This window comes from Nyctereutes procyonoides, unplaced genomic scaffold (assembly GCF_905146905.1).
Source record: "Nyctereutes procyonoides isolate TBG_1078 unplaced genomic scaffold, NYPRO_anot_genome, whole genome shotgun sequence".
Lineage (NCBI taxonomy): Eukaryota > Metazoa > Chordata > Mammalia > Carnivora > Canidae > Nyctereutes > Nyctereutes procyonoides.
In genome coordinates this window covers 21,390,839-21,535,017 of record NW_026575041.1, presented here as the reverse complement: position 1 = coordinate 21,535,017, position 144,179 = coordinate 21,390,839, and the positions used below count along the sequence as shown (strand labels likewise).

Here is a 144,179-nt window from a genome sequence, read left to right as displayed (position 1 = left end):
ATAATCAGATCTGGGTCTTGGAAAGATGATTCTGGCAGTATCTGAATAGTGAATTTGAAGAGAGATTTGCAGATGGGGAGCACAGCTAGGAGGCTCCTGTATTATTCAGACAGGAGGTGCCCTACACTGCGGCAATGACAGTGGGGAAAGGTCACTTCTCGAACACTACTTCACATCTCTCTTACCGCGTCCTTTACTCTTAACCACTGCTGTGGTCACCATTTCCGCACAGACTTCAGCCAGCCCCAGGCAAGTGCCAGCTGAGAGTGCATCTCCCCTGGCCACAGGCCTGGTACCCCATGCGTCCCAACCAGAGTCTTCCTCAACGCCGCTGGGTAAAGCCCCCAAGAAAGTACTCTGTGGTCTTCCGTGCACACCCCAGAAATAGGAGAACATCAATGCCCGTGAAGCCCTGTTTGAACGATGGCGGACAGGAGTCTCCCTCAAGGCCAGCTCTGACTTCATGAGGCTCCTCAAAAGACCTTGCCGGATCAAGGATCCGGGCAGTGGCCAACCCGGTAACACAGGCTTGAGTTGGCTCCTGCTCTTCCCATTCATCCCCCACACCTCACACTGCCCCTTGGGTCACTCGCAAACACACCAGGGCACATTGGCCTTGCCTCTGGCATCGAGTTCGTAGACCCAGGCTAAGGCAGGTAGTTGCGGAACCTGGTAGCTCGAGCAGCGTCGAGCTCCAGGAAAGGAGCGAGACGGCCGAAGGGCGGCGCAGACGGAAGAGAGGGCCTCGCTAGAAACTGCAGGAGTTCACGCCGGGGATGCCGCCTGCTACCGAGCTCCGCGCCGGGCACGCCTAGCGGCAGCTTTCCCGGAGACTGCAGGGCCGTCTGGGTCCCGGCGGCTCCCGGCGGCTCCCGGCGGCTCCCGGCGGCTCCCGGCGGCTCCCGGCGGCTCCCGGCGGCAGGCCCGGCCGCGCGGCGCTCCGGGCGGGGCGGGCGGGCGTGCGCGGCCGCTGCCGGGGTGGACGCGTGGGCACGGCCGCTGCAGGCCCCGGGCACGAAGCCCTCCCGGTCCCCGCGGCGAGCGCACCACCGCCCGCCTCGCGCTCGTCCTTGCGCCTCAGGATGGCGAGGGCTCCCCCCGGAAGGAGACCTCATGGCTGTTGCGGGCCTCGTGGCCCCACCGAGCGCACAGCGCCCCTTCGTTCCTCACGCCCAGCTTCTCCGGCACCCACTCAGGAGCTGGGAGCCCCGGGTGCAGCCTTCCTCCGTCTCTTCACACCTGGGAGCTCCGCCGCAGCCTCCACGTCGCTGATGGTGGACGCGAAAATGGCGGCGCCGCTCGCCACCAGCTGTTGGCGGGGGTGGACGCTGTTGCCGACGCGGCGCAGTGCAGCGGGGTCCGGCCGTCGCTCGTCGCTGTCCGCAGCCTCCACGTGGACCCCCGCGTCCGGCGGGAACCTCCCGCCGTGGTGGGGGCCGGCGCGGGCGGCGGCGTGCGGGGGCGGGTCCTCCGCCTCGCGGGTGACCCTTGGCCCCACGTCGAGCCCCTTCCGGAGCGGCATCGGGGAGCAGCGCCCGCGGGTCGAACCGGACCCTCAGCCCGCGCCCTGCGCGATCCGAGTTCGGTTTCTTCAGGTTGGTCCGTTTGGTCGTAGAGGCTCCTCGGAGACGGCTGGAGTCCCCTCGTGGGTGACAGAGGCGGCGTGTGCCGGGGCCGTGTCGGCCGCCAGCGCGCCCCCGCGAGCACACTCGGCCCTAGGCGGAGTCCTCCGCGCGCTCCCACGCGGCTAGAACCTGGCTCCACGCGCGCCCCGACTCCCTTGAGACTGTTCGCCGCCTTCTTTCGTTCCCGTGTTGTTCTGGCCTCTTTCCTCCTCCTCCTCGCTCCATTCCTTTGCCCTCCATGCCTTTCCTTTTTACTCACATCACACAATCCATACTCATTCTCTGAGGTGAAATTCTGACTGAGCCAGATTTCCATAGAGACGACAAAGAAGTGAATTTTGGTCAAAGACAAGAAAGAAGGCAAGAGTGAAGATGGCCCATCATTTTGCAGGGCGATCTGCTAGCACCTTCCGATTATTTTGCCTTTGCTAAGGGCTGCTGCCTAGGTTCTTGAGGACGGCAGCCACAACCTGGCTGGCTTCGGCCGCCGCCGCGGGTGGAGGAGGTCTCTGCGCAGGCGGCATGTGGAGGCCGCCTGGACCCTCCTTCCTCAGAGGCCTGGGCAGTATTGCCTTGGACTGGGGGAGGGGGCTGCAGCAGCACAACATCTTCCTCTTAGTGAGCCCAGTTGCAGTGAGACGCTCTTTCACATTGTAAAGCCACAGTCACAAAAATATGAATACGGATTCCATGACCATCCAGCAAATGCTCCCTGAGCAATACTCCCTTACTCTGCCTTCTTAGACTCATTGGAGGACGATCGCAGACATACTCGGTCGCGCAGAGAACCCAGACCCCAGGACTCAGAGTAAAACAAATGAAAGTAGAGGCCAGTGTCCTCCAAGTGTAATTCCCTGTGCCCCCACACATGGTGACGAAACTCCACCACCCTCCAACCCAGCCCCCACTGCAGCCCACCCCTTCCTCTCGCCGATCTAGTTTACAGACATCCAGTCCCTTTCGTATAATCTACAGAGCACACACAGAAAGAAATTACTATGTTAAGGACCGGACTTCAAAAAAAAAAAAAAAAAAAAAAAAGATCCTGTCTTTGAAGCGACCTCTCCTTTTTCATTTCCTTCGATGTCAGACACCACCTCTGAGATCTGCCCCTTTTCATTGATGTCAGCAGGAACTGACCTCTTGTCGAGCTATCCTGGATCCCTCCTGTCAGTTCGCCTTTGACCAGAAATACCTCTATAAGCAAAGAGGGAATGAGAGCATTTATCCCTTTTAAAAAATTCCATGTTCTGTGTTCAAGGTCAGTTTCCCAAAGATCTACTAGGGGAGCTGGAGGGGGGCATTGGGACAACCTGCCAATGGAGTCGGGCAGAAAGTAGCCAGATGAAATGCCACTTTTTCACATGCGAACAGTGGCAGAGGGATTTGTTTATGCCTTGTCATGACTAGACACCCCAAATACCATCAAGCCTGCATCAGCAATTAGGTCTGGGTTTTGTCATTGTCAGTCCCTCTGGTATTCAGAAGAGATGCTGGCTCAGGAGGGCCAGCAGAGTTTAATTTCCAAATGCATCTGAAATCCTTTAAGCCTTTTGTTGGAGCCGTTGCAAAATCAGAGTAGCTATAAGCCTTTTTTTTTTTTTCCCTCCAGTGGTTACATCATAGTCACCAAGACGAGCACAACTGACTCTTTCTCCAGAGAAACGTTGGCATTCGTGGTCCAAAGGTTAAGCATGCTGGGGCTTGGCTGGTTGAATTGCATTTTATTTGAGAGCACAAGTGAGTGCAGGCTGAGCTCAGCAGCCCGCTGGGGAGTGGGAAGCAATTGCTGGTTGTTCTTTCTCCAGGGAAGGCAGGCAGCATATGGTGTGCTGCCTGTGACACAAACGGTTAATTTCCACCAGCTTTTCTGTGGTTTCAGCAACTCTCTGCATTAGAAGGGACAGGTTCTTTACAATTCCTTCCAATGTCTCTCCAAGTTACTTTCCAAGTCTCTGCTTTTGTTCTGCTGATTCTCTTTCAGTGGCTTTGTTTTGCTGGGGAGGTAAACACTTGGCTTGGGATTGAGGGGGGATTTAGCTGCTGTGGGTTCCTTGCTGTCTTTACCCAGGGTCTCTGGAACAATTTTTCAAATCTTAGGACAATCTTAAATGTTACATACTCTGTATGTATATGCAAACAGTGCACCGTGTGTGTGTGTGCACACGCATGCACACTCACCCCCTTCCAAGTAATGTTCAGCAATGATTGTAGAACTATATTGGCCCATATGGAAAAAAGATCAGCTGGAGCAAGGACAAAATACTTGGTGATGGTGGTGGTGGTGCGCGCGCGCGCGCGCGTGTGTGTGTGTGTATGAGAGAGAGAGAGACAGAGAGACTAATAGCTGTCATTTCTTAAGAAATGTGTACACATTGGATGCACTGCTAAGTACTTTACCTGAGTTCTTTCATTTGCTTCCAAACCTTCCTCATTTTACAGATGAGCAAATTGAGGCCTAACTTACTCTAGATGTGAACCCAGATCCAAGCCAGATTTTTCTGACAAAAATTATGCCTGGTCATAGTGTTCTAATGCTGATCAATAGCATACACTCTCTTCTCATTTTCTCAGAATTCTGCTTTGTTAGTTTTTTTTTTTGTTTTTTTGTTTTGTTTTGTTTTGTTTTGGTTTTTTTAGTTTTCTTAGAGAAAGAAAGGGTGCAGGTGTACTATGTGAGTGGGGAGGAGGTGTTGAGAGGGAGGGGCAGAGGGAGATGGAGAGAGAATTTCAAGCAGACTCCCCACTGAGCAGAGAGCCCAACATGGGGCTCAATCTCATGACCCTGAGATCATCATCTGAATGAAACCAAGTATTGGATGCTCAACCAATGGAGCCACCCAGACGCCCCAGAATGCTGTTTTTAAAGAAGATAACTGTCATTGCTTTTGCATGGTAATAAGTCCTGAGAACAATGGTAATGATAATAGCTATGCTGATTGGTACCTTGATGCATCAGACACAACACTTGGAGCTTTATACTCAGTATCTCACTTAATGCTCATAGAAACTTGCGTGTATGTAAATAATAATACACATTATTCCTACTTTACTGATGAAAGAACAGAGGTAAGATATTATGAGTAAGTAACTTACCCTAGGTCACACAACCAGTAAGTGGCAAATTGGAATGCAAACCCAAATCGGCTGATTCTGAAGTCCTACGACTTCCCAGAGCCTGTTCCATGTTTTCTTGTTTTCTTAGGGTAAGAGACCAAGAGGAGCATAGTTGCTTGATGATTTTCCAACTTATCACTGTGTGTGCCAGTACCTCATTTCTAATATATATACAGATTCATGCATCTGACACACAACATCAGGAAATTTGGAAAGATAAATGCTTCAGAAAATGAGAAACAAGCGTTTACTGAACTTGTGCTGTAGGCCAGACAAAATGCTGGGTTCTAGGAATATGAACATTCAAAGGAACCCAGAGTATCATGGAGAGACTGACTCCAGGACAGACACTTCCAACAGAATTAGTAGTGAGTTTAGTGTGGGGCTACAGAGCACTTTCCCAGAAACGGGGCATGTAATGCAATTGAGGATTCGGGATGCCCTGGTACCACATACTCATTGTTTTCAAATGCTCAAGTTTTGCACAGTTAACACAATTTCAGAGGGTAACAATGCTGTTGGCACCTCATGAAACTGAGAAACAGAACAACTATAGAAATAAATGAATGAATGAGTGAATGAACTGGACCTTCCTACTCAGAAAGTTTCCCAGGCCCCTCTGTTCCTGCAGAATGGAGCTAGCTACTCAGCCAGGCCATCTGTGTCACAAGACCCCACTCTGCCGGCCCCTGGATTCCCTTTCAAGGACACCTGCAGTTTGCTGAGTAGGCGATAATGTTGTAATGCCTCCCTTCCAGCCCCAGGTGATTTGACTAGGGTGGATAAGGAGCCTAAAGACAGCCACTGAGAGCCTCTCTCTCAAGACTTTGTCCTCTGAGACCCAGGGATGCGCATCTTTGCTCATCATCAGATTTGAGAGACAAGTGGCTATGCTGGACTGGGCCCTGAGAACAATAAACAAATAGAGGAAACCAGTCAGGGAAAAAGAAGGTAAAGCAGACAATAGAAGTAGAGTTGGTATCTCACTGCCCCTGGAAGATGCAGTAGGAACCCCCAAAATATCCTGATTTCCTACAACAAGGTTCAGTGGGACCCAGTGAAACAACAAGTTTCAGTGAGACCCAGTGAAACTTCTGGAATTCTCTGTAGTTCCCCTCTTTTAGGTTAACCAATCCTTCCATGTGTTTTAGCTGGAGTGGGTTTCCTTTTCTTCCTACCACAAAATCCTTGACAAGAATACCTTCAAGTCCCTCTTTAATTCCCTATTTTGCCTCAGGAATCAGACCCAACCAGAGCTATTCGTTACCCCCACAAACCCATTTAGCCTTTTGCTGCCTCTTCATCTTGGTTGATAGATTGTCTCCACTCAGAACTCTCAACAGCTGCATGTCCAGGTGTCCACATCTCAGCCAGCTTTCAGCCCCAGCTAGAAATTTCCTCTATATGGCTCCTTAGAACCCTCCTGGCTCACAAGTGATCTCTCACTTCTTCAGTGGGCCTTGTATGCATGTTTCCTGGACCCAGTGCTTTCTTCCCTGGCATAGAGCTATTAGTGAACCCAGTTTATCTTTCCTAGTAGATTGTAAACTTCTAGGGGTGGAGACTACCATCTTAATCCTTCCCACACTTCATCAAGATTTAGCACACAGTAGATGCTCAAATGCTGGAGTGTGTTGAATAGTGAATTAGTGAATAATACAATAGAATTAGTAAATAAAGGAACAAACTCAATTTACCAGATATGAACCCAAAAGCATAGTCAACTAAAAAGTGTCAATGTTCCAATTCTGCAGGGAAAAAAAAAAGACAAATATTACATCAATCATATAATCAAAATACAGTTACAGTACGTCAGAGATCAGTACAAATTCAATCAAATCTTGAACATAATCTCTAAAGTCTCTTCCACCACCACAAAAAAAAAATCTGTACCTAGATGATTTTATATTATATAACCTACAGTACTCCACAGAAAGACCTGCGGCAAGGTATCAAGCCCTGAGATGCCATATATTTTCAGTGACTAAAAGACAATCCAGTTAAGAAATCAAAGAATTAAATCTTGCTTGATCAAGAAAAAAAAAATAAGACAATCTTCTTATCCATTCAGCAGAGTACTTATCACCAAATGACTTGGTATGTCATTATTTCTTATGTCTATTTGCTTATTATCTCTCTCCCACTGCAATCGGGGATCCACCAGGGAATAATCTTTCTTTCAATCACTAGTGTATCCCATGTACCTATGTTTGACATAGAGGTGACATACAATAAATAATTCTTGAATGGATGATTGAATGATGAATGAGTAAGATATATAAAAACAGATAAGATGTAGCCTCTGCCCTCAATAAGCATCCAGCTGTCTTTGGTGCAGAAGACTCTTTCATGCCCTGCCCAGATCTCCTTTACCAACGGTACAGCTGGCAGCTGCCTTCTTCTTCTGAGAATTGCCCTTAGTGGATGGGAATACCTCTCCAGAAAGCCCTAGGAGGATGCACACTAACTCCAGAGGTGGCCTGTAGTCAATGACTGACTGATAAAGGAAACCAAAAATGTATCTCCCCTTGCCTCAGCATGGGGAAAGTTCTGTGGTGTCATTCACCATCTAGACTTTCTCATGGGATCAAGTGAAAATTAGCCTTCAGCTGAATACATATCTGTTCTTCTTCATCCTGCCTCTCTTACTCACTCCTCACAGCCATTACCTGAGAGCATTCCCTCAATGAATGCCCACCACAAAAATTCCTATCTTGGGCTCTGCATCTCAAGAACTAATGCAGAGCCTGAGGTAAGGATTATCTTCTATCTACTATGTATCATGTACCGTTTTTTGAGATATTATATCCATCTTGAAATTTAAATTGATTTAATCTTACCTCACAACCAATTTTTATGACAGTTACTATCATCTGTAAATTGCTCAAGCTGATAGAGACTAAATAATTTGCTTACATACATTCTATGTGGTTAAGGTGGATTTGAATCCTAATCTACCTAACTCCAGAATTTCTGTGCCTCATATTATACTCCATGAGTTCAGGAGTTCATTCCCATGTTTCAAAAATATTTTTAATGACAAAAAGAGAAATAAGTGTGATTTTGTGGCTGACTCTCTGTTGGCCAAGATAGGCAAATAATCACAACTGCCCAATCTTTAGACTTCAAGATAACCAGTTCATCTCTCTTTTCCCAAACTGGCTCCACCTTCACATTCTATTGAATCAGACTTAGGAGTTGACACATTAAGAAGTTCTTCAGTATTTTATTGCATCAGACTTTTAAGTAAATTCCCAACACCTTGGGAAAGCAGTTATCCGTTGATTAAGGCCACATAATACATCTTCACCAGAAGGAAGCATTTCAAATTCTTTACCTATGCCTCAGACTTTCAAATTGTTATCTTGCATGGATCCACAGCTTTTGTCCTTACTGGGAGAGATGAATCTCTGATAGAAACCTTTTTTTGACTCTTGTCTGATTCTACTGACCCAGAATGAGGCAAAAATATGTGTATGGGAAGAGTGAGCATCTTTGTTTGCAGCCTCATAGACCATGTTAAAAATGGAATTTGGAGTTGGGGTGCCTGGGTGGCTCAGTTGGTTGAATGTTAGACTCTTGGTTTGGGCTCAGGTCATGATCCATGGGTCATGATCTCACGAGTGGTGAGATTGAGCCCTGTGTGGGGCTCCACACTCAACACAGCCTGTTCAAAGATTCTCTTTTTCTGTTCCTCCCCCCACTCATTCTTTCTCTCAAATAAGTAAATAAATCTTTTTTAAAAAATGGAATTTGGGGTAGATAATATGTAGAATTAAAATCACTGAAGTATTTTAAATTGAGAGAAGCGGGCCATTTGGACATCTATTTTCTACTTGAGATACTTGGACTGCTTTACTTATTGAGCCCATTTCTTTTGGAGGTGTACTTTATTTTTATAAAGGATAGTTTGAACTTCTAAGCACTTTTAAAATTTTTTGCTAGTTAAGAAATAAGGAATAAATAGTAGGTAGATATATTATAGTCCAAATGTGGGGTAGAATGATAAAATATAAACATAATACCCATAGAATGGGAATATTAATACTATGGCTCAAAGATATTTCTGATCCTTTCCATGGAACTAATAAAAAGGAATGTAAGTTCAATTATGGATTTCTGTACACTTTCTATCAGTGGTATTCTTTGTTTCTACCAAAACAATACTCTAGATTTTCAGACCCTATTGAGACTTGATTTGCACTTGGCAACAGTAGACTTCATATCAAAGAAGAGAATACAAAAAGATTTCAAATATGTCTCTAGTATAAAAAAGGAAAATTGCAATGTGATCCTGGTATATAAAAAACAAAATTTGTAACTATGTCCTATTAATAGATATGGGTGTTTTTCCTTGTTTTGAACAATTCCATTCCCTAAACCTGAATCTCCCAAAACAAAGATTCTCAAGCACATATTTTTTGTTTTAAATTTTTTTTTTTAATTTATTTATGATAGTCACACAGAGAGAGAGAGAGAGAGAGAGAGAGAGGCAGAGACACAGGCAGAGGGAGAAGCAGGCTCCATGCACCGGGAGCCCGACGTGGGATTCGATCCCGGGTCTCCAGGATCGCGCCCTGGGCCAAAGGCAGGCGCCAAACCGCTGCGCCACCCAGGGATCCCTATTTTTTGTTTTAATGAAGGACATTTGGCTAGTAATACCTCAAATAATGATTGTAATGTGAAACTCAAAAGACAGTGTTGTAGAGTGAAGGGCTCAGTGCCCCTGACCTGGGAGATGTGGCTTCCAGCTCAACACAAACTAATTTTGTGATACTTGGCATTTTACTTATTCTTTCTTGGTTTCAGTTTCTACAATTGCATTTTGAGAGGACTGAGCCAGACAATCCCTAGGGTCTCTTCCAACTCTATCTTTATTTGAACTCACATGTATAGCATTAGTTTAAGTACATTGGAGAAACATATCATAACCTCTGTAATAATTTTTCCAAATAAAGTGGTTTGTATTTCTCAGAGCATTTCTTTTTATGCTGTGGCAATATGATAAAGCATAACTTTTCCCCCCAGAAACATATGTCATGCTAAGGTCTGCTCATAGGAAATATATTGGTATTGTTATTGAAAGTATGTTGAAGCCAGATATGTGAACGAGAAAAATATTATGGACAGAGTGAAAGGAAATTATACAAGAGCAAAGATCTGGGTAGTGACTCTGGAGAATTACTCGAGACTAAAAAGATGCACAGATGACATAAATCTGGAGAAGTCAGAAGTCAGGTCCAAACCAATCAGCCAATGCAGAAAGGGTTGATCAAGAGCTCGTGGTCAGAGTAGACAGAGTCCAGAGTCTGAGATCAGAGAATGGATATTAATAGCACTGAAAAACAGAAAACATGAAGGAGAGATCATATTTTAGGGCTTTTTAATTTATAGTTTATTTCCTCTCTAGGCTGTTTATATTTATAGGTAGCTATGTCCCTATGGTACTCATTGTAGTCAGAATAATGTGAAAAGTACACTGATGAAGTAAGACACTCCCTCAAGTAAAATACTGACAAAGATTTTGAAGGATTGATTTCCATCAAAGAGCATCAGAAGAGTAAGCTGATTTAGAGATACTGGAGGTAGGAGAAGAGATGAGATAAGAAAGGAAAAAGCAATATGTCTTTCTTAGACACTTATTTTGTCCTAGTCCTGTATGGAAGGAAAACAAGCCACTCCCTACTTCCCTTTCACTCTCGAACAAAGTGAACCAGTTGAGCTAGCACCAGGGAACATGATCTGGGTAATGAAGGCTGGGCCACAATCCCTGTGCTTATTGAGGACTCCACAGAGTAGCTGGCACCTTCTTCACCTCTTTCACAGACCCTCTTAGACTGTCCACCAGAGTAGCATAGAAGGCCATCCAGATAAGAATTCTCTCTTACCATCTCCATCTGGCTCTGTGTGCAAATGCTCTGGCCCATCCCTAATTCAAAAAGAAAGGCTTAAGAGAATAGTTGTTACAAGAAGTACTTGTCAACACAGAAGGCACAGAGGATGCAACTGAAGTTCCTTTTTCTGAAAGAGAATTCTGCTGCATCAATTGGCTATTTGGAGAGGGATATTCTCATTTATATTTTAAATAAATCTTCTAATTGCCCTGTGGAGAGGTAAGAATGGAAGCAGAGAACTAGTTAGGGTGCTTTTTCAGGAATTTAAGTGAGGGAAAGTAATGACTTAGAATTCTAATGTTCACCTATATCTGTTTTCCTTACCATCCACACAAATGGAAGAATGATACTTCCTTATCCTCTTTGCACTTGGATGGTCACCTGACTAGTTCCGGTCAATGGATTTGTGGCAGAAATGATGTGCATCACTTCAAGATCAGAGCAGTTGATTGCTGGGTGAGACCTTCCTGTGACTCTTATCCTCTGTAACTTGGCTGGTAACATTCTAGATTGTGCATCCTTTTCAGTGAGGAGCCTGCAGTGAGGAAGAAGTGGAGCAGATCTCTCTGCTGAAATGCAATGGACATGCACCCAAGTGAGAAGTAGACACTGGTTTTTCAAACCACGTCTGTAGCATAATGTAACATATCCTTACCACTACAGATACTAACAGTAGAAATCGTGGAAATGTAATCAGATTTGGGATAGCATCCAGAGGTTTGACAGATGGGACTTTCTGGCAGATTAGAGATAAGGGGCCAAAGGAAGAAAAATTAAGGATGAGCACAGCACACTCATGAGCCCATAACTGGCATTGTGAATCAATTATAGCTCCATTCCCACTCAACTCAGCACAGTCTCACAATCCCTGTGAACATAATGCCATAGAAATGTACTAGAGTAAGAAGAGATGGATGACATAGCTTGCTATAGCTGGAATTTCATGGTCTCTTGCACCTTCTAGCTCTAACGGTTTTCCACTCTATGAGGGACTTAGAGACAGATGATTAGAAATGTTTTATCATTGGGTTGGGACAAAGCAAACACAACCAAGGTCACTTCAACCTCTCCAAAGGGTAGAACTGAGGACATTTCTATACCATCACTAAGAAAGTCAGGAAATAACCAAAGCATTAGAAGAAAACTACCTCAATAAATATTTAATGATAATCAGAAATCAGAAAGAAAGATCTAACTCTTCTTGCATAATAGCTGTTGGTAGATTTAGGTGCTCAAAATACTTTACCCCCAAACCAGTGTTTGATTGGACTACATTTAAAAGGGTATTTCCAAAGTCCTTTGCTGAAAACTCTTATTTTCAAACAGGACTGTGGCTCTGATACAAATTGTGTGACTTTGGACAAGTCACTCTAACCTCTCTGAGTTTTAATTTAGTCATTTATAAACCGAGAGTAATACTGAGGGTTGTTTTGAGATTTAAATTAAATAATGTGTATAAAATTCTTTGGAAACTCTATATTGTGAATCTAATATGCAAAATTATTAATATTTTTAAAGAGTAGACTACAGAGGGGTTTTCCTTCTCTTATTTCTGAGCCCTCATATAATCGTGATGAAACTACAGAGGAAACACCATCAATTCTCAAATCATGACACAAAGGCATTTCCAATATATCACAGGCCCTCTGATCCCACATAGCAACTCATGTGGGAGAAATTAAATCACTATTCACTCTGCACATTATCAGAACTAACGAAATCAGTAGAGCATGCTCTCATTAATTCAAGTATTTGTTAAGCAGTTTATAGTAATAAACACATAGACTAATCTTAGCGGCATTCACCCCACCCCCAAAAAGCCCTACTTCCAAGAGGCTGAGAGAAGAAATATATCTGAACTTGGTTCCCAAACTCACTCCAACACCAATTTCTCAATTTTCTAGATTTTAACAATGAATGACAGCTGAACACCAAAGATACAAAGGTGTTAAAGGAAGAAGAGAAACTCACCATAAAGAATCTCTGAGTGACTTTTCAGATTAACCCAAGTACACAACAGCAACTGAGTCACAAAGTTATATAAGACGTGCTATAGCTCTGTCACAAGGCTGCCATGAAAAATAGTATAAACTAGTGAGGGTAACCATTTAGGAACATGTTTAAATCCAATAATGGGGGTGATACAATTTTAAAGAGTTTCTCTAATTAGGTTCTGAACAAATATGACCACATCTTGACTTCCTTCTCTTTAGGATATTCAGTAACTTAGAGAAGATGTGTAATGTCTAATTATTGAAGTCATTTGTTTTAATTAACAGCTAATTGAGTCCTGTTTGTTTTTTTTTTTAATATCACATTTCCTCTTTGCATCTACCTCCAGGTCTACACAGCATAAAGCAATTTAAAAAGCAGAACAATTATATAGCCGATATGGGAAAGTTAACAGATAGGGCACATCAAACTCAGATCTACTTCACTGAAAATTATCTGAGGGCCTGTTTGTAGTACAAATTCACGTGACAGTTTCTGGTTCTCCATTATGACAATGGCTTCAAGAAATACTTATTGGGCACTTATAATGTACGAAACTAGGAATGTTAGATACTAGGAATGCAAAAATGATTTAAACTTCCCTTCTTTGGGATGCCCGGGTGGCTCAGTGGTTGAGCAATCTGCCTGTGGCTCAGGGCGTGATCCTGGAGTCCTGGGATCAGGTCCCGCATTGGGCTCCCCTCAGGAGCCTGCTTCTCCCTCTGCCTGTGTCTCTACCTCTCTCTGTGTCTCTCATGAATAAATAAATAAAATCCTTTAAAAATAAAATAAATAAACTTCACTGCCCTTAAAGTACTTAGAGTCTAATGAGAAAGACAGACACAAACACCATATTGACACAATGTAGCAAGTGTTTAGAGATCTACAGGTGACACACAACTTTCAACACATCTTGGCTTCCTCAAAGAGATGTCACCTGAGCTGATTTTTCCAAGACATGAGAATTAGCCAGGTGAATAACATGGGAAGAACATTTCAGACACGGGGAACAGCCTGATGAGAAGAAAAGTAAGAGCCACAGACTTGAAGGCAATGAAGAGCTCAACTTTGGATGAGTTGTGGGAGAATGAAGTGAACCTAGCAGACATTTTGATGTAAAAAACAAAAACAAATTTCAGGGGAGAGTTATGGGCCAAGCATATAGATTTGGGGATCATGAACTGCTGAGGAGGAAAGGAAGCCAGAAAGACACATGAAAGGAAAAGATTGGCAACCTGAGGAACACCCAAGCTTCAGGGGCAGGAAAAGGAGGAAGAATTCTCAAATGGGCAGCAGAGAAATGATCCGAATGACAGAAGAATGGCAGGAAAGAAATCTACCCCGTTGAAAGTATCAACTAGTTTCAGCCTAAAATAATGCTCATTCCGTTAGCAATATAAAGATCATTTACAATCTCTTAGAAAGGAATTTCAGTGGTGTGGGGTTTGGAAGAAAAAGAAGAGGAGTGAATTTGGATTGTGTTTCTCAACTAAGGAGAGAAACGAGATAAAGGAACACTAGGTCAAAGCAGGATATGATTTTAGGCTGGAGAACTTAGAGGATATTACAAGATAAAGCTTAAGAATCACTAGAAAGTAAGAGGTTGAGTATGTAGAGAAGACAGCAGATGGTGGAAGGAATGGGAACACTTCTGGAAATGTGAAAGGGTGGAAAGCATGGCCTCGAATATGATGATTCTCTGAATAAGAATGATGCACTGTAAGAAATGCATCTCACCCAAGACCCAGTACACACACACAATCATAGATGTAAAACAAAGTTTAGGAGGCAATATTTGTCCTTACTACATGCCACATACCCTGAAATTTTCTTTTCTGCTTTAGTTTACTTCATTAACAGTTGCTGGTCACAACCCACCAAGTTGAGTCATGCCCTACTAACTGATCAGGGCCTAACATTTGAAAGGACACCAGAATGAGAGAAATAGCTTTCCATCTCTAACACGTCAATCTCTAAATCTCTAAATCTCCCCCAAATTAGAAGAAGATAACCTTGGAAAGAAATGAGGATAAATCTATAGTCACACAGAGGACGGTGAGGCCTTTCAGGTCTTAAGGCTTCACATTTCTTCAAGTAGGAGCTGAGGTGGTCTGTTGAAAACGGGGAGAATGAAGTCAGGGAGTGGAGGGTTATACCAGGGGTGGTAGGAGGTTTAAGGAGAAGAAAGAAGATTTAGAGAAGTCGCCAAGGGGAATAAAGGGGGATGCTCTGCCAACAGAAGGGAAAGGCAGCCCAGCAGCACTGGGGGATCACTGAAGCCAGAAACCGAGCATTTTCTGCATCAATGAGCTTTGGTGGTTCTACAGATCGGACTCTCAATTCCACCGACTTGTCTCACTTACTACTCTTTCACAAGAGAATCTAGCAAATTCTCAACAAATTGTTACTGATTGAATGTTGGCTCAAAAATACTCTATTTAGACGAGCTGGTTCACTGCCTGAGTTAAAAATGTCACATTGGCCATTTCAATTCCTGTCTCGTGTGCAGAAAAGATACAGGGCACTTTCTTCAGATTCTCCTCCCTACCAGCACCCCCATTAAGGCTGTTCTCAGAAGCTTTTGCACTCAGAGAATTGTTCAACTGTCAAGTTGACAGCACTAAACATGGCACTTGGCACCCTGTAGGTGCAAATTGTTTATTGATTGGCATCTAGTTTGCAATATATTGTGAAAGTATGCTATATAACCAGCCTCTGTGTTTATACTGTTTGTCCAACAGAACAATACTTTGCGATGAAACTGTGACTGTTTGAAACAATCTGGCTCCATTCATTCATTCAAATATTTATTGAGCACTGACTACGTGCCAGGCACTATTCTAGGCATGGGGATGGTGTGTGGAAAAGAACGACATGGTCCCTGCACTCAAGGAGCTAACATTTTCTTCCAAGAGAGGAGGAGAGATGTGTTCTATTTTGCTTTGCTTCGTGTTGTTTTGTTTTTTGGTGGGGTGGGGTCAGGGTGGGGTGGACAATAAAGGTACAGGAGGAGAGAACAGCCTGTGCAATCTTAAAACTGGGTACAACACGGAGCTTGGTGCTGGCATGTTCCCGGAACTGAGACAAAGCCAATGTGGCTACAGCCCAGTGACGGAGAGGACAGGCCCAGATTGCGGGCCTTGTAGACACATCAAAGATATTCATCTCTCTCCTAAGAGCAAAGGGAAGCCATTTTAGACAGGAGAATGATGAACAGATTGCCATTCCTGGATGCACCTCAGAGTCTGAGTGCTTATCCAATTGTTTATCCTAGTGAGGCATCTCAGCTGGCAGATTAGTCCGAGATCTGGTTTCCGCTTTGCTTTGTTTTGCTTTTGCCCCAAATGCAAGTGTTGCTGAGCAGGGTGGCATTTTGAGCCACTTCCCTTCCACCCTCACATTTCACTTTAGCTGCCTGGGGCCCTTTCTGCTTCTACCTACTCCAACTTTCAGAGTCTCTGGGGGGGGAATTTACATCACTTAGAGCCTGGAGTTTACAGAGCAGATACCACTGAGCACTCCAGAAGAGTTTTTAGAGGCCAGCTTAAATTTCAGCAACACGACATAAAATGGTATGGATACATTTCCCTTTGTCAGAGTGGAGGGGTTTTGCCTCCACGCCACTCCACAATGCTGACTGAATTCCAGAGGCGAAATCTTGGAACTAACTGCATGTTGCCTTCTCAGTTTCCTTCTGATTTCCTGTTGCCTGGGAGTCTCAGAATCCACAGGAGGGGCTTCCCTTCCCTCAGCTCCAGAGGTGCCTGCAGCTCTAGGCTGGTATGCAGAAGGGCCCTGGGAAGCGTACTAGGCTGGGTGTGGCAAGAGAAATGCAAGCCCCTGCATCCTGCACAGGGCTTGTGTCTGGTAACTGCAAATCCCCAGGCTTAATGATTAATTAGAATGAGAACAGAGTCCTGCTCAAGGTGGTTGTCAGTATTCTAGCACTGCTTGAACTCTGGGGAGTCCACCTGCCTGTGGAGGAAGGAAGCTATTGTCACCTTAGGGGAAAAAGCAGGGCTGTTACTTTTGTAATTAACTCCACTCCACTTGCTAACTTTTTTTTTTTTTTAAGATTTATTTATTTATTTTAGAGAAAGAGCAGAAGCAAAACGGGCAGAGGGAGAGGGAGAGAGAGAATCCCAAGCAGATTCCACTGAGCACAGAGCCCAGCACAGGGCTTGACTCGGGACCCGATCCCATGACCCTGAGATCATGACCTAAGCTGAAACCAAGAGCCAGACACTTAACCAACTGTGCCATCCAGGTGCCCCTGCACTTGCTAACTTTTGATCTCTGCCTCTTATACATTCTGAGACCATCCCTAAATTCTAGGAAGTTTTGCATTTTCCCTCTATTCTTTGTACCTATCAAACCAAATGTTCTTTAATCTTTTATAAAAAATTTTCTATGATTGTATCAAAATGCAATTAAACTTAGCAAATGGACCTGGCTCTGAGTCCAAGCTCTGTGTTTTACTGCTTTGGAAATCTAACCTCATAGAACTTTATTTTCTCAATTGTATAATGGTGGTGATAATAGAAGTCACCTCACTGGGATGTTCTGAGGATTCAATTAAGTGAGATAATGCAGGGTGCCTGGCTGGCTTAAGCGGTAGAGCATGTGACTCTTGAGCTTGGGGTGGTAAGTTCGAGCCCCATGTCGGTTGTAGAGATTACTTAAAAAAAATAAAATCTTAACTGAAATAAAAGGAAAAATGAGATAATGCAATGTCTGGCACATCATGTGTACTCACTAAAGATTAACTGTTATTATTGCCCTCCACTAATCTATGCAGGAGGGAATTATCTGGAGGTCAATCTTCTATAGAAATCTTAGACACTTGGGGCACCTGGGTGGCTCAGTCAGTTGAGACTCTTGATTTTGTCTCAGGTCATGATCTCAGGATCCAGGAATCAAGCCCCGCATCAGTTCTGCTCTCCGCAGATCTTCTGCTGGAAGATTCTCTCTCTCTCTCTCTCTCTCTCTCTCTCTCTCTCTCTCTCTCCTTCTGGCCCTCCCCCTACTCGCTCTCTCACCCTCTCTCCCAAATAAATAAATAAATATATTAAAAAAGGGACAAACACTTGAAAAAGATCCAAAGTTTGTACACTGCAGCTCAGTTTTGTATATTTGTTGGTAGTGCAGAACTGAGACAGGGTTTTTACCAGTTCTAACAGGCAAAATTAGGAGGCATGGATAGGGCTGAATGCCACCTGCTAGATCCTACTCTGTGTTATGCAGATGTTTATCAGGACTGTGCACTCTTCCAAATAAATGGATTCATGTAATGGAAACACCAATATCCTTTATTTAGAGTCAAAATGCAGGGTAAGGCTAGTCACAAGCCAATAAACCCAGGGTTCCAAATTTCTAATTTCCTAGAATCTGGTGAAATCCTCCCAGACACTGCTGGTGGGTAGGTTTGGAAACAACACTCTAATCAATCCCATGCTCCATCCTTGTCTGTAGCTAATTCCACAGCCGAGTCCTCTCCTTCCTGTGGCTAAAAATCTTCTCACTGGGCCTTCTGGATGCTCATTTCTCACCCTCCATTGCAGTGACTCACAGCTTGTTTACTGAACCTTGGATGGGCTTCTGGGCTCTGTGGAAAGTGTTCCAGAAACACAATGCCTGTCCTTAAGTTCCCTTCAAATCTTTTTGTTAGTAAAATTTTACTTCCCCCTGTCCCCAAACATACCTGGTTCTTCCCTGCCTCCAGACCTTTGCTTGTGATGTTTCCCTCCCAGCTCCCAGGAATACCATTTCTATCTCCTACTCTCTCTCCCACTGCCCATTATTTCTCCTTGTCAAGATTCCCTATATGGATTTAAGCTCAATTCAAATGCCATTCCTCCTAGTAGCATTTCCCTTATCCTCCCATATCCCTCTTCCTCCTCTGAATTCTCAGCTTAGAGTCCTTACCTCCTTCAGAGAAATACTTGCAGTACCATTTTCTGTGTATACACTTCTCTGCTCTAATTCAGTACAATGCACTAGGAAGAGTATCCATCGATCCATCCTTGTGTCTCTCACAATGCCTACACAACTTAACAATAGACACTGAAGGGTGAGTGACTGAGTGAATTCATTCATTCACCAAATGATTAATTCACTGCCCACTGTGGACCAGATACTGCTCCAGGTACAGGGGATATAGAGGTGATTAGACAAAGTCCTTGTCCTTGTGTTCACATTCTACATGATTTCCAAAATTGTTTAAAAGGAAAGACATAGGATATATACATCTATTTTAATCTATAATTAAAATAGATTAATCTATTTTAATCCATTGTTAGCACAAGACAACAAAGTATTGCACCTTTTCATTATTCCTATACCAACTTTTCCATTAACTAATACTTAGCTTAGACGACTTACCATTTACTATTTACTATTTGTTGGGAACTCTGCTAAGTGTTTAACAGGAAACATTTCATTTTAGCCTCACAACAATGCTAGGAAGTAGGAACTATCATTACATTAGAAGAAACCATGATTCACGAAGACGAAGTAACCTACATGAGCACAACAAGAGCATAAGTTACTGAGAAAGCTGTAATTTGAACCGCACTCTACCTGTCTCCAAGGTGTGCTACCTACCAACCACTGTGTTATACCACTATAAACTTTGGCACAAGAATTTCAATGCCAGCAGAGTAAACCATGTAACCCATAGTTTGCATTTGCTGGTCTTCTACCAGGTACAGGCTCCCTGAAACCAGTTCATTGCCAAAACTTTGCACACTTCTTTTGATATACGTTGTCAACATTTCCTCCATGAAGGTCAACAAGTTCCATTGCTACTTGAAATCATATTTAGAAAAACATGATTCCAGCAGTTCTCTTCTCCAAAGGTCATGTAATTAGGGGAGTGGCAATCGTTAACTTGGGGTTCACGATGTCACTCAGAGGGACTGCTTAACCTCTTGGAGAGATTGCCACACCCCACATACCAAACAGTGCAAACTACTTAAAGTGTTTCCATTCTCCACACACTGAGTCAATGATTAACTTGTAAATTACATTCTAAAAATTCTCACTATTTCAACATAGATGTCACGACTGATTTATTCTGCATCATCCCTTTGCTAACCAGACCAGGGAGAATCAGTTGATCTTAGAGACAGATTCAAACAGTCTTTAAAACAAGGCACTGGACAGTGAACTTCCTGAGTAAAAAGACTCTTTCAAATGTGTATCTCTACTGACTACTCTATGTCTAGAACATGTCTAGAACACACTCCTTTGTCAACAAATGTCTATTGAATAAACTGGATAAATAAATTATTTACCTTTTTAAGTCGCTCTGAAAATAATTGAATATGAGATATACAGTTTGCCCAAAAGAACATTTACCCTGCAGGTTTAAAAAAAAAAAAGTTTTATTCCTTCCTACTTAAGACCTGTGTTGCATGGGGCATCTTGCCCATGAATAAACCCTTTACAGTTACTGTATAAGAGGAATGATGGTATTTGGTTTGACTCTGTGAAGAAAAAAATAGGGTAACCTGGTGGAGCACCCAACACAGTGTTGATACATAGTAGGTCCCCATTATGTTTCTTTCCTCCAAAAAGGAAAATCCACTTGTTGGGTTGCATTTAAAAAAAAAAAAAAAAACATAGATCAAAAGAGTTAGATTACATCGGGGATGCATTGTTATTATTCTTGCTTGAAAATTTTTGCCTTTTGGAGGCAAGGGTTATCTGTAATTTTTTAAAGTCATTGATGGGCCAGTGATAAGTGCTTGCCAGGTAGTTGGCCATGGTACATTATCTAGCACTATAGGTTCTTATGCTGCTTGAAACATCTGCAGGACTCACAGTAGGACTGGGTGTAAGTCAGTTTGGCCCTCTAGCTCTGAAAATTTCATAATGGAGGGAGTTTCAAGTAACCAGAAGTTCCAATCATCCCACAGAGGTGAGTGTTACTCTCACTTCCCATAGCTTTTCATCCAGTGATCTGATCTGTTATTTCCAGATATCTTGGGGTCTGAATAAAGGGGAATAAAGAAGCAAGATACCAAGAAAACACTCTGGAGTGCCTGAAACATAAGAATACAAAGTCAGTTCATTTGACTTTTCCACCCATTTTCGTGGGCTTTGCCATCAAGAGTACCTTGAAAGGCTGTAGGTAAAGCTCTGGGTGGAGTTGTCCAGTACATAGCTGCCTCTCACTAAATCTTACTTCCTCTCCTCACTCTCCTCCTATAAGAGATCCTCATACACACCCACAGTATTTGGGCAAACCTAAAAGTTGATCAAAGAAAGAGAAACAAGAAAGTACAGTGCAGTGGCTTTAGCAGCTGTCAAGCTATGTGGCTTTGGATGTTTTTCACTTGAGTTATTGAGTGACAACCACTTGCAAGTTAATTATCTCTATATCCGTTTATCAGTTCTGTGAGATGGGGCTTGTTATCCTCACAGTTACAAATAAGGACAATGATTATCAGGAAAGTTAGAAAGTTCCCAAGACCTACAGTTTATGAGTGCAAAAGCTTGATTAAAACCCAAGGTCTCGGCCCCCCCCCCCCCCGCCAGGTGCGGACCAGGCGGCCCTGCGCCCCTCCGGGCCCCCTGCTGCCCGCCCCCCCCCCCCGCCCCGCGCCCCTGCTCCCCTCCCGCCTCCTCCCCGCCCCCTCTGCCCCCCGCCCCCTGCGGCCCCCCTGCACCCCCTGCTGCCCCTCCCGCGCCCGGCTGCCCCCCCCAGCGCCCCCGGCTGCCCCCCCCCCCGCGCCCCCGGCTGCCCCCCGCCCCCTTCACCCCCGGCGCCCCCTGAAAATAAAGAAAAAAAAAAACCCAAGGTCTCTTTAACTACAGGTTATGGTTCTTCTCTCCATACCTCCTGATCTTTGGCTCTGAAAGTGGCATCTTTAAGATCTTGTCCCAGCTCTAAATATCTACATGGCTTATTACTTAATTCATTAAAAAAATAGATGTTCTACTATGCCAGCTGTAGCTGAAGAATCAACATGAAATTTAAGATCTATGTTGACACATATACACACACAATAATCATAATGCAGGACGGAAGCAGGAACAGTCACTAACTTCTTTTTTTTTTTTTTTTTTAATGACAGTCACAGACTGAGAGAGAGAGAGAGGCAGAGACATAGGCAGAGGGAGAAGCAGGCTCCATGCACCGGGAGCCCGACGTGGGATTCGATCCCGGGTCTCCAGGATCACGCCCCGGGCCAAAGACAGGCGCCAAACCGCTGCGCCACCCAGGGATCCCCAGTCACTAACTTCTGTACAGAGAAATTGGTCTTGCTGAGCAGACCAAGAGAGACTTCCTGGTGGCGGAACAACAGGATCTAGACCTCAGATGTCTGCTGAGTGTTCAAAGCAAGAGATCCTTCTATTTCCCAGGGGCCGAAGCTCCCAAGCTTTTTCCATTTCTCCATTAAGGTTAAGAAAACTCCTCTGTGAATGGAGAGCTTAATATTATTTTGGACAATTCAAAGGCAAGAGAACTCCAAGTACCGATAATAAAGTGATTTCCAAGTCTTGATTTCAAAGGCCACAACATTTAAGGTTCAATTCATCTCAATTCTTTCAATTCATCGTTTTTCTCATTTCTTCTATAAATCACACATACATCAATATTCAAGTAATACTGAGCTTACCGTCAAGACGTTTCTCTCAGTTTGTGAAGAGAAGGGAGAGAGTTTAGATTTCAAACCTTTGTCAATTAACAGAACTCTGCTTGGTTAGAAATCATACAAAATTAGCAAACAAGAGTACCACTCACCGTGTGCCAGGTGTGGTTCTAAGTGTTTTACATATATTATTCTCATTTAATACATACTATCATCCTATGAGATAGATACTATTAATATTTACATTTTACAGATGAAGAAACTGAGACTCCATGAGTTAAATAATTTACCAAAGATCACTCAGCTATCAAGTGTCAGCGCCCCGGTGTAAACTAGCAAAGGCTTGTTCTAGAGAATGTGCTCTTCACCATTATTCCACATGGTAGGCTTACCCAAATGGATTTACCTGGTTTATTGCTTTTAAGCAATAAAAGGAGAAAAATTAGCATGATTCTAAATATTTGGGGAAAACCAAAAGTGTTGTTAGTTTGCTTGTTTTACTATAAACTTTTGGCTTCCTAAATAGTCAGTTTAGTGGTCTAAATTTTGGAGGCTGACATTTGAAAATTATTGTTAAAGTATTTATATTGTTATTTTCCTAACTGTAAATGTAAATGAAGGTCATTATAGAAAAAAAAATTTAAAATATAGACTAGATAAAGAGGGAAACATGTCACTTATGAGATAACCATATTTACATTTTGGAGAATTTACATTCTTGTCAATTATTTTTTCCTGTGTATAGCTAGGTCTTTGCCTTCTGAATACACAGATTGAAGATCATGGTATACCCAGCTCAGCACCTCAAGTTTTGTCCATGTTGTGTTTTGTTACTAAAATTTTTTTCTAAAGACTCATCTCTTTTTCTTTTTAAGATTTTATTTGTTTATTTGACAGAAAGAGAATGAGAGACCACAAGAAGGGGTGAGCTACAGAGGGAGAGAGGAGAAGCCGACTCCCCACTGAGCAGGAAGCCATATGCAGGGCTCAATCTCAGGGTCCTAGGATCATGATCTGAGATGAAGGCAGCCATTTAACTGACTGAGCCCTAAGGTCTCATCTTAATAGTAGAAAAAATATTCCACCAAGTGGATATTCTAATTTATTTAATCAAACTTCTGTGTTAGGCACTCAGGCTATCTCTATTTCCCTTGTTAAAATAAATGCTTCCATAAACATCTTTGTACATTTTGTTAACAGCATGACTTTTTTAGGCTCTATTAGGATTGTATCCTATTTACTTACTTAAGTAATTAATTCTGCAAATACTAAATACCCATGATAAGCCAACCTGCAGTCAAGGGGCTACTGTACTATGGTGTTACTGGCTCAAAAGGGTGGAATATGGTTACAAATACGTGTGGGCAACTGCTTCACTTGAAAATTGTTCTGGTAATTTATCCTACGTAAACTGCTGGAGACTGCATTTACTGAATCCTATATGGATTAAGGATCATACTTTCCAATTTGGAAGGTGAAAAATTATATTTCATCATCGCCTTTGTACTTTTTTATTTCTAGTAGGGTTATACCTCTTTTGTATATGTATTATTCATAGATGTTTAATTTTTAAACTCTTTTTCAGGCTTGGTCTAATTGAAGAAATTTCTCATCTCATATTTCTTTATAGCTGGAGAAAATGCAAAAATACTCCCTGAAAGCCTTAATGTTGCCTTTTAGTACCCATAAAAGTCAAGGTCAGGCTTTTAATACATCTAGCTCTCAGGAGTCTGGGCTATTGGAACACATTGAAACAGACCCACTCTAGAGTTGAGGGGCTCAGAATGACATGGACAGGGGCATTAAACAAAATTGGGCCAAAGGTATAAAATCTGTTGGTCTCTGGGAAGTTAAACACATGCTGTATCAACAGAGTTCTTCTTTTTACAAAATATTTTTAAAATCCCAGGTTTGTCTCTAGTGCTAACTGCAAGTTGACATAACTTAATGTAGTAATGTTACTTAAGTAACATGTGTGTCTTACTGAATCCCATATGCATAAAGTACTTCAAGGTACTTTAAAAAGCATTTTTGTAACCTATTCTCAGAAATAACATCCCTTCACCTCCACCATATTCTTCTATTAGTTAGAAGTGAGTGGCTGGGTCCGGTGATCCCAGGAGGACATGAATGCCAGGAGGTAAAGGTCGTTAGAGACTGTCTCAGAGGCTGCGAATTACACTCTAGCCTTCACGGTCTTATAAGGGACTTTGTCTGTCTTGTTTGCGACATCACCACTAGCACCTCAACTTGAACTGGCATACAGTAGGCATTAAATAAATATTGTCTAGCTAATTAACATATTAATCTGATAGATTACAATAGACTGGAAAAAAGCAAAGTCTGTGAAGTCAGACAGACCTGACTTAAATTCTCATTTTTGCCACTCAGTAGCCATGTAATCTGAACATATCCCCTCAATGTCCATAACTGGAAAGTGAGGGTAATAACTCCCTTGCAGAGTCTTTTACAATTCACTTTGATCATATATACACATAGGTATACATATCATACAGATTCACTTCATATCATCTCTATCTATCTATCTGTCTATCATCACAATTCAAAAAATAATTCTTGGGACACCTGGGTTGCTCAGTGATTGAACATCTGCCTTCGGTTCAGGTTGTGATCCCGGGGTCCTGGGATTGATTCCCATATCGGGCTCCCCACAGGGAGCCTGCTTCTCCCTCTGCCTGTGTCTCTGCCTCTTTCTCTCTGTGTCTCTCATGGATAAATAAAATATTTTAAAAAATTAATAATAAAATAGGACACCTATAACAATATACTGTAATAAATGTTATGTGAATGTGCCCTCCCAAAATATCCTACCATGCTGCACTCCACCTTCTTCTTGAGATACCGTGAGATGCTAAGATGCCTGCATGAGGAGTGGAGGTGAGTGACACAGGCACTGAGGCAGAGCATTAGGCTACCATTGGCGAAAGGTCAGAAAGATCATCTGCTTCTGGGGGGCTGTGTGACCCCTGGTAACTTAGGCTGTGGGAGAAACTGCAGATAAGAGGGGACAACTGTAACAAACCTGTGGCAACACAATGGGGACTCTGAGGAAGCTCCTTAAAATTCAGGCACTCTGCTTAGGTAAAAAACTCTTTGAAATGGGTCACAAAGAATAAAAGATTCCTTCCTACAGTTCACACTCATCAAGCTCTTACTCCATGCTAAGGAAAGTGCTAGGCAGTTAGGTGGTGGAGAAAAAAACTGAAAAGCCAGGTGGTCTCATGGGAAATAAAAGGGTAGGGGGAATAGATGGGTGTGGATTTCAGAAGAGGGAAGTTCAAGGCTTGGTTAGGAGCTAGTAGTGTGGCTAGAATATATAAAGTGCAGGGATGAGGGGACCTTGGCAGGGGTGAGGGGAAGTAGGCCAGAGGGAACAGGCTGGGTCCTGATGTGAAGAGCCCCACGTGCCAAGCTGAAATGTTTCCTCAGGATTCTGTGGGCAGCATCAGGCTGTCGAGGTGGTATGTAGAGGGTTGATGTTATCAGATCTGTGTCTACAAAGATCCCTCGGGCACTTTGGTTGTACATATGGGTTGAAGAAGAGCACCATGTGGCAATTCTTTAGGCAAGAAATAACAGAGTCCTGAATCTCAAGGGCAAGAACAGTGAGAAGATGGGGAAGGATTTAAGAACTAGATGGGAGGAAGAAGCACTATAAAATAACAGGGATGCCTGCATAATCCCAAAGCATTTGTAGACTCTCTTCTGAGTCACCTGCTCTACCCCTATTTCACAGGTAAGAAAACTTTCTACTAGAGAGGTCAAGTAACTAGTCCAAGATCACACAACTGCCAGCTTTACCTGCTCTGAAGTGACACCAGTAATTTGGATAATTGCCATACAGGTTAATTTCTCGGGGCCACTAAAACAAAATACCACAAATTAGGTGGCTGCTGAAAACAAGAGGCTAACGTCCAGGATCAGGGCGTCAGTAGGACCACACTTCCTCTAAAACCTCATGGGGCACCCTTCCTTGCCTCCTCCTAGTTTCTGGTGCTTTGCTGTCAATCTTTGGCATTTCTTGGCTTATGGATCCTCTTCACATGATATTCTCCCAATCTGCCTCTGTCTTTGCACTGTCCTCCTCTTCTTATAAGGCTACCACTTCTATTTGGTGGAGGACCCACATTTTTCTGGTGGGATCTCATGTCATCTAATTACACCTACCACAAATCTGTCCTCAAAGAGGTTCACATTCGGAGAGGCTTGGGGGTCCTGGGGTACCTAGGGCTCCATTCAATCTCCCCACTCCTCCCTCAGTGGGGAGGAGTGGGGAGAACACAATTCAATTCAACCTGTAACACCGTATCAGGTTGTCTGCTGCAAAGGGGCATTCTCTTAGAATAAATTGGCTCTCCTTGCCTCAATACAGGTAAAGACCTCTTAGGACCTATACACCTATACATGGAGGTCTAGTGCTTCAAAAATAGGCAGGTCTTGACTCTAGTAAAGGTAAATCCACTTGGATTCAAAGAGATTGGAATAACAGAGGAAGAGTGAGGTAATCTCAGACTCTGCTTCAGGGTTTCCCCCTCAGCATTCGCACCTTGCTGTCCTAGCACCGAGGGATCTCTCACAGGTCCCCGCGCCTGGTCACAAGCTATCAGTTTGTCTGTAAAGTGGGGACTAGGTAGCTTCTCAATTCTTTCTCCATGGTGCAACAAGCCTTGGGTGAACAGAGAATCCGTGACATTTTATCTTCCATGGCAAAAGCCTTTTTCAGGAGTAAGGCCCAGTGAAAAGAATCAAATCTTACCCTTCTGTAGTCTTCTTGACTGCTGACTACTGAGGAACAAGTCTAAAATAGCTGATTTGGCCGTGAGCAGGAAATGCACTCCCCCACTTCCTCCCGCCTCCCTCCTCCTCTGGGCACCACAGCTGCTCTGACCTCTAACCTGCCCTGGGGCTTTCACATCCCCACACAATCCCAGTCTGCCCAGTCTGCAGAAGGCCTTTCTCAACTCCTCTGGACACCAGGAGGGTGTCCCCTTGAAGGGTGTTCAGATGCTGAAGGGGAAGAATGAAAACAGGATGAGTTCAGATACTTCTCAGTTACATCTTTCTTGTAAAGATTGCCAGGGCATTTACAGAAGTATTTGGAGGCCCACTGTGTTCCTCTCAAGGCTCCCAGAAAAGTGAAACTTAGATCACACCAAAGCACCTTCATCTGAGCTTGGGGTCATTCAAACAGAGCCTGAACAAAATTTAATTTTGCTCTGGCGGTAAGGATTTGCGGAGCAAATTAATGCTGGAGTGTAAACAAGGCGTCTTGAGTCAGCCTAAGAGACTGTAAAGGACAACCTGCTTTCAAAGCTTGGAAGCAATCCTTTTACATGCTAATTACAAACCCTTCGGTGTTTGTGAAAGCCAGTTCCTCTGGGATTTCTATTTGCCAACAAGTTGTTTATTTCTAGTTTAAAGGAAGGGAAGGGTCTATGAATTATTGAGCAGCGAACCTGTGTTTTGCCTGTACTGGATGAGAGATTGCTTCTCTTGGTCTTAGAGGCCATCCTTGGACCTAGCATTGCCCCGGTCCGCACCTGGGGAATGGAGATGTGACCCAGGGTGCAGAGCTGGCAGGTCCTGGAGCTGGATTTCAAACCTGAGCAAGCCTGGACGCCAGAACCTGTGGGCCCATCTCCTGCATGTTATCAACCTTCAAACATAAGTCTGCTTCTTCGGAGAAGGAAAATCATCATATGGTTTCACTCATACATGGAATATAAGAAATGGTGAAAGATATTATAGGGAAAGGAGGGGAATTGAGTGGGAAAAATTAGAGAGGGAGACTAACCATAAGAGACTCTTAACTCTGGGAAACAAACAAAGGGTTGTGGAAGGGGAGGTAGTTGGGGGGGATGGTGACTGGGTGATGGGCACTGAGGAGGACACTTGATGGGATGAGCACTGGGTGTTATACTACTATATGTTGGCAAATTGAATTTAAATTTAAAAATGCAAAAAAAAAAAAGTCTGCATCTTTCTAAAGTATATTCCCAAATTCAGTGTTCTTAGTATTTCAGAATGGTCTGCCTCTAGCCCAAATTAGCTAGCTCTTGTAAACTCAGCTTTCATTTCAGTAACAAGGAAAAGGAGGCATTCAGCCAAGAAGCAAGCTGTCAGAGGAGAGGGAGATTGCAGGTCTGGGCTAACACATCCTAGCCTGTGGTGCTTCCTGAGCTCTACCAACCACTCCGCAAGAAGATGCAATGGAAAATCACTCCCTCTTTGTTATATCTTTTTTTTTCTTTGGGGAAGATGTGTTTTCAGCACTCACAGGAAAGACAGACTGCCTGTGACCTCATGGTGCAAGGCAAGGATCCTGCCTGGGAACATAATAAAGTGCGATGCCAATGCCAATGCCAATGCCAGGTAGGGAGGTTTAACCCTTTGTGACCTTTCCAGTACTGCTGGCACTGTCTATGAGGCCAGAAAACCCGACAACAGTCAGAAGATTACAGCATGGTTTTAAAACTGCTACGGAGGTCTACCCTCCCCCACCATGAGGCAATATCTACAAGTCATATCCTTAAACTTCCCACTTAGACTTATTTTTAAAGCATACACCAAACACATTTTAGTGAAATTGGAGAACTGGAGCCTTTGACCCAGAAATGAAACAGCCGTTGGCTTCCAGACTGCTCGTCATGAGACAGAAGACTTGAAACACCAGAAGCAAGTTCAAACCCTATAATGTGCAGTATCACTCTTTAGATGTGCCAGGAGCTGCCCAGCAGCACATAGTGCATGAGACAAAACAAGTTTCAAACAATTATAAGACGCAACATATAAATCAAGCATTTAAAATATTTATTGATCCAGAAATGTTTGAGGCAAAAAAAAAAAAAAAAAAAAAAAAAAACCTTGCATCCCTAGGGCTCTTATTACCCCCGTAGGACTGTTTGGATGCAAATAATCTTAACTGCTTGCACACCCATTGGTACCCTTCACCTAAGGAGCCTTTCAGCCTCAGCTTCAAGTGCAGGGGAAGTGCAAATAGCCTCTGCACTTCAGAGTGGAGTTTGCTTTGCTAGGAAACCGTTGAGCAAAATCCCAGCACGCTCTGATTCACTCCGGCTGCTGATTGGCCGCTCTCCTGGCCGCTGACATCATCCTGTTGCTGGGTGGAAACTGCTGCACTGCCGTCCATCCTGCCTGCAGATTCTGGAGAAGGCGACCTTGTACTCAACAGCGAAATCACATTGTAGCTCAAATGGAACGCTCTCCTTCTGCGATCCTTTCCATCACCTTAGGCCTCTTAAATGAGAGCACGCCTGCAACCCCCCACCCCCACCCCATAACGGTGCAAAAGCTTTTGCATGGCACTCTCTCCTCCAAGCTACCCAGCCCAACCCCCTTCTAGAATACCTTCCTTCTTTGAGGGTAGACGGTCGATGTTGTCTACATCTCCCAATGAGGCTGGCTTTCCGATCGGTGTATGTTTACCTTTATCAACAGAATTGAAGTCTGCTCTTAACTGCTACTGTGGATAGTGAGCAGTACTTCGGACTTTCTGTAATAAATGCTTCCCCAACTGTCATTCTCCTAGTGTTCTGTGAGCCATTGATAAAGGGGGAAGGGATGGTAAAGGCCAACTGGGGTATTGCCCTTTACAGTTTGCAAAGTGCTTTTTACATTCATCCTCATTTGTCCCTCACAACAATCCAATGACTAAGTATATGGCTTCCTCCATTTTATAGATAAGGAACCAAGCCCCCCAACATTAAATTCTTTGCCAGCCACATAATCAAAAATGACAAAGCTGGGACTCTAACCCAGGCTTTCTGACTCTCATTTCTGAACTTTGTCCACTCAGACATAGCATCTTTCAGCCCAGGGAGACTTTAGTGGCTTGCAAAGGTCAGTCCAAAGTGGCTAACCCAGTGTCAGAACTCACCCAGCAAACCTCATTCTCTGCGCAAGACCCTTTCTTCTAAACCTCTTGTGAGCTCTCAAGACACCATTCTTCAGGTTTTCTTTAGGGATGCTCTTAGATACACATTTATTTTAAAAATCCCTAGGCTTTCACTTATTAAGTGAAGCTTTAAGGGGAAAAAATAGAAGGCTAATATTTCAGATGCACATTTGCATACATTACATAAGACTTCTATAAGGGGTAAGCTTTTCTAGTTGCAAGGTTTATTTTAAGTTTTAATGGAATGATTTTGACAGAGTAGAAATAGCAGGCTTCATACCAGCTCAAGTAACTTAGGTGGCAGAGGCATTTCTGCCCTGGAAAGTGGGGCTCCTCCTCATCTCATCTCGGGAGGAAACACTGGATTTCTCTTGTTGATCTCCAGCTGGGATGATTAACCACCATTTGCCTGGCTTTCATCTTGCCTGGCCAGGGCTTTGCTTTCATCTCATTCATTGCTCCAAACCCTTGCTCTCTTCAACTTTTTTTTTTTTTAAGATTTTATTTATTTATCTGAAAGAGAGAGAGTTTGAGCACAAGGCAGGGGGTGGAGGCAGACTCCCCACTGAGCGTGGATCCTGACTTGGGGCTGGATCCCAGGACCCTGAGATCATGACCTGAGCCAAATTCAGACACTTAACCGAGTTAGCCACCTGGGCGCCCCCTCTCTTCCACCTTTTATGCACATTTGAAATATTACAGCTTCCCTAAGTTATTTTTACATAGGCAGAGAAAGAAATCACCGAATTACTCCTTGGAGCCCATCACATCTGGTTTGCTTAGGCAAAAACAATACTCCCTCAGCCATCCTGATTTTTAAAGGAGACAGACTCCTTCCACAAGGACTTCAGAGACTTAAATGTTGGAGGAGGGGATGAGAAGCGAGGGTACAGATGACTCAGACCTGAAACTGTAGGCGTTTATTTTCTATCTTGATCTTTTGTGACTGCAAGCACAAAAACATAGTACTGTGACTTCTGTTCTACAATTTAGCTGATCTCCAGGTACTGTGAATGCTTCCATCTATCCTCCCAATAGTTACCTTTCCTCCCTTTGGGTATATTATGGGACTATGTGTCCCACTTAATCCCCATGTATCCTGACTCCTGTGTGCAACTTCTGTATACATGGGTCAGTCTCTGAAATTGCTTCATTTTACACTGCTCCGATGTTCAGGTTTTCACTACCCGTGGAAGTACAAACTTACTGATGCTGGTCTTTCTGTGTTATTTTAAGGTAACACAATTTTTCATATTGAACAATAAAATCTTGATCTAATGAACTCTCTGGAGTGAACCTGGGCAGTCTCCACATCCAATGCTTCCCACTCCCTCAAGTGAATGCACCACACCTTTGCTCCTGCTGTCCCTTTGCAAGAAACGTTTGTCTTAAAAAAGGCACAGAGTTAGCACTCAGTAAATGTTGAAGAAAAAAAAATCCTATGGCCACATAGCTGGTTGGTGGTGGTTAAAACTAAAATTAGATCCCAACCTCACTTAAACAAATATTTTTTTTAATAAAGAAACACATTAATGTAGGTTAAGACATTTGTATAGTATCTAGCCCATTCTAAAGCTCCAGGCCTGAAAACTCTCTCCTAGGATTCCAGGAGCTGGATCATCCCTTTCTCTTAATCCACCCAACTCCCTCTCCCTGCCTTTTGATCTCCCCTAGGAGATTCATTTTGCCTAGAAAGTGACAGATAAAATCAAGTCAACGAACATCCATCTTGTTCTGAGCTAGATGATCTCCAAAGGCACTTCCAGCATGACCCCCTGAGTCCCTGGGCCTTGCAAAATTATAATCAGGCTCTGGAATCAGGTGTCATTCAAACCTCAGCTCTGCAATATAGGAGCATGCTGAGAAGAGGGACAGACCCCAATATAAACATGCAGATCATTTTACCTCCCCCCATCTGTTTTATACTTTTATTTACAAATCAAGAGTAGTCACAGATGCACTTCTTATATAGATGAGGATTAAAGAGGGTGAAGTCCATATCACAGAACTGAGAAGTGGGATGTAGAAGAATCCCAGTAAGTGTTACTGAGTATTTTCGCCAAATGGACAAAAGCTCAGAGGCCGGAAGGGAAAAAAATCAAGGTAACAAGGAATAAAATGAAAGCAAATTTCAATAATAAGTGAGTATCTGTCATGGCTCTGTTAAAGGAAAAAAAAAGTGAAATATGCTGAGATAGTATGAAAGATTAGATGATTAACATCAAAAAGAAGGATTTTTGTTGCTGTTGTTAATGAGCTTTGCCAAATAAAACTGTGGCTTTTATTACATTTGGTAAGCCTGTTAATTAGAGTCCTTTTGGCAAAATCCAGCCCTTTTGATATACTCTAGAGATGAAATTGGGGATCAGTGATACATAGAATCTCTTTTCTCGTGACTTCACTGCATCACTTCCAGAACCTCTAGGATAAACTAGAGAGACAAAAATCTTTCACAGAATATCAGAAAATGTTTCCTTAGAGTGAAGCATGTGATACGGTGGCACTGACTCTGGAGAATGAGCAGGAGCCGGCGTTACTAGCTCGGGTAGACCTGGGAAACGTTTGAAGGGCTAAACTTCATATTTCAATCCTGGAAACTTATCAAATGGCCTGGCTGTCTTGGATAATTTCTGCAAGTCCATAAAAAATGATACAGGTTAAGTTCCCGAACGAACGTGTACTGAGTGAGCACCACACACAACACACTGTGCTCCATATGGGAAATCCAGTGAAGAGTAAAAGAGCTATCTCCGGTACCGACAGTCGGGTACCCGACAAGGGTAAGGCACAATGTCACAAGTACAATGTCACGAGTACTGTGATCCACAGATGCCATGGGTTCCTAGCAGTAGTGTACTCCTCTCTGGTTACAAGCTATGGAGATGCTTCCCAGGAAAAAATACCTCCTGGTATCAACATGCATTGATTAATCAATCAGTAATCACCTAGAAGGGACTCTCTAACACAGCCATGCCAAATCAAAGTTCCTCAGAGACCTGTCATCCATTTTAAATGTAGAGTCTTAAATTAGCAAAGAGAAGACATGTTTATCAGATCTGCATATTGCATCAAGTTGGGAGAGAGCTAGTGAACTGATGACTACAGCAAGATTCAGAAAGATCTAGCAGGCTGGGAGGATGGCCTGAAACCAATAAAAATGTAAAAATTTGTATTAAAAAACCAAATATATAAAAACAGGAGGAGAGAGAACTGACTTGGAAGCAACCTGTGTGAAAAGACATAGGGAACGATGAACTGGAAGCTCTTCCTTTGACTATAAGTTTCTTTAGCTAAACCAAATGTCATTACTCAATTGTTAAGGACAGGGGTCACATCTTAAGTGTTTTTATCCCTCCTTTGCCCACCATAGGGTCAAATACAGAGTACCAGCTCTATGGAACTTTCTTTAAAAAGGGTCAAAAGGGAAAAAGCCTAAAGCAATAGGGCTTCACAAAGGAGTGGGTTGTGGTTGAGGCCACCAGAAAAGGCTGTCGGCTCTCTTCTTCTGCACAACCTTCCTGATGCTGCTCTGGGCTTTCTCCTCCTGTCTCCTGAAGCTGAGAACCGAAAGCAAAATCCTTTCCATGTTGCTTTCACTTACTCAGGGAACCATCCCCTGAACCGTAGCCCAGACCAGAAGCCCTCTATCACACACTGCTGGTTCCGACCATGTGGGAACTTTCTAGCACTTACTGCAGTCAGTTAGCCCTGGCACAACCGTGTGCCATCCGTCTCCCTCGCTCCAGTGTGCTCCCTGTGAGAGCCGGGGTGTTGGCCATCCTATGTCTTCATCACTGTATCCCAAGTACCCAGGCCAGTGTTTCTCAAACATCAGTGCCCAGTGCTCCTACAATAAAATGTGTAACTGCATTCAATTGTCCATTTTTTGCACGTAATTTAATTTAGTTGACAACCACTGGTTATTAAAAACTCCCAAGCAGGGATCCCTGGGTGGCGCGGCGGTTTGGCGCCTGCCTTTGGCCCAGGGCGCGATCCTGGAGACCCGGGATCGAATCCCACGTCGGGCTCCCGGTGCATGGAGCCTGCTTCTCCCTCTGCCTGTGTCTCTGCCTCTCTCTCTCTCTCTCTCTCTCTCTCTCTGTGTGACTATCATAAATAAATAAAAATCAAAAAAAAATTAAAAAAAAAAAAAAACTCCCAAGCAGAGGCGCCTGGATGGCTCGGTGGTTGAGTGTCTGCCTTTGGCTCAGGGCATGATCCTAGGATCCTGGGATCGAGTCCTGCATCAGGCTCCCCACAGGGAGCCTGCTTCTCCCTCTGCCTGTGTCTCTCCTCTCTCTTTGTGTCTCTCATGAATAAATAAAATCTTAAAAAAACAACAACAACACCAAAGCTCCCAAGCCATTCAACCCACATTTTACTAACCTAGTAAGAATTCACTCGACCAGAGGACTTTTGTACATTGACCTTCTTTATTCGTTCTTCAAAAAAAAAATTTATTGTATTGAGGATATAACAATGAGAAAAACTGTCCTCATGAAGCTTACAATCTCATGGAGCAGGCAAATAAGTAAGAAAGCAATTGCAAAGCAGGTGACAAGCATGTGAGGAAATAACCTAACTCCATATTACCGCATCCAGATATAAAAAGATCAAGCAAAAGTTTCATCAAGCTTCTTCACAACATATCAGTTTTCTAACTCAACCGGCTGCCTCTCTGAGTGATGATACAGAGGGGCAGAAAAATTACTTTTTGCTGAAGTAATCTCAGTGTTTCCTTGGCCCGCAGAGGAAGTGACCCTATCCACTGGCTTGGAGCCCTCAGCTGCAAACCTAGCAGATACTCATGGACGTCACATCGCGGAAACAGTGGTCACCGCCTTCAGAGCATGGAAAACAACAGATGTTTTCAGATGAGGTGAGCAACTCCTGATAGGAGCTGGATCTATAAAGAATAAATAAGGAGAAAGTGAGGAGAAAAGCAGTATCTCGATTCCCACACCATTTAATTCCTTATGTCACCCAGACTTCCGACGATGGTCTTGGGTTGATGTTTAGAATTTCTACCGTGATCCCTCAAGGCGCACAGCCTCTCAGATGTAACCTTTGCTGTGTACATTCTTCTCCATCTGCAGTGACATGGCATACTTGTCCTTCAGAATCCGCCGTAAGTGATGAGGTGTAGGTGATACTCCTCTCTCGGGCAGAGAATACCAACACTCTATCTTGTTTGTCTCTCCAGCCTCGATCCTATACGTCAAGTTAGTCAGGTCCCGAATGATGCCAGTGGTAGTTGGGTTACAAAGCTTACCAGAATTCTGTTCTCTGCTTTTCACCTGATTTTTAAAATCTTTCCTGTTGCGTATTGAAATCTTAGGCGCTATGAAGACACACACTGCACTTACACAGAGTCAAGGAACATCTAGAAAACTGCTCTGGATTATTTTGTTATCCCTTTTATAGGAAGCACAGATGTGCTACACTCAGGTGATCTAAGAGGTGAGTGGTTGCATTGTAATTGCCCACATTGTGGACCCGGCTGGGCTGACATTTTAATTTGTCTCTTTTGTGGCTTCCATTATCCTGGGGACCAAGGTATGAACGTGTCTGGAATCACAATTTGTGGAAAGTTAGTAAAATTCTGGAACAGTGCCAGTACCATTCAGTGCTTGGGATGGATTTCTTGGAGACTCTCCAAATGTATGGGTTGTCCATTTGTGCCATGTGGCCAGACTTGAGTCTAGAGGAGACAATTAAGATGAAATTATGTTTACTGCAGCCTAGTGGCACAATGGAAAAAAAACTGAGGTGAGCGGTCTGAAGAGGGTGGCTTCTGTGTTTTAGAAGACTTTAGAAGGTTCCAGAGAGGAATGCTGCATGCATGGGGTGAAGCTTGCAGATGCTTAGAAAGCAGTTACTATATAAATATAAAAGATGATTTAAAGGGCAAATGATGGCTGAGGCTGGAAAGGCTCTGGGTTTTGGCAAATGTGCTGTCTACTGAAAGCGAAGGTAGATCAGTGTGATAAACAAAAGCAGGCATTCTGGTTCAGCCTGGGCTGGTAACCCAGCTTCACCACTTGTTGGCTGTAAGACTCTCAAAACGTTCACTTCTTCTCAGAAAAGCAGCAGCATCTTGAAGTTAGGGTTAAATTAGGTAATACATACAAAATGGTTAGCATAATGCCTGACGCTACAAAGTGTTCTGGGAGCCTTATAAGGAGGCAATCTAAAATGTTATCTAAATCCAGTGGCTTATAAGGCTTTTGGTGTCTCAAAGCTCCCTGGGAACTTGATGAAAACTATGGGTCCTTGTCCCTCAGGGGGAAAATGCACATTTACAAAGTTTTCATGCAGTTTTAGAGAATTCAAATACACAAGGCTGTACAACCATAGATTTTAGGTTAAGATCCTTTGTTCTAGGGCTAGGTCCATTCCAAAAAGAGGGAGAAAGTCCTCCATTTTATTTATTTTTTATAATTTTTGATGATTTATAATCATAGTTCCCTAACTTTTTAGATGAGGAAGGGATTTTAGCTCATCTAAGTCCCCTCCCCCATTTTTTAGAACAACAGTTTTAAAATCCTAAGAAAACACTTAGTGTTTCAGATAAACAGGGAACTCTTATCAATTTCACATTTCTATAATTTAAAAAATAAGTTTTCTTTTTATCACCTTCATTTTGAGATACTCCTTAAGATGTATTGTATTTCCCCTCTGTTCCTAACCCTGTGCTCTGAGATACATTTATAGCCCTCAGAAGCTAACGTTCATTCAAAGCCCCATGATGGATGCAATGACCATTTTCTCTGGGTATTTTAATATCAAAACCTAGGCTGCTGTACCCATTTGATATTGTGCTATTTGCTGGACTATACTGCTTGAATATAATTTCATCAGGTAGGAATTTGTATTATCAGAGTTACCGAGCTCCTATGATGGGACAGGCTCTGTTCCTTCCTCCTAGGATCCGTGATTGAATAGAGGCCAGACAGAGACATGTGCCCTCATGCAGGTTCTAGTCTAATGGGCAAAATGATCTTTTCTTTTGGATGGATATGACTGGGGTTGAGATTCTATTCGTGGGCAGGAACAGAGGTAACCTGCCAGTTTTTAGCCAAGTGAATGTCACCAAGGCCTCCATTACCATACCTCAAGGACATCTGCCTTCATATACTTAGACAACAGTCAGCAGTATGGGCAGCACTAAACACAGAATAGCCATGTGCGTCTGGGCAAAATCCCACCCAAAACTTCGCCTGGCAAAAGCAAGAACTAGAGCAGTAAATAGGCCATATTAGGAAGGTCATCCCTTGGTTTTTCACTGCAAAATGTTTTTAAGCACTTCTATTTTGCTTCCAGGATACTTTGGGTGACTTTTGAGGAAAATGTGAACAACAGAGCAAAGATCCTCGGGTTTAGCAGTTTGCTGTAGTGAGAACAGAGCGGGGGATGTGGCTGACAATATGGAGAAGAGACAGATTAATTCAAGGGATAGGAGCCTGAAAATGAAAACCTGGAAGTAGCTCAGATAAATGACAGGGCAAAAGGCCGGAGACATTAAAAGGCTTTGAAATCCTGTAATCTTGTTCAAGTTGTTTCCGGAGCCCCAGAAACAGTGTGACACAGTCAGTGTAGCTAATGTGTCGCTGGGATCCAGGGGCTCTGGGCGATTCACCTGATGTCACTTAGAATAGGGATAGGATGATGTTGCTGCATTCCAGAAGGCAAAAGACAAAGACAACAGAGTTGAGGTGGTGCTGGCAGGTTGGGGCTAGAGCCTCCATTCACCTCAGCTTCTTGTCCTGTTTAGGGGGACAGACAACTGGTCTTCATTCTGAAGCTACTTTGGGTGGCACCAGGGTGCTCCAGAAACTATGGCACCAACATATCTGCCTTCCCTTCTCTGCTTTTTCTACCTAGAAAAATCTTACCCATTTTTGTTAACCTCCACATCTAGAACCTTACCCTTGCCTGGCTAAGTATATTCCTTAGTTATTTGGGAAATAGGAGATAGTCCTCTTGGCATTATCAGACTTTGCTTCAGCCCTTTTTTACCTGAGATGTCACTGCACAATGGACCAAGGATGACAGTGAGAAAGCAAAATATGTTCATGACATCTGAGGAAAGTGAAATCAACCTCAATGAGTTGCATCATTTGCTCAATCACTTACCTATGACTTGGTAATACAGTGGCCTTTCTTACATGCACCCATAATTTGCAAGCCACAGTATTTTTGGCAGATGATTTGCTTATCTCTTGTCCCAGTGAATGCTTTGATAGACAACAATATATATATATATATCCTGTATCCCGGGTCCTTGTAAACAACCAGGAAATAAATAAGGCATTTTGCCTGGTGACCAAGGCAGATTCCCAAGTGGGCTTCTATACACAGAGGGCAATTGTAAAAGGCAAAGATGACAGAACCAATGGCTTGGTCCATGCTTTATGTATCTTGCCCATTATACCACCCAGAGGACCCTCTCAGCCCAGATTTATATTTTAAAAAACCAGACCCATTAATATAGCTAGGCTCTTGCTTGAGTCATATAGAATACACCAGGCATATTATCTTTCATGATTTTGTTCACAATACAAAAGGTAGTTGCCTCCCGCAGACTAAAGCTGAAGATCCTCAGCTATATGTTAGTAGGCAAAACTCTTAAAATATTTTGAGGTGCTCTGAGATTTCCAGCTCTTCAATGTAAATAATATGAGCTGCCAAACTCCAATTTTTCAGTTAAAACTCTAAATAATAATGATGACTGGCTATCTCTAGCTTAGAAAAAAGAATTTATTCAGCACAAGACACATAAAGGGATATACGTATGTATGTGTGTGCATACACTCGCCTATATACACGTACAAGCCCACGTTCCAGAGAAGATCATCTTTCTTCACCTAGAGATTAGAATGAGGAATACATTGCTGTCATCTCATTTCTCCAAGCACTTAGCTTCTTCATTATTTGACATTATCTCTGACATGGAGTTCTCTATCTTGGAATGTGGATTGGATAGGCGAATAGAAAACAAAAACGTTCTTTGCAAACACAAGTGCAATAAAGATGCTTAATAAAAAAAAAAGATGCTTAATGATAAACCTTGCATGTTATCAAGTACTCGAGGCCCTTTTAAATCAAAACAAGCAGTGGTAAATGATAACAGGAAACCAGAGTATTAAAATTCAAGTAAATTTCAATGCCTCTTGGGAAGGAGTATGATTGTTGTATGGAACTTTTTAAAAATAATGATAGCTAACATTTCCTGAGTACTCATAATCGGAGGGTCATTGTTCTATGCACTTTACATATATTCTTTCACTTAATCCTCAAAATACGCTATAAAGTTAAGTACTAAAAATGAAATTTGAAGAACTTTTGAAGTGACTAGATTACACAACATTGTGATAAAAGAAAAATATTTTCAATTTCACTCTTACAGAGCTCTTAGACAATATATTCCAGGTCACAGCTAAAATTATCTTTGTATAATATGTGAATGTTTCCATGTGTTTCCATTCCTCAGCATTCTAGGTCCCAATAGACATGTGCATCTCTGGATGTTCATGCTTTCTTGGAGAAATAGAAAATGCAGAGTGACAGGTCTTGTTTGTACAGAAAAACAGTAGAGCTGTCTCATCTACAGCAAATCCAACATAACCAAAACCTTCCAGTATTGCCCAGAGAGAAGCCCCATTTCCTTTGATCCCCCATCCGCAAAGTTTCCAAAGTTGTGGCAAGGCACACCTGCAAAGATGATCCTCATTGATAAGGTGAAGTACCTCCTTCATTTTCCAAGGGCTTAACATAGCCTGAGAACTATTTACCTAGGAGATAGAGAAAGGGTCAAGGGTTGCTAAGCTGAGAATGAGCCCAATGTAAAGGAGAGAAAGAGAGAAGAGGGAGGAGAAAGGAGACAGGTTAAGACTGATCTTAGGAAGGAAAAGAAGCAGGGACTCCTGCACAGACAAGGCATATGAGGCACAGGAATGAAAACCAAGAAAAGCCCAGATCTCTGAAGGCTAGTGATGGACTCTACAGAAACAGGTCAGGCATTTAGGCACCTTCCACATCTGGCAAGTTGAAGCAAATTAAAACACTTATATGTGTAGATACCTGGGTAGCTCAGTCCCTTAAGCATCTGCCTTTGGCTCAGTTTATGATCCCGGGGTTTGGGATTGAGCCTCATGTGAGCCCCTCCCCCGCACTCATGCTCACTCTCTCACTCCCAAATAAATAAAATTTTTAAAAAATTTATATGTATTTATATTTCCAAAACAAAATGACCTCCTAGTATATGCCTGGTCTCCTTTATGCCCCATGAAGACCACCGCAGTGACCTTTAACCTGCAAACTGACACAAAGCCACCCTCATTCACTTTATCTTTTTCTTGGCTACTTCGTCCTGGGAAACTTTTGAGGAAATTGAACTTTGACTTCTGTTTCTTTTTACTTTTTAAATAATCTTTTTGGTTCAAAAACCCTAGACTGTCATTACATGGGGCCAGCAGGCATTAAAGTCTGAATGAAGGATAAAGAATGGGAAGGGCGGAATCCCTTTTGCAAAGTTTTCTTCACATAGACACATGAGAATCACTTTGGCATTGAACGTGAAGGGGAGAAACAGTTTGGGTAAAAGATGACTGATCTCTGCTCTCCAACCAAGAGCGCAAAAAGTTTCTAAAAAGTTTGAGGTTTATGCAAAGCAGTCTTTCTGAATGAAATGCAGGCTGTAAGAATTTTTTATGTGCAAAAACTAAAATGGGGTTTTCTGGCCCAGTGAGTTCTAGTTCTTTCTTTGGGAATGTCTGACTTTCACATCCATTTACTAATGAGAACTAAAAGTAATATTTCACACTTGCATATACTTGACATGGAAATGAAGGAAGACTGTCTCAGTGAGTCTTGTTTGGTTGAAAGAAACAGAGGTACACTCAAGTTACTTTCCAAAGTTCGCAGAGGGAAGGAGATGACACGGGGAAAGGGAATCCTTACAAGAACAGGCAGCAAGGGCTGGACTGGAAACACACCAGGACTGGAGGCATCTCTAAGTACTAGTGTTTTAGTGCCTTCATTTTCTTTCTTTCTTTGCGTTACTCTGGCTCCCTCAACCTTCACTCTTTATCTGTTCTGATCCTTCAAAGTTTGAGCCTGCATATGGTTCACGGCATCCTCCCACAATCCGACTTTGCTGCCAACTGGCTGAGTGTCTTAGCTTCCCATTGCCAAATCCCCAAGAGAGGCATCTGATTGGCCCCAATTATCATTTTAAGCTAGTCACAGATGGCTGGCTGGGTTACAGAATGGCTGTCTTCAAATCAAGTGTCTACCTTTTGGTCCACTCATCGGAGAACAAGGGGCAGACATAGCATAGAGCATGACTATTTGGAAAGAGGCCACAAGCAGAAAGATTTCCTTAGAGGAGGATTTGGATGGGACAGGGTGAGATGAATATCTCTAGTTTGCTGGCAGATTATGTGGAAACCAGTTTATTCATCTTCCTTCTGAAAGGAGCTAATCTCAACTAATCACAATAGACCCGGACTATTTGTGACAAGGCACCTGAGAGTGGCAGCACCGCCTTCTTTCCTCTCCTCTTTCCCTCAATTTTATCACCTTTAACGCCACTACCTACATCCAGCACTCTAACGCCATAACTGACCAAATGCCTAGGAATCTTCAGATTTATATATCAAAATATGAGGAATTTCAACTTAGGGTGCCAACAGTATTTTTCATATTCTAGAACCACTCAATTATTATATTTTAGAGTAACATGCCAGTGGGCAATAAAATATTAGAATAGGGAGGGGCACCTGGGTGGCTCAGGGGTCGAACGTCTGCCTTTGGCTCAGGTCGTGATCCCGGGGTCCTGGGATGGAGTCCCACAACGGGCTCCCTGCAGGAAGTCTGCATCTGCCTATGTCTCTGCCTCTCTCTCTGCCTCTCATGAATAAATAAATAAAATCTTTAAACAAATATTAGAATAAGGAAAACACATACGTCTCTGCCAGCTCCCATGGCATTTATTTTATTAGGATCCAATTAATACAGATGCCCAAACTACATTTGGTAAATGTTAGAAGATCTAACTCAGCTGACCTCACCGTTTGGTAATCTAATATAGAGAATTAGTTCAAAGAACATTTACAATAATGACTGATTCTATAATACCAAGGCAGGGGTGCCTAAGACTATAAACCCTGGCATCAAGCAAATATGAATTCAAATCACAGCTGTCTTATAATAACTGTGTGACTTTGACAAAACTGCTAGTCCCTATTTGGATATAATAATAACCACTCCATAGGGGTTTTGTAAATATTTAGGCAAGATCATGTTTATAGTATTACTTATAATCAATAAATATTTAGATAAGATAATTTAGGCATCAGTTATTGCAAAATGACTGGCACATAGTAACACTCAATAAGTGGTAGTAATGGTTTCTATCACTATCACTATTTTGATTATAATATCATTACCATGGGTGTTGTGGGGATTGCAGAATATAGATAAGAGATATGAGGATTATCTTCAAAAACTATATAGTCTTAAGTGAGATGATATAGATGTACATATTAGAAGTGGGGCATATGTAGAATTTGTACATTATACAAGTGGAAGTCAGCAGAATGGTGGACTAAGTGGGAATTGTTATGTGTGAAATAATGATGTTTAGTGATGGTCTTTAATCAGGAAAAGGAGGTTCAAAGTCTGGTGAATTTTCAATAAGGATAACACCTCTTCAAAAAGAAAGGAGGGATTGCTCCAGTGTAAACGTTTATCTCTTGTAATGTAAAAAGCCAGGATGCCTAGGATTTTCATAACTGGAAGATGAACTCTATTCAAAGCATTGAGAATTGCAAATGGAGAGGACCTACTGGATGGAACACCTGGAAGTCCCTGTCAGAAACTAGGGGACAGCCCACTGCTTGAGTGTACATTTCACTTCCCTGGGGAAGCCTAAGCCAGGTTAGAGTCTCCTGCTGTATATTCATTCTCTTCCTGTGTTTTCCCTAAGAAAATACTCATTACATAGTGAGTATTTACATACATTACTTCTTTAAAGTCCATCTTCTGAGCTAGGCTGTAAGTTCTGTAAGACCCTGACTTACTATTCATCACTTATTTCCAGGACTAGCCAAGTTCCTGGTAGGTGGTAGGTACTTCACAAACATATGCTGAGTGAATAGATACAAGAATGAACTAAGTAATGAATGTGGAATTCAAAGGTGATTTCATCATATACTCTTCTGCATTGTTCTCTAAAATTTATAAGGGTTAGTCCTGACTTCCTGTTGACATTATAAATTGCACTGAGACACAGCAAGGATTCTGTATCATATGCCTCTACCACAAAAAAACATCCAATTACAGGCATAAATCCTCAGAAGGTCTTTCTGAGCTCTTTGCTAATAATCCTTTTTTACTACTCTCCGTATTCTATTTTCTATACCAATGCAGAGATGATACCTCAGTCTCACTGTTAGATTTTAAGCAGGTCTTTTGTTATTTTTATTACCAGGACTTACTACATGGTAAAGGTCCCATACATAAATAAGTGAATAAGGGAACATCTAATCACTATATATTTTAAAGCATACTATCCAAACTTGTAGCCTTCTAGAACCTCACAAATTGTTGTTGTGATTCCAAACTTGCAGTTCATGTAGAAATAGTTACCTCAAGCTAACATTTTATCTTTGAAATTGCTGTCTTTGTTGTTACCATTCACACCAATGTTGAAAGTTTCTTCTTGCTAATGAGGCAAATTTTCCCTTTGCACAGAAATATTTTTTTAAAGGTTTACTTATTTGAGAGAGACAGTGTGTGTGTGTGCATACACACATGCATGCATGAGAGGAGGAAGGGGCAGAGGGAGAGAGAGAATCTCCAGCAGACTCCCCACTGAGTGTGGAGCCCAGTGTGGGGCTCAATCCCAGGACTCGGATGTCATGACCTGAGCCAAAACCAAAAGCTGGACGCTCACTCTGAGCCACCCAGGCGCCCCTGCATAAAAGCTTTTTTACAATTTAGGATAACTTGAGAACTTTTCTTGGTAAAAATAACATGTTCTCTTGCTTTCTAGTTGTTTTCTAGACTCTAATACATCTGATCATTTCATCTAACAAGCTTTTCTGAGCACCTCTTAGTTTCTAAGTATTTGAATTACTCCAATGAATAAGATTCATCCCTGAAAATGCTCAGTCTTCATGTACCATAGTCATATTCAGAGAGTCTGAAAGTTGAATGTTGACTCCTGCAAATCCCTCACAATAAACTACAACTGCATTGAAGACTTCTGAGTCTACAAATAACTCTTCTGTACTCCCATCAATTAGATCCTACTCCCAAACTTCCTTACTGTCATGTGGATTTTTTCTATTTTATTCATCCATGTTCCTTTTTAACACCTAGACAACTTATTTCACAACAATCTTTCTTGAAATGTGGAACATATTTCTCTGAGTTTCCTCATCTCTGACAGAAGGATATTGAGAATTTGGGACAATGAATTTGGCATACCAAATAGACAAATAGGCTAACAAGGAGAAATAATCCCTGAGTGAACAAAGGAAAACCCAACACAAATCTGACAATTTTGAGAAAACTACTTGTATTTTCTCCTTGCCTACTTGAAAAAATTCTCCCACTTCTCTTATATCCTGCTTGCACTAGATTCTCATGGAAGTACTAAGACAAAACAGACCCACGGAATTTTAGAGTATGAAAAAGTCTTTGCAACTCTCTACTCCAACGTGGATTAACTACAAATATAATGAAGTTTAAGCCTCAGGGTTCATTGTTAGCAATGGCCCTGGGAGAGGTCCAAGCAATGTGTTCACATGTTCATATTTTTAACTAAATATCAAAAGTAAGCTCTTTTGATCATTATTGGCTCTGCAGCCCAACCTACCTCCTTAAAACTCCCCCTCATGCTAAAGGAACTGGGAAAGCTGTGGGTATTTTTGTTGATCTGGCTAAGGAGTAGTTGAGATGGAGAAACCATTGGCCTGGGTTTACTGAATTATATCCACACATATGTGGATCACAGCCATTTCAGTGTGTGGTTGCTCCTTTGAGTTGTTCCAGTGTAAGGACGGATTCTAGACAGTTCCACTGCCCATTAGGCCCATTTACTGGCATCATGTCACAAAGATGTAGGACTAGAGGCTGTTTCATGATGCATATATGTCTTAAGGCATTTAGCACTGGAAATGTATGGTAGGGAAAAGATAAAACTATCTTTCTATTCTCTCTAGAGAAGATAATATTGCAAAAATAATTGTCATATGAAGAGGAAACGAGCCAAAAAAATGTAGGAAAAATGCAATAAAGGGTAGTATCAGATAGTTAATTAATAAACATTTATTTGGATTTTGTGATGTTTATGGTATTTTTACCCTTTTAAAATTTGTTGTGATTTTGTTACTGACTTTAAGTCAGTGTTCATTTCACAACTAATTTGCATCTATAATTTTATATTCTTTTCTTTAAAACTCATTATATAAGCTTCAGTCTTCCTAAAACATGGATTTGGCCTTGGCCCTACTTAATCACCAACTCACATTTAACAGATGAGGCCCTACCGTTATCACATGGTTCACAGTAGTACTGAACTAAACTTTAGGTCTCCTGACTTTCTGTCCATTGCCATTTTAACCCACATTATCATCTTGCTTTTGAGAAGTAACCCAACAATTAATGATCTCTACCAAAAAAATAAATAAAGCAAATTAAAAAATTCCCTGACCACAGTATATAATAATAGTAAACACATGTATAGCATTTCTTACATGTTAGGCATTGTTTGAAAGTGTCTTACATATAGCTCATTTAATCTTCAAAACAACTCTGTGACTAAGCTAATATTAGTATCCTCATTTTCAGAGCAAAAAATTTATACATAGATTGGTTAAATGAATAGAGCAAGGTCATAGTTTGCTGAAAGCATGACATCCTTCGTATTGTGGAGCTAGCACCAAACATTTTTTATGGCCTTACAAATATTCTAGTGTGCATTATTTCACTCAATCTTTACATTCACCGGCTAAGATATGCAGCATTGTTACTCCATTTTAGACACGAGAAACAGAAGTGTAGAGAAATTAAACAACTTGCCCAAGGTCATATGTGTAGTAAGGGGCAAAGTCAGTACTCAAATCCAAGCCTGACTCCAGGCCTAGGGCTCTTAGTCTGTACATGATAATGCCCATCAAAGAAGACATCCTCAATGTCCTTCTATTATTGTCACATTCCCTATAGTCCCCAAAGTTTCAATTAGAATGGGTATGTGGGCCAATTCAATTAAGAAGCGGGGTTAGCAGCATAAAGGACATTGCAGCCTCTCCCCCCTTAGACAACTATCCTCAGCCTTGTGTAATCCCATTGTACACACACACATACACACAGACACATTTGGATCTTAGCGGAATATTTGTTCTTTGGAAAATGAGCTTTGGTAAGAATTTTCTTGGTGGAGATGAGGGTGTGTGTGTGTGTCAGGGCATGTAACTATCATGATATTCCTTGCATCTGATGCCTGTCCTCAACTTTTGCTGTCCCTTAGAGATGGCAAATTTATTTTTGATTCATATTCTGTGATAAAGAATGACAATCAGCAGCCCAATGATTTAGAAAGTTTATAGAGGTGGCAAATCCCTACAGATGGCAAGAAGATAATGTAAAGAAAGTGGCAAAAGTAACCCCTAGGGAGTGACAGAGACCGCCGTATAGTAGAGAGTACTTGTCCAGAGCCGGAGAGCAGGTACTGGGCTCCAGCAAAAGGTTGTCATGAAGCAATATGAGCTCGGTGTGACAATTTTTCTGTGATCTGACAATTTTTCAAGATAAACTGGAAATCTGGATTTGGGGTGTAAAATCTCCCAACTTATAAAAATTTTAAAGTAATTCAGTTTTTTTTTGTTTTTTTTTTTTAAGCACTGTGCTGGCTGACATTGTGTAGACCAAACAACCAACAAGAACCCCACATCTGTAGGCCTCTCCCTGCAAGTCTGTTTTGTATGGGGTTAAATGCAGGGACCTCTGAAATGGGAAATTACAAGAGATAGCCGAGAGAAATTTGGATCTTGGAATATTTGTTCTTTGAAAAATGAGCTTTGGTAAGAATTTTCTTGGTGGGAGTGGGTGACTCAGGGTGTGGGATGGAAATGGGCACTAAAGCAGTAGTCCTTTTGGATCAGATCCTCTTAATTTCTCCTTTGGAGTAGTATTGGTTTGGGGCCTTGGAAAAAAAAAATAGCAGGAATCTAATTAACAACTCAAAGGGAGCAATCAATTTACAATTGTGTGAAGTGCAAATTCCTTTGTGCATGAAACAAATTACAGTATTCACAAATTTGTAAATAATGCAGCACTTTCTGCTATCCAAATGCTTTGGGTCGCCCCAGGGAGAAGGAGAAAGAAGTCTGAGAAGGCAAAATGTTAGAAAATGACCTATTGTCTCAAGAAATGGAGTTTAAAAAAACATCTTTAGTAACTGATTTTTTTCAACTGAATCCTTATTTAGGAACTCTAAAGGGGCCCAGTCCTTAGGTCAGTAGGAGAATATCTAGAGAAGTAAACAATTTCAAGTCCAAAAGTCACAGCATGTTATTAACAGGGTACCTTCTTTCAAAATTACTGAGCAGGAAAAGTTGCCCCCAATCCTCTCTACACCATGAGTTTGTAGCAATAGCCATAATGACCATTATGTTCAATGTCAGAGAAATAATTGGTGACAGATAAGGACAAGAATCCAGCCGATCTGCTCTGCAGCGAAGGTTTTGGGAACTGCTCAATTCATAAATATTTTCTGGGGCCCTTTTATAAGATGTTATCACTGTTATTCAAGATTCAAAAGATGCTCTGGAAGAATGCATGGTGTATTTAGGAAAGTAAGAGTGAAAACTTTTTTCCCCCCAAGATTTTTAAAGCACTTCTCTTCTGGTTCAGCTAGGAATTAAGAATCCCAAGCACATGTAAGTTCAACACCACCCTCAAGGTGTTCACAGTCTAATGAGAAAGGAGAATTTAAGCCAATCATTTCAATACTGAGATTGATGCTAAAGAAGAGATAAGAGGGTGACACCATAGACAACTATGACAAGTGCTTGACTCCACCAGGAGATCTTTCAACAGGAGATGAAAATCACCAGGCAGAAGGGAGAGGAAAGCACTGGAGGCAGAGGTGAGTGGACTATTTATGGGCTTGATGTAGGAGAATGACAGTTCAGATTTGTGCTTTCCAAACGATTCTCTCCCCTGTGTTCTCATTCACTGTGGGATGAGTACAAATTGGTTAAGCCTTTCCACAAAATATTTTAGCAAATTGTAACAAGAGCCTTAAAACATATTCACATCCTTTCAGTTAGAAATTCCATATCTAGGAATCAGAGGTGCTGCCAGAAACTTATGTATGAGGAAGCTTATCACAGCATTATTTATAACCATGAAAAACTGGAAACAGTCTCCATGTTCAATAATGGAGTAATGGCTAAATCAGTTATGGAACATCTGAGCCATATGATTTTATGCACTATGTGGGGGAAAAATCACATTTTAAAAGAATATTTCAAAACAAGTGAAAATTATTTAAAAAACAATGTAAAATAGTTAATAAAGTATCATCCTAATTTTGTAATAAGTTAAAAAGTAATTCTCAATGTTGATTGTAACTTTCACCCATATCTTACTTTTCTGAAATTCTTTCTTGTTTTACACATAGTAGACAACAAAAGGGAGGGAATTTCTCCCTGTCCTCTGTGAAATCAAAAGAATGGCTTTTTGTTTTCTTCTGTCTTGAGTGTGATGCAGGATTCACAAGTCACTTCTCTCTTAGGTCACATTCTCTTTATGATATCCAGGATGAGTAGAAAAGGAAGGGAGGCCAGGTAATGAGTAGAAGAGAAAGGAAGGATCCAGAAGGTGAATGTTAGAGTACTCAGGAGAGCAGAGAACAAGGATGATAGGAGTGAAGGTTGTGAGGACCAGAAGAAAGGGTGGTGGTTGTGTGCTGAAAATGAGTTATTGGCTTGAAGATTTCAGGGTTGAAAATATAGACACATATATAAGGGTTCAATATAAGAATGTCACAATGCAGTACATAGTCAAATGTCAAAAAAAAATAAATGGCCCTCTGGACAAACAATAGAAGTCTGGAGGAGTCTGGTGGAGAGATCCATCCTGTGGTCACATACATTTATCTGACCATGTATCAGTGAAGCTATTCCTCTAAAATCTCCATTTAGCAATCTTTGTCAGAGGGGGTAATGGTAGAGATTACACTACCTTGGCCATCCTTTCTGGGGAATTTAGTTACTGAAGAGCTTAAAGAACTTCACTGTGAAAGGATTTTAACTACTAAGAGGAAATGTTATATGAAGAATATGATAGAAAACAATCTGACTCTAAAACACTATTTGAGAAAATTCAATCTCTGCACAAAAATTCACTCCATCCTTCAATATCTCCTATCCTTTAAAATGTATTCACATAAAATCTGCTTTACAAGAGAGAACCAGCCAGGAATATAGCCCAAGAAATTTACCACTAAATGGGGACACATATGTGTTTCAGTTCTTAGGAAAACTGTGCCTTGTTAACTTTCTCCCTGGATTTCTTGGTTGTCTACATTGAAGAGCAGGTGGTGATTTCTCTCCTTACCTAATTTTCTCGCTTTTTACAGTTTCTGTTAAGCACTTTCCCCACACTACTATTCTAGGCTATATATGTCTACAACAGCATCAAGTGACCTTTAGCTATCTCGGGCTAAATGGATCAACACATTTACCCAACCACATAACTCAGACCCTTCAGGGGTTTTCCAGTCAATTTTAATTTATTTAAACCTGACACTGGCAGATTTCCACTTCCTTTGTTCCTTGTGTAGACTGGGTTTATGTGTGTTGGTCTCTAAAAGGGACAGAGGAGGCAGCTGTTGAAAAATGAGATTGACAGTTTTAACCACACAATTTGGTCTAATAGCTTTGATATGCTAAACTTGCTAGCTCCTCCAAGTGTACCTTCCTGATTTTGCATTACAACGCCACACTGAATCCCTACGGAAACCGGGGAGGTTGTGTGTGTGTGTGTGTGTGTGTGTGTGTTTTAATTAAAAAGAAAAGAAAGAAATGCAAACCAGCGAAACCGTTCTTTTACATTCTCTCCAGATTCATTCTGCGGACTGCAGGCCTTCACAAACTCGGGTCCGCTAGAGACCTGTATGAAAGGAGAAGCTGAGAATACAGATCGTGTCCTAAAGATCGAAAACAGGTGATGTCATAAGGCACAGTCCTGTGCGGTCACCGCCAAGGCCGGTGGGGATCTGGGGCTCCCGCGAGCACGGAGCTCCGCGCCCGAGGGCCAAGCCAGTTATCTCCGCGGCCGGGAGGACACCGGGGGGACCCGGCACCAATCAGGCTCCTGCTCGGCGCCTGCCTTTGTTCTCACCGGGGAGCAGGTTTCCGTTCCGGGTGTCTCGCGTCGGGACCCGCACTGGACCCGCACGCGCGCTGCGGGCTTCCTCGGGAGACCTGCCCTCTCCTGCGCCCCACACTCTGCCAGCCAGAGCTTCCCCCACGTCCATGGGCCCTCTCTCCCTAGAGCGTGCACGCCAAAATCCTGACTCACCATTTTTAGCTTTGAAGGAGGCAAGTCCAGCCCCATGGTTTACAGACGAATTGTTCTCTGAACCCTCCTTCCCGAGCCAGCCTCTGAGCTATCCGTGCTTCGGATCAACTGCCTCAGAGAGGACCATGGGGTGGGAGGATCAACCTGTCTCTGTGCCCATCTCCTGCTGGACAAATAAAGGAACTTTCCTTGCTGAAAGGACTGCGAGAAGGTGCTTCAGATGGCGGAGGAAACCGCTACACTAGAGAGGTTTCGTGTCTCCCCCCCCCCCAACTCGATTAATGGTGTAAATGTATCTCCAACATCTACCCCTGCCTCCCGCCCGTGTCTCAGGTAACTGGTCTTTTGCAAAACAAGGCTCAAGATAAACGACGCATAAAGTTCTTTGAGATCCCTGGGTGCCCAGGGCTACGTGATTGCAGTCTTCTGTACAGCTAAGCTAAGATTCTGGCCGAGAGGAAGCTTAATCACTGCGCTGACAGTGTGAACGTCCCCAACCCTTCTCAAGAAACCAGGAAATATTTAGCTCAGTTTTAGACTCTCTAGCCAGGCTCTAGCGCCCAGCTTTTTATGTCTCACTCTCCTTACCATTTTTTTTGCAGGGACCTAGGGAAGGGGGCGTGGCTTGTCTGCGGGGCGGGGCGGGGCTTCCGGGGACTATTTGCATACGACACACCCCCTCCGTCCCATTGGCGGAGCCGCACCAACTGTAATCCCTTCCACCCGGCTACCTAACTAACCCGCCGTCTCTCTCCAGCGCCGAGCCTCGGAGACAAACTTAACTTGCCCGGAGATTCAAGGCGTCCCCGGCCTCTGTGATTGGCCGGCGCCGCTCCCAGCGGGCTCTGGCTGCTCATTGGCTGCGGGCGGGCGGCGCGGGGGCGTGGCCGGGGCCGTCCGCCGGCGGGAGGGGGCGGTCCCGGAGCGTGGAGGTGGTGAAGGTGGCGGGGAGGCGGGGGCGGGGCCGCACTGAGGCGCTGCGGCGGCGGCGGAGGCGGCGGCGGCAGCGGTGGCGGCTGCTCGGCCTAGGCTGGCGGGGGCGGGGGTCTGAGGATGGGGGCGGGAGGAACAACGGGCCGGTGAGGAGCAGCCGCCGCCGCGGTGGTCGCCTGGGGCAGCGCCGCGCACGCTCCGGCCGTCGCCTCCCGCAGCCCGCCATCCCGCCCGGGGGAGGCGGAGGCTGAAGCGCGGCGGGCGGCAGGGGGACCGTCCGGACCCGCAGCGGCGCGGGCGGCCGCAGTGAGCGCGGCCCCGGCCCCGGCCCCGGCCCCGGCCCCGCCGTCCGCCTCGGCCCTCGGCGCCCGCAGCCACCATGCACCGGGGCGGCAGCAGCCCGTCGGCCGCCGCCAACTACCTGCTCTGTACCAACTGCCGGAAAGTGCTGCGGAAGGTACGCGCTCGGCCGGGGGTGCAGCCCGGAGGGGCGCTGCCGGCCGGCGGGGCTCGGGCGGCTCGGCCCCCGGGCGCGCGTGGGGCGAGGCTGGAGGGGACCCCGGGCGCCCTGCCCACGCGACCCCGGGAAAGGGGGCGTGGGCGGGGGTGGAGGTGGGCACTGCTGCCTTTCTGTCTCCGCGGGGACAGATGCGGTCCCGAGGGCTTGGGGATTTTTTTTTTTTTCCGCATTTCTTTTTTGCAGCCAGGAGTCTGTTTCTGGGCTCCCCTCCGTGCCCTGCCACCCCCGGCCTGGCCCCCGGCGGAGGGAGGGCGGGCGGCCGGCACCGGCGCGATCCTCCTCCCGGAGCCGCGGATGGAGGTCGGTGTGCAGCCGGAACAGCCTGCTCTGCTCGGGTCTGCAGGAACCTGGCTCCCTCTCGGAGGCGGCTAACTCTCGGCGGGGCGGGGGGGGGGGGGGTCATTCGGTCGCTTCTGCCTTCCCTGCGCTCGCCCTCAACGCCCCTGTTGGCCTTCCTCTGACGGTAGTCCTGTGTCGGTAGTGCAGTCTTGGACGGAGCTGGGGAAGCAGCTTGAACTTTATGCCCGTGGGAAGTGCTGATGGACCTTACATGCTGCTGGGGCTCGGGGGACCTGGAGACTTGAGGTGGTCGAGGGTTATCACTCCTTAGAGCCCCCCCCCCCCCCCGCCCGTGTAGATCCAGAGAAACCAGAGGTGCAGTCAGCGTACGGCTTCCCAGACTGACTGATGGAAAGTTTACTCCAGGATTCTTTGGCTTACTTGGCTTGATCACTCCGTTAAGGGGTGGGGGAGGGGAAGGAAAAGAGGTCGCTTTAGACAGAGAAAAGCTTTTTCATCAGACTTGAACAGCCTCCGCTTGGTAATGCTATGATCAGTTTTTTTTTCCCCCCAAACTCGATTTTTACATTTCATTAAGTGGAAGCAGTCGTTGAGATGCCCCTGTTTGTCCAGTACCAATGAATTAAAATTGCTGAGCTGTGCAAATGCATCGGGACTGAAAGACTGAGATGAATACGGTACCGTTTTTAGTCAATTTCTCTAAATACAGTTCTATTGGAATTGTTCTTTATATATCAAAAGTAGAAAGAAAGCATGTAAGTAAGCAAGCTCAAATATTTGCGCTCTTTGTCCAAAAACTGTTTTTCTTCCTCTGTGGGTCAGGCCAAGTGCCAATCAAAGTTGTTTTTCAAGCCTCTTTTTCCCTGCAGTAGGGCTGCTGCTTCCCCCCCCCCCCACTATTTTATTTGAGAGCGTGAAGAAAGCAAAGGAATTGCAGATTTGAAGTTAATCGAACAGTTAAATATGCCTTAAATTGTGTTTATTGGACATGTTTCTCTTGAAACCGATTTTTATTAAATGTGCATGTTGAGTATGTGCAGTTATTTTTTTCCATAAACTCGGATCAAATTACAGTTGATACTTGCTCAGCTCATTGTAGGGCAGCTTGTGAGAAATGTAATGGATCAGAAGCACAGATCTGCTTAGTTGAATGTTAACTCTTTCACTTCAGGGTCAGATGTCATCCAAACCGAGCTTTAAATATATATATATATATATACACACACACACACACACACACATAATAATAATTATTATTTCCTAACTTCAAACGTGGTAAGTTATGTCTTTAAGATGAAAAAAAGATGTTGCTTGAGACACGTTTGATTAAACTCAAGCCTGGTTAAAATAACAGCTAGGGAGGTTTTTTTTGGCGGGGGGAGGGGTTGTTTTGGTTTACTGAATAAGAAACAAAAGAACTATTGACTTTGGCTTCTTTTTTTTTAAAGACTCTGTCAATTTGGTAGGCTAATGAAATGTTTGGAGGTGATATTAGGCTTCACAAAATCTAGTTTTTTTTTTTAAAGAGAATCATGGCTATGGATCCATCACATTTTGCTGGCGTTCTTTGTAGCTTTCTCTTAGCTCTTATGAAACTGTTTCTATTTACCTAGAAAGAACATCCTCACTTCTAGTCATTCTTAAAAGAAGAAGATGTATGGGAAATGGACATTCACCATTTTCATATTTTGTGATTGCTATGTACCTTTGCCAATATACCAGTTTTTAGTAACTCCAAGATGTTTAATATTGATTCATGCAGTAGCATGAAATAACTTTAGGTGGAAATGGGATTGTTTGAGCCAGTTCTGACATGACTTGGTCACATTTGTAGCTTTTAAAGGGTGCTCTTCTTAAGTTCTCTTAAAAGATATCAAGTGTTTAGCATTTTAAATTCATCATTCTAAAAAGAGCATGTAAGAATTTATTTCTAATAAAGGTGGTTTATTTTTGATAGAAAGTATGTAACTTGGAAATTCATCTCCAACTCTGAAAATGTGATTCTTTGAATTTATCTTATATTTTCTTCTTAATAAAGTGTTCAGTAATAACCAAGTGAGTCATAGCATTTTGAATTTTAGTTCAATGTAGTTCATAATGAAGAATGAAACTCATGCACACTCAGTGTGAATTACTCTTTGCTGTAACAATCCTCATTAATGATGGGGGAAAGAATCACCTTTTATGCGGCAGGGAACCTTTTTCTTTAAGTAGCTTAATTTGTTGCAGTGTGTTGAATTTGGGGGAACTTCAAAAGGAACTGGCTTCATCTCCAAATGGAATAGCTTGGTTTAGCCCAATGTCTGAAAATTGAGTTATATATTATATGAGAGTCACATTTATTATTAGAAGGGCCTTTGCAACTTTGATTCAGCGTCTTCTAAAATAGAAAGATTTCTTAAAATATTGAATATCCCTAGTTTGGTATCCTAGGTTAGAAAAGGAATATATTTCCCATACGGGGAAACAAATGAACAAGCAAACAAAACTATCCTCACATATATAACTCCTGTTAGGTCTAACTTGTTCTGTTATCAATGAAGTAAGTCAATAAAGTTTTTAATAAAAGAGGAAATGTTTCCACTTACTTTGGAAAAGTGAATGAGTTTTGAATTAAGATACATTTTACTTGAAGAAATTCCAGGGACAACTAGGTAAATTTCAAAGTGGAGTACCAAACTGCATTAAGAAAGGTAGGTAACTGTCAGTGCTCATCTCCTGATGAATAAAAGGGGGCATATTGCGATGTTCTTTGAATATGGAGAAGCCAGTGCTACTGAAGTGAATAAAACTGCACTGTAAGTTAGGACATTTAACACTTAAAAATTCTTAATGTGTTTAGGTAGTTCTAGTGATAGATCTTTGTTGGTTATTGCATCTTTCCACTTTATATAATCACTTATTTTGGCAACTTTTGATGGGTTTTTAAGTGAAAAGACTGCGAGTATAAAATGGGAAATATTAAATGAGCCTCATTTTTATAATTGAAATTGTCAATTGCAATTTTATAAGTTTCGACCAATGGAAGGTGGTGGCTTTGACTGATATTGTAGCTATATGCTTGGTTAATCAGGTTTCTTATATATATCTTTTTGATTGTCAAAGCCAGTTTTTCACTTATTTAAGTGAACTAGGCAGAGACCAAGCAGTGAATTTATGATAGCAAACCATTATGCAGAGGGAGCCCTAAAATGTTTCAGTGTTCAAAATGCAAGAGTTGGATTGTATTTTTAAGTACATTTAAAATTGTTCTTAAGTTATAACTTAAAAATACAGCTACCTAAAAATGTTTTGCCAAATTTTAACAAATTGTTTTAAAAGTTATCTTTTATTATAAGATTATGAATAGCACAGGTCTTGAATTAAAAACTTGTTCTGCTACCTTTGTATATGTATTTGGACTTTTTGGTTAATATGATAATGATAAGAGAGATAGTCATTGATTTTGATTATGAAGGCTTTGACCTTCAAAAAAAAAATCCTTCCCCCACATATCTACTCAAGTTACATTTCTACTCTTAAGTTTTTACTTGTTGACAAGGTTATTAACAGTAATTGTTACTTTGTAGCTAAAACACATTAGAAATCATTGTTTTGTATATTTATATGTTGCATAGTTTGGGTGCAATTAAAATTTCATTTGTCAAAAAGATTCTGCTGTGACTCCCACTTTCCTACCACCAAATAAGTAAACTGCTAAAACATAACTGCTAATGTAGTGATGCTGGAAGCCACCAGGTGTGCCCATGGTCTCTGATAGGTCTTTTACAGGTCTCTAGTAGGTCTTTTAATTTGGAGCAAATTAGTTACTTTCTTTGAAGCCTAGTTTTCTCTGTAAAATGTAGATAAATTCTATTTGACTTAGAGGTTGCTGCATACATCTAGAGAGGTAATGTGAGTTAAACTCCTTTGTAAACCATAAAGTATAACTACAAATGTAAAGAAAACATAAGCCTGTTTATTTTCCCAGAATACCTTAGTTCTTTGTGAGTTGTAGCAATATATTCCAATACATATTGAGTAATTTGGTTAGTCTTCTGCCCTTTAGTTATTGGCTGTAAATGAGAGGTAAAGATATTATGCTTTGGTTAGAATAATCAACATACTGATTTTTGATTTGCTATTTCTACTTATACCTATTCCTCCCCCTCTTACATAGTAATCTATCTAGTACATTGCTTTCATTTTTTCCCAATAATTAAATAAAATGAAACTGTCTTTTTGACACTTTAGCAGATGAAGGAAATTAGTATTTAGTTTGAAAAGACTAAGAGTCAGAATTGATTATACTTAATAGAAGTTGGGCAAAGAATTAATAATTGTAATTTAGGAGAAAAGTTTTAGGAGTAAAAGTGTCTTAATCTTTTCTCCCTATCTCTATCCCTTCTATCCTTTTTGAAAGTATTGGGTTATGTCTTAAGTTTGTCTAGACTTTTACAATTTTTAGAGTGCCTTCACATTGTCTCAGTTGATTCTTACAAACAAAATTTTAAGCGCCTTGATCTCTGTTATACAACTAGTAAAAAAGTTTATTTAATTCTTAGAATTACCTTTATAATAAAATGATATTCTAAGGGTCCCCTGCAGTACTGAAGCTGCCAGGGAATAGCCTCACATCCAGCTTTAGATTCCCAAAACTCTCCATCTGACCATTCTTTCTCTTACTAGCAACGATAGTTGTCAGTGGTTCTTCAATTTTCAGGGTTTCTTGTCTCATTTTTTAGCAAACGTTTATCAAAATCAGACCTCAATAAAAGATCCATTGAAAGTGCATGCTAGATAATAGATTTTAATATAATAGGGTATAGAAAGTTAAGTTTCCTGATAGGGTTTCAGATTCACATTGTAACTAACCATTAGGAAGCTCTACTTGTGGACTTTTGGTGTGCTATCAAAGAATATTCACAATTAACTCTTTCATTTCCCAACTTCTTATGTGTATGAGGCCAGATTTTCTTTACATCATTCAGTCAAAACATCACAACAGATTGAATACAGAATCAGATATGAAATTCAGCTGTCTTCTGTTAAACAGACACTAAAGAGATTTGCAAAAACCTAAATGTCACTGCTCACTTTGTTTTGGAAAATAAAGTTATTTTCATAAAAATATGTGCCTTCTGTTAACATGGAATGGATTTATTATTTTAAGTAATTTAACATTTTCTCAGTTTTAATTCCTAATACAGTAAATATTGAGTTATAGCCCATATGTAAGCAAAAGGTCTTCTGGTTCCTCCATAATTTTTAATTTAAGAGCATGAGGGAGTTCTAAGACCATTGAAAATAGCTAAGCCAGAGTTCATGTAAATGTACGGTACATGTAAATATAATTCCCAGGAGTCCATGTGGAAAATAAAAGGCTAAATACCACTGACAGAAAATGTAGATAAGGCCAAGCCAGACAACTCTATTTTGTGTGAGGATCACACAAAAAAGTAGCCAGGTGAGCCTTTTTTCTTGAAAGCTGAGACATGTGGGAGAAGCAACAGAAGAAGAAGAGATCAGAAAGAATCAGAGAAGTATCAATGTAGACTGCTGATAACAAGCATTGTTAGAATAAAGAAAAGCACCACTGTAGAGAGGAATTAGGACCGCTCTGAATGTGGGAGTCCCTAGATTCTGCAATCCTCAAAGACAGGGTTTTTTATATTTTATGTGGAGAGATGTAGTTACCCTGTCCATACAAGCTATGACACACAACAACTGCCTGCAGTTCCTGAAGGCATGGGGATAAGGATCTATTTATTTGATTAGATCTAGTGAGACCTATAAATGACTACCAGTTTCTAGACTGTTACTAAGGTATCACTGTGGTCAGGGCAGGGATGGGGGAGGAGGTGGGATTCACCACATAAAGGTAAATATATGGCAAAGTCAAAATGTTTAGTGATGCATCCCACACAGCCTTAAATGTGTAAGTATGTGTGGTATAAACTATTTAAAAGTATATATCCTATACCATCTAAACTTACAGTTAACATGTAGAAATCCTATTTGTCTTTCAAAAACCTTCTTCAAGACTTGTGACATCTCAAAAGCACTTCCTAATCTTTAAACTGTTGTCCTTTTTGTCTCCTCAGACTTCTGCCCAAAAATATACTGCAGTTTTCACACTTAGCATGTTAAATTATAATTAACAATTATTTACATCTATCTTTCCCCTACTAGGTTTTTCTCTTATTTGGGATCTGGTTAATAGTTTATTTTTAGCAAAATTAGAATTCTGATTTAAAAATCTATCACTCATAGATATTGGCAGTATACTTATATTGGGTAGAATGTAATCTGATATAATGAGAACTACTCTCATTTTCCAAAACATATTTGATATTTGTCTGATATGCCTTTACGGTCATATTTTGTTCTCTAGAACAACCACTTTGAGAAGTTCAGTGGCAGAGATGATTTTTATCATCTTTGTGGCCATCTGAATGTTTCAGTGAAAAATCCTACTTTTTGGAGGAAGTTCTAGTAGGGAGGAAGAATGTCAGTTCATTAAGAGGGTCAAGACACAGGCCTTAGCTATTGGTCCTTCTCTGAAATGCAAAATGGCCACTGCTTTGCTATGGATGCATGTTGTACCTCCTGGAATGTGGTAATGTTCTGTAAGGGATGGCAGTTTGGGAGTACTAAGGACAGACCTTCAAACTTCGAAGATTCTCTGTAGGCCACCTCCCAAAGTTCTTTCACATATTATTTTGGCTAAGGCTTTCCTTCTTCTACTTCCCCCAAGTCCTTTATTTTGGAAATCTCCCAAGCCAGCTGTGATCCAGGTGGCCAGCAGGCACTCCCTTGGTAACTGAACCAGAGAATTATTCCTGGGCCTAGACTGCCCCTTAGTTAGCTTTTACTTTTTTAGATCCACCCAGAAGTGAGTCACTTAATGGTCCATGGGTTAAGATATTGACTGCCCCCCTGAGGGACACTTGAGTATTATGGGATATTTAATGGTGGGTTGGAATAAGTTTGCCCTTTCTTGCTCAAAGCTTCTAATAAGGAGTAACAGGCATTTTGCCTTTCATTTCGTGAAGAATGTACTGAACATAGCATATATGAATAAGTATGACCAAGTATAAAAATGGCTGATTTAGGGCCGTATTATTTCTTGCACCAGAGATTTCTTAAAGTATATACATTGGAGTGAGACTTATTTTTTTCTATTCATTAACAGCTGCTTGTAATGGAGGTACATATTCTCATTTCTAAAACATTTTATTTTTACATCTTCTATTGCAAAGATGAAACTAGTCGCTTGAAGAAATGAATCTCTCTTACCAGTTATAGATTGAATATTGAGAAGGCTGAAATTAACCTCAAGGTTAACTAAAGCTGGATTTCATGGAAGATTATTGTAATTATCTGAGATTGTAACTCTTAGTTTTGAAGTGCATTTTATAACGTCAGTAATGATACTAATTTCTTTTGAATACCACCTATGTACCATAGACTGCTAAATATTTAAACCCTGCATATGTATCATATTTAATCATCGCAATGAACCTATAAAGGATTGTTACTCACATTTTATGGATGAAGCAATTAGAGTTCAGAGAGCTTTAGTTACTTGATTAAGGTCATAGTACCAAGAGGTGGCAGATTCAGGATTTGAAACCAGGACTAACTCGAAAGCCTGGCTCCTTATACAGATATAAACACCGCATTTTCTTACATTCCGTGTTTTCTATATGAGAACAACTTTTACAAAATAAGAAATTAATGAAACTTAATAGGACTTGATTACTCAAGAGATTAATAAGAGATTTCAAATTTAGATATTTTCTACTACTTTATTTTTACATTAGAAATGCAAATTTCTTTAAATGATTAAATCAATTGAGAAACAAATTGAGGTTCTCATTGGCAGTTTTGACCTATATCTAATTAGCTCTTTTATCTATGTCTGTTGTTAATTATGCAATCATTCTTCCTAATCCCAGGATGTGTTTTTTTTTTCCCTATTTTTCCAGCACTTTATCCTATTTCTTTTTGCCAACCAGTCATTCATTAGTTCAGTAATGTTGATTTATTCAATACTGCCAACATATCTGACAGAAGACATTGTCTGGTAACATTTTGAATTTAAGTGTTTTGTTTCTTGAATAAGGACTTCTAAGAAATGTTCTCAGTTTTTAGTAATATTTTGCAGTAGGAAAGAGTTATTCGTGAAGATAAGGTTAAAATGATACTAAAGGGAAGCACAAATCCCCTGGGAATGGTGTCCTGCAACTGGCCTCCCCCATCTACATTTTGTATGCTGTGTCTACAGAAGGTTTACAGAGGAGTTTCCAGTTTACAAAGGGTTTATGTTGAGGAGAGGAGTTTGTGGGAAGATGTGGTTCACTAAAGGCACCTCAGCCCTAAACCCCAAGTAATATTAAGATTCTTTTATATAAACCTTTTTGTATAATATATTAGTTGAAATTGGTGACTTCCCAGGTAGGGTGCAGAATATCTGTGTTATAGTTTTATTTTTTAATGGAATATTACCTATATAGTTAATAATCTTGTAAGCTATCGTTTTATATCAGGTAGCTATTAAGATAACCACAAGGCCTAGGTTTTAATATTATTTAGGCAACACACATTGTTGAACACCTTGAGATTAGCATGAATTCCGTAGGTGTTCATTTATGCAAGAGACCTACTTCGTATTTAGTGCCCTTAAAAATGAGGAAAAATGGGCAACCCGGGTGGCCCAGTGGTTTAGCGCTGCCTTCAGCCCAGGGTGTGATCCTGGAGACCCGCGATTGAGTCCCACGTTGGGCTTCCTGCTTGGAGCCTGCTTCTCCCTCTGCCTGTGTCTCTGCCTCTCTCTCTTTCTCTCATGAATAAATAAATAAAAATCTTTAAAAAAAAATGAGGAAAAATATGTTTAGACAAACAATGTAGAAACAATTCTCATTTGCTAAAAATACATACGTTGCCATTTTATGCTTATTCTTTATCTCAACGTTACTACCCTTTCGTGGTCTTCATACTCTTTTTTTTTTTTTTTTTAAAGATTTTATTTATTTGACAGAGAGAGGGCACAAGCACAAGTAGGCAGAGTGACAGGCAGAGGGAGAAGCAGGCTCCCCACTGAGCAGGAAGCCTGATGTGGGGCTCTATCCCAGGACCCTGGGATCATGACCTGAGCTGAAGGCAGACACTTACCCAACTGAGCCACCAAGTGCCCCGGCCTTCATACTCTTAAACAGACAAGAAATATGAAGGCTGTTAACATTTGTAAGCCACTCACATACCATATGAATATCTGTCATTCATTCATTTATTCATTCAGGAAACCTCAAATGCTGACCTCCTGATGTAGATGATAGTACAAGGAATTTGGCATCAGAGGCCCAGATTAGGTGATCTTTCTGAATTGTATCTGCTCATTACTAACATAGATAGTAACAGTACCCATTAAAAAATACATTTCTATATCATGCTAACTATACTTTCATTGGTGTACAAAATTAATCAAAAGCCGACTACTAATAATGCATTTGTAAAAACATCTAATTAGAATGACCTGTCTATTTAGTCCCTGGATAGATAACATAATTTGGATGGATCTAAAGTAAAACTTTTTAAAAACTGTGTAGATACTAAATATACTTGAAAGCGCATTTGTCAGGTCATTAAACACTTATAAAAACAGAGTGCTTTTTTTACTTCTTTTGAAGTAATACCTTGTCACACCTTGTTTGATTTTAGAAACATTATGTATCACATAGCCTTACATTTTAATGACAATTCCATTTTGAGAATTTTGCAAAACCTAATTTATATAAATGGTTTGGATTGATACACCATAATGCAAAACTAGTTACTCAAGAGTCTGAATGTATTTTGTGTGCTGATTCGAGTCCTCATGTTAGGATTTCAGAGCTCTGTCATTCATACTATCTTTGAGGTCTTGAGTGAGGAGACTATATGATAGTTCTATAGACATTTCATTTGACTACAGATAGGCAATGCAACAAGCATAGTACTTTTTCTATAGTAAATTTTAAAGTGTTGAACTCATTGTCTTATTCTATTAAAGTCCTAACTACTTTCCTCCATTAACATTAACATAGTGACACTCAAGAACTGAGTCATATGGTAAGGAAAACAAACACGTACTCCAGAGCTGACAAGGGTGGTACCCGAATGCAGAAATGTATGAATGTTGGTATGGGCAGTGTGTGTAAGGGGAGGATAATTCAGTGGAAGCAAACTCCTCCTCTGGTGAGTGGAAGTGATGTCTGTCAATGATTTAAAAATGGAAAATCATTAATTATTCAGGATACTTTTTAAGATGATGAGATTTAAACATTTCACACCAAGTATTTAGTCAGTGAATGTAAAATAGCACCATTTACCATGTTAGCACATTTGTACAAGTATCAGTATATGATGTCCTCCATGGTCAAGATCTAATGATATCCAGAGCAATGACACAGCCCATACAAAGTGCAAGATTCAGACCCTATTCATTCAATCAGAATTTACATTGAAGTGAAGACTGACAGCTATGCATTTTAATATCGTGTGCTTCATACTAGATCTGGTAGGGAGTTCTTTTGACCAACTCTTGTTATGATTGCATATTGTTATGATTATATATGGGGGAATTAAATGTACATAACACAAATAATGATATGGATGATTAGGCTTATCTTACTCATATTTATGAAGTAAATATAAAATCTGATGCTCTCGGTTTTGTTTTTTAAGTATAATCAACATACATTATATTAGTTTCAGGTGTACAGCATAATGATTAGACAGTTATATACGTTGCAAAACAATAACCACAAGTCTAATAACCTGTCATACAAGGTTATGACATTTTTTTCTTGTGATGAGCACTTTTAAGGTTTATTTTCTTAGCAACTTTCAATTTTGCTATATTATTCACTATAGTCACCATGCTTTATATTACATCCCCACTAGTTTATTTGAAAGCTGAAAATTTGGAACTCTTGATGCCCTTCACCAGTTTTGCCCACCCTTCCACCTTCTTCCCCTCAGTATCTTCCCTCTCCACCACTCTATTTCTGTATCTATGAGTTTGATTTTGTTTTTTGTGTGTGTTTATTTTTTTAAATTTCCAGAGGTAAATGAAACCATCCAGTATTTGTTTTTCTCTATCTGATGTATTTCACATAGCGTAATACCCTCAAGGGCTATCCTTGTTGCAAATGACAAGTTTTCATTCTTTTTCATGGCTGAGTGGTATCCTATTGTATATAGGATATATATATATATATACACACACACACACACACACACACACATCTTCTTTGTACATTCATCCATCAATGGGCATTTAGGTTGTGCCCTTCTCTCGGCTGTTGTAAATAATGCTGCAGTGAACATAGAGGTGCATATATCTTTTTATATCAGTCTTTTTGGTCTCTGATGAGAAATACCCAGAAGTGGGATTGCTGGATCATATGGTAGTTCTACTTTTAATTTTTTGAGCATTCTCTATACTGTCCTCCATAGTAGCTGTATCAATTTACATTCCCACCAGCATATACAAGGGTTCCCTTTTCTTCATATCCTCAACGACACTTGTTATTACTTGTCCTTTTGATATAGCCATTCTGACAGGTGCAAGGTGATATCCGATTGTGGTTTTGATTTGCATTTCCCTGATGATGAGTGATGTTGAGCATCTTTTCATGTGCCATCTTTTCATGGCCATCTGGATGTCTTTGGGAAAATGTCTATTTAGATCCTCTGCTCATTCTTTTAAATTGGATTGTTTAGGGTTTTTGTTATTGTATGAGTTCTTTACATATTTCAATATTAACCCCTTCTCAGATATATGGTTTGCAAATATTTTCTCCCATTCAGAAGGTTGCCTTTTTATTTTGTTGATGGTTTCCTTTGCTGGGCAGAAGCTATTTAGTTGATTTGGTCCCACTTGTTTATTTTTGTTCTTGTTGCCTTTGCTTTTGGAGTCAGATCAAAACAAAAAACAAAACCCCACCAAGAATGATGTCAAGGAGCTTACCAACCATTGTTTTCTTCTAGGAGTTTCATGGCTTCTGGTTTTACATTCAAGTCTTTAATCCATTTTGAGTCAATTTTAGTGTATGGGTTAAGATAGTGGTCCAATTTCATCCTTTTGTATATGGCTTTCCAGTTTTCCCAGCACCGATTCATGAAGGGCTTGTTCTTCCCCATTGTATGCTCCTGCCTCCTTTGTCATAAATTAGTTGACCATATATTCTTGGGTTTATTTCTGGGCTTTCTATTCTGTTCCATTTATCTATGTATCTGTTTTTATGCCAATACTATATTATTTTGATTACTATAGCTTTGTAATATATGAAATCAGGGAGTGTGATCTTTGCTCTTTTCCTCAAGATTGCTTTGGCTGTTCAGGATCTTTTGTGGTTTCACATAAATTTTAGGGTTGATGCACTTCGTTTTAAAAAACAAATCCTATGATGTAAAAGCAGCTATTAATGGAAAATACTTTTAATTGATGGTAAGCTTTCAAAGGTAAGTACATCTATGTGTTTTTCATTTGTTTCATTTACTAATGGTCTTTATTAAGCTATTGCAGAGAACATGTTTGTCAAAATGGCAAAGGGAAATAATTGATCATTAATGAGTACCTTGATGATAACTCCATTTAACTTCAGTTATTTATAGAAACAGTGGAATTTTTAAAAAACTGAGTAAGAAACTCAGAATCCTACTGTCAATGTGCTACCAGGTGTTATGTCTTTTGTTTTAGAGTGTCACTAAAATTTGAACCTGTCATGACTGGGCATTTAGCAATTTAGCTTTTAATAAACCACAGTGTTACCATTTATGCAAGGTACTCCGATGTCATGAGAATAAAGTAGTTTGTTCACTGGCACTTCTAACTTGCCCATCACTTTGTCGGTGACAGGTATGCATTTCATGACCATAAAATACAGGAGTATATTGTTATTTTAAAAGGCTGTTTCCTTTTATTCTATCTTTATAGTCATTTTCATGCATTTTAGTGTTTATGGATAATTAACTATTTGACAGAGCTGTAGAGCACTTGAAAACTAAAATGCAATGTGCTGTCAGCTGTAGATCAATCAATTCAAGATAAAGGATTTCTAAAATGAAAATGTAAGTCAACGGGAAGCTAGATTGGACTCAGAAACTTGATACATACCTTTTCTGGAACATAGGTAATGCATAATTGGTTTATAGTCATTTCTAAGAAAAATGTACATTCAAATACTAAGTTCATCTGCACAAGTTTGTAGTGTATAGTTGCTCTTCAAGGCCAGTTGAATCCACAGGAGACACAGCCATTTTTTCTTGGTCATGGTTTGTTTTCCTGAATGTCAGTGTAACCCAAACAGCTCCCTAACCACTGGATAGCAAGTTTTAGGAATTAACTTGGTTATGATAGAATCAATATCCTTTTCAAATTGCTAAGATTGACTGTCCTCCCCCAGCCCCACCCCTGAGACTGAAGCTATTGTTTTATTTAAAATGGTTCCTTTGGGAAAGATTAAAATGATATATTAAAAGAATAACAATTCTATAAGTTAATAAGTTTGTTTAATGCCTAGGGCAGTGGTTCTTGAAGTGTGATCCTGGAACCAGCAACATTAGCATCGCCTGGGAGTTTGTTAAAAATGCGCTGTTTGGGGCCCCAACCCAGCGCTGCTGAATCAGAAATTTTGGAGGTGAGACCTGCTCATCTGTATTTTAACAACCCCTCCAGGTGATCCTGATGCACTCCTAAGGATCTAGTACCACAGGTCTACAGTTATTAACCAGATGTTTCTACAAATCAAAATAGTGTGTGTCCATTTTATTTCCAGTATGCATTATCAATTGTTTGAGAAATATGGTAAAAAGAGGAAATTGTTTCAAATTGAATCAATACAAAATCCCTATTTTTTATAGATAATAAAGGTAGTACCAGCTCTAGAATCAGAAATATTTCTTTGCCTGTTTTAAAAAGATAGAGATTTGAGACCATCTAGTACAAGATGCTCTCACCTTAAGAAATATAATGTCTTATTTTATTGCTGCTGGATTATGAACTTCAGCTTAAGGGAAAAAAAAGAGTTGGGTTTTAGAAGCTATTTTATTATTGAAAATTTTCTTTTTAATTTTATTTATTTATTCATGAGAGACAGGCAGAGACATAGGCAGAGGGAGAAGCAAGCTCCATGTGGGGAGACCTATGTGGGACTCGATCCTAGGACCCTGGGATCACGACCTGAGCCAAAAGCAGATGCTCAACTGCTGAGCCACCCAGATGCCCCTTTATGACTGAAATTAAATGAAAATATCTTTGGGAATTGCTTGTTTACATAAAAATAGTGTTTCAGCACCAACATTGATAGACTTTGGTGGGCCTCACCATCTTATTTTTATTTCACAGAAGATTGATGTTTTAAAGTTTCAAGGAGAAGATTACCTCGGACATTTTTTTTTTCTTAAACAGAAGGAGAAGTGATAATATTTGTCCAAATTACAGGTTTAGGATTGAAAGATTGGGTGTTTTTGTTTGTTTTGTTTCTAGTCTCTTAGATAAATTTAAACGTGTGTAAATTATGGATATTCCCTTTTACCTGTAAACTAGTAGCTTACTCTTCAGGTACAAATGGGATGTCAGAAAGCCAAATCAGGAGGTCTGAAAATTAATACAAAGGAAACTTAAGGGATGTCTGTGATATGTGGGCTCTTTATAAATCCAAAGGATAATATGGTTGCTCTTTGAAAGACAAGATTGTCTCGGCTAGTGGCAGTTCTTCTAGGATAGTAAATAGAAATAATTTTGTTTTCTTATTTGGTTGCATATAATTTTAAGGAAAAGGGAATTTTTCTCTTATTGTCTCTAGCTTGGTGGTAAAATCTAATCCGTGTTGATCTTTCTCAGGAAAAATAACGAACTGCATTCAATTGCCCCCACTCCCAAATTCCTATTTATGTGTTTGCTGCTCTAGAAACATGTAAATTACTTAATTCTAACCCAAGGAGAGTGATGCTTTTCTATTGACCACTTTTCTATCCTTCTGTGAGGAAAGGACTAATACAGTACCTTAAATAGAACTGTCTCCATGGCAATGGGCAGTCAGCTTTTGACTTTGAGACTCATAAAAAAGGAAATTTAGAAAGGCATTTTCATGGTCTAAAATAGCAGTGCAGCAAAAGTAAGGTATGAGAATATTTCCTGTCAGTTATTGCATGTCTGATTAAGCTAGCATAACATACTTTTTTTTTTACATAGCACTTTTTATCCGAACATTTCACAATGCTACTATACAACAGTTCTTTCCTTTAGTTAATGACTGATAATTATCATCTTCACATTAATGGAAAACTTGAGCAGCTCAGATGTAAGTTTAGGATTGGGGCCTCTGCCTGAGGAAAAAAAAATGGGTTGCCTGGCTCTAGTTGTAATTTTATTCTCATAAAGAATAAAAATACTAAATTATGGGTCATTCTTGATTATATTTAAATAGAATTCTCTGGGGGAACACTGGAAGCAATGACAAGATTAAAAATAAAAGCAACACTTCATGCCTATTTTTTCCCCCAACTGCTTCCTATAATTTTGAGTCTACAGATAATTTCTGTTAAAGAGACTCTACTGGCAACCTGCCTGCCTGCCTTGTTCCTCCTTGTATCCACACCCACTGAAGAGGTTCTCAGTGTTGGGCCACCAAGCTATCAGTAAAGGTCAGCGAGAGTGCCGTTGAGCCAAGGCTAAAGAACAAGACCACATTATCATTTGTAATCTTTTGTCTTTTCTATATTTATTTCCTTCTCGACTAAGCCTTATCTCAGTATAGGGTTTATTTCCAGTTGAATCATCTCTTACCTTAATGTATCATCAGCAAATGGGTAATAGTCTGAGGTTACTTTTAATGAGGGAATTGATTAAATAAATATGTGACATAAATGCAGTGGAATATTGGACAGCTCTTGGGATTAGATCTATGTAGTGAAGTAAACTCATGTCTATAATAGGTTATTGAGTGGAAAGCCTAGGTTTGTTTGTTTTTTTTCCCCCAAAGGATATGAAGTTTTCATTTTCATTTTTAAAAAGGTAAAGAGATATAGAAGGGTGGACTTCAGGGGCACTTGGGTGGCTCAGTTGGTTGGGTGTCTGACTCTTGATTTCAATTCAGGGCATGATCTCAGGGTCCTAGGTTTGAGCCCCAGGTTGGGCTCTGAACTGAGTGGGGAGTCTTCTTCAGATTCTCTCCCTCTCTCTTTGTCCCTCTTCTCCCCCCCATACCTGCATGCTCTCTCTCTCTCTCTCAAATAAATTAATTCATTAAAAAGAAGAAGAAGAAGAAGCATGGACTCCAAAATTAGTAATATCAATTCCTGGGTGATGGGATTACTGGAAATTATTTTTATTATTTACTTTCCTTCATTGTCTATTGTTTATTTTCACAATAAATGTGTGTTTCATAAAAATTTGAAGAGCTAGTACTGTTTTGAAATAATAAGTAGAACAAATAATTTAAGTGTAGAGAGCAAATCCAAAATGAGATGGTAAATTAAAGGCCCAATTGAGACAAAAACAAAAGGTCATAGATTTAATAGATATCCATAGTAGCTGTGGGTAAATTGCCAAGGGAATAATAATGGGTGTGTAGGTGGTTAATAAGGACTCAAATGTGTAGACATCGATGAATGCAATCTGGAAATGAATGGAGGTATTGTAGCTGTTTGGATAGCAATTTCCTCTCTGTTATCATATCCATCATGCCAGGATTTCTCTTTAGGAACCTGATATACTTGCTAATATTTAAACAGAAAATTGGTTTTTTTCTCTTTGATTTTGAATTCAAAAGATAGCTGCCATTGTATTCTATCTTAATACCACATGGTAGATAGACTTGTATAAATTCCAAGAATTTATCAAATATTTAACTTGAACACTATATATTAATCTAGAATTGTTACTTATTAGGATCTGAAGATAGGGAAAGATGGTTATTTTATGAAATAATTTATTTTTTAAAGATTTATGTATTTATTTGAGAGAGAAAATGTGTGCATGCGTGCCAGCAGGGGCAAGGGCAGAGGGTGAGAGAGAGACTCTCAAGCACACTCCCTGCTGAGCAGGAGCCCGACTCAGGGCTCCCTCTCAGGACCATGAGCTCCTGACCCGAGCTGAAGTCAAGAGCCAGACACTTAACCAACTGAGCCACTCAGGCACCTCTGAAATAATTTAATTTGCAAGTACTTAATATTTACATTCCAGCATTTTTGTAAGAATGAATACACGCGCACACACACACATATAATATGCCCTAGGTTTTAAAGAGCTTACTGTGTGGTTGGAGAGAAATGTATTTTTAAAATAAATGTGAAAGGAGATAAAAATGAAAAACATATTATTTGGGCTTTTTATAGATACTTATCAATTGTTACTTTAACAGTTGTGAAGGCATGAATACAGTGTTGATCATCTAAATACAGTGTGTGGAAAAGACTAAGTATTAAATGCCTTTGTTATTTTCAAGGCAGAATGATGTGGTCTTGGTGACTATTTTTAATAATTTTTTCAATCTAAATTTTAATTCTTAAAAATGATCTACTAATTAAAGAGTATCTATAACCAATTACTGTGATGATGAGTGTTTCTCAGTTAAGTGGCTATATTTTCCAATTCTGTTTTCCATTTTTAATTGTCTGGGTCATTTGTTGAGCAAGATATTTAATTAAGGGACCACTGTGAGCCAATTAGTAGCTTTGTAAATCCAGTCTACTGTATAAATCTTTCCTTTAACTTGTTAGAGAATGTTTAAACATTTTGACTTGTTACATTGTGATCGGTGAACTCACTATTAGCTAATTCTAATAATAGCAGATATGTAGTCGATAATATGGCACTGTTGTATGAAGTTTACAGGTATTTACTCATATAATTATTCTCACTACCTGTTTTAATAGCTTCTTATTTACCCCATGGTGAGGAAGAGATCCCCAACTCTGGGTCATGGGGATGGCCAGACACACAACACCCAGCATTGGACAGATGAGATCAGCAACTTGTTATATATACTCACAGCCCAGGGCAAGAAAACACTGCACACCACTCAGGGCCACATGGAGGTTGCATTCAGGAGTGAGCAACAATGTCTGTGGGAGGGAGGCTTTGTCACATGAAGAGGTTGAGATGCCCCGGGGTGCCTGTGGGAATCTATGATTGGCTTTGAATAATTCCAAGCAATTACTCAGTGCGGAACTGAAACCACCTTCTGAAACCACCTTCTCGGGGACAAGCAGGAATGTGCCTGATACATATGGTAAGGAGGGTTGTTTGGCCTGGGGACCTTATCTACATGAACAATAGGAGGATGGGAATTTGTAGTTAGGCTAATTGAGATCCTCCTTATTTTATCAAATGTCAGGGCAGCTATAATATGGAGCCTCAATTTTAGGCTTTGCACCATACAACCTTTGATGTAGGTGTTATCCGCATTTCATGGATGAGGTTATCAGATACCCCAGGTAGCGTGCTTAAAACTGTATCAACCATACCCTCAACGATCTTCCTATATTTACTTTCCCTCATCCTAGATAGAGATTCTCGGTATTCAAAGATAACAGAAAAGCATATAGAAATGAACCAACTCAGTGTTTTTGTTACTAATTGCCAAGTTTTCATCTAATTGCTCTGATGGCTTTATTTCATTTCCTTTCTAAGTCTGTAAATTCCAGTGTAGTTAAATACATTTGCATTTCTTGACTGAGGTTTGCTAGACCTAGTTCCTACCAAGAAAAGCGATAGTTTTGGTTTTCCTCTTGTAAGAGTCTTTGAAACAGAATAATGGATACCCTGGATTTTATTCCACCTAGCCTAGAGGGAACGGTCCACTGGTCTTCATTTCTAAAGACTAGTGTTTCTGTGAATAAGTTATATATATATGTATTTTTTAAATATTTTATTTATCCATTCACAAGAGACACAGAAAGAGAGGTAGAGACACAGGTAGAGGGAGAAGCAGGCTCCATGCAGGGAGCCCGAAGTGGGACTCGATCCCAGGACCCCAGGATCATGCCCTGGGCTAAAGGCAATTGTTCAACCGCTGAGCCACTCAGGCGGTCCAAGTAAGTTAATATAGGATGTCTTTTGGCTGACAGAAATTTTGCTGCTTTACTTGATTACAACTTTAGAATTTGCAGGCTTAATTTGTCACTACTGTTTCACAAACATACTTTAGAAGTATTACCCAAGAAGTTATTATTATCTGAGATACAGATCCTATGTTTTTACTCTAATGATAATCAAGGCATCTCAATTTTCTTGATAAAATTATCTTTTTCTATGAATCTGGTTTACAAATAATGCAAATCTAATTACAAATTGCCTAAACTAACTCTGTTTTTGTTCTTTTCTTTTTTAAATAGGGCCAAATCTTTGATATGAGAAGACAAGTATTTATGTATAGAGTATTATTTGTAGTAAACTATATGACATAATTAAAAGCAGATTATCCATGTTTAAATTTCTCTCCATCTTGCCTGTGAACTTTGTCAAATTAAAATTTTTTACATAAAACAATTTAACTTGTATGGATTAAAGAATCTTGAGTCTGATATAATGGGATAATGGTAAATGTATTTAGTCTTACTTTCTGTCTTAATAAGAGCTGTGAAGTGATGTAGTATTAGAATGCAACATGCTGTCGGTTCTGCTATACACTTAGGCAAATTTGTTCCAATTGTTGTGTAAGGGAATGACTTGAGCATAATGGTGAATTCTGCATTTACTTTGTGCAATTTCATCTGAATTTACGGGTAAATTCAGAAAAGTGCACCTGTCTGAGCTAAGCTACCTAGGTCATGGGTATGACCTAACATACCCATGTACCTCCAACAGCTGCTGTGTACCTCAGTGTGCCAGTGTTCTAGTTCCATCTCTCCTCACTTGGTGTGAAGCTTTCCATCTAGTTTCACATCATATTTCCACTGCTTTGTAACTCAAAAAGTGGGTGTGGGGGGATATACTAACAATAAATTAATTCATTTCTTCATGAAGGTCTCAGGGAAACATAATCCAGACTGAAGGGAAATTAATAAGTCTTGTCAGAATTTTTTTTAAAGATTTTATTTGTTTATTCATGAAGAGACACAGAGAAAGAGTCAGAGACATAGGCAGAGGGAGAAGCAGGCTCCCTCCCAGGACCCTGGGATCACAACCTGAGCCAAAGGCAGATGCTCCACCACTGAGCCACCCAGGTGTCCCCTTGTCAGAAATTCTGTCTAAAATTTAAATATAGGACTGCTTTTCATTCTGTGCCCACTATATTCCTGACCCAGTAGTAGGCTTTTTCTTCGTACCTTATCTCGTTCAATTCTCCTAATAATCCTACAAAGTAGAGATACCATCTCCACTCTATGAAAGAATAAATTGAGGCTTGTAGAGATTAAATTTTACCTGCTGCTTGGATGGCTACAGTATTACTGTTATAATGTATTATTTTCTTTTTCTCTGGGGAAATGTGTATTTTTGAAACACTTGTTTATCTTTTTGTAATAAGAAAAACACAATCATCTTGTTCTCTAAATTAGAAAAAAACACTTTCTGGGGAAAAAATTTTGTTAGCTTTTGTGGAGAAGGATACCATAGCCTTATAATATTGTAGAATATTGCCATTCAAGGCTTATGAATCTGTATTCTGTGTTTTGCCACTATAGAAATATGCATTATTTTAGTGCTTATCAGTGAAATTAAACTATAGCCTCTGTTCCATATAGCATCCTTATTTGAAACTTTGGTTTATTTCTCTAAGAAGTCAAATAATAGCATTAAAAAATACGAAAAAAAAAAGATTGACGTCTGAAATGCAGAAGTCTGCTTGGTATGTTAAAAGTATTTACAAATACTTGCCAACCAAATTCTGCTGCTTAAAGAATCACACATCTAGTCAAACTGATTAAAAATAGCTTTATTTACATGATGGGTAAGAATGACTTAACTTTGCCAAGTTCATTTCTGCTTTTGATCATAATATAAAATCACCATTTGATTAGTCTTTAAATCCTCTAAAACCTGTGACTGGACAAGTTCTGTTGGTTTGGAAATGTGCTTTGTCTGTGTCAACTTAGTCTTTAGGTGTTGGTACCACTCCTCATTGTGCCGGAAGAATGGGGTTGTTCCCACTCCAATACACTCATCTTGGAGCAAAGATGGTCTGGGGTGCAACTAAGAAAACTACAAATCTTTGCTTTCAGAAGTAAAATTAGGCTTTGAAGAGCTATCAGTAAAAACTCATGGGGAGTATCTGTGGCTTCAACCTTTCCCAGTTGGTTGTGGGTTTTTTTAGAACCTGGTTGCCATAGTTGGAGGAAGCAAAAGCAGCCCATGTGGATGAGAGGCATGGCACCCCTGCCAGTAGCCAGCGCCAGCCAGCCATTTGAGTGAAGCATCCTGACCTAGTAGCCAACCCATAAACTCGGATAGTTGTACATATGTTTGGCATAGTGGTGATCTATGACTTTTCTTTTAGAAGAGAAAAATGTATTTTTTGGGATAGCATTCTAGTGAAGAAATAGCTGTATTTGAAGACCTGTTAAGATTGTATGAACTCCCTAAAAAAATAAATTATGGAAAATGAAGTCTCACAAATATATATAGGCCTAGTAATCCTTAATGGTGAAGCTAAAACTCTACAATACTTTTCTTATAGAAATATCTGAGAACAACAAGTCCATACATCATTTTGGGAGGACTTTGAAAAATCATTTACAATAATAGATTATAAAGATTTTTAATCTTATAAGGCGATATGGATCCTTATAAAAATTGATTTTTAAATTTAAAAAAGTTTTTAGAATATAGTATGTCTTCTCAACTGGATCACTGATATAGAATATAAAATGTAGGACATTGAAAAAGTTTTCAGATAAATTTAAGATGAATACCATTCTGTTATAAAATATTGTAAATTACATAATATATCTGTAATATGACTTATTTTCTAATGTTGGTTTCATAACATTTTTCCAAAAGTTGAAATGTAATTGTACATCTATATTTATTTACCTGATGTGTCCTTGAGGTCAGCACTTCTGCTTTGTCTTTGTACTCCCAGTATGTGGCCCAAGACCTTCCAAATAACCTTTTATTTTATTTTATTTTTAAAAGATTTTTGTTTATTTATTTGATACAGAGAGAAAAAGTGCACAAGCAGGGGAGAGGCAGAGGGAGAGGGAGAAGCAGACTCCCCAACACAGGGCATGATTTCTGGGCCCTGGGATCATGACCTGAGCTGAAGGCAGACGCTGAACTGACTGTACCACCCAGGTGCCCCAATAACAACCTTTTAAAAAGATAATATCTCTTGAAAGAATTAATAGTTCTTTATAAAAATCAGTGTTTAATTTGAATCTTAGTAAGGTTTAAATATACATGACATGTTTTTCTTCTTTAAATTGTATTAGAAGTTATCAAAACTTTATTTTAATAATTGGCATTTACTAAATGTCTGTTACACATCAGGTGCATTGCTAGGCACCATTAAGAAAATTTTCATAAAAAATACATCAAGCTATATAACAAAAGTGGAAAAAGTAGTACACCAAATCTCTGAAAGCCATCACCAAATTCAATATTGGCAAGATTTTGCCACTTTACTTCATCAATCTGATGTTATTGTTGCTGAGGTAACTTCAATTAAATCTCAAAGGCATTTTCTCTTACCCCTGCTACATTGGCATGCATTTCTAAAATATATGAATACATTCTTGTAAAGCTACGATGGGACTATCACACCTAACAAAAGTGGCAATAATTGCCTGATACCACGTAACATTTCATCTTTTTAGACTTGACTTCGGTCCACCAAAGCTGTCTATGAAGTCTCTCTTCAGATTAGTCTCTCTTCTTTTGTTCATGTTGTTTTTTCATGCCTTTAGCCAGTTGGGTCAGTTGTCTATAGAATATTTCATCATCTGGATAGTTTTCTATGTTTTCTCATGTTGTCTTTTAATTTGTGCATCTAACCCTCTGTTTCCTGTTAATTTGAAGTGTGGACTAAAAGCTTGATTAGATTCGGGTTCAAGTTATTTTTGACACATTGATATTTTTCTCATCCTTTTCTATGACTTGATCGATGGTTAGATTATTAGAATTGAGATTGCGGGGTCAAAGGATAAGTGCAAATGTAATTTTTCTAGACATTGTCAAATTCCTGTCCCTGAGAGTTGTTGGATTTTTGCATTCCCACAATTTTGGGGAGTGTCTGTTCCCTTATCATCTTGTCAGTAAATAATATGTTGCCTAACTTGGCTTTTTGCCAGTCTGATATATGAAATAAAATGTTTGCTTTTCTCTTTTTATGAGTAATTTCTTCTTTTAATGCCTGTTCTTTGTCCTTTTTAAAATTTGGCTTTGTTTTTTTCCTCTTGATTTTTGGGAGCTCCTTAAACAATTAGAGAATTAACTGTTGTTGGTGTTAAATTTCAAGTATTTGTCATCTGATTTTGCTTATGTTTTTGTAACATGTAAAAGGGGTGTGTGTGTGTGTGTGTGTGTGTGGTTTAATTACCAGTTTTTTTGTTTTTGGATATTGAGTCATAATTATGAATGTCCCATTGGTTTGTGAATCTGTTCATGTGTCAACACAACTCTTACTTATAGAAATGTATTTTACTATATGGTAGGGGTAGCACCCCTCCTAAATTATGCTTCTCCTACAGGATTTTCTTGGTAATTTTTATGTACTTTATTGACTGAAGATTTATTTATTTTACAACTAAGAAAATGAACACTTTCATGAAAGTTCTGTGACCATGTAGTAATGAGAAAAACAAAACATCATAATTGTTAAGAGCTTCTTAATACTTGTCTTAATATGTAGGTAAAATGTGGCAATGTTTTTGCAAATGACTGAAACCATTTATAAGGATACACAATTAAAAGAGAGACCAGAGTGTATTGGAAACATTTATGTCAATCAGTGGTTCCCAAAGTGTTGTCTGGGGACCTTTAGGCCTTAGCACCAATCAGAGCAGTGGCATCACACTATAATGGTAACCACTGCTTTCCTCACCATGCTGTATTCACAGTAAAAAAGTCAGTTTCACTCAAGAATATTCTTGATGGGACAGTAGAGATTATATATTTTATTACATCTCAGCCATTGAATACTTACTTATCTTTTAAGTCTCTCTTTCAAAATAGAGAATATGCACAAAGCTCTTCTGCATGTCAAGGTATATGGTGGTTATATCCAGGCAAAGCAGACATGTCACTGAGTTGTGAGCCAAACTCATCATTTTTTTGCACACATTTTTACATGAGAGAATGACTGGTGGTTATTCAGACTTGGTCACTTGGCAGTCATTTTCACAGAAATTAACCAAATGAGCCTGCCCCTTTAAGGAAAACAACTGACAGAACTTATTGCCAATGATAAAATTCGAGCTTTCCTGAGAAAAGAATTTTGGAAAACTGGTATCCTTTATCATGAGCTTGACCACTTCTCAGTACTTACAGATGTCTCTAATGGGATCTGTGGTGGTATTAAATTTTATTTTCAATATTATATTAAATGTGTCAATATTTTAAAACCCTGCAAAGCTCAGGAAGCCAATACTTTCTTTTTTTTTAAAGATTTTATTTATTTATTCATGAGAGACACACACAGAGAGAGAGAGAGAGAGAGAGAGAGAGGCAGAGGGCGAAGCAGGCTCCGTGCAGGGAACCTGACATGGGACTCGATCCCGGGTCTCCAGGATCAGACCCCGGGCTGAAGGCAGTGCTAAACCGCTGGGCCACTGGGGCTGCCCGGAAGCCAATATTTTCTTTCTTTCTTTCTTTCTTTCTTTTTCTTTCTTCTCTTTCTTTCTTTCTTTCTTTCTTTCTTTCTTTCTTTCTTTCTTTTTCTTTCTTTCTTTCTTTCTTTCAGATTTTATTTATTTATTCATGAGAGACACGCACAGAGAGAGAGAAGGGCAAAGACACAGGCAGAGGGAGAAGCAGGCCCCATGCAGTGACCCCAACATGGGACTTGATCCTGGGATTCCAGGATCATGCCCTGAGCCAAAGGCAGACACTCAACCACTGAGCCACCCAGGCGCCCCTAAGCCAGTACTTTCTAAATGACCAGTGATTAACTTTATAAAATCATATGTGGGTAGATGATCAATTCAAAGTAAAAGCTAAGCCAATGGGTTTTAATGTAGCAGAGAAAGAAGTTTATTGATAAGGTTTCAGATTCCACATTGCAACAAACTTTTAAAAGCTACCATCTGTCCAGTTGTAGTACTAAAGAATGCAAAATTATGTGAAAAGGCTATTAAAATACACCTTCCTTTTCAATTTTTGAGGCCAGATTTTGTTCATTTGTACAATCACCACAACAGCAATAGTTTGAATCAGAAGCAAATATAAGACTCCAGTTCCTTTTAATTATGCCAGATATTGTACCAATGTAAAATAACGCTCCCCTTCTCAGTGATTTTTTGCTGCTGTCTATAGTCTCAAAAAATTCATTTGTGTTAACATGTAATGGGTTATTACTTCTGCTTTTACTTAAAAAAAATTACTTATTTATTAGTGAGAAAGGACAAGCATGGGAGAGAGGGAGAAGCAGGCTCTCTGCTGAGCAGGAAGCAGGACCTAGGGCTTGGTCCCAGGACCCTGAGATCATGACCTGAGCTGAAGGCAGATGCTTAACCGACTGATCCACTCAGGTGCCCCTGTTTTTACTTTTAAATGAATAATACTTCAAAATGTTCTTTGGTTTAATTTCTTAAATGATAATTATTGATATTATTTACATAAAAGCTTTTGGGGTCAATAATTTTTAATATAGAGGTCCTGATACCAAAAAGTTTGTAAACCATCCATTTAAATGAGCATAACGGGGGCACCTGGGTGGCTCAGTCAGCTGAGCATCTGACTCTTGGTTTCAGCTCAGGTCCTGATCTCTCAGGGTTAGGGAGTCTGCTTGAGATTCTCCCCTGCCTCTGCCTCCCCCTGCCACCCCGCCCAACTCGTGCATGCTCTCTCTCTTTCAAATAAATAAATCTTTAATAAAAAAAAATGAACATAACAACTCATGATTTTAATTCTGATTACAATAGATTTTAAATTTACCTGTGTACATAAAAGCACAATTTGGTAGTTCTTCTTTATCGATTTAGAGGTTGACACCATCTAACTTCATAGAAATGAAGTTAATGAGAATTCATTATCAGATTTTTTTATTTTATTATTCAGATCAGATTTTCTATTCCAGGCAAAAATTAAAACATACCAGTCCTTTTCAAAACTAAACAAAAACTTGTTTTTCTTTTAAATTTCATTACAACTGAAGTTAAATATAATTCAATGTAAAATCAAACACACTTTAATTTGCTCAGCTGTTGTGTTCCTGCAAGACTGTGTGAAAGGCACTTTCTCAATGTAAATTAGCATGAGTTTCTTGTTATTTTTACTACTCAGTGTGTAAAGTGGTTAAAATGCTTACATTTTGTCAATCTCCAGAAATCAATTGTATTTAATGTTTTTTTCCTGATTCCTCTAAGCTAAGCAAGTGATCTGCATTTTGTTAATCATTGTGTTTTGAAAGATCTGGAAACTGTCCTGGCAATCTGTGTTCCATTAGAATAACCTAAAGGCCTTTTGATTTTGTTACAACCTAGGTGGTAGATGCTGACTATAGAAATTTGAGTTAAAAGTATGTTTCCCTGGGGTGCCTAGTGGCACAGTTGGTTAAGTGTCTGGTTCTTGGTTTTTTGCTAGAATCGTGAACTCAGGGTCTTGAGATCAAGCCTCCCAACAGGCTCAATGTTCAGACTCTTTCCCACTCCGGCTCTCAGAATTCAGACTCTCCCTCCCTCTCCCTCTTCCCCTTATACTCTTTCTCTAAAATAAGTACATCCTTAAAAAACAAAACCGTGTTTCCCTCATATACAAGGGAACTACATTTATAGCATTTTTTTTGTTTCTCCAAAAGACTAGGAGTATCGACCATGTACTATTATGAGAATATTATGTAACTGTAATTGTCTCTAATGGAAGTCTTACTTTCTAAAACTCCCGATTTTAATTTCTTATAGTCTAATTAAGACCTAACTTTAATAATAAAACTTTCAAAATCAAGGAGAGTTTTTATTATTACATAATACAAAACTTTAGGGATCCCTGGGTGGCGCAGCGGTTTGGCGCCTGCCTTTGGCCCAGGGCGCGATCCTGGAGACCCGGGATCGAGTCCCACGTCGGGCTCCCTGCATGGAGCCTGCTTCTCCCTCTGCCTGTGTCTCTGCCTCTCTCTCTCTCTCTCTCTGTGACTATCATAAATAAATAAAAATTAAAAAAAAAAAACTTTAAACACTGTAGAGAAGTAAAGCCCTTCTTAATACTTTTTGGGGGCTTGGGGAGAGATCCTATAATTGGTGGTAGAAGTATATTGTCTATTTGTTAATAGAGACGTATTGAGTTTAGGTAGTTATTATGGACTTGCATTATCTCAGATACAAAGAGTAATAGTTCTCTCCTCATCGTCTTGGGCTTGAGCCCAAAATTTTAATAGCTTTTTCAGCAAGTGTGTTTCTTAGTTCTGCATCTCTAAAAAACAAGTGCTCAACACTGAAAAGCTTATATAGGAGCCTTTGTTGTTCAGGATTAGTGTCACAGCATGTAATAACATTATTACTAATTTCTAGAAAATATTACAAATTATAGGAATTTGCAGATATTACTTGTTTTATAAATATAAGAAAATAAATGGGAAAAAGTGTCCCATAGGGAACCAGGGGGTACAAGGAAGGAATGGATTGATATCCAGCACTGTGTTTCTTAGTTTAACTTACTGTTGTTTCTCAATAAGAATACAGAGAATGGCCTCAAGTCAACAGGATGCTTTTGCCCTGTTGAAGGAAGGGAAAAAGGATAGAAGAGCCTGTACCAGACTCTTGTCTCCCTAGTTCAGTTCAGCAAGTATATACGAGTACCTTATTATTTTCATGTTGCTGTGCTGTAATACTACAGATATCGTATCAGAAATTGATCCTTCTCTTTAAGGAGCTTCTTATTTGTAAGGAGTGATAAGATAATACCCTATGTTAATAGTTACAAGAAAGAGAAACACAATTGTGAACCTTAACAGGTTTTGGGTTTTTTTGTTTTGTTTTGTTTTTTAAAAGATTTTATTCATTTGAGATAGAGTGAGAGAAAGGATGATCAGGGAGCAGAGGGAGAGGGAAAAGCAGATTTCCCTCTGAGCAGGGTGCCTGACTTGGAGCTCAGTCCAGAACCCTGAGACCATGACCTGAGCTGAAGGTGGATGCTTAACCGACCGAGCCACCTGGGCACCCCTAGAAGAATAGGTTTACATTCATAGCAGAACTTGGGAATTGGTAGGAGTGGAGGAAAGACCAAAGGAGATGGTATTTGAGCTGGGTCTTAGAGGAGGAATGGGTAGAATTTCAATAGACACAAAAAAGGGAAGGCAGAGAGTCAGGAAGTGCTGGTTCAAACATATCTAAATTCCACAGAATATGGAAAAGATCTGTCAAATTAGAACCACTGATTTTTAATATATAGGTGAATCTAACTTGATAGATTTATACTACTCTGTGGCATTAGGAAGAAAGTGAAAAAGAGGGTTGTGTTCTTTGCTGCTTGCCTCTGGATGGCCTTGGACATGAACAGGGTTTTAGATTTATTTCCAGTTTAAAGGATTAGCTAGTAGTATGATGCTACTCGTGTAGTTTAAAGATCATGTAGTTTAAAGACTAGCCTAGCCCCATCTTTCATTTCATTTCATTTTCATTTCATTTATTTCACTTCATTTCATTTCATTTCATTTCATTTCATTTCATTTCATTTTGAGAGAGAGATCATGAGCAGAGAAGAGGGGCAGAGGGAAAGAGAATCCTAACCAGGCTCCATACCCAGTGTGGGGCCCAACATGGGGCTCTATCTCAGGATTCTGAGATCATGACCTGATTTGAAATCAAGAGTTGGATTCTTACTGACCAAGACATTCAGGCATTCCTCCCATATTTGTTTTTAATACTTCTACTTATATAAGTTTGTGTCACTCTGTGATTGTACAGAGTGCTAGTGGTCCTTTTGTTTTTACAAGTTTGCTAATCATGGTCAGTATGTAAATAGAAAACCTTGCCTGCATTTTGCATAGAATTCATCATGTGTTCTAGTGAATACATTTAAGAGATTTTTGTTACTAATCATGGGAAAGCTCATTTAGAAATTCAGCTATACTGCGGTGCAAATTTAATTCATTAGCTACCCTTTACTATATAGATATACCTGTTTAATTATTTTATTGATGGGATGAGGCTCATTCATATTCATGTACTTAAGTGCATCTACTATAGCCACTATTATTACTGATATCTGCTAAATGATAGTCATATTCAGTAGGTGAGTTTGTCTGTCTTTAGGCCCACTACTGGTAAAACAAATTTACCGAACAGTTCTACCAAACAGCACACCGAGGCAAATGGCAAACCTCGGCACACTGAGGTTTTTTGTTTATTTAATGAGAGTTACTTAGTCATGATGTCTCATTTCTTGGAACTCATTTTTTGAAAAATAAGCAAAAAAGATACTGTTATTCAAATGATCATTACATAAAACTTTCAGAATTGGACCAGATGTTTGCCTCACAATGTAGACTATATCAAGTTAAAATACTCAAAGGTGAACAAGGGACTATCCAGGCCTACCTGGAGCTGACAGCTTAGCAGGGGAATGAGAAGGTAAAGAAATTACTGTAATACACTGGGCAGGGGATCCCTGGGTGGCGCAGTGGTTTGGCGCCTGCCATTGGCCCGGGGCGCGATCCTGGAGACCCGGGGTCGAATCCCACGTCAGGCTCCCTGCATGGAGCCTGCTTCTCCCTCTGCCTGTGTCTCTGCCTCTCTGTCTCTCTCTGTGTGACTATCATGAATAAATAAATAAAATCTTAAAAAAAAAAATACACTGGGCAGGAAGTGCCTGGGTGGCTCATTCGGTTAAGTGTCTCCCTTTGGCTCAGGTCGTGATCTCAGGGTCTTAGGATCAAGCCTGCATTGGCCTCCCCACTCAGGGGGGAGTCTGCTTCTCCCTCTCCCTCTACTCCCCCCTCAAATAAAAAAATAAAATCTTTACAAAAAATACACTGGATAAGTGCTTTGCTTTTGGTGGAAGTGTTCTTAGATTTCAAGGTAGGTAAAATTTTAGTCAATTGTGTTGGTAACGAATCGCTGAAATTCCGTTAATAAGGTCTTTGCATTGTTCTTCTAGTGGCTCTAGCCATGGTTGGAGCTGTTGTTGCTGCAAGGATTTGATAGGTTGCATTTCACTTGGTTAGTTAAAAGGAGTCCCCTCCTGGTCTAGGGCGCTGAAAAGGATCTCTCACCTGTGAAGGGGAATTTTGAGTGCCCTGGGGAGCATCAGTGCATTTCTGCCACACCCTGCAGTGCCTGGTTGGGCTCCTGATGCTTAGTGGTTCTTTGCATACCCTAGGTCCAAGTAATAAGAGAGATTTGGGAGTGATTTGAAAGATTCTCATCCTTGGTGCGGTTACCATTCTCTGCTACCAGATCTTTTCTCATGAAATGGCCTTAGATCTCAGTTATCCTGCAAGCCAGTACATACTTTACCAGTATCCTGCAAGCCAATACATACTTTAATCTAGTGTAGGAGAGGTCACAACTTTGTTAAATTATCTTTTAGGCCATTTGGGGGTGGTGGGACCATAATGTATATTCCATATCATTACAGAAACTTAAATTTGAGCTTACCATAAAATTACCAGTCTATTATAATTAATCTTAAAGCCTGTTCTTTTCTCATGGAGGTAGTGGTAGAGTTTTTATCTCTGTGTTCCTTTCCATTTGCCCTTTTTCTCTGAAATATGGCATATCACCAATTTCTTTAAACCCAGTTATTATCCCTGAAATTGTCTGTCAAGGAACAAAAAGTTGGCATCACCATTATCTCATAGCATAGAGCCACCTGTCCATCTGTGCCTTTCTGCAGTGGTTTGTGCCAAGTGTGAGACACCTGTGAAGAATAGGAGACTCAACAACTGAAATGTACTATTTGTATTGATCATTGGAGTTGGCTTCCTTATCATCACACTTAAAAAATTTTGTTTGGGGCATGTGTTTCATTATGTAAGATGTTTTGTCACTGTTGTATGTTTAATAAAAACCCATGTCAAAGTTATTAAACTACCTTCTTGGATTTATTAGTTTGTTTTGTTTTAAATAGGCTCCACACCCAATATGGGGCTTGAACTCATGACCCTAAGATTAAGAGACACATGGTCTACCACCTGAGCCAGCCAGCTGCCCCCTCAGGATATTCTAAAAAGCTAAAGGATCATTGTGCACAGTGGAGTCAAATTTCTGTTTTGCCATAATTTTTATATGTTGAAGATTTTAAAAACCTCTAAATATCTCTATGTAAAGTTAATGGTACATATTATTTAATATTTTTCTCTCCTAAAGAGAGAAATTCATAAGCAGTTTTTATATCTTAATAAATAGAAGGTGCATGTGTTTTACTTTCCCATGATGCTGGCGAGATAAGGAAAAATGAAATTTAATAATTTAAAAGTATTTAGGAGCAGGAAGTGCAGCACCTAATTCTCCAGGGTAGTCAGCTTTTTAGGGCCAAGTGATTTGTTGATCACCTCTAAAAACTCACAATTTTAAGAATTCCTGACTTCCAAGTATCCTTAACTTGCTAGAGATTAATTTATATAAAGTTATCTGGTAAATTGCTTAGCTGTTACATGTCAAAAGAAGCAGTTTTCTAAAGATAATTAATCTTTATCCTTTCAGTGTTTTGTTTTCTAGCAGATAATGATTTAACAGGCATAATCTCCACTGATGAATTTCAAGCATAATTTCTTTCAGCTATAATAACACATCTGAAAAAAGAAACTTTTCTCATGGTAGCATTCTTGACCTTCCAACCCTTGTAAAACAATCTTAGAACACATAACTGACAGAGTCTTAGTTCCTATTTTATAGCTAGTTTCTTTTCTTGATTGAAATTATGGAATTTTATGGAAAAAAATTCAATAAATCCTGTGACTACTGTCTAAGACATTTGAAAACAAAGCCCAATTAAATTTACTATTGTCTAAAGTTTCTTAAGATTGAGGCACCCAGGTGGCTCAGTTGGTTAAGCATCTGCCTTTGGCTCAGGTCATGATCTGAGAATCCTGGGATAGAGCCCCCAAGTCACTTTGGGGCTCCCTGCTCAGGAGAGTCTGATTCACCCTCTCCCTCTGCCCCTGCTTGCGTGCTCTCTCAGTCTCTCTTTCTCTCTCATGCTCTGTCTTGAATAAATAAAAACTTTAAAAAAAATCGTTTCTTAAAATTTTCTATAACCTTTTATTTTTTAACATTAAAGTCAACATTTTAGAAATTTTGTTCTATTTAGATAGTGATTTGAACATTGATATCAAATAAAGATTCCGAAGAATGGTATCTTCCAACATTATTGTCATTATAGTTAACTTGTTGGTTTTCTAGTTTTAATATGCAAATCCATTTTTTATTTTATTTTTATAGGTACTTTTTTTTTGAAGGTTTATTTATTGATTTGAGGTGAGGGCAGAGGGAGACAGAGAGAGAGAATCCTCAAGCAGACTCCCCGCAGAGCATGGAGCCGGACATGGGGCTTAATTCCAGGACCCTGAGATCATGACCTGAGGCTGAAATCAAATGTCAGCTGCTTTGACCGACTGAGCCACTGAGATGCCCTTAAAGTTACTTTAATGCATGTTTATTATGCGTATGTTCATTTCTGAAATTTTAACCATTTTGTATTTTTGCATCATTCCAGTTGCTAAAATCAGGATTAAGTGATGCTGTGGAGCAATGCTGTACCATAGATACTTCGGTGATGACTAGAAATATCCTAGCTTTGCATTTTACAGTAGGGACAATTGGCAGAAGAAAAATAAAACTAAGACCTTAGTATGTATTATGCTTTGCATTTTTTTATGTGTTATCTTCTCAAAGCCTCCCCACCCGTAGGAAAGCTAAGACGTTGAATTGACATTATTCCTAGTTAGGAGGGGAAACTATTTCTCAATTCTTATGACTGAGGAGGGTGTGTGGAGAGGATGACTTAAAGATTTAGTTGGGAAAAGGCAGTTACAGGATTTGGCAACTGTTGAATGCAGGCTCCTAGGATGAAGAGTCAAAGATAACTTAGCATTAGAGCCAGGGCCACTGGTGCATGCAGTGATTTTACTCAGACAGGAAAGTGAAAAGGGACAGTGGGTTTGATGTGGAAGATTTTTTTTTTTAAGATTGTATTTATTTGAGAGAGAGGCACATAAGCAGGGGGAGGGGCAGAGGAAGAGGAAGAAGCAGGACAACCACCCCCCTCATCCCTCTACCCTCCCACCCCCAACCCACCTGCTGAGCAGGGATCCCCATGCCAGGCCCCATCCCAGGACCCTGAGATCATGACCTGAGCCAAAGGCAGATGCCCCAGAACATTGGTTTTAAACGTCTTGATTTTAAGGTGTAAATATTATAAACAGATGACTTCACAGGCAGCTCAGAATGCCCCAAAGCCAGACCCAAGGGCCAACAAGAGCTCCAAGCTAGATATAAGATTCAGGAGTCAGTTGCCTGCCTTGCTCATTTTCAGTTCACATGTTCTTTTTTCTCCACCCCCCCCACCCCCCCCCCCCCCCCCCCCGTACAGGGACTATCACACAATTCAGCCAATTTGGTTTTGTGGAAAGAAGGTGTAATCCCTGGAAGAGATACTCACTTGAGAGGATGAATATATTTTTTTAAGATCTTATTTATCTATTCATGAGAGACACTGAGAGAGTCAGAGATAAACAGAGGGAGAAGCACGTTCCCCGCAAGAAGCCCCATGCAGGACTTGATCCCAGGACTCCAGGATCACACCCTGAGCCAAAGGCTGACGCTCAACCACTGAGCCACCAGGTTGCCCTTAGAATGAATATTAATGAAAGAAATGCAGGGGATGTCCAGGAAAAATGTAAAAGCGGTCAAAGACTAAGTAGGATGGGTGGTCCATGTTATAGAAGCAACCAAGAGTGGACTTGCACAGAAGACAGATCTGCATCGTGAATCGTGCTAGGAGGCAAGAAAGCTGGTGATTACGTAAGGAGCATCTCAGCTGGGATCTGAAGTGTGCTTACATAAAAAGCACAAAGTAGTGGTTGCCAAGGGCTGGGGGTTGAGGGGAATGCGGAGTTGTTGTTCAATGGGTATAAAGTTTCAGTTATGTAAGATAAAAAAAAGTCCTAGACATCTGTTGTACAATGTACTTACAGTTAGCAATTCTGTACTGTACACTTGATTTGTTAAGAGGGTAGATCTCATGTTATGGGTTTTTTACCATAAATTTTTCAAAGGAAAAAAAAGTTTTTATTTTTCGGGAAACTGTTACATGAGCAGACATTGAGACAAGGATTCTTGGAACTGGCTGATTTTGTTGGTTTGTTTTTCCTGAATTGCCCTTATCCGGACTCACTCTTAATTTCGCTGAGAGCATTTCCGCAATGACGCTAAAATGCTTGGTTATGGGATTCGTATGTGTGATCATCAAACTGATAATTCTGTGGAGAAATCATTTATCATTTCAAAAAAACACTAAAATGCCTAAGATGTGATTTTTTTTAAAAAATTGAAGAGTCTAGAACAGTGCCATTTGGTAGAACCTTCTATGTTAGCACATGGGAAAGTCTACACTGTCCTTTATAGTAGCCATGGGTACATGTGACTGCTGAGCACAGGAACGGTGACTAGTGATTGAGGAACTGTACTTTTAACTTTATTCAATTTTAATTAATTTAAATGTAAGTCACATGTGAGTGATAGCTACCATACAAGGCAACACAGGTCTAGAGATTTCAGATTGTTAATCAAGGGTATGAATGAAGTAGGAACTCATTCCTGGACATTTTGGATTTGAAATGAAAGCTGAGGAAAGGTGTTACAGGGTATTACAGGAGAACGGAACTTCAGCTTATGGTTTTAAGATGAATCTTTGGGATATGGTGCCGTCCTCTTTCTTTTGGGTTTGACCTAAACTTTCAAAACATACACCAACAACGTAGTTGGGGGAAAAAAAGAACTTAGAAAGATGAATTCATAGTAGAATTTGTGAGCCGCCTTGATCACTTTTTAAATTTTATTTTTCAAATATTTTTGTTTATATCCTTATATCTATATGAAGCAGCTGAGACAATAGTAGAATCCTCACCAAAAAGGTGCTCCTTTTACAGAAGAAGGAAGTAGGCTGACTATTTCAGGAGTGGCACCATTTTAAAAACCTAAGCGAAGAAGGGTACCTGATGGCAAAACTTAAAAATGATGTTAGTTTTCAGGGTTGGCTCCATTGGTTAAGTGTCTGACTCTTGGTTTCAACTCAGGTCATGATCTCAGGGTCATGAGATTTTCTCCCCCCACCCCACCCCGCCCCCCACACACACTTATGTGCTCTCTCTGTCTCTCTCTCAAATACCTTAAAATCTTTAAAAAGCAATGCTGTTAACTTTTCCCTTCCTTTTAGTGTTTAAGCAGCTCTCTTAAGCAGTCAGGCCATCATCATCCTCCCCCCAGGCTATTGCAGTAACTTCCCACCGGAGATGTTTTTGTTGGTTGGTTGGTTTGTGTTAGTCTTCGGCCCAGGGGCTATGTCACTCCCAAAATTATATTATTTAAAAAATTGTTTTCTATAAAAACTGTATTATTATTGACTATATGACACATCTCTACATAAGAAGTTTTACCTCAAATATGTATCATGAAAAGTTCCCATCACATTTTTGGATGCTTTTTTTTTTTTTTCACTTTTAAAAGTGAATGGGTTAAGTGGGCATTTTCTCAGCTGATGAAAATAAAATTGGTAAAACATTTTTGTTAGCACTTTTGCAGCATGCAACAAGAACTCTAAAGATACTTATGACCTAAAAGGATATCCACATCTAGGATTCCTAAAGAATCTATCCTAAACACTGTAAAGCCTGCCCTTTGTACAAAATCTCTTTGTACAAAGATACTCAGCATTATTTATAATAATAAAAACTGGACATAACTTTAATGTTCAACGAAAGAGGAATGACTAAGTGGCAATAGTTAAAATGATGTCTTCCCACATCACCTAGTGTATGTATCTGCTCTGAAGTATGTCAGAGGCCGAATGGTTGGTTGGTTGCATGCATTTCTGCCAGGCTAGTCCTTATTTGTATCCAGCATGTTGTAAATACCCCATGAATTATTGCTGACTAAATGACCAAATGAATGTCGACACAAATTAAATTGAGTTTCTGTTGCTTCTTATCAATTGGTCAAAACGAAGAGAGATATTATGTTCTTTAAGTACAGCAGCACAGTTCCATTTGTAATGAAGACGTATTTCAGATTTAAACATCTGTTCCAGAAAATATTTTTGTAGGCAAAATAATAATTTCAAGCATGTAAAGATGTATTCAATTGATAAATGTATCAAATAGTGATTTTTATAAACAAATCATATTACTAATGCATCATTCTTTGTCTCCCAAAGCCCCTTCGTACACCTTCAGTTTTTTGCTCCCTGTATTTTCTCTCCATTTTACGCATATTTTTATAAATATAAATAAAAACCTTCACTTATCTTCCTATTGGCATTTTCCTCCTCAAACCTGTGATAGGTCCTCACAATCAGTTTCTCTTAACTACTTTATTCATTCGAAACGATTCATCATCAAGGAAATTGCTTTTCACATATGACTGCATTAGGCTATATCATATAGAGAGTATTTAAAATTTTGTTTTGGGATCCCTGGGTGGCGCAGCGGTTTGGTGCCTGCCTTTGGCCCAGGGCGCGATCCTGGAGACCTGGGATCGAATCCCACGTCGGGCTCCCGATGCATGGAGCCTGCTTCTCCCTCTGCCTGTGTCTCTGCCTCTCTCTCTCTCTCTCTCTCTCTCTGTGTGTGTGTGTGTGTGTGACTATCATAAATAAAAAAATAAAAATAAATAAAATTTTGTTTTCTATAACTCACAGAGGTAGCAGAGGAAGAAATCTATTATTTTCTTCTAAATTTTTTTTCTGGGTTAAACTAGATTGTAGTTGATGTAGACAGGAAATGCCGATATTAGAAATTCTAAATTACTCCTTTTTACATAGAGTCTTCTAGTATATTTGACCAGTAGGCTAAAGATGTATGTGGCCTCCCTTTATAAATACAACCTAAATGCCTAGTTCTTTCTGACACTTGAGCAGGTTTAGATGATCTTTATTCAATATATTTATTCTGATAGAATTCTGAAAATTGATGGAGACTATGTGCCATGCTCATGAGGGCAGGGACCCTTTCTGTTTTGCTTGCCCTGTACCCCCTGAGTCTATCAGGGGTGATCAGGTTCTCAAAAAAAAAAAAAAATCATTGAGTGTGCCTTAGCTGCCTGCCTACTTTTGTCAGTTTGTTTTGTAACTGCTGCTTGTTGAAATAAGGGATTGGAATAACTGTTTTGTGTTTGGTAGGCTCTTTGATTTTAAGGAACAAAAAGGATTCTGGTTACCTTCTAGAGAGAGGAGTGAAGGATGGAAAAGAGGAAAAGACATAGGAGAGCCCATGATTAGACTTGACTTCCTCTAGGGACTCCCTAAAAACACTGGTGCTTTTGCCCTTAGAAGCAGTTATCTATTGTTGCCTTTTCTAATGCTGCTTTACTGTGTTCTCTGCCTCTGCCTTCTTTTTTTTTTTAATTTTTATTTATTTATGATAGTCACACAGAGAGAGAGAGAGAGGCAGAGACACAGGCAGAGGGAGCCTGATGTGGGACTCGATCCTGGGTCTCCAGGATTGGGCCCTGGGCCAAAGGCAGGCGCCAAACCGCTGCGCCACCCAGGGATCCCCTCGGCCTCTGCCTTCTGAGTGCTATGTTGTTGCTCTTCTCTTTATCAGAGTGCATTGGTTTCATACACCTGTAGTAACTCTAGAATCTTTTCCTTTTTTAAAGATTTTATTTATTTATTCACAAGAGACATAGAAAGAGAGGCAGAGAAATAAGCAGAGGAAGAAGCAGGCTCCCTCAGGGGAGCCTGACGCCGTACTCGATCCCAGGACCCTGGGATCACAACCTGAGCCAAAGGCAGACGCTCAAACTACTGAGCCACCCAGATGTCCCTAACTCTAGAATCTTAAATGGTCCAGTGAATTACCCTCAGTTGTGTTTGGGCAGAACTTTTGCATCAGGGCACCCATAGGTTGCAGATAAGCTTCTGTGCTGGTTGGTCTAGTCTGCTATGGCCGGAAACAAGGTCATGTGAAGTAGATATTGCCCATTTTGGATAAGGAACCATTTTAGAGTCACTTCCTCGCTTTAGAAGTTTCCTGAGGAGGGCTTGGTGACACCTAAAGCTTAACATACTACTTTCCCAATAGACCTCTGTTCTCATGCTCTTCAGTCTTCCAAGCATTCTTTATAATCTTTGTAAACCAAGGCATAGTCTCTGTTTTGTTTTTATTGAAGTATAATTGCCATACATTATGTGAGTTTCAGGTGTACAACACAATGATTCAACATTTGTATACATTGCCGAATTATTACCACCATAAGTCTAATTACCATCTGTCACTATGTACACTCACACATTGTTTTGGTCTTGTGATGAGAACTTTTAAGATTTACTTTCTTGGCAACTTTGAAATTTGCTATACAATATTATTGACTGTAGTCACCATGCTGTACATCATAATCCTGTGACTTATCTTATAACTGAAAGTTAGTACCTCTTTAATCCCCTTCACTAGCTTGCCCACCTCTCCACCCTTCTGCCTCTAGCAAACACCAGTCTATTTTCACTATCTCAGAGTTTGGTTTGGTTTTGTGTGTTCATCTGTTTTATCATTTGGATTCCACATGTAAGTGAAATCTACAGTGTTTATCTTTTTCTGTCTAACTTAGGTCACTTAGCATAATATCCTCAAGGTCTGTCCGTGTTGTCACAAATGGAAAGATTTCTATCTTATGGCTGAGAAGTAATCCATTTATGTATATAGTATACCATGTTTTCTTTAGCCATTCATCTATTCATGAACACTTAGAATCTATTTCCATATCTTGATTATTATAAATAATGCTGCAATAAACATAGGAGTGTATGTATTTTTTCAAAGTAATGTTTTCCTTTTCTTCAGAAAAATACCCAGAAGTAGAATGGTTAGATCATAGAGTAATTCTAATTTTAATTTTTTGCCGACCCTCCATACCGTCTTTCACAGTGTCTACACCAGTTTGCATCCCTCTAACAATGCATGAGAATTCCTTTCTCTCTACTTCCTTGTTAACACTTGTTTTTTGTGTTCTTGAGTTTAGCCATTCTGACAGGTGTGAGGTAATACCTCATTGTGGTTTTGATTTGCATTTCCCTGATGATGAGGGATGTTGAGTATCTTGTCATGTGTTTCTTGGCCATCTGAACGTCTTCTCTGAAAAAAAGTCTATTCAGATCCTCTGCCCATTTTTTTAAATTGAGTTTTTTTTTTCTTTTGAGTTATATGAGTTCTTTATATATTTTGGATATTAACCCCTTATCAGGTATCTGATTTGCAAATATCTTCTCTACTGATGCGACATTATAGATATTACACTTAAATGGGGATAACCAAAATATTTTTAATTAAAAAAATTTAACAAAAAAATTAAAAACTTCAAAAAAAATCTAATACTCAAACATGCCATTAGTGATCTACCACTTAAATAGAGTAGCAAGTAGAACAATAAACATTGCTATATTCTCCATTTCTTACATTAAGTTAACCTCTATTTCTCCAGCTTGTACAGTTTTCTTACTTAAAGCTTCAAAACTTTATATTAGATATGTTTATTCCTATTTTGTTCAGGAAAAAACCCCACAGGTCAGGTCATCACTTTAGTGAGTTGTGTGTAATCCTCTGAATTCAACCTTTCCTGGAGCTTTCAGATTGAGCACTGTTAGTGCACTATTGTACTATTAGATATGATTTTATTATGGAGATCGAAAGTTTTTAGTCTTGTCAAATATGAGCTAAAAATCTCTGGTGCTGTGGAATATGACTGAGGGAAATGAAATTTGGAAGTGCATTGTGTATCCACCACTGGAGGAGGAGGTTATTACCCCATTATCTTTTTTTTTTTTAAGTTTTTATTTTAATTTCAGTTAATGTGCTAACTGGTTATATAGTGTATACACACACACACACACAAGTGTTATATTAGTTTCAAGCATACAATATAGTGATTCAGCACTTCGTATGTCACATGATGTTCATCACAAGTGCACTCCTTATCCATCACGATGTCACCCATCCCTCTGCCCACCTCCCCACTGGTAGTAATCAGTTTTTTCTCTCTAGTTAAGAGTCTGTTTCTTTATTTCTCTCTCTGTCTCTCCCATTTTTTTTCCTTTGCATGTTTGCTTTGTTTCTTAAATTCGACGTAGAAGTAAAATCATAGGGTATCTGTCTTCTCTGAGTGACCTAATTTGCTTAGCATTTTACTATCTAGCTCCATCCATGTTATGGCAAATGGCAAGATTTTCATTATTTTTTGTGGCTAATATTCCATTGTATGTACATACCACATTATCTTGATCCACTTATCAATTGATGGACACTTGGGCTGCTTCTGTATCTGCTATATGTATGTATGCTGCTATAAAAATAGGGGTGCATGTACCCCTTTGGATTAGTGTTCTTGTATTCTTTGGGTAAATACCCACTAGTGCAATTGCTGGATCATAAGATAGTTCTGTTTTTAACTTTTTGAGGAACTTGCCCCATTACCTCATTAGCCCTATGGATTTTTGTGATCTGAGACTGGTCCCTTATTTTGATTTTACAAAGTTCTGTTTATTCAGTTTGTCTTAGTACCTCAGCAATAAATTTGTACCAATTTAACTTTTCTTAGAAGGTCACCATTAACACAAAACCTTTCTTTTAAAAATAGGATAAAAGAATCCGAGTATCTCAACCTTTGACAAGAGGACCAAGTGCCTTTATTCCAGAGAAGGAAGTAAGTTTATCTGTGTTAAAATATATTACGTGTTATACAAAAAAGTGACTTAATTGTATCAAAGAATATCTCCATTTTTAATATGGAAGTAAACCTATGTTTTGCTCTTGTTCCTTATTTATATGTCAGAACATAGAGATATTTTCTTTTGAACTTCACTTAAAAGTTTGTGTGTTTAATAATCTGCCTTCTTATTTTAGAGTTAGTTGTACTATAAGGCTAGAAAAATGTAAATTTTACCATTTTTGATTTCAAACACAATTTTTCTGAACAAAGCTGCTAATAGTAATAAAGTTCTTTTAAATAAAGTTTAATATCAACCTGAAGGTTTTAGGTTTTTAAATGGCCACTGTTTCATGGTGATTTAATATATTAAGAAACTATATTTTGAAATGAAAAAGGGAGTTTCCCAACTAAACCTATTAAGCAAAACATGCCATGACATCGTTAGTAGTTGTTTGGTTGATTGGTTCTTAGTCTCTTGGGCAGAATGTCAATGCAATCTGTATAATCTGTACCTTTGGTGAGAGTGGGAAGTCAAAACAGTAACTGCAAGAAAGAGAGGTCATAAAATACAATGCAAAAGAAATTCTAATCAGTAGAAGAGTTGTGCCCATTTTGTGGGTGTACATCTTTATGAAAGGTGACAGCAATGTGCGGGATTTCCTTGATTCCTCGATGCCTCTCAGGTATATGCTTTGGTTAAGAGAAGCTTAAGAACCACTAAATTGAGTTTTTCTCTGCTAGAAGGAGTTACTAACTTACTGAATACAATGGTATATACTGATTTCACTATTTACTGTGAAGACATTTATCTTAAAGCACCAGCATTATTCCTATATTGTTCTGAAAGTAGTCAATAAATGTACAGAGCACCTGCCAGGCATTGTCTTAAAAGAAGGGATGAAGAGAATTCAAAGAATACATGCCAGGTCATGGGCAGAGTCAGTAGTTTATCTTTATTTCACTTTATGAGTGACCTTACCATCTGGATGGAAAGGTGGAAGGAAGGTTAACAGTAATGTTTTGGGAACTCAGTATCTCTAGCTGATCTAGGTGGCCACCAGTCATTAGAGACATGGTTGCATTTGTGCCCATTTCTCCCTACAGCATTGGGGCCACTGTTGGCCGAGAGATTACCTCAGATACATAAAGACTTCCTAAAACACAGTCATTTTCACAGTATATATTTGAAGGTAAGCTGATTTGCAGGAGCCACCACTGTTTTCAGGACCTCTTGCATCCATTAACAATCTCTGGCATCAGTTAAACAAAAGAAACTGCTGGGGAAAACAAAACAAAACCAACAAATATTCTGCGTTTAATTACATGTGGTTGATCTGTACCTTATTGTTTTTACCATCACTTGGTCCCTGTAGTTGACAAAATGGGGGGAAATGGGCAAATGAAAGTGCACTTGGCTTTATAACCAGCTGAACTGAAATTGCTTTTTGACGCCATTGTAATTAACATTTCCTCACAGTTCACACTTTCCAAACATTCTATTTCCTTTGGGATTAGATTTTCCTCAGTCAATAGTGCCTTTGTGTAATTTGTACTTATTTTTCAGAAGAGACTGTGAAGCCAGCCTTAAAGAGTAAACAGAGTTTCTAATAGCAGTATGGATCTTTGGAAAGACCATTAGTCTGGACTTTAGAAAATCTGGATTCTGGACCAGGCTTTGCCATCAACTCGGAGCATGAGCTCGAATTTAATTTTGAATCTGAAATAAGGAATGTATTCTTAAGTCCAGAATTCTAATTCTAAACTATCAATAAATAATGAACCAATCCTAGAAATATTCATCTCATGTCCATTAATTCCCACAGAGCCAGGTCCTTTTACAAGGTGCTAATAAGCTCTTAACACCTTCAGAGCCAATTCTTGGTGTGATGCCCAAGCTGTCATTGTGTATAAGGCTATATATAAGAATCTATTTTTGAGGAAGCACTTTTGATTCCCTAAGATGGAGGATGTCCATTTTAATCACTAACCTTGTTTTTAGTAATTAATACAATAGACTAAAAATAGGAATGACAATATTCTAGTGCCCTTATTAATTTTTCAATTAACATTTTCCTACATATTATCATATTTTCTTTTTTTTTTTTTTTTGTCCCTCAAAAGACTTCGGGAGCTTTTCATTTTATGTTGAAATAAAATAAGCGAAAGATCAGGCTGAAAATATCTGTCTTAAAAGAAGGTGATTAAGTATCTTCACAGGCAGTTGAGATACAATCCTAACTATAGGAATCAAATGCCACCGCTTTTGCTGCTGCACAAATTGGTATAATAATAGGCCAGGCAAGTGGGCCCTGAAAATTTTGCCTTATGTGCCTGGCGCAGCAGATGGAAGCTGCTTTTCTCCAATTTCATAGTTGCATGTTTGATGATTTGACATTTGTTGTTTAATAAATTGTGGTCCCAGAGCCAAAAATGAGTGGTGCTTTCTTTTTTATTTCTGGTATGAGCAACTGCCTAATCTCAGTGTCTGTTCGTATCAAAAGAACATTCATTTGCCTCAAGAGTGGCATAATGTATGTAAACAAAAAAGCCATGACTTCTCAATGATCACTTTGTGTGTCTTCGCTTGTAAGGTTGTCCAAGCAAACACAGTGGATGAACGTACTAACTTTCTTGTGGAAGAATACTCTACATCCGGTCGTCTGGACAACATCACCCAGGTCATGAGTCTCCACACTCAGTACCTGGAGTCGTTCCTGCGGAGCCAGTTCTACATGCTGCGCATGGACGGCCCCCTTCCTCTACCACACAGGCACTACATTGCAATAATGGTGCGCCTGCTTCCCGCTTGCCCCACTTCGCCTGAGTCGCCCTTACTCCTACCAGTCTTTGTGTGTTGGTGTGTGTAGAGCGAGGTAGAATTTTCTAGAAGTAAGAACTGATGAAGCCTGTAACCTTTTGGATATCATGGGTCTTGGATACATGTCGAATATTCTAGGCATCTCAATGCACTGAATGTTTCCCCTTGAATTTTCAACTTACTCTCTTATAATTAATGATGTTTGTAATGTCTAAGATATCCCTAGCATCCCACAAGTTTTATTTTTGCTCTTGATACTTTGTTTTGTATAGCTAACATAAAATGGTTTGGCGGTGACATCTAATTTACTCATTTTACACATGAAGAATATCACTAATCTGGCCAGATAAGAGGAAAGTATCCATCAGCACCAATGGAGAAAATTTCTCCAATGAGTTCTAACCCTGCAAAGTATATAGAACTTGGTGCAAACTAGTTAACTAGCTAATGTCTTGGTGGGGGTGGGGAGAGAATTATAAATTGGGATGAGAAGGTTAGAAAGGAGCAGTTTCAGGGGTGGATCATTTCCAGAGAAAAAGAAGGATCTGGCCCAAGTGCCCTGTTGTTGGGAAAGTTTAGGAGAAAAGCTGGACTGGTAGAGCTAGCCTGCAGTTAGCAGATTAATTTTTCCCAGGTTTAATTTGATGATCTTGTTTATACTCTTAACCAAAGTTTTAACAACAACAAGAAAAGGGCAGCACCCTATGTCCTATCAGCCGACAAACATGACCAAGACTGTATTCCAGCTTACAATTTTGACGACAGTAAGGCCGAAGGCAGACTTGCAATGATCGCAAACTAAGAAGATAAGCAAGATACAGAAAACAGAATCAGTAGATGGTATTATTTTCCTGAGAAGCAGTCCTAGGGAAAGGAGTGGTGAAAAGCCTGCTTTGAACGGATTTCCCAAAACCAGCGGTGTTAAGGCTGGTTTTGATTGCACAGGAAGAAAGGTGTCATGGAGCCTGTCCTAGTAGGGCGATGTTTCCAGTAAGACCAAAATCACTGTTATCTTAAAGGGGGTAAGAGGAGCACCCAAAATAGCATGCGTTATGAATCAGTAGAATATAGATTAGTGAGATTTTATTGTGTTTTAAATAGAACATAGTTGATATCATTTACCATCATGAAATCATGTATGTTCTTGACACAACTAGAAAGTAGATTCTAGGTTAATCCATTCCCTCTTCTGGCTAAGGACGTAACTATCTACATGTGACAGCTGTTCACTTAATACAACTATCAGCTACAAGTATTGATTCAAGAATCTGTGGCATAGGGACACCTGGGTGGCTCAGCAGTTGAGTGTCTTCCTTCAGCTCAGGGTGCAACCCTGGGATCTGGGATCAAGTCCTGCATCGGGTTCCCTGCATGGAGCCTGCTTCTCCCTCTGACTGGGTCTCTGCACCTCTCTCTCTGTGTCTCTCATGAATAAATAAAGTCTTAAAAAAAAAAAAAAAGAATCTGTGACATATTGTGATAGAAGTTTTAGCAGGAGAAGCAATCTGTAAGAAAAGAATTATTGGTTATTAAAAAAAAGAATTATTGGTTATTAAAACTATTAAACTCCAAATGAATTACTGTTTGTTTAGAAATAGTAGAATAACAACCACGATTATTATTATTATTTTAACAACCACGATTATTGTATCAACTGACTCTTCTTGTGTTTTAGGCTGCGGCTAGACATCAGTGTTCCTACCTAATAAACATGCATGTGGATGAATTTTTGAAGACCGGAGGTATTGCTGAGTGGTTGAATGGTTTGGAATATGTACCGCAAAGACTGAAAAATCTTAATGAAATAAACAAGCTGCTAGCACACCGACCCTGGCTGATCACGAAAGAGCACATTCAGGTACTGAGTGCTGTTTTAAAATAAAAAAGAAATTTACTATTGATTCTAGCTAAGAGTTCATTTTTCTTTTTTTCTTTTCTTTCTTTTTTTTTTTTGCTTAAGACTTAATTTTAAATACTTGCATGTTAGAAACAAAAAATAAGATATCAACATGTAGAAGAGAGAAATATAGAAAGTCTGTGGTTTAATCTAGGTACAAATAGAATATTCCTCTTCAGGTAATCAATAATTAACTGCTTTCATGAGAAATGTTGATTTCTGTTTTTAAGCAAGAGGTAGAACAAAGGAAAACTGGCACGATAGGCTACCTGGGTTCTCGCACTTGTGACCTTGAGTGAATTAACTTCTCCCAGCCTCTGGAGGTTTCCCCTCTATGAAATGAGGGGCCTTGATTAAATGAGTTCCAGGCTCTTTTGTAGTTCTAACATTTCATAATTTTAAGATTTGGAAATTACAATTTTGCAAATAAAAAGTGACTTGCTAACTGGAGTGAACACTTAAGTGCCTCTGGAAGCTGGGGCTTAGATGAGAAACAGAGTTGCTGGTGACTAGAACACTTGCAGGTGGAAAGGAGCTTCTTTCCATTCTTTCCAAAAGGAGCTTCTTTCCATTCTTTCCAAAAGAAAGAAAAATGAACTCTTCCAACTCAGGAGAAACAGAGTTGCTGGTGACTAGAACACTTGCAGGTGGAAAGGGTGGGGCCGTTTGTAGGATATCCTTGGCATGGTGCTTGGGCTTGGTAACTACTCAATACATAACAGCTGTCATCTAAATTATTATCAGAGAAGCCTGAGGTATTTAAATTCCCTGCTTCTGATGAGCAGAAATGTCATTTGTTTTGTTGATCCTCTTCTTAGGCTACATTTTTGTTCATTATTTGCTCAATTAAACCAAACTGAGCTTTTTTTAAGTCTTTGTACTCTCAGAGATTGAGTACCTGGGAATCTGTGAAACGTAATGCTGCCCTGAGGTTTACATTCTGATTTGACACTGTGTTACTTAGATGGAAGAATTAATCATTATTTTTATGTCGTATGTTAATTACTTCTGTGGTGGGTCTAAAAAGATAGACCCTGCCCTTGAACAGGCTTGGATTCTAGGGGAAGAAAGAAAGAGAGGTAATGACAATAAGCACAGCACAATGGTTTATGGAGATATGGGTAAAAAGAATGGGATAAGGAAGTTGCATGAAAGAGGTAACATCTGAGATAGGTCTTGAAGAGTAAGTGGGAATTTTCAAGTAGAGGAGGGTATCCCAGACAAATAATAGAGTGTGAAACATTATATGTTGGAAAAGTAGCTAACAGCTTCAGGTTACAGAATGTAGGGAAGGTTATGTGAGGTGGGGGTAGGAGATAGGAAGAAGTGGGAGCATACAGAAATAATTCGATTTGGCCTTTTGGAGGTCCTTTGTGACCTTAGTGAAAGTTGCTTCAGGAGCTTGCTTTAAAAAAGAAAACAAATTACAATGAATTAAAAAAAAAAAAAAACAGAAATGAAGGTAAGATGAGAAATTCAAGATGAGTATCGACTGTCTATTCTTTCAGGTTTAATACTCTTGGAAAGCCTGACAGAGGCATTGTAAATGCTACCAGTTGTTTTGGAAGGCTTTTTGGCAGTATTATCAAAAGTCTTAAAGTATAGTTGCCCTAAAAATCCTATTAGGAATTATTCAAAGCTATAGCATGGAGATGCTATTCATAATAGCAAAAAAAAAAAAAAAAACTTTAGAGGCAATTTGAATATCTAACAGTAAAGGAAAGCATGCAGAAGTAGTAACATCCATTGCTATGGAATATACAGTCCATGCTTAATATAAGACAGTGTAGCCTCATGAAAAATGAACATGTCAAAATGTCAGGTTTGAAAAGCAGAGAAAAAATAGATGTGTTACTCTGATGATATAATTATGCTTATAAAAATAAAATATGTATAAGTTATATGAAGGTGATAGAATATGATTAATTTTTCCTTTTCTTTTTCCTGAGCTTTTGGTGATATATTAAATTTCGTGTGTGTGTGTATGTGTGTGTGGTTAATGGAGAGTAAAGCATAAGAGGTTTATCATGGGAGTTTGGCTGTGAAGTGAGTCAAATTAAAGTGTAGATTTGTGGGGAGCAGCAGGACGTGCACACACGCACATGTACACCAAGCAAGATAGAGAGGACACTGATGGGAAACAATCTCTGATGGATTCGACAGATGGAATTGGCTCTTGGAGAAAGTGAGGATGCAGACATCACTGTTTTTAATGGCTTCCCTTGTGATTCCATCATTCAGCAGGAGGTTCAAGTAAAATAGCATATAAAAAAGTGCTTTGAAACTTTTGAAGTTCTTAGTATTCTACGGTTTCTATCATCTGCTACAGGCTCTTTCTCCATCAGGAAGCTATCTAAACATTGACTTACTGAATTGGATTTTTATGTGACTTTTAATGTAGTCTTTACCTAAAAACCTTAAAATGAGCAGCTTTGCTAGGTAATCTTTAAAGTCTCTTCTAGCTTCTGTGTTCTTTGATATTCTGAAATATCTTATTAAAATAACATATGTAAAAAGTGCTTTGAAAGCAGAAATTTCATTGTACATATAAGAGATTTAGAATCTATAACATAACTATGCTGTTAGGTTTGACAGTTGAATGTAATTATTGTTTGACCAAAGCCGTATCTTTGTTATACAAAGCATTTTTAAAAGGGAGTTTTAAGTTTAATTGCTATAAATGGACATAAAAAGTTGGTGGATTTTCCATGCTTTCTAAAATTGCTGTGTAGCATTCTGTGATTTTCATTCTTACTCTGCTTTGCTTTCTTGTTTCAGAAACTTGTCAAAACTGGAGAAAATAATTGGTCTCTGCCCGAACTGGTACATGCTGTGGTCCTACTGGCACATTATCATGCTTTGGCAAGCTTTGTTTTTGGTAGTGGCATCAATCCAGAGAGGGATCCAGAAATCTCCAATGGATTCAGGCTAATATCAGTCAACAATTTCTGTGTTTGTGATCTCGCTAATGATAACAATATAGAGAATGCATCCCTTACAGGCAGCAACTTTGGGGTTAGTTTTCTGAACTTTGTTTTTCTTTACTATTTTGCCTTTAAACTTCCTAACATGAAAAATATCTAGAAAGAATTTGTCTAACTAAACAAGATATCATATACTGCACAACTTTTACTACTATAAAAATTTAATTTGTATATGAAGTTCTGAATTACCTTAAAGAGGCTTTTAAAGCAAATTGATATTATTACAAATTATAAGGCTGCCTCACTGTTTAAAATAAACTATAGGGGCATCTCGGCTGCCTCAGCGGTTTAGTGACACCTTTGGCCCAGGGCGTGATCCTGGAGACCCAGGATCGAGTCCCACGTCAGGCCCCCTGCATGGAGCCTGCTTCTCCCTCTGCCTGTGTGACTCTGGCCCGCCCTCTCTCTCTCTCTCTCTTTCTCAAGAGTAAATAAATAAAATATTTAAAAAAATAAAATAAAATAAAATAAACTATAATTTAATATACACCAAATGCTAGAATTCTAGGTTAAATATATTTATAACTACAACAAAAAAACTCATACTTCTGAAAACATTTGAATATGTCATGATTTTCTTTGGAGTTCATAGAAAACCCACCTGGGAACTAAATAACTATGCCCACTGTACATAATAAGGTGGCATTGGAAAAGTAGGGACACTTACTAGGATAATTCTTAATGTAACTGACACCCAACATTATCTTACCTGGCCCTAGATTGTCGATTCTCTAAGTGAGCTAGAGGCCTTAATGGACAGAATGAAGAGGCTTCAGGGAGAGAGGGAAGATGAAGAGGCATCTCAGGAAGAAATGGCCACTCGCTTTGAGAAGGAGAAGAAAGAAAGTCTTTTTGTGGTCTCTGGAGACACTTTTCATTCATTTCCTCATTCAGGTGAGCTCCCCCACTCCTCCTGCCGCCACTGTCTTTACCTTTGAGTTATTACATCCCTGATTAACCACGATCCATATTTTCCATACAGATCCATAAAAGCAAGCCTACTACCATGTTCCTCCTATTTACTCCTCCTACAGCTCCCCCTAATGCTATTGATACATCCTTGAATACACTCCAGGTCCATTGGCGAGGGACTTCCAGCTTTGTAGTCCACCCTCATCCTGGGTAAAATGTGATTCAAAGCCAGAACAGTTGCCTACAATGTTAGATAGGGATACCTAGTTCGTTCTACTTTTGTGATGTTTTGAAATGATGAGTGAAATCCTGTTTCAGTAGATAAATTAAAAAAAAAACACATATCTTTGCCTTTTTTTGCATGTGGGGAGTATGTGGGAGGATTGTTCTCGCACTGCTACTTTTCCAGATTACTTCTAAAATTACATTGTACTTGCATTTGCATTTCTTTGGAGACATCTTCAGCATTTTATAAAACTGCATTATTTAGGTCATTTTCTTCTGTTGAATTTGGAGGAATTCATTCTGTATTAAAAGCTAGACATCTTTGCTCTTGTCTTAAAATGCACTTTTTTCCCCTCTAATACTCTAAGAGACTTTGAATTAGGCAACTTTGCAGTTATGACTAAAAAAGATCTCGAACACCACAGAGTAAATTTTATTAAAATAGCATCGGGGCACCTGGGTGGCACTGTCCGTTGAACGGCTAATTCTTGGTTTCGGCTCAAGTCATGATCTCAGGGTCATGAGATCAAGCCCCTCATCGGGCTCTGCACCTAGCAGGGAGTCTGCATGAGATTCTCTCTTCCACTCCCTGTGTACCTCACTCCTCTTTCTTTCTCTCAGATAAATCTTTAAAAAAATAGCATTGACTCAATAGAAGGCTGAAACCCTCCAAAGTCATCAATCTACATAACATTTTAAAAATAGAGTTTCATTGGTTTAAAAAATGTTTAGTCTTAAGACCAGACAGTCTCATAAATTCCAAAGGTAACTGATTAGGCCATAACTTGTTAGTTAATTTTAAACATAGCATTGACCAGTAGTTCTCAGAAGTTTCACCAGGAAGAACAAAAACCCCTTTTATCATCTCCCCTGTGGTCTTTTTTATGAAAGATTTTATCCACTTCATTGACTACATTAAGTTCTAGTTTCTCAGAGCTTCTAAGCAGCAGGAAATCCCAAATAAAGAAACTTGATGTTTTACTTATTGGCTTAGTATCCGTCCTACAAACATTTTATTGAGTACCTTCTATAGTCTCAGCACTGTACATAGCAGAGTGTGAGCAGTATATGAACGTAGAAGAGGACCCTGAATCAAGTCTGGGTAGAGGAAGAGTGTGCAGAGGAGGGACCGTAGAGGAAGACTTCCTCCAGCCATTGGACTCTATGTCTTAGAGACTGGAGTGCAAGGGAGTCGGTCAGTGGCTGTGGGACAGGAGAGTCGATGGTCAACAACCAACAGAGCCATGGCACCATGATAAGGAAACATGATGCTGGACAGAGACACAAGGGGGCATAAACCATGAGGCATGTAATGCTACCACATAAGCTGGTTAGGTAAACAGAGAGGCCTTACCGTGATAACCTTCCTAAGCTTAAGGAGCATGCATCCTGCCATATTTTGGACATTTCAAACTAAGAGATCTGTAAAACCTCCAGCCTGGAGATGTCTAGTACACTGCTCCTTAAACTTTCATTGCATGCTAGTCACTGGGGAATCTTACCAAAATGCAGATTCCGATTTACTCAGTCTGGTCTAGGACCTGAGAGACCACATTACTGTCATTCCCCCAAGTGATGTCAGTGCTGCCAGGATACAAACCACAGTAGCCAGGGCCCAGCAGATGATCTGAAGGGTCAGGAGAGGCTTTTAAACTCAAGAGGAAAATTTGGAAATGATTGGCATATGATTGGGAGTTAAAATCAGAAGAGATGTTTATAAAAACCATCCAGAGGGAACGCATGGGACAAAGGGAAATCATAAGCCTAGGGTGAACCTTCAAGGTAAACCAAGATTGTAAAATGTAAACATTTTTATTAAGGTTGGTAATATCTATTTGCTTTCAGACATTAATTTTTAAGAGCTTCTCTAACATCACTAGAGCTGGAAGGGTATAAATATTTTTATTTCTCTTAGTCATTTTTTAATACTTAAAAACATGTGTGTGTGTGTGTGTGTGTGTGTATTTTTTCCTTTATTAAAGCTCTTCTGAGAGCTGCTTTTGTTGTGTGTGTGTGTGTGTGTATTTTTTTCCTTTATTAAAGCTCTTCTGAGAGCTGCTTTTGTTTTGTTTTTTTATTAAGTAGACTCCACACCCAGCATGGAGCCCAATGTGGGGCTTGAACTCACAACCTTGAGATCAAGACCTGGGCTGAGATCAAGAGTCAGACACTTAACTGACTCAACCACCCAGGTGCCCCTTGAAAATATATGTTGGACCCCAGTCTGTACTTTCTTGGGCTCTTAAGCAGGGACTCCTGCCTTCTACAGTAGTGGATTTTGACTAGCAAGTCTTAGGTCCCAGCCAAAAATTTATGTTCTAATTTTGACAGAAGAGGCTGTATCATTTGTAAATCAGTCAAGGAAATAAATCATTTTGTTGTTTACTCTTAACCATTCCCAGTATTTGCCAGTCCCACAAAAGTAACAGAAAAATGACTCCATACAGTAGCTAATTGGGTCCTTTTTACCTTACCATGTTTTGAAATGGAAATAGAAATGTATTTTTTTCCATAATGAATTTCTTGGTTTGACCTGTGTGATAAAGCATTCCAGATTCCATGTAGAGATTCTAAAAATAGCTTTTCAAGCCTTTTGAAGAAAATAAATGTTTAAAATGTTCTACAGAGGTAGTATCCTATACCTTGGTAACAGAGTTTACCAGGTTTTATTCTTTTTTTGTTTTTGTTTTTGAAGTTAGAAAGCTATTTCTTCACTGTAATAGAGTTTTTTTTTTTCTGTATTATATTAGGGGCAGCAGAATGCAGCCAATGTGCAAAATACTATTTCCTTGTAGTCTAGACTTTGAAATATTTCTTTAGATATAATTAAAATTGGAATTTTAAATTTGTTGATCAGAGTGCTAATTTTAACTTCATAAAATAAATTTGAAAAAAAGTATTTGTAGGGGTACCTGGGTGGCTCATTCGGTTGGGTGTCTGCCTTCAGCTCTGGTCACAATCCTGGTGTCCTGGGATCAAGGCCCACGTCAGGCTCAGCAGGGAGCCTGCTTCTCCTTCTCCCTCTGCCCCTACCCCTGCTTGTGCTCTCTGGCCCTCTCTCTCTGTCAAATGGATAAATAAAATTTAAAAAAATATTTGTACTTTGAGAGACTTTTGTACATTTCTTTAAGTGAACAAAATTGCCTAGAAGACAGGTCTTGATTGACTCCTAATTTTAAAATGAATAAATGGTTATTATTCATGGGATAAATTGTCTCATTTGGTTAGTTACTCATTATTGTTTATTTTTAAATGTTTAAAAGTCATATGACAACTTGAAAATGTTTATGGACAAATCAAAATCAAATGAACTAGCTGGGTAATCGTCAACCCCAGAGTCTGTGTTTGCCTAGTATAACCAACTGGTTGTGCAGTGTGGGCAGTGAGAACGCATCAGGGGAGAAACTGTTTTGCAGACTTCAGTTATCACTCACTGTTCTTGGTTTGATTTTACTTCACAGCCCACAAAACTCCTAGTTTTCCTAGCAGCCTCAGTGAGCACTAACTACATTTTCAATTTTTTTCCTTCATTTCTGTCGATGAGTATATGATGGATTGAATTAAGGAAAGCATAACCTCGTTCATAAATGTGAAGAGACAAAGCATTGAAAATGCCATTTTCAAAGTGTTTCCATTTACTCAAAAGGACTTCTGCAGCCTGAGGAGACACGTGGTAGTTGTGGGTTAGCTAGAGATAGGCCCAAGATTTCCCTTTAGAAAACTGAGTCACTTAAAAGCTTCAGATCAAATTAAGTAGTTCAGTGTTTACATGTTTTCCACACCACCCTAAACTGATCCACATTGTATTTCTTACTGACACTCAGGACTGACAGGGTATTAGTAATTTAGTTCTTAAGAAGATATTTCTTTTTGCATTACTGAAACAAAAAATAGATATTAAGTACAAAACATAGTAACTGGTATATAGTAAGTACCCAGCAAATGTCAGTCTCTTCTCATTATGGATAGTAAAGAAGTTAGGTAAGAATTTTAATATTTCCAAAGTTTAGGTATCCTGGGTACTTGACCTTTCCTGCCATTATCAAGCACTCTATTATAGTCCATGGCAGTGACCTAAAGCAAGGCTAACCCCTTGTGAAGAGAATAATTATTGTTAGGATTTTCATGAAATAGCAAAGATTAAAGAGAATGAAGGCAAATTAATTTACTGTGTCTTTTGGATGAATTACTATAATTGCATTGTTTTTTTAAGCCTCTCAACACTGTCCAGTTAAGAATTAGTTTTTTATGCCATCAAGTTGCTTAACTGGGTCACCTGGGTGGCTCAGTGGGTTAAGCGTCTGCTTTCGGCTCAGGTCATGATCTCAGAGTCATGGGATGGAGCCCTGCTCAGAAAGCAATCTGCTTCTGTCTCTCCCTCTGCCCCACCCCCGCTCCTGCTTGCACTCTGTCTTTCAAATAAATAAAATCTTTTAAAAAATTGTTTTAGAAACTATTTAATATTTCTTTATTAGTTATTTATTAAGTTGCATTTATTTGATATTGATTAAAATACTTAAGAAAATACTGTTCTTTGCATGGAAGGAGCTTTTTTTTTATTTTGAAAACAGTATGTTCATTTTCTAGGTAGCAAGTAGTAAATAAAGGTTGTTCATTCCCTTCCAGTAGTTGAAATCAGAAAAAAGTAATTATAAAGTCAGACTATCCTAAAAAAAAAAAAAAAAGTGAGTTCGAATAATCTTTAAACAATTTAACATACATTGGGCACTTAACATTGTTCAGTGGTAAATTTTTAATATTATCAAGTATACAGAAGTCAGCTGTCTTAAAAGATTGTTGTAGTCTTCCTGTCTTCCTGAATGTCACTTTTATAATAGTCTAATCACAATCTCAACACATTGTTTACCTCATACATTGTATGTCCTTTTTATTTCCATGTCCACAGAAAAGCACACATACATTAGGTGTAAAACTCAATGAATTTTCTTAAACTGACCCTTTCTATTCTAGCGCCCAAGTCAACTCAGAATAATGGTGGTACCAGAAGGCCACTTTCTTCCCTGTCCCAGTTCCCTTCCCAGGCCTTCTCCCTCAATGCCTCTTCATGAGCTAAAAAACGAACTAAATTGAAAAAAAAAAAAAAAAAAACTAAATTGCACTAGTTTTTACCATGAACACATCCAGATGAAACACCATTGAATTTTAACAAAAATCTGTCTTAATGTTAGACTTCAGATGGTCTTTCACCTTCATCTCTTCTCATCTCTTCTCTTTCCCTACAGCCCACTTCATCCAACAAGAGTTTAAAAAAAGTTTAAGCTTTATATTTATAAATATATATACATAGAAATACATATTCAAAGCTCTGTGCTATCTTCATTTTCTAAATAAGTAAAGCTAGTGTATTGATTTTTTGCTATTACTGATTAGATATTTCAGTGTAGTCATGTTTTTGCCCAGACAACTACTGGTAAATGTTACAATTGTCAGTATTTGGTAATGAAATTAAATTAGAAACTTAAGCCATGAAGTCAATATTGTCACTTCAGAAATCCATGGAAAAGCTAAAAAGTGGAGGGCAATGGAGTAGTTTCATTGTTCTCTGCACAATTTCCTTTATTCTGGATTGTTCATTATTGTCCTTAGATTTTGAAGATGACATGATTATAACATCTGACGTCTCTCGATATATCGAAGACCCTGGTTTTGGGTATGAGGACTTTGCCAGACGAGGAGAAGAACATTTGCCAACATTCCGAGCTCAGGTATAGGATGCCTTTAATTCAGAGAAACTAGAGAATAAATACTGTCATTTTAACTGTGAAATGTTGAGATGTAAGTACATTGACTTCTAAAGAAATTAATGGTCATTTTGATAGTCTGTGAATCTTTTGATGTAACCTAGTTTTTGGCCTAGTCTAATTTGATCTCCCAGGAGATGAATTTTTATTTCAATGTTTCCTCTCTAAGAAGGCAAAAGGAAATGTCTTACTCAGTTACTTGCATTATTACATGTATAAAATTGTATACCAATTTTGTATAAAATTCATACCAATTTTTTTTAGAGGAGCAGGGAGGAAATCAAGTGATAAAGTTACATTTATAATAAAATGGCATTTTGTAATAAAACCATAGACCAGTAGTTATGGGCTTAAGTGCTACCACACCCCCACCCCTAGAAAACAGAACGACAGTAGTGATGTGGCTCCTAAAGAAAGTAGAAGTTTGAATTAAGACAGACTCCTTTGTATTTGTTTCATATGATCTGCTGTGTCACTGAGTAGGTTTGGTCACATAAGAATATTCTCAGGTCTTCTGGGGTTCTTCCAGATAAGGGTATAGTTTGCATAGTACACGACAACAGGAGGTGGCCAGAGTTCATCACCAGCATGTCAAACCATGGACCCCACTGAGGGAACTTACATGGCATTTTGATCTATGAACTGATGTGAAGGGTTCCTAGTAAAGCTATCAGCTTAGAATTAAATATGAAATATCTTCTTGTACTTGCTTCAGTAGTTACATTTACTACAAACATGGAATTTAACTGGAAAATGCCCATTTTGTAACTGGATACAATTTATTCTTTTAGGACTATACCTGGGAAAATCATGGGTTCTCCCTGGTGAACAGACTTTATTCTGACATTGGACATCTTCTTGATGAGAAGTTTCGCATGGTCTACAATCTCACCTATAACACTATGGCCGCCCATGAGGATGTTGACACAACCACGCTGCGCAGAGCTTTATTTAACTATGTTCACTGTATGTTTGGAATCAGGTATGTTCATTGCTGAGACAGTTTCAAACATTTCTAAATGAAAATTCTGACATGAGTCCTATTTAGTGCTATATAGTACTAGGGAGAAAATATTACATGTGGACTTCTGATTTGGAAAAATGACTTCCATTTTATAGAAAAACCTTTTTTCTTTGACTGTTGGGAATCTTAGCAGGCACCTGGAAATACAGTACTAAGACTTTACTGAGGGAAAAAAAAATCAGTAATCATTGAGGGATAGGATAGCATCAGACTCAATTTAAGAATCCTTCCTGGAAGAATTAGGCAGCTAAAAATCTTTCATTGTGCCCCATTAGTTCACTGTAATAAATGCTGGTTTGTTTATTTTTAAAGGAATGGTAATTAGGATATAAATGAAACTAAGTTAGATTGTGTGCTCATGAAGCTCACATAAGAATATTGAAATGAAACTCTCAGTCAATATAAATTAATGGCCTCTAAATTTAGAAAATTGGCATTGAGAGGACAGTGAGTAAATGAGTGAATGAGATAGATTGGTCTAATCAGGAAAGCTTTTTGGGGAGAATGTGCCTTTTTGAGCTCGGTTTTGAAGGCAGTTATGGAAAAAGAATAAATTCCCAGTTAAGAATACATTCAGTTTTAAAAAAAAAAAAAAAGAATACATTCAGTTTGACTCTACTATGTTCTTTCTAATATAGTATCAGAAAGCCTTTATGGAATGGAATTAGAATTCAGTTTGTTAAGCAAAGTATTTTCTATAATTTTCATTTAAAAAAATTTTCCTGAAATATCAACTAATAGTCAACCATTCTACCTAGAAGATATTGTTATAATGGTAGTTAACTATGCTATTTGCTCACTTACCATTCCAGACAGTAAGTTAACATACAATCATCACATTTTAAAACACATTTATTATACCTACCTAATCTAGGAAGAATAAATACGAACAATATAATTCAATTGTGATAAATTATGTTCAAGACAATAAAGGACAAATGTTATGGGTGATTATATTTATCTGTTAGATGCCACCAAATAAAACTCGTATAAAATCTTTGAATACTTATTTTTAACTAAGCATATGTTTCAGTTAAAAATTAACTGAAAATACAGAAGAGAAATCCCATGAGCTCCCAGTAGTCTCGGTGCCCATTGACTCTACCCTGTCTCCTCTTTTTATTATGGATAAACTCTGTAGCTCTGTGTACCTGTATACAAACTCCCATCTCCTTCCATTTAAAGATCCCTATTCTAGAATAAAGATGATGTGGTGTGTGTATATATATGTGTAGCATATTGTATATATGCATATATATATTGCATATATGTATATGTATGTGTGTATACACATGCACACACACACAATGGAATATTACTCAGCCATTAAAAAGAATGAGATCTTGGCATTTGTGACAACATGGATGGACCTAGAGAGTATAATGCTAAGTGAAATAAACCAGAGAATGACAAATACCTTATAATTTCACTCATGTGAAATCTAAAACACAAAACAAAGAAAGAAGCAGACTGATACAGAGAACAAACAGAGGGCTCTTGGGAGAGGGGGAGGGGAAGGGTATCAAGAGGTAGTGTTCCAGTTATAAAAGAGATAAGTCACGGTGATGTAATGTTCACCCCAGGAATCTAGTCAATAAGATTATAATAACTTTGTATGGTGACAGATGGTAACTACATTTATGGTGAGCATTTTGTGAAGTACATTAATGTTGAATCACTGTATAATGCACCTATAACTAATATCATATTGTATGCCAACTATAATTAAAAAATAAAAATTCCAGGATGCCTAGGTGGCTCAGCGGTTTAGCGCCTGCTTTTAGCCCAGGGCGTGATCCTGGAGTCCTAGGATCGAGTCCCGCATCAGGCTCCCTGCATGGAGCCTGCTTCTCCCTCTGCCTCTCTTTCTGTGTGTCTCTTATGAATAAATAAATAAATCTTTTTAAAAATTAATTAAATAAATAAAAATTCCTGCTTCTGGGGGTGCCTGGGCCGCTCAGTCTATTAAGCATCCAACTCTTGATCTCAATTCTAGTCTCAATCTCAGGGTTGTGAGTTCAGGCCCTTACTTAAGAAAATAAAACAATAAAACAAAATTCTTCCTTCTCCTGCAGAATCAACTTTACCTCTTTACTTTCTCATCAGTATATACACAATGCTGTGAATTCTCTCATCTTAAAAAAAAAATCCTTTCTTCATCCTTCTTTTCACTCTGGCCCTTGCCTCATCTTTCTGCTCCCATGCACAGCACATGTCTTTGAAGAAACGTTGTATATACTTACAGTCACCATTTTATCCTCCATTTGCTCTTGAACGCACTAGGATACCATACTAACCAGACCACTCCCAGTGAGGTTGCCTTTGGCCCCTGTATGGCTGCTTCCACGGCTCAGTTCCCATCATATTTGATTGGTCAGTAGCATGGGCCACAGTCCATCACTCCCTCTGCCTCCATACACATTGAGTCCAGACTCTGGGCTCCTGCTGGTACTTCTGGCATAGACTCAAATGGCAGCCTCACCCCCCTCCCTAAAACTACAGTTCCTCTTCTCACAGCCTCATTTCCCTTTCCCTCCACAGCAGTAAACACCCCCTGACACCTCACATGCTAGATTTTTTGTGGTTTTTTCCTTTCTTCTCCAGTAGGATTGAAATTCCATGAGACCAGGGATTTTTGTTTATTCTGTTCGTCCATATATCACCAGTGCCTAGAAAGGTACATGGAAAGTACATGGCATATGATAGGCATTCAGTAAATATTTGTTACATTTAGTTAATGAGTTTTTGGTATTTAATTGCTATACAATAAACATCTCTTGATATAAACTTAGAAATCAGAAATTTGGGGGGCACCTGGGTGGCTCAGTCAATTAAGCGTCTGCCTTCAGCTCTGGTCATAATTCTGGGGTCCTGGGATCGAGCCCTGCATTGGACTCCCTGCTCAGAAGGGAGTCTGCTTCTCCCTCTCCCTCTGCCCCTTCCCCCTGCTTGTGCTCTCTCTTTCTTTCTCAAATAAGATTTAAAAAATCAGAAATTTTGACTTTGTCATTTTAAAAATGTTGTCATTTTGCTCATAGGTATGATGACTATGATTACGGAGAAGTTAATCAATTACTTGAACGAAGCCTGAAGGTTTACATTAAGACAGTGACCTGCTATCCTGAAAGAACCACCAAGCGCATGTATGATAGTTACTGGCGTCAGTTCAAGCACTCAGAAAAGGTGTGTTTCATGATGATGTTACAGACACCTTAGGTACATTCCAATGTAATTAATAACGATCCTGCAAATTACACAGGAAATACTAATAAATGAGTGCCATTAAAGAAAAGGAAGTGGTATCATCTGGCCATCTTTTAAAAAGATGTTAAAATTCCAGTCTATTGAGTATTAACTATAAATTTTGGTTATATGTTTTGGCCAACGTGGTGTGTATAGTAAGTATGTAGCATCAGCCTTTGAAAGGCTGGATATGGATATTTTTAAAGTACCTTTAGGAAAATGTCTAATGTTCTAATGATAATAAAAATCAAACCTACCAAGATGTATTAGGTGTGATTGTCCCAGGCCTAGAAGGTATCTCCATTTAGGGAGTAACTAGCCATTAGAGTTAACCTACTAGAACAACAGTTTCTCATTCCAATTTGGTAATTGACTATTTTGACAATACAATGTGTGATGTTTAAGCCAAGTGTGTATGTACCATTATAAAAGAATATTTCTTGGATGAAATATATAGGAATCATTTAAGACCTAATAAATGTTAAGGATCTTTACCAACATTATAACGTAAGAACTACCCATAAATCCTAGGTCTTTTTGACAAGTAAGTCCAAGAATCTTCCATTTTTTTACCACTTTACAAGCTTTTGAGAGTAAAAAAATCTCTAATTAATTCTAAGACCTTGGCAGAGAATGTTATGGCCTAAACCTAACTGATTTCTTGAAGTCTTAGAGCCAGTCACACATCAGATAAATAACCCATTTTACTGCCAGCATCTCTTCTCAATGGATCTTTATGCCCTGTTTATATGTTTGCATTAGATTTTCTTCCTTTAATGGGTTGTATCTAGAAATTTTCTTTACTCATCTAGGGAATATATCTAACAGTATATCTAACCTGTAGAATGTTTTCAAAATACATATAATTTCAAAATACATTTCTTTGTAGTGAATTTCAAAAATATGTAGGTATTAATTTTAACCCATCAGCTGGGGTGTATCTCCCTCAAAACTCAGAAGCTTGTTCAGTTATTTCTGAAAGATTCCAGGGAAGCTGTGCAGAAGTAATAAGGACCAGACACTGATTACAGACTGCTTTCAGCTTCAGGTTTTCACCTGAGTATCTTTCAAGTCCACAGTAAGAAACGTTTTTAAAAGCTTCCCAAGGAATGAACATAGACACTAAGAAATGTCGAGCTGATTTTTAGTCATGTAAGATTTTACAACTGGAAGCAAGTATAACTTGCAGGCAAGTTGTCATTTATAAAAATATTTTAAAACAGTTATATCATAATCCAGAAGCTTGATTACATAATGTACATCTTGACATAATGGTTGGTATCTCACAAGGCTTTTGGAGGTCATTTTTCCTGCTCATGAGAGACATTTCTTGATTACAAACAGTTTTGCAAATGAGCCCTTACATCATTTACCTGCATCAATATGCCTAGACATGTCTGCGCAGACATGTCCATGTCTGTACTTGTGTCTGTATAAACCTGATGAACCTGTGTGAATGTCCCATATGTAAAAAAAAAAAAAAAAAAAAAAGTTTTGGCAGCTGTTTACAGTGGTCACTAAGGAGATGAACATTTTTATTTCTAGGTTCATGTAAATCTACTTTTAATGGAAGCACGGATGCAAGCTGAACTCCTTTATGCCCTTCGTGCCATAACTCGGCATTTGACCTGAAGCATCGTCAGCCAGCGAAAATGTCATATGTGTGTAAAGCCTTTTTTCACACAAGATATACATCAGAAGCTGTTTGTGATGTAGCATCAAACATTATTCAATTCTCTAATGTCAAAGTTTAGCCGTTCTTTTCGGCGGCTGTCATGTGCAATGATGTGTTTTCTTTTTCTTGATGCTTAACATTACTAACAATAGCAAAAATAATACTGAGGAGCACTACTTTGCATTGTTTTATAGTTGGATTTTGGGATACTGATCATAAATCATGAACCTGGTTTATTAATGCTTAACTTCAGCGCTTTTGGGTTTGTATGTATGTTGTATTCTTTCCTTTTTTTTTTTTTTTTTTTTTAATAAGGAAAAGCGCTTACAATCTGCTCAAGCAATTGTTTTTCAGATATTGGAATTCAGCACAGAATGGCCTCCTCTGGCCATTCTAAACTTTTAATGTTGTGTCCTAAATCTGGTGGAGGAAAAGCATGCGCTTTTGAACTAAGCTGCTCACAGGACACATTATCTGTGTCCCCAGGAGATAATTTGTCAGGCACTGTTTGTGGTTTTTCTTGTTTGTTTGTTTTTGTTTTTGTTTTTAACTGCTATTGGCGATAACGTGAAATGTGATACAGCCATTGTCCATAATTTAATGTGAAATTAATCATGATGAATTCTATAGCATGCTACTGAAATGCCAAATTCAGCTGTTTTCTTTCTCTTCTGAAAAAGGAAGTTTCCGTTTTCCATATCAGATGTATATATTAAAAGTGGAATTATGCACAATCCTTTCTATCACTGACAGCCATCCTCAGTCACCGAAATAATCAGTGCTCACAGAGCTGCTCACAATTCATTCAGTTGGCACATACAAACTTGTCCCCACACAAGATTGACCAAAAAGTTTCTTTGCACATTTTTCTTTTCTCATAGTGTTTTCTATATTGCAGTAAGCAGAGGAAGGTTAATAGACTTGTATTTTTTCCTGATAGGCTTTTAGAACTTCTTTCCTGTGGTTTTTCTTACAATGGGTTGAACAGTTGAATACTCAAAGGTAAAAAATTGTGTTTCTATGCATTAATGTGATTGAACAGCAACAACAACAAAAAAAGTGCAATATGTTGGGAAAAAATACTCTGCTGAACTTTCCCCCCATTATGTCATTGCAGAAGTGTCCTTTTGAACAGAGCCATAAAGAAATTTGGTTCCAATTTCTTTATCGCACTCAAGGCTTTTGCCTTACTGGGGTTGAACAATATTATTTTCCTAATGCCAAAGCACCCCCTTCCCCAGGAAAAAAAAAAAAATCTCTTTGGACAACTGGTTTAAAAAGATATCAAGTCTTAGGGGAGGAATAAGCATCCAAAAAGTCACATTTTCGCATTGGTTTATGTTGCTTGATTAGACTATCTTCACAGAGCACAACATTATGTGTTTATAGCTTTAATTTGTATTGTGTTAATGAACCAGTGAAGTGCCTAAGAGATGCTTACAGCTATCCAGTAGGACACGACTGCACTGCTTAAACACTTTTTTGGTTAATTAAGGGTGACTTGTACACAAACATGCTAATTTTTTAAAAACCGCTCCATTTTTTTCATAGTAAATAATATCATCAAAATTCTCCATTAGAGTTCCCACAAAGATTTCATCTTAGACTTACTTCCTTACTTGTTATATAGGAATTTTCTCCCATGAAAGAGTCGTGGATGAGTGTTTTTTTAGATCATTTTGCCCTTGCATTCATCATTCTTTTCTGGTACAACATGTTAGGTTGCTTTCTTTTAGATTTGATTTCAGATAAGAAAACAAAGATGACTGTAAACCTACTAACATGAGGTGGTTCTGCATTTTTAGAGACCAGAATCTTGTTTGAAATCTTCCATGCGAGGAAAAAATTACTAATATTTTTTAAGACAGGGTGGTTTATTTAAAGATACTATTCAGAGAATTCTTGCCAGATCTCTTCTGTTTAATTGCATATACCATATGTTGATTTTATTTGGCATCCCATTATATGGATGATATTAACTGCAAGGAAAGTAGGAAAATGACAAAACATGGATGATAGCATAAATGTTAATTTGACTTCCCTAACCTTAGAACTTTCAAGTTGAGGTTATCTTTTATTCTTGATATTTGGCGGGGGGTGGGAGGGCATGTTATTTCCTACAACCCTTTCAGTTACTAGCCCTATATTGTTGTGCAGGTGACCTGTATTACAGGATTAAAAATGAATGGAATCTTTATAAATGGAAAAGGAGGAGAAATTCTCATAGAACACCATATGAGCTTTAGACCAAAAGGGGAAACAAGGTGTAAGTAACTAAAATGGCCACTTAGTTTTTGTCTTTTATTTTTTTTACCCCAGAAATGTAAGTAGTTTGAGTTTGGGTTTTGGAAATATTAGTGCCTTTCCTAGATCTCTTTTCTATCAAAGTTTCTTTTTAGCTCAGCATTGATCTATCTCATCAGTAATCAGGAACACAAGTCGACTTGGAACTTTAAACAAAGACAAAACAATATATTTATGAACCTCAGTGAACCAGCTAAGAAAAATTGACTTGCGGAGGTGCTAGAGCACCTGAGCTACGGCATGCACAGCATTCCAGGGTGTGAATATCATTTTGCAGCAAGTTTGCTGGGAACGTTCTCTAATGCAAACTTGAAATTCTGATGTGGTTTTCCAGGGTGGTATTTTTTCAGAGTATTGAATTTACTATGTAGTAATTTATAGTATAGCTTTTTATATTAAAATGTGATATTTTTAAAAGAGATATCTGGTTCAATTGGTATAACGACATGATTATACAATATGCTGACCTACACCTTGGAGCTCACATTGTGCCAAACTTTAAATGTGCAAGTGTACTTGGGAAAAAAAGCACATGTGAATGTGAATTCTCTAACTTCATTGCTTATCATGTTAAAATTAATCTAATAACCCACTGATGTATATGCTTGATTGATATCTGTTTACTTACCAGCTTTGGTTGTAATTCATAATTTCCCAGATCACCTTAGGAAATACCTGAATACTCTCCTATCAGAAAGTGAATCTGTTCTGTAAGCTGATCGCTTGACTGTGGGAGTGGCCCAGCAGCTGCCCCCTTCAGCCCTTCAAATTAGACCTCCTCAGATGGGCTTGTGATAGCAGAAAAGAGGCTTTCTGAGATGAGACCACTCATTACCTTCTTTACTTTTTTGAACCAAGCATGTTGTCTCAGTCTCAGGAAGAATCTTCATCCCATCTGGGGTACTTTTACAATAAAAGATGGCTAATGTGGAATCTGGGCCACGGCCTTGGCCTTTAATTATGGCAGAGCAACACAGGGCTGTTTTAGAACAGAAAACTCAGTGGAAGCTTTATATTAAAACCATATTTGAACCAGAGCCCCTATTTTAATTGTGTTATAAAGTCTCCTAAAGTTCTTAAATTCTTCTGAAGATTAAATAACATTATTCCAGAGCAGCTTTTTTCCTTTTTCCACCTTATAGAGTTTTTTAATCCAAAATATAAGATTTTTATGCCCATGCAAAATAAAATGATCAGCAAACAATTACAGATCTATACTTAAAAATAGCTCACCACTTTAGTGCAGAGTGCATACATAGATAACAGTAAGATTCTTTTAAACTCTTAAAGACAGTTCATCAGGGGGAAAAAATAAATTTCAGTGCATGTTCTAAAAATGATTTATACTGTGACAGTAAAATGAGGTTTTTGTTTTGTGTTGTGTTTTGAAGACAATTCAAAACCATTCCTCTGGAAAGCAAGACCTTAAACTCTTCTCTTTATCTAACAGACTTTTTCTTCTTTTATGCAAATAGGCGGTCTTGCATGGAGTAAAAAGTATGCAACAGTAACATTATATGAACAGTATCTGAAATTTTCTGGGTAGTATAATTCCACAGCACCCTGAAAGACAGGTGGCCCCTCAGTTCAGATCAAGTGCAAAGTTACTTAATTTGTCCTCACCAGAATCTATTCTTGGTGGCCATCATCTTCATCTGTGTTTCCCTACTGTATCCCTCTGGAGACTGAGAATTAAATTACGGAGTCTTTCCTCAGAACAGTACTGTAACATGAATGTATTCCTCTCAGTCAACAGAACTTAAATGCCCCCATGTGTGGAGCTTCTTTCCATGCTAATTGGGCTCAGTTAGCAGTGTCCCCTCAGGTGAGACCTAGAACAAAAACAGCTGGGGTTAAATGGATCCTAGAGGCAGAGGCAGAGCCCTGTGAAAGGAAAAGTTTTTCAAAGAACACGTAGAACATCACACTGAGTGTGGCAGTCCTCAGCATCGTACACCTGTTGTAAAGGAACATTCCCCTCTGGGAGTTCCTACCTGCATTCAATCCACCCTCTCCTGCCTGCTTTCTTTCCCCCAAGTGCCTCAACCTTCTACATGCTCACTGTCCCCCACTTCCCTCAGCCGGTCTTGGTCTGCAGGCCTTTTCACAATCCAAACCAAACATCACCAGCCACCTGCTGAGTGTCACCAGCATTCTCTTTTCTGAGTTACTTTTCCTCCACTCATTAAGAATATGACTTCATCCCAGCCCCGCCTAAGTCCCTCAACCATCCAGCTACATTTTGGCTAACCTTTGCCCTGGACACCCTACCAGATACTATGCGGCACTGAGCATAAGCCTGTCCATCCCATACCGTTCTACTCTTTCCTGGCTGCCAAAATATCATGCTGTCCTCTACCTCATCCCCAAAGAGCCTATAAATTCAGAGTATCCAGCCTTTTCATGGATTTACTCTCTGTTGTCCAATAATGCTACTTCCATATTTTAATAAATCGTAGGAGATTTTTGCCTTCTATCAGAGTAGAAGTCTTTATATTTATACATGATACAGAAATGGAACTATTTCTACCATGCAGAACTTAGTATTTAGTGGGACTTTAACATGATTGAGTTTACCATCCTAACCTGGATCTATATTAGGAAATAAATACTGGTGTTAGTCCAAGTTATCTGAATGTAAATTTAAGATTCTCTAGCAATCCAGAGTGATCTGTAACCCTTCAGTGGATCAGGACATTTCTGGCGTGTAAATGGGTGGTGTTTCATTGTTTGTTACTGCTTGGGCCTTGAAACACATTTCTAATAGAAGGACATAGTATAAAGGATGTTGCTGTGGTCCCATCAGATCACACGAGCCCACTCAATACAGAACATAGATAAAGTACCACACAATTGGGCGCATGAGAGTTTGGACAAGTTTTCCTGGGTCAGATTAAGCTTCTACCCCCCATTCCTACTGTGTTCTCAGGCGGGGAGAAAAGTATTTATGGGATGGAAAGGGAATGCATTGACTTTGTAGTCTTGTCTTCCCCTGGCTGCATTCCAGGCATATCCAGACTGTGTCATTAAGGAACACGTGCCTAAAGGAGGAAACCACTGTAGTCCCTCCACTCTGGCCAATGTGCACTCTCTGTGGTTCAGGGATGACAGCCCTAGTCAGATTTCTAACATGGGGCATGTTGCTCTACCGATGGCTGTCCCACCTGATGATGAACCACTCTGTGTGGAAGTACAGATTATGACAACCTGTGATGGTATCTGAACGCTTCACGTTCTGTTCATGAACAACCCAACCTGACAGCAGAGTCTAGTCAAATGGCTTTAGGGGCCCAGGAATGAATTGATGTCTCATTTAAGAAATGAGACTTCATAAAAGATGTTGAAGGGATGGTTTTTATTAAATCGTATGTCCCAAAGTGTTCGTTCTAGCTTTAAATTCATTCTGACTTATCACTATGAAGCAGAGAATTGAAAAAGGAAAAATAAGGGGGTGGGGTGGGGAGAAGGAATATCTGATTTTTTTTCCAATGCTTGTGGAAATCTTTGAGATAATGAAAGGCATACTATAAAATAGCCTTTAGAACAAATACCCCGTTTGACTTATAGCTGATAGGACCACATCAAACACTAGTAAGTATAATAAATATAATTTTTGGTATATAAATTTTGCTAAAACAGTCTATTTTTCTTGTACCCCTCAGTTGAACCTCTTAAAAATGAATGTATCATTTCCACAGAAAGATTATCAAAGGGAGAGAGAAACTCTGGTCTTTAATGCTAAAGTGTTGTTCATGAATTCTGATTAGCTGAGTGTGTGCATTATGACACTTAGCAAATGAAAGTGGCTATCCATCTCTTTCTTAAATTAATCCATCTTTACAGATTTTCCACGGACTTCCAAATCTCCTAAGTAAGGATCAAAAGGAGGGATAAAGGAAACCTATCTATCGGTTGGGTAGGAAGATGTTTCCTTTGTGATGTTGAGAGACTGTTTTCTCCTTTCTGAATTTCACTAGTTCTCTAAAATAAAAAGCAGGAGTTCAGTGGTACCCTTGCTCATCAAGGAAAGTGATCCAAACTCTCTAGTATGCATTGTCTTTGCATCCACAGATCTTCTCTGAAAGAAAATACGATTTTTCCCTTCCTCTTTCTCTTCATATCTACTCTTTTCAACTCAAGGTAGACACAGGAAGCAAACCAAGCCCATTTGGCATCTTCTCCATGCTAATAGAATAGTCACATCCACATGCACAATCTGAGTGAGGTAAAAAAGAACCCCATCAGGTCAACTCGGAACATGGCCTTGCTCCTTGGATTAGCTCCTTCAAACCTGAAAACTTTCCTGGTCATGGAAGAACTGGATGTATCCTTTAGCTTATGAAATAGGATTTGAACTTGAAATCTCTTTTTAAAAAAAAAAATATCCTGATTTTGCAGGGCAGCTACATAATGAATGTATATATTAAGACTTTGTAGCTGAATTGCACATGAAATCAGATTGCCAACTTCTTACTTTCAATTTTAGACATCATTTTATTCTTCAGTTGTGAGCGATATATGTAGCATGCTGTGAAATGTCTATTATAGTTCTTTAATTCATCAGTATTAATACAGATTTATCTTTTGCGTTCCTTGGTACTTTTTATTCAATGTAATCAGAAGCTGTGATGTTTTGCCTTTGTAGTCCTGTGTTTTGTTACTGTAATTTTTTTTTACGAAGCACGTGACTTTGGACTAATGTGAGGCAGATGACATGATCTTTAAGACTGCTATATATATCAGTCTCTTACTATATAAGGTTTTCAATTAGAATAAGCTTTTATCAAATAGATCATTGATGCAATTTAGGATTCACACAGTTTTCGGCGTCAAATGGCAGTCCTATATTTATAGTTTCAATTCTGAAAATAGCAGACTTGATAAACAGCCACTTTAAACTTGTGCTGGCAAACCGGACCCTGCTCTAGATGTAGTAGTCTAAGGTAGTTAACCATATAAGCCTTTTCAACTATTATGCCCTCCATGGGAGTCAGCAGTTAAGGAGATTATAGAACCCATGAAAGCTTTTTTGTATGTATAAGTAGGTTTTATTTTTTTCTTATGTTGCCGATTTTACAATTCTGACTAAAGCTGACCTGAATGGATCAGTTTATGTGTAATATTCTAGTGCTTTAATGGCTTTTTTTTTTTTTTTTGGAGGGATGGGTAATATTATTTGAAGAGATGCAGAAGGAACTGTTAGTGGGTCAAGACAAACACATTTGAAATAAAGGAACTGTGTATTAAACATGTTAACAATTCATAACTGCACTTTTTATGACATTTTGAAAATCTATTTATAGGTACAGAACAATGGGTTTTGTTAAACTGTATCACATTTATACTTGCAGAAATTTATTTCGTTGTTATTAGTAGGAATTTTATTGGTTCAATAAAATTGGCAAAACTGAACCCCAATTATTTGCTTTTTATGTGTGTATATTTACGTTGGAGTAGCATTCTCGCCTAAGTTCGTTTCTGCACCATGATTGAGATGTGCTTTCGGAAAGACATCAGAATTGTAAGTCTTTTTTTTTTTCCCCCCTTTATTCCTGACCCACGGTTTTTTGGTGACGTTTCTCACAATCACTTGATAACCGCATTAGTGGAATATTGCAATAATGTAAGTGGTGCCAAATACATAATTATTGTTACCTTTTTAAATGGCCATCGTGATCGCCGTAAGAGGAATGTGCCTTTCACGATTGTCTCTTGTTAGCCAAGGCAGGGAACGGGAAAGGGGCATTGACCCTGGGGTGGGAGCCCAGCTTCAAAAACTTGGAAGTAACTTCATCTCTGTGAACCTTGGTTTCCGCCCCACAATCGGAGGAGCAGAATACCTTCTTGACATGTCTGTTTGAGAATGAGGTGAAATGTAATCATGTTACATTTGAAATATACAGAAAAGTGGCGGATTCGAATGGCTGAATGAGAAAGCCCAACAACAGCATTGTTGCTAATTGAAATAAAGAGGTGGGAAGGAGAACAGATGGGGAAGGCAGGATACACACCTGGAATGGGCAGTGATAGTAAGGTGTGAGTAGATACATCAGAGCGGCTACTGGAAAGCTGCAGAGGATGTGTAAAGCCTCTCATGCAAGGTTTTCCAAGGGAACTCCTCATTTCGGTTCATGCTGGTGACCTAAAAATGCATATCAAAGGCAAGAGCCTGGGGGATCCCTGAGTGGCTCAGCGGTTTAGCACCTGCCTTTGGCCCAGGGCATGATCCTGGAGTCCCAGGATCGAGTCCCACATCGGGCTCCTTGCATGGAGCCTGCTTCTCCCTTTGCCTGTGTCTCTGCCTCTCTCTCTTTCTCTGTCTTTCATGAACAAATAAATTTTAAAAATCTTAAAAAAAAAAAAAAAGGCAAGAGCCTCTCCCTTCATGCTGCACGTCCAGCTGTCCCACAGGGTGGGCAGAAACCAGCTCCTTCCTGATTAGAGTCTGACTCGATAATGTGCAATGTCTGGGAGAGAAAAAGGAGACACATCCTGCCAACTCAGCAGCCTGGCCCTTCCTCAAGACGTTCCCCCAATTCAGAATCCTCCTTTTTGATGCTGGTTCCCTGGGAATTCATTAACGATGTTGAACCATTTTTAAAAGGAAAATAAAAGGCCATGTTTATGTGTCTGCTTGGTCCTTCCACACGCATGATCTCATGTACTCCTCAGGATAACTTTGGAAAGAATCGTTACCCCATTTTACAGATGAGTAAGTTGAGTCTCAAGAGAGCTTTCCTTGCCCAAGTGTTGGCACCTGGAATCGGCACAGTGAGGGTTTGAACTCCAGTCTGTCTAATACCACTTCCTCTACTGAACTTCCCTACCTTTATTCAGCCTGTCTCTTGAGTGATGATGTAAATGCTATCAACATGACATTTTACTTAAAAAAGTGAAAGGACAGTCCCTGCTCCAAACAAGAGGTTAGATAACCTTCCTCTCTGGCTAACTTGCAACTTTTTTAGTTTTAAAAACATTGAGTTTTTTTTTCCCCCTCCAGTCAGGAAGAGGTGCTTTGATCTAAAAGATGGTCCTGGAGGGGAAGGTTCCCAGACAATTATATCCAACCAGTACCTGTAAATGTAAAGGCTAAGAATTTCTCTCAAGAGAACAAACCTGATTATAAAGACGACTCCGGAAAGCTTAAAACTGTATTGCATTTCTGTTTTTAGCACCATTCTATTCTATGGTGGTAGTTACCAATTCAAAGTCATAGTTCCTTTCTTTTTGCTTTTGTTTGTTTGTTCAAAGTCATAGTTTCTAATGCACATAAATAACTCTCTCACTCTGGGTTGAGTACAGCTAGTGCCAGAGAATGTCTCTTCTCCCCAATCTCACATCCTTAACATGTTTCAAAGCACAAGTGAGCCAAACTTTTCCATAGAACTCTTTGAAAGACAGCTGAGAGAAGACTTCATATCCCCTCTTGCACCAGCCTGCTCCTCAAATGAATGTTAACACATGCTTCGTCTTCATATCAAGGTGAAATTTAGGAAGAGGAGCCTGGTCCTCCTGGTGGAACTTTCCACCACCCGCTGACTCGCTTGTTTGCTTGCTCAGAGGCAGTAGTGAACCCCTCTTCTACACCACTGCACAATCACGGTAGCCCCCTGCTGACTCCCTCCTGCCCTGCTGCTGCAGCCAGTTTCATGCAGGCATTGGCCAGGTTCCCTGGGGAAGCACATCTGGTGGCCCTAGACTGCTGACATCTGGCCTCCAGCCCCGGGGCTGCTCCGAGTGCTTGTAGTAAGGATGCCAGAGGGACTTGCCCTGCCCTTGCACTGGGCATGTGCAGTGCTGCAAGTTGCCAGCCAACCCATGGCCAGTGACTGACAGGATGGATGCTTCCTTCTTTCAGTCTGCCAGGCCATGGCCTGGAGACTCAGAGATCCCAGAATCAAGTACTAGTCCAACTCTATCGCCTTTCCCTCTTTTCCTTCTCCCTCTCCGTCCTCCACTTTCTCCAGATCTCCTAAACCAGGGTCTCTGGCTCTGCTTCCAGGATACCCCAGGCGAAGATAAGACAGTATAAGATAGGAATTTCAAAAACCCATCCTGGAATAAATTCAGATCTCAACACCAGCATTGCCAGCCATCTGTCCTTGAACAAGTTACCTAATCCTGTGGTTTCTCTGATTCCTCATCTGGAAAATGCAGATAACAGGATGAAGGCGGACAGAGGCCCCTGTCCTTAAGAAAGGGGAAGTGGGGATCCCTAGGTGGTGCAGCGGTTTAGCGCCTGCCTTTGGCCCAGGGCGCGATCCTGGAGACCCGGGATCGAGTCCCACGTCGGGCTCCTGGTGCGTGGAGCCTGCTTCTCCCTCTGCCTATGTCTCTGCCTCTCTCTCTGTGTGTGTGTGACTATCATAAATAAATAAAAATTAAAAAAAAAAAACTTTAAGAAAGGGGAAGTGTGGGTGGAAGAGGGTAGCGGTGGCACATCAGGCAACAGAGACAAAAATAAGGGGATGGTTTGATAGTTTTATGGAGTCATAAAACTAGCCATTATTTATCAAGAATCTTCTAAATGTTGGGAACTTTGAAAACATCATTTTATTATAGTCACCCTACAAATGGGGATGGCCCTCTGTTTAAAGAGTTAAAAAAAAAAAAAGTAGGTGGAACAAAATTAAGTAACTTGTCTAAGGCCAAACAAGTGGCTGGTAGATGGGTTCTCAGGCCAGTCTAACTTTAGTTGCTATTCTGTTTCTTCTATGCCAAGTAAAGAGGTATTTCATTGTGTTTGGTGTTCTCGGTAAAGGTTTGGGCACTCCTGGAGTTGCTAAGATTTGGATTTGCAGAGGTTGAAGAACAACACATTCAGGCAGAGAGGACAGAGGAAGCAAAAATGCAGCGTGAAATCTCCAGGCCATGAGCAGAGGGCTGTGTTAGAAGATGAATTTGGAAAGGGTCATTTGCTCAGACCACGCAGGGTCGTCAAGATTAGACTAAAATACTTGCATTTATTTATTTGGAAAGGGAGCTGAAAGCCATTTTCAATAGGTCTTGAGCACAGGCGTGGATGTGCCCCACTTTGAAACCACGGCATCTCCTTGACAACCAGAACCTGATTAGAATTTCAGGACCGCGTGGAAACAGGATGTGCAAAGTAAGGGGAATGCCATCTTTGGGGGGTTCTCTGCCTATCTGGAATAATCTCCAGAGTACTTTGGCACATCCCCACTGGGGGTGTACACCAGGCTTTCGTGGGTAAAGTATAAGATCCTGGGAGTGCACCGTGGCCATGAGAGGCCTTCCCTTCCCATGCAAGGCTCTCCTGATACCCAGGCCCAATCTGACAGCTGTTAGAACTTTATGCCTTCTAGCTAGGCAGTCTAGACTTGTTTGCAGAGTCTATTTCTCTTGAATCTGGGTTCATCTGGTGGCTTGACTTAGCCAATTGTGGCAGAAGTGACATGGTACAAACTGCAGACTTGGGTTCTAAGAGATCTTGCTTGCCTCTGCTCTGTCTCAGGGTCCTGCCATGTCTGGGGCCAGCCTGGCAGAGGATGAGAGGCCTGCAGCAAGCTGAGTTGTTTCAATCACTCTGGCCAAGGCCCTGGGTGGAGAAACCCACCCAAGATCAGTAAGTCATTAGCTTACCTACAGCTGACTGTTGACTCACTGAGCCCAGTTTAGATCAGCAGACTCTCCCAGACAACCCAGATGCACGAGCAAAACTCATTCATTCCTTTTTTTTAAGATTAAAAAAAAAATTATTGGGGGGGGGTGTGCAGGGGGAGGGGAAGAGGGAGAGGGAGAAGCAGACTCCTCGCTGAGTATGAAGTCCCACACGGGGCTTGATCCCAGGACCCCAAGATCATGATCCAAGCCGAAGTCAGATGTTTGACCAACCAAGCCACCTGGGTGCCCCAAAACTCATGATCTCTTACTGAGCACTATAGAGGTTCTGTGGCTGTGTGTTATACAGCATGATTGTGGCAATAGGTAACTGATAAGATGTAAATGCTGGGGGTGGTCAGTACTGCATCCCAGAAAGAACCTGGGTTGGGGATTTCTTTCTCCTGTCTCTGTTTATTAAGTATGGCCTCAGGAATACAAGGATTTTCATTTACATCTTTAGAGTAAATATAGTTGGCTACTTAATAATCAGCCCTCTGTTCAGCCCTGTCCTCAGAACGTCCATCTTTCTGGGGTTAAAAAATATCACATTCCTATTAATCTTTCTTAGGTCTTCATCCTCAATATCTGGGACCTTAAACATGACTCTACCCATAATTAGACTCACATAATTAGGTGAGTTCGAGGCAGAAATATCCAAACTTCAGAGCATAAGAATCCCTGAGGAACCTGTTAAAGATCTAGATTCATAGAATCACCCCCCAACAGTTCTGATTTAGTGCGTATGGGCCAGAGGCCAGGGACCTCCATTTTTAAAAAGCTCCCAGGTAACTGGTGGCCACTGGTCAGACCTTGAAGGAGAATGGCTGGGGCATAAGAACTTTCCAGTTCTGAATGCATTAAAAACACAAGTGCATGCCACAGGGTAATATTTGAAGTCTGTGAAAAGAAAAAGAAAAAAAGCAAAGTAAAATGCAGAGAGACAAGTGGATACAGAAAGTAATCATAAAATCACTAATGGGGGCAGGATACAAGGAAAAGGAGTATTTTCTGCTGGCTTGTCAGTGAAGGTTTCTGCTATGCTTTACTCCTACCCCGGGTGGAGTAAATTGATAGTTCTCGACCACGACGCACCCAGAATCACCTGGAGACTTTAAAAACACCGATGTCTGAGAACCAATCGCCCACCCTGAGATTCTGATGGAATTAGTACGAGTTGCACCCAGGACATTTGATCTTGAAATCTCTCCTGGGGATTCCAACATCCAGCGCACTTTGAGAACCAGTAGGCAAGAATTCGAAACACGTCCCACTGAGCGGATACCTTGCTAACCGTGGAGACCACGGCAGCCCTGATTGACCGCGCTGACCTGCAGGCAGACTGGGGAGAAGACAGATGCGGCAGAGATGCAAAGGAACCCCAGCTGCTCCTTGCAGTGGGATCTCAGAAGTGCTGGGAAGGTGAACGCGGAAACACACACCCGTTTCTTGGGACCCGGAGGAACAGGAGGCAAGTGTCCATTCTTGCCTGTGAACGGAACACTTTGGCAGATTGAAGTTATTGTCGATTTCTCTACGCTTTTATATCTGTATTTCTATGGACCTAAATGTCTGTATGTGCACTTAAGTACGGTCCACGAGCTACTTGTGCCTTTGTCATTGTTCTTCTCCTTATAACTCTGTGGTAAGCATGAAATATGTCCATGAAGTTAAGACATGGGGGAATCTTTAAAAATTAAATGGACCATGCTAGATTTCAGTCTAAACTGAGGTTCTCAGACCCTCTTTCTGAGCATCAGAATCTATAGGGAATTGTCTTCATTTTTTTTTAAAGATTTAATTTATTTATTCATGAGAGACACAGAGAGAGAGGCAGAGACACAGGCAGAGGGAGAAGCAGGCTCCCTGTGGGGAGCCTGATGCAGGACTCGATCCCAAGACCCGGGGTCACGACCTGAGCCAAAGGCAGATGCTCAACCACTGGGTCACCTGCGTGCCTCAAGGAAATGCCTTTAAAATAAGTATTCCCAGAAACACCCAGACTTACTGGATTAGATTGAAAGGTAAGGGCTCATATGGTTTCCCTATTGATAAGCTCCACACATACACTTTTTTTAATGTACTCAGCATCGTACTTCAAAAGTCTCCTTTTTGAGAACCAGGTATGTTTTGGGAGCATGGTACGTTTGGGAGTGCCCTTGGAAAACATTATCCACAGTTACATGGCCTCAAATCCACTCAAATGGTTACGTGGCCTCAAGTCCAAATTGACTACCTACACCCTCTCTGTGTTCAGTATATGACTTGGACACCAGATGGCGTCCAAGGGCTTACTGAGACGCCAGGAGGTGAGCAGGGGAGGGGATGGTTGAGGGTTTCAAAGACCCTGCACCAAAACTCCAGGCACCAGGGGTGGTGGTGATGGAGGCAAGTTAGCTCCTACAGCCCTCTCTGCTTCCTGTACTCTGATGGGGCCTCTGGCTACTCAGGGCTGTATCCACCTGACTTTTCCAAAAGCAACAAGTCCCTTCTCAACCCATGACAGTAGATTCTAACCAACTCTTTCCACTGAGCACTTTTTATGTAACAGGATTCTGTAACTAGAACTCTTTCTACTCAATTCCACCTGTGGACCCCAAAAGGATTCAGGAGAAGGTAAAGTGCCCCCATATTCCAAAATGAAAGGACTGGCCACAGAGCTGACCCCAATCCTCCTTGTGAGCCTTCCTCCAGCCCTACTCTTGGCTACAGAAGAGCCCAGAGAGGGGAGGCAGGAAGAGAAGATTTCTTTAGAAAGAACCAGGCTTGAGTCCAGCTCCCTTTGCAGAGACCACTCTGAGGAATTTATACATAGCTTGTAGAGTTTAGGGAAGCTTGCAGACTGCTATGCAGCTCCAATCTAAAAGAAAGCCCACAGCTACACGGCGGCCCGAGCTTCCCTTGGGCAAGCACAACTGCCCCTCCAGCGTCTGGCATAGCAAGCAGGTCTGATCTCCTTGCAGGCCCAGAGAAGACTTTGATGGGTAACCAGGCCGAAGCATCTGGAAGGTACACTAAGAGGGGGACTTGCCAGAGCGAGGCGTCCCATCCCGCCAGCACAAAGGCCAGACTGGGATGCCCACAAGAGACCACTCACAGAATATATTCTGAGTGCACCTGCGGTGGTCCGGGCTATTGGCTTTTATTGTAAGAGCAACAAAAGTGACAGCAGAGTTTTAAATTGTGTATATGGAGGAGGGAGGAATGATAGTAACCTGATCAGATCTCCATCTCAAGAACATTCTGAAGGGAGCATGGAGAATGGAGGGGACCAGAATAGAAGTGTGAAGACTGGCTCAGAAGGCGGTCAGAGGAGTAAGAGAAGCAGGGAGCATGGACTTGGGAGGGGGGTGGTGCAGCAGAGGTAGTAAGAAGGAGATGGATTCGGGGACATGCGAGAAGCAGCAGTGATCAGACAAGGTTGGGGCAGACAAGAAGGAGGAGTCAGGATGACCCCCAGCTCCCCACCTGCCCCAGGTTGCTGCCTGCTGGAGCCCCTTACTCGAAGAACACTGGGAAGGGGCCAGGTCATAGGGAAGAGGCCATGTGTCTGTGCCTTGGTCACTGGGAATTTGGGGTGCCTTTAAGACATACAAAGATGTCATGTGGGTGACCAGAAGCTTTGGACACAGGTGCGATGGCTTAGGAATAAGAGTGAGGGATGAAGATGACCGAGCCAGCCTCGAAGGACCCAACATGAAGGCCAGGGCAGGAGAAGGCACTTGGCCAGGGAAGGAGCTAGCAAAGGAACGCCCAGAGATGCAGGCAGAGAGGCCACGTGCCCCTTAAGTCCTCAGGGCTGGCTACCTAATAGGAATAAAGAGACCTGCGCCTGGCCCACAGGGAGTTTTCAGTCCACAAAATGACTGAACCACAAATTGGAGGAAGTGTTATAAAGGGAAAGGCAGGGAATAAGGGCGATGGGGGGTGGGGGTGGTGGGTAGTCAGGGAAGGGTTGTCAGAGGAGGCAACATTTCTGCAGACTGGCAACTCTGCACTGGGATGCTAATGAGAGGCAGCTGTTCCAAGGCCACAGGGTCCAAGACAATCTCTTAACTCTTGGATCAAAGATGCCAGTGCAGGGTGAACAGAGAAGTGCTCGGAGAGCCGTGCTCCCTGGTGCCCACTGTCTGCTTCCCCACCGGAGCCGATCTTCCCTCCCCAGCCACTTACCCGGAGGAGCTGAGGACCCCTGGGGCCTCACTGACTAAGTGTCTTTGGCCAGTGAATGTCTCCCACAAGAAAGGGAGAGGACTGGGCCCCAAATCCCTGGCTGGCAGCGAATGGGTGGAGGAGAAGGTACCGCAAGCCCTGGTCTGATCAGGTATCAGGGCTCTGGGCCACAGCCTGAGGACAGGTCCAGCCCGCCTGCACTCACTCACCCCCAAGGGTGTCAAGCCCTTGTTCAAAGTGAAGGGGCCCAGAAGGTGTCAGGTACCACTCAAGCTGCCAGCTGCCAAGCTGTCTGCAAAGAAATGCTAACTGGGATGGTCATGGTGATTCCTGTGGTCAGGGCACCAGGGAGTCAGGTGGTCCTGGAGCTACCCTGTCCAGGCTGCCTGAAATACACCCCGGACTAAAAGTAAGCTTTTCCACCCCAGGTCCCCATCAGACGGCTTTATTGGATGCCTTTAATTTCATCCTTTTCAGCGTCAGCAGCATGGTTATGACTCACGTGTAACCCCATTTAACAAGGCAAATGGGAAGCACTGTGTGAAGGCGGCAGCCTCAAACGCTGGGAGAAAGCACCAAGTCACGGCCAAGAAAGCACTTAGGCTCTGGACTCAGATCCAGATTCAAAGTCCAGCTGTGCCATCTCCGGGGGCCACCCCTACTGATCCAGTGTGCCCTCGGGCAAATCACACAAGGTCCACCTTCCTTCTTGTCTTCCAGAACGGCATACTAGAACTTACTTGCCGGGGATGCTCTGAGAATTCAGTGACATCGTGCCTGCAAAGCACTCGAAGTTAATAGTCACAATCGTGACACTAGAACTGACTGATCATTTCCAGTACCCCACGCACAAAGTGGCTGACACAACAAATGAATGAATGATCTAGGACGCAGAACTCAAGGCCTTTCCGGCCCCACCTCTCCACACCCCTACCTACGCCCTCACTAGCTCCCCAGGCCAGACTTGAGTCCTTGACTCCAGCCACACTGGCCTCTGCTCCTTCTTCGCAGACCCTGCCTTCCCTCCTGCCTCCCACCCACACGCTCCAACTGGGTCGGTTCCCTCCCATCACCTCTGTCTACCCAACCCCACTCACCTCTCAGGTGCAAATCAAATATCCCGGGCTCTTTGAAGCTCCCCTGCTGCCCGCAGGCCCTCAGCTGCGCACTCCTCTGCCCTCTCGCACGCTTCCTCCGTGCCTGGATGAGAGCAGTAAGCACAAGTGCCAAGCACTGTGCTGAAGTACCTTCACTTTTTAAACTCATCAAATCACCACAGGAACCCCATAAGGCAGGTTTTGTATTTAACTCTGCTGATACACAATGTGAGTCACAGAGAAGACAAGTAACTTGCCCGATGCCACAGAGCCCACAAGCAGCAGAGCCAGAGCACAAACCCTGACCTTCTGACTGCAGAGCTGGTGCCATAGACACCACATTGCACCCCTTCTCCCAGATGCAGGGTGTCCAAGCCCAGTTCCTCCGTGTCAGGTGGGGAGAGGCAGGGGGACTGTGTTTCATTCACTTTTGTGTCCACCTGGCCCCCCGCACTGTACCTGGCATACAGCACATGCAACCTCCTTCCCCCAAGACACTAAATAGATTATTAAAGGAAAACCACTAATCCAGGAAAATTCACCCATGGGTCCTGGTCTCCTTTTTCTGCCCCTGATTTCTGATTGGGAAATTCTGCTCTGAGTCCTGTCCAAGGGGCCAAGTACAGTCTCTTTGAAGCTGATGTATAATAAAGAACTTCTAAATCATCCAGTTTTTTGTTTTTTTTTTTTAAAGCCAGTTTTCTCCCCCGCCTTGGAGAAGTCTGGAGCCTAATTCTAAACAGAGACATAGCATTTGTTGTGACACCTTTTCCCGCTGAGAGGAAGGGGTCCTGTTTTTGAAGAAAAGAGTAACAGCAGAATTCAAAAGGCAATGGGGTTTACAGGAGGGTCCCTCCTTGGACAGGCAGCTCCAGGAGGCAACTGTGGAAGGAGAGGAAGTCAGCCAGAGGGAGCTGTGTGAGGACGAGCTGGCTGCAGAGCAGCCCTGGCGAGGAGCAGAGCCCCTGGCTCACACCTCTCAGCCTGAAAGGAGCTGGTGATCCAAGCAATCCTGAGCCACGGAGGGTACTGGAAAAGTCTTTGGAGTTAGCAGGACAGAAATGTTGCCTGGCTGGCACTTGCCACTTCCTTTGCCCCCCTGTTTAGCACCTAATTCGGTTATTTCCGGGATTCTTTCCTTTCCTATCAGACGTGGATCAGGTCTGGGGCCAACTGGTCCTTGACCCAAGTCCTCCCTGTTCCTCACCACCCCCTGCTCCCCGCCCCCCAACACACACACTTAGAAACAAAAGGTATGGCTTTGCCGAGATTCGAATCTCGGCATTCCTTTCAAAACCCCAAATCTGGTTCAGCTCAACATGCGCAAGAGGAGGCCTTTGAAGGTGCTATGGCTAATTTTCTAATAAAGCAGAACTATCCGGCAGATCGGAAGCCAAAAAAAGAACAGACATCTTTCAAATTCAGGTCCTAAATCAGCTCTGCCGAAAGTGGATTTTTGAGCCCAAGGCTCAAACTCACGCAGAAGCCTCAGATTTGAAAAATGTTTGCAGCGAGAATGGGGAGGGGACCTGGGAGGTGGTAAGGAAATGTCGGGCAGGGGGGACCGTGGGGGAGGCTGGGGCTCCCAGTCTGCAGTGACCCCTGGCCCTGTTGGGAAGTGGATACTGAGCACATCTTCACACTAAAACTCAGGCTGGAATTTGAGGGTGTCCAGCATCAGGTGCCACCCTTTGAGTGGTTCATCACCTCGCCGAAGAGGGGGAGCCAAAAATAAGCAAATGTCTATAGACAAAGGACTTGGCACATGGTAGGGCCCTCTCCGAGTCACTGCCTGTCTTCTCCTCGGGCTGTTGGAGAGGAAGCGATGTGACCACTCTCGGTGTCCGCGGGCAGAGGAGTGCCCTGACCCTGGAGTGCGAAGAATCACTGGCAGCCTGAGTGGCCAGCAGGTGCGAGACGGCCAGGGGTGTGGTGGCCATGGTGAGCGGGCACTGGCTGGTGGACGAGGGGGCCGGGGGGGGGGCAGCATGCTCACTCAGCGGCGCCCAACGCCAGGCCAGGGGGTCCAGCTTCACCCAGGTTCCAGGTGCGGATGCGTGTATTTGTTTGCTTTATGCTTCCACGGGGATGTAGGACATATTTTCAACATCTGAATTTGAATGTCTGGGTTGGCAGTCACTCTTGATTTTGCATTCAGCTCCAGGCCCAATTTCTCCTGTTGATCACCTCATTCGTACATTGATGTTAGCTGCCCAGGGCCCCGTTAGGAATTGAGTTGGTGGTTATGGGTAGGTCACAGGAAAACCGAACACTGTCAGAATGATGGAGATGCCGTGCCAGAACTCACATTTAAGGTATGCTTGGCATATCAAATCCAGATGCCTGATGAGGTTGGACTTTCAGGTAAAAAACAAATACGTACATACATATATATATTTAAGATTTATGTATTTATTCATGAGAGACACACAGAGAGAGGCAGAGACACAGGCAGAGGGAGAAGCAGCTCCCTGCGGGGAGCCTGACGGGGGACTCGATCCCGGGACCCCAGGATCATGCCCTGAGCTGAAGGCAGACCCTCAACCACTGAGCCACCCAGGGACGCCCCTCTGCCCTTTTCTACTCCTGGGACTTGGGACAGACCATGTGGCTTTTCCATCCAGAGGTAAAGTTTAATTTTGCCTTTTGATGTCCTTTTTATTTTAATTGCTTTTTTCTTTCTTCATGTCAATTTTAGGATTCAAAATAATTTCTTTCTGAGTTACAAAAGATGGAGGATGGAAGCGAAAGATGCTCTCCTTGCTTGCATTTCTTCAAATCACCTTGCTTTGCTTTGGGGGGGGAGGAGCTCAGCCTTCCTCACACACCCCGAGATCCGGGCTCCCTCCAGGATGAGGCATGTTTCCTGGGCCTCTGTTGCCATCTGCAGGATCATTTGGGGGTGAGTTCAGTGACCCTGCGTGGGCCCTGGAAAAAGAAGGTAGCAGCGGTGTGAAGTCCTTGGGCTTCCCCAGCTGTCAGAGACCTCATGAGGCACAACCTAACCTCATCATCTCTCTGGAGCTCAGTCTCTAGGATTTAATGAGCTGGATGACTCTGGGCAAGTCACCTTTTTCAGCCTATTTCCTCATCTCTAAAACAGTATTTGACACCTATAAAATTGCTTTGATAGTGATTACTGATGGGCCATTCATCCATTTATCTAGCCATGAAGCAAAGAACATGGAGTAAAAAAAAAAAGAAAAAAAAAAAGCTTTCCCAGAGGAAATCTTCATCTTACACTGGCATCAATCAAACCCACAGGAAACTGTCCATTTACTGTGACACTTACAACAACAGAGGCATGAACAAAGTGTCATGTCAATTAGGGAGCAACTAACTCTGTTTGGTGGGAACAGGAAAGGCCCACAGTGGAAGGGACATAGGAGTTGGGTTTGGAAAAACACATAGGAGTCTACCAGAATTTGGAAGAACATATAGGAGTTGTTCACAATATAGAGAACAAGAGAAAGGCCATTCCATAGAGAGGGAGTAAAGAACCAAACTACTTTGACCTCACTTGTTCTAGGAAGTTCCCAGGGAGTGACTGAACTTTCAGATCCTGCAGCCGGCTTAGTAGGAGAGAACTGAAAGGAGGGAGACTTTTGCTATGTTCAAAGAAAGGAGGTAGCTGCTCACTTTGCCTATGGTTGGGCCCAGCCCTGGGGGGAGCCTAGCATGAGGAGGAGGAAGAGGAGTCGCAAGGTTGGGAACAGAACATTCAGGGCAGGATCCGGAGGTGGTCTGATCCACAGAGTGTGACCTTGGCTAAGTTAGCCTTCCTTTCTGTGCTCAGAGTGTTGTTGCAAGATAGAAGCAAAAGTGTTAACACGGTGCCCAACACAGACGTGCTCCAATATCTTAGCGGCTGGTATTACTATGAGATGTTGGCCTCAGGAAGTTCTTTTACCTCACCCAGTGTACTTTCCTCATGTAGGTGAGAATAACAGTGTTTGCCCTCATGCATCGTGAATTAATTGTGAGAATACCACAAAGTCATACAGGCAAAAAAAAAAAAAAAAAGCCTCATGCCGCCTCTCTGTATCCTGACAGCTCCACATTTCTTTTTTTTTAGATTTTATTTATTCATTCATGAGAGACACACACACAGAGAGAGGCAGAGACACAGGCAGAGGGAGAAGCAGACTCCACACGGGGAGCCCGAGGTGGGACTCGATCCCGGGTCTCCAGGACCATGCCTGGGCCGAAGGCAGCGCTAAACCTCTGAGCCACTCGCAGCCCCGCATTTCTATCTCCATCCCAGCCCTCCCTAGACAACCTCACCAGGTCTTGTGTGAGACACCTCAGACTTAGTACATCCCAACTCAGCTTTTCTGTGCCTTTGCCACAGTCTTCCGGTCTCGGCCAACGGCAGCTCTGTCCTTCCAGCTGCTTGGAGCCACCATCCATCTCTATCTATAACACCCCACAAGCAGGCAGAAATCTTTTTTTATTCTAGTTTGAAATGCATACCCGCTGCGTGACCACTCCTCTCCACCTCCAGCCCTCTCCACTGGCCTGAAGCGACACCCTTATCTAGATCACTACTGTGGCCCCCGTAGTCATTTGGCTCAATGACCTCCTGTCTGTTCTCACCACAGCAACCCGTGTGATCCTTGTGAAAAGCTAATGTCCATCCCTGCTTCAAACCCACGAATGGCTCCCGATTCCTTCCACATGAGACCAAAGTCATTAAAATGGCTGCTAAGGGGCACTGGGTGGCTCACTGGTTGAGTGTCTGCCTTTGTGATCCCCGGATCGAGTCCCACGTCGGGCCCCCCGCAGGGAGCCTGCTTCTCCCTCGGCCTGTGTCTGTGCCTCTCTCATGAATAAAGAAACAAAATCTTTTTAAAGAATGGCTGCCAAGCCCTGTATAATTGGCCCCCTTCTAGCAGGTGGGATTTCATTTTCATACGTATAACCTATTGTCTGACCACACACTCAGCAAGTGATCATTTACTGGCACCCGGTGAGCGCTCTGTAAATATGCGGTGAACGGATGAGATGACCATGCAAGCGTTGAATCGCAGAGTGCTAAGTGCTAGAAAGAAGATGTACTATAATCCGAGGAATTCATAGGGAGAGAGCCAGAGTCGCCGCTGGATTGCATAGCTCCAGACCCAGAGCCTCCCGGGCCAAGGCAGCGCGCGGGGGCGTGCCTGGCACGGAGCGGGCGCTTTCGAAGGCTGCCTGGATTGGAATCAGGTGATTGCTGGAAACAGGGAAGGTCTTCCCTCAGCCCGTCCCAGGTGGGCAGCTGGGGACACACCGGCCTTCCCTGGCCGACTTCCTTGCTGTGCGGAGACTTTGTGGCTCCTTGAGATGTAAACAGCTCTCAAGGGGAGGAGTGACAGGGCAGCTCCGCTGCAGGCCAGAGGCGCTCGGCCCCTCCCCAGCTCCCCAGCTTCGGGCAGGTGAGGGCCTCCGGGAGCGGAGCGCAGGCCGGGAGAGAACTTGGAACAAGGTTGCCCTCTGCCGGCGGGCCTGCGAAACGGGCGCTCGCGGAGGAGGGCGGGGACCCGCGCCACAGCAGCAGCGCCCCCCGCAGCAGCAGCGCCCCCCGCAGCAGCGCCCCCGCAGCAGCGACCCCCAGCAGCAGCGCCCCCCCAGCAGCGCCCCCGCAGCAGCAGCAGCGTCCCCCCGGCAGCAGCGCCCCCCCAGCAGAAGCAGCGCCCCCCCAGCAGCAGCAGCGCCCCCCAGCAGCAGCGCCCCCCCAGCAGCAGCAGCGCCCCCCCAGCAGCAGCGCCCCCCGCAGCAGCGCCCCCCTAGCAGCAGCGCCCCTCCCCGCAGCAGCGTCCCCCCGGCAGCAGCGCCCCCCCAGCAGAAGCAGCGCCCCCCCAGCAGCGCCCCCCCCAGCAGCGCCCCCCCGCAGCGCCCCCAGCAGCGCCCCCCCCAGCGCCCCCCCCAGCAGCGCCCCCCGCCCGCCCCCCCAGCAGCGCCCCCCCGCAGCAGCGCCCCCCGCAGCGCCCCCCCAGCAGCAGCGCCCCCCCCAGCAGCAGCGCCCCCCCCAGCAGCGCCCCCCCGCAGCAGCGCCCCCCTAGCAGCAGCGCCCCCCCGCAGCAGCGCCCCCCTCCGCAGCAGCAGCGCCCCCCGCAGCAGCGCCCCCCCGCAGCAGCGCCCCCCAGCAGCGCCCCCCCAGCAGCGCCCCCCGCAGCAGCGCCCCCCCCCGCAGCAGCGCCCCCCCAGCAGCGCCCCCCCGCAGCAGCGCCCCCCTAGCAGCAGCGCCCCCCCAGCAGCGCCCCCCCGCAGCAGCGCCCCCCCCCGCAGCAGCGCCCCCCGCCCGCCCTAACTTCTCCGACTGCGGCGCAGCACAAGTACCGGGACAGAGGGGCAGGGAGGGCGGGCCCCGCGGGTCCCACCGAGTCGGGTAACAGGCGGCCCGGCCGGTGCGACCGTACCTGGAGGCACCGAACTCCCTGCTTAGAGTTCGCCGACTTCCAGCGACGCGGCCGCTCGGGCCTCGCCGGGGGCCGGGCTCCGGGGGGCGGACGCCGGCCACGGGCGGATCCCAGGTGGGGCCTGGGCAGCCTTTCTCGGCGTCAGCGTCAGCGACCGTCGGGTCACCCGGCCAGGGGGAGGCCGCGTCGGAGCAGCGGGGGAGGCGGAGGGGCGAGCCGGGTGCCGGCCCCGGAGCCGGGCGCTGGCGCCCCTGCTGCTGCGGGACCAGCCCCCTCGGGTCTTGGGCGAGCACAGGGAGGCGCGCGGGACCAGGCGGAACTGGGCGGTGAGACGGCCGGTTCCGGGGTCAAGGCCTCTGGACGCACAGCCCCCCCCCCCCCCGGGGCCGGGGCCGGGGCCGGGCCGGGCCGGGAAGACCCGCGTGCGGAGGGGACGGAGGCCCCGCCCGCCGGGGGCCCAGGCCGTCGGCCCGTCGCAGCCCGTGGGCTCGGCTCAGCCTCCCGCGGCGGCGAGGGGAGCCGGCGGGGGCGGGGGCGGGGGCGGGGCCCGGGACGCTGGCGGGGGGCGGAGCGGACCCGGCGGCCGAGGCCCGAGCGCCCCGCCCCCTGTCGGCCGAGCGGGACCCGGGGCGGTCGGTGGGGGGCGCGCACCGCTGTCCCCTTGCGGCCGCCGGGCTGCCCGCCGTGGGCCGCTGGGGCTGCGGCGCGGGCGCGGGCGCGGGCGCGGGGACGGCCTCAGCCCCGGGTGGGCCCCGAGACACGGGCTGGGCCGCCCGGGAGGACCCGCCGGCGCCCGCGGACGGACACGGCGCTCGCCCGGCCGCGCCCCGGGATTCGCACCTGCGGGGCCGCCGCTGGCGGTGGCGGGTCGGGCGGGAGGGGCAGACCCGGGGCAGCCCAGGACGCGGATCCCGCCCGCCGGGAAAATAAGCGGCCTCGGGCTTTGTCCGGCGCTCGCGGTTCTGCTCGGAGCCACTGTCGGAGACGCCGCGGGCCGGGAGGGAGGACCCGCGCCCCCGCCCCCGCGCCCCCGCCCCCGCCCCCGCGCCCCGCGCCCCCGCGCCCCGCGCCCCCGCCCTGCCGCGCCCGGATCGGCCCGCTGTAGCCGCCCGCGCCCCGGCCCCGCGCCCCGGCCCCTCCGTCCTAACGCGCCCCCGCTGGGAGGAGCCCCCGGGAGCCTGCGGACCGGCCTTTCCTGCGCTGAGTGGCCCGCAGCGGCCCCTCCCGCCCCCGCCGGCCGCCGGCGAGCTCCTCCTCAGCATCCCGCCCCGCCGCGGGGTCGGAGAAATTCTGGCACAGAGGCGCGCACGTACCCGTCGCGAACCCACGCACACGTAAATTCAGACATCTGTGAATTTATCCTCGTACGTCCTTTCCTTTCCACCACCCAGGGTTGAGAACTGTTGCGTCTCCTCTCCACCCAGAGCCTCCAGGGCCGTGGCTGGCGTTTGCTCCCCACCATTTCTTCCACACGCCCCCATCAATGCACCCTCCTACTCCCTCCTTCCACCAACTCCCTCTTTTAGCTGCCCCACCTCCTCGGCAGCTTGGTAGCACTTAGGGTCGCAGTGTCGCTGTTTTGGGGGTCCCGTCTCAGGGGCCCGCTGCGTCCTCCGGGGCCGGCTGCTTGGGTGTGCCTCCAGGATGGTCCCCTCCCTTCAGGCTCCGGTTTGCCAGCCACCCCTCAGCGGCTCCTACACTGCCAAGACCCGGGAGGACCTGGCCCCTCCCATCCGCTCTGCAAAAGGGCAGAGCCTCAGGGGTGCTGTGAGTAACGGTTACCCCCTCCACCTTGGGGAACTGTTGGCAGCATCCACAGGCATTCATGTAAGCTAGAGCCAGTCCCAGACCAAGGATGAGTGCCAAAGCACAGGACAGTGGATGCCGGCTGTGGGGTCGCGAAGGAGCCACAGACCAGAAGCATAGACTGGGTGACTCCTTGGAAGAATATTCACATAGGGGAGTTATTTTGCGGGAGGCAAGAATGAGGTGCTTGAACTCACAGCTCCATACATTACCAAAGTCCCTTCCTACCCCTCCCTTTCTCCACCTGCACTCCTCTGCTTGCATTGGCTCTGGATCACTTCTTGCCAAATGACTCAGTGTAGTGGGAAGTTTCGCTTACTTGAGAGAGGCCTGTATCTGTATACTCTACAGGTAGCAAGAGCCACAAAAAAATAAGTAAATAAAAAACCTCCAAAGACTGGATTAAATAAATAAAATGCTCAGTACTTGGGGACTTGTCCCTCTGAAATTTGCAATCCTCGATGGATGCCGAATATTTGCATCAGCCAAAAGCAAGACCAGCATAATCCATGTGGAGCTCATGGACCTCAGTAATTTTGAGGCAGGAAAATTAAGGGAGAAGTGTGCAGGCCCCAAGCTGGCTTAGAATCCTGGTTCTGACACTCGCTGTGTAATCTTGGGCCAGTTATTCAACGTCTCTGAGCTTCAAATTCCTCAACCTCAAAAAGAGAATGAATAATTATCTCAGCAGGATTGTTGTGAAGAGTAAATGAAATAACATATTTGAAAGTTTTTAGTGTACAGTAAGCACTCAGTGTTCGTTACATTGTTGGAAGGGTAGCTCTGGGAAATGTGTGGTTCATTTATATCATTCCACCCTGTTTGAATGATGACTGTCATAGTGATTGGCTGTTAATACCTTGTCACCTAACAAGCGCCTACCACCAGCATCTGGGAGTAAACAGCTCCTGAATTACTTATTTACAGGAACTTTTCATTGGGTGTGTGGTCACAGCGTGGAATCCTAGGGTAAATAAATTCTGTACCGTTAGTTGATTCAATCTGGGGCCGTGCCTAAACTCAACAGCATTAAAAATGTACCTGCCTGTGCTGAGGACTTCTGGGCAGGTGAGATAAAGGGACTTGCAGTGTTCGTTTTAGTGCCTTGTTTGGGCTTAGAGCACTGGCTTCTCCTTTTGAGGAAGTTAGGGCCTGAATGTTGTAGTGTCCTAACAGCAAAGACTGTCCTGGTCCAGGGCTAGGGTTTGGCTCTCCTGACACATCGGCAGTCCCTCTGCTCCGTGATGCTGCTTCCCATTAGAGTTCAATCTGGATCGATCGCTTGATGCATTGGTTTATTCAGCAACCATCTGTTTACTGGGATGCCAGGACAGGAGGTGGTAAGGATGGGTGGTAATAAAGCCCAGGCGCCTTGCTCAGGACAACCCAAAGGGCTATCCTGGCTTCAGAGCGTCCCAAGGGCCTGTTGAGTCCTTTGCTGTGTCTGCAACAGCCCACCCTTTCCTTTGCTTGACCCTGTGTCCTTACAACCTCTTTCAGGTGATGTCGCTGAGCTCACAGAGTGACCTTCCTTTCTGCCGATCTCATCTCAGAGTCTGATTCCTGGGAGCCCAACCTGCAATGTGGAGCTGCCTGGAAGGTGAACTGGGACAGACCTGGGTTTAAATCCTGGCTCTCTCACTTAAAGTGGCTATGTGACTTTGGGCAAGTTATTTAACCTCTCAAAATGTCATTCTTCATCTGCGGATAAAAGATTATAGTAAAGATTAAATGAGTTCATGCAGACCATGAAGTATCTGGATCACTGAAGCAGCTCAGTTAAAGAAAGCAGTTCTTTCTTTAATACTATTTCTCATACAGGACATGCCAAATCCTACTAGAACTTACATTCCAAGTTTATACCTTTTTCCAGAACTTATGTTTTTATGTTCTTGAAAATAAAACTGCATCTTTGAAAGGGGTGACTCTGTCACTATCAACGTTTTAGAATACTGTCTTAAATTTTTTTTTTATTTATGATAGTCACAGAGAGAGAGAGAGAGAGGCAGAGACACAGGCAGAGGGAGAAGCAGGCTCCATGCACCGGGAGCCTGACGTGGGACTCGATTCCGGGTCTCCAGGATCGCGCCCCGGGCCAAAGGCAGGCGCCAAACCGCTGCGCCACCCAGGGATCCCTAGAATACTGTCTTAAGTGAAGCGCAGCTGTTAAGAAATCAGAGGGAGTGCGCATTTGATTGCCATCATATGAGCAAGCTAACTGTATGATCTAGCGAATCACTGCAAAATGCCCTCCCCCGGAGAATGGGATATTAACAGTATATACTTAGGACAGATGGTATTTTCCTTGAATGCATATAATAATATCTCTCATCCCAGCTGCTCTTCTAATATGACCTTGCCATTCCTCCCTCAACAGATGACCTCCAGTGATTCTTGTGACTGTTGAATGTTGCAGAAACAATGTTCTGGACCTCCGAGGCTAGATTACATGAAACCAGGTCATTTTCTCTGGATTTCTTGTACATCCTTGCTGGAACCCAGCTGCCATGCTGTGAGAAGCCCAAGCACCTGAAGAAGTTGTGGTGTAGGTTTCTGCTTAACAGCCGCAGCCGAGAGCCAGCATCAACTGCCAGCCAAGATAGTAAGCCTTCCTGAATGTCCCACTCCACTGGGCCTTCAGATGCCCGCAAGCCCCAGCTAACAGCTGACTGTCACCGCATCAGGCCCCAAAAGAGATGGCCTCATGAGCCCAATCAAACAGCAAACCATGATAGGTAATTATAAAGTATTGTTTTAAATCATTAAGTTACAGGCTGGTTTGCTCTACAGCAGTAGAAACCCAAACTCTAGGGCTCTTGGAGGAGAGACAATTGAGACATGCGTGAGACAATGCAGAAAAATTGATGCTCGTTGCGCTTGGTCAATAATGAATACACTTGGGGAAAAAGGTAAGCTGACTTATACGGAGAGATAGAAGATGGAGGACACATAAGCTCAATACTAAGCAGGCATCAGGGCACCTGGGTAGCTCAGTGGTTAAGCATCTGTCTCCGGCTCAGGTCTCAATTCCAGGGTCCTGGGATGGAGTCTTGCACTGCTTCTCTCTACGAGGAGCCTGCTTCTCTCTCTGCCTATATCTCTGCCTCTCTCTCTCTCTCTCTCTCTCTCTCTCTCTCTCTCATAAATAAATAAAACCTCAAACAAAAATACTAAGCAGACATTGTCTGATTCAAGATTTAGTGAGCACCTGTCACATGCCAGCCTCTGTATAATCATACAACCTCTGAGTAGAAAGGAATCTCAGAACTCTTCTGGGGAGCCTCCCCAGGGAGGATGCTTCTTCATGAATGTTTGCTTTAATCCAACAGTTACTTATTAACCCCTCCTCTGTGCAATGGTGGTGATGCGAAGCAGAATTATGAAGATGACTAAGACCAAGGCCAGAGCCAAGGGCAAGCATGGGGGCAATGGTAGCCCAGTATCATATCCGTACTTCCCCAGCATGGCATGTGTGAGCCGTCTCATTGTCGTGCAGCTCTGGTTGCACACCTTCGCTGCGCTCTGGCTCCTGCTGCTATATTTTTCTGTGTACCAATTGTATTTTGAATGGCAGTTCCCGGGCTCTTTGTCTTCCTGCTCCATATCCTGAAGTCGACTGTTTACACATCCACTTACCCCTCTCAGCCCATTATCACCCTTATCAAGGAAGGTAGCTGGCCTAGCACTTGAAAGCAGGTTCTTTGAAGCCAGACCTGGGTCTGTTCACCACTGGGGCTCCAGCTCCTAGAGCAAACAAAACCCCAAATGAACAAAAACCAAACAAGAAAAATGAAAAGAAGAGAAAAAAGAAAAGAGAAGAATTAAATGTGTCCCATTATGTTTGGGTCCAGAAAAACACGAGATTTCCTTCATTCACGTTATATGTGCTACCGAAGGGAGCGCCATCCATGTTCATTTCAAACGACAAGTGTGAGCTGCTTTCTCAAGCTTCAAAGTTTTCAGTAGGCTGGCTTTTTAAGAGACAGGTGAAACCAGTTTTGTTTTGTTTTTTAAATCCTGGAAGGGTTCATTTTGCATTCATTACAGCCAAGTAGTTAAAAGCTGCTACGATTTATGAGTCCCCACTGTTTCCCACACACAGCCGTTTTATGGCTTCTTAAAATCATCTATAAAAACGTTTCACACACCATGAGCTTCACACAAATATTAGAATTTTTAAGAATTTTTAAAAGGTTTTATGTATTTATTTGAGAGACAGCAAGAGAGCACGAGCAAGGGAAGGGACAGAGGGAGAATCAGACCCCCAAACCCCAGCTGAGCAGGGAGCCCGATGTGGGACTAGATTCCAGGACCCTGGGATCGTGACCTGAGCTGAAGGCAGATGCTTGACCGACTGACCCACCCAGGCGCCCAGAATTTTTATTTTGAATGAGAACCATAAGTTCTGTGTCACAGCTGGGAAAGCCCTTGTCTTCTCTTGAGAAACAGAGAGACAAGAGGATCCACCAGAGCAGAGCTCACAGCCCTCGGAAGCCTACCTCCCTCCTCACTTGACTCACCTGCTGAGAGCACTGCCCCCACCTCACAGGTATTGGGACAGAACAATTTCACCCCCTTTATCATCAATCAGATCCCTTCTCTTCATCATCCTCTTCCTCCTCCTTTGAAAATACTACCGCTTGTTTGTGCTAATGTTTCTCTGCACATCTGTAAAGGTAGTTTATATACAACACAACATAGGGATCCCTTTTTAGCGATTTTCTCTATTTTTTTTGTTGC

General features: G+C 41.4%; 1 protein-coding gene and 1 long non-coding RNA gene across 5 annotated transcripts; one reads left to right on the top strand and one right to left on the bottom strand.

The window, feature by feature from the left end:
* The first annotated feature begins 51,837 nt into the window (after nucleotides 1-51,837).
* SESN3 (sestrin 3) lies at nucleotides 51,838-121,756 on the top strand. 4 transcript variants are annotated; one of them, XM_055320815.1, is made up of 11 exons: nucleotides 52,098-52,154; nucleotides 66,068-66,184; nucleotides 93,429-93,494; nucleotides 96,092-96,289; nucleotides 97,994-98,176; nucleotides 100,994-101,230; nucleotides 101,919-102,093; nucleotides 107,944-108,062; nucleotides 108,890-109,080; nucleotides 112,161-112,305; nucleotides 113,911-121,756. In XM_055320815.1, exons 2-11 carry the CDS (start codon nucleotides 66,134-66,136, stop codon nucleotides 113,995-113,997), a joined length of 1,452 nt encoding a protein of 483 aa, XP_055176790.1. In that variant the 5' UTR covers nucleotides 52,098-52,154; nucleotides 66,068-66,133; the 3' UTR covers nucleotides 113,998-121,756. The 4 variants fall into 4 exon arrangements, with proteins under 4 accessions (XP_055176788.1, XP_055176790.1, XP_055176791.1 ...); XM_055320813.1 differs by lacking the exon at nucleotides 66,068-66,184 and having other exon boundaries at nucleotides 51,838-52,154; XM_055320816.1 differs by lacking the exons at nucleotides 52,098-52,154; nucleotides 66,068-66,184 and adding an exon at nucleotides 52,872-53,194.
* An 11,871-nt stretch (nucleotides 121,757-133,627) lies between these two features.
* Nucleotides 133,628-138,128, bottom strand: LOC129506705 (uncharacterized). Its single transcript, XR_008663852.1, has 2 exons — nucleotides 137,634-138,128; nucleotides 133,628-134,163 (listed from the first exon to the last, which is right to left on the bottom strand). It is a non-coding gene; the product is annotated as an uncharacterized LOC129506705 (long non-coding RNA).
* Between the last annotated feature and the right edge of the window lie 6,051 nt (nucleotides 138,129-144,179).

Excerpts from the sequence above, each read along its gene's own strand:
- SESN3 (XM_055320813.1), top strand. The coding sequence starts at position 52,077 with ATGCACCGGGGCGGCAGCAGCCCGTCGGCCGCCGCCAACTACCTGCTC. Across the intron at positions 96,290-97,993 it reads GGCACTACATTGCAATAATG|GCTGCGGCTAGACATCAGTG; the intron begins GTGCGCCTGCTT and ends CTTGTGTTTTAG. Across the intron at positions 98,177-100,993 it reads TCACGAAAGAGCACATTCAG|AAACTTGTCAAAACTGGAGA; the intron begins GTACTGAGTGCT and ends TTCTTGTTTCAG.